Genomic DNA, 121,896 nt, shown 5'->3' on the forward strand with positions numbered 1-121,896 from the left:
AAGCTGTAAAGAGGCGCTCGCAGGCCTCGTGGTAACAGATTCAGTTAGTGTTGAAAACAAAAAAATAAAAAAATCCAAGACGATAGCTGTATTTGGGTACATTCTTCGGCAGCATTCCCAGACACCGACAGTGGCTTCAGTGAAGTCAGAGACACTGGTGAGTTTGCCAAGTTTAGCTAAAATACAGGAACAACTGACAGATTGTCCACGTTGGTGAATGATGGAAAGATTGGAAAGTAAATGGAATGAGATGGTAAGCACGGTAACCGAATCAAGGGGAAAAAAAAGATAGCACGGATCTGTATACAGTATATTGAATACTTTTGCAAATGGTTTTTTTTGGGTGTAAAGGTGTCTCAGTGGTACTTTGCCTGTTTGGCAGACGCAGTTTCTGCTGACTGGAAGAATCATCACAAGCAGTCATAAATTTAAAAGGGCCCTTGTCTCTATCAAGCACAAAGAACATAATAAACAGAAGCTGCTGTTATTAATTAGTTTCTTCACTGTGGACCTGACAGAAACCGTTCATCCGTTTCCAGGAGAAGAGCGGTGGAATGGCCTCAGATGGCATACGCCCCAGAACACGGTGGACACTTACCTTACTTAGCCAACCGTTTTGAATCAGCAGTAAATACTCCATGGTACATTTACAGACCCTAAAAGTGGCACCAAATGGAGAAAAAGAAAACTCTCAAAGTAAACTGGGCAGAATTGTAAGAGTGCGTGCCATCAGTCTTCACATGCAAATCTCTGCATAAGGACAGCATGCAAATATGGAAGGGTAATATTTTTCCAACGTATCCCCAAAAACCCCCAAACATACATGAGGTGTCAAAGATTTGCATATAGATGTTAAGTCATGTGAGAGATAAACTTATCATGTTGAGTCTGAGCCAGAGATTCCTGAACAAATGGAGCACGAACTGATGATCTATAGCTTAAGGAGAATCTGTGCAATGAAGCGTTTTGAAAATATGAAAACTGCACCTGGTTCTTCTCAGCGAAAACATGTGTAAGAATGTAAGGAATAGGATGACTTTTGCCTGACACCCCAGGCTTTTACATCATTAAAAAACAGCAACAAAAAAATTTAATTTAAATCAGCGTACTTGCTAGCATAGCATGCTAGCAACATGCTAACATACATGGACAATGCACCCTGGAAATTTGGGAGGAGCAGCATTACACTTTCAGTTTATTTATTTTGATCAGTATCAAGAAGGTTACAGCATCTAGAACACCGTGCTGTAGTGGATTTGTTGTTGTCTTCAAAGTAGGTCGGCCAGGTGCCATGACTTGCTGAAGGATAATGAATGTCCCTGTGCACTGGTGGGTAAAGGGATTGATGCCTAGCTTCTCCCTCTTGGCTCAATCCTCTCTGATAGTCTCACCTACATAATAAAGAATGTTTATCCCACACATGACCCATGCTTTCCAAGTGTGCATACAACTTGGTTTCCACACCCTCTTATCTCAAAGCACACACGTGATTAAGTCTCCACATGGGTCTGCAACAGGTCTGTGTAAAGCAATTCCACAAACAGACACGTGATCCAGGGATGCATGCATGTGTAACTTTGTTTTCTTGAACTTTCTGCTAGTATATTGAATTTGGAAGTGATATTTTAACCCTTATAAATGAGAACTGGTCTTTTTTACCCAATAATGCATTACTTTTACAAACATATTTACTTTATTGGCGTCATATTATTTTGGTTTTACAGCCCACAATTTTTGAGTTAAGTGCTGGAAAAAAATTTAAAAATGCAAAATTCTAAATCTTTCTTGCACTGACACAATCCAAGTATACAAAAGGACAAGCAATTATACTGCATGTATTTTCAGTCTGGGTGGGTCAATAATGCTACTGCTTATCAAGTGGACAGAAAGGAAATTCTTCATTGTCAAAGCAAAGTTGAGTGCTTATCAGTTAACCCATCCGCCCATGGTTCGTTTAATTTTCAGGGTCATCGCAGTCTGGGACAGTAACAACAAGGCAGATATAAGCAGACACAACATCCCACGATATAAATGTTAAAAGGAATGAACTGCATTTAAAAACACCCTTTTTCCCTTTTTAAGACTTAAAACATTCAAAGTCAAAAAACTAACCACCGCCAATCTGGCTGCACATGCAAGTGCAGTGTAAAGGCCAGCGAGTATTTTGGCTAAACTTGGTGAAAATATATGGTGGGTGATAATTTACTTTATCTGTACAGCATGATTTAATTAGTCTGTCAAGATTGTATTGACTTAATGCCATGAGAAACTATTCATTCAATCTCTATTTTGGAGTTTAATGCTGTTTAGTTGAGAATTTGGAAGCCTATTTGGACTGACTTGCTGTTTGGGTCTTCCGAGTTGACTTTTTTCCAGATGTTGCAACTGACTGGTGTAACAGGACCGTCTGGGGTGCAAGGTAGCAGGAAGGAGTGAGGCAATGGTGACCAAAGTGTTGTGTATGATACTGTAGGATGTGTTGTAACCCATTTTGTAGAACACTTCCACAACTTTCCCAACACCTTTATACATGATATTTGGGAATGCAGTTGCTGTATTTTTCCACTCTTATTTACAACCAAATGTCTTAAAGGTCTAAAATTAGCTGGATAAAATCATGCAAAGAGCATTCTCTTTGTTTTGCTTTAAGCTGGACTTGTTATTAGGAAGTATAACTTCTGGTCAAACCATTTCGATACACTTTCCAAAAAGTCATTATCCATTTGTGTGGCCATCAGGAACTCCAGCCTGACGGGCCTCGGGGTCTCTCACAAACCAAACACTCTCTTGTTCTTCTTCCAAAACATCTTTAACATTCCTGGGTACAGTTCTTGCAGCTAAGGGGCTGATGATCTGTCAGCTCATCAGTCAAAGGTTTGCATTCAGCACCGCAGCAGAACAGTCATGGCACAGCAGCAAACATTCACCATCATCACTCACTGAAAGGGCCGCTTGGACAACTAGCGTGCCATGAGCAGCGTGACTGAGTCAATGTCCATCTGTAAACATTAAGAGGTTGTCAGAGCGCCTGTCCAACATAATCAGACTCTGACATCACTTGCCGGAATCATGCAGAGTCACTGAAACCAATTAATTATTTTCTTCCGTGCATACATCCAAGGACAATGTAGCTCAATGCCACAAAAAAGTGGCATCTAAATCTGCCAAAGGTTCTTTGCAGTTTTGGTGTTAAGCATATTAACAAAACTAGTGATCAGTGGTGTGTTGCAATTGATGCAGAAATGCTTAAACATGTAATATTTTCTACACAACAGACAGAACAGGTTCTTATAAATTTCTGTTTCACAGAATATCATTTTTGCCAAGCTCGAAAGCCACCGGTAATATCCACATTTCCTTCTTTCATCCCTCCAAGGCCAAGCATGGATTATGATCAATGATTTACAACAGCCAGCGCATCCAAGTCATTTTCGTCTCCTGTCTTGTTCCAAAGACAAAACAGCTGAAAGAATTAAAACAAATAGTTTAGTTTGGCAACATGCATTCTGTTCTTTTCATAAAGATACTATTGATTCCCAGATTTCCTTGGAAGAGCCTTTAACCACTGTTAGATAAGATTCCTTGTTAAAGCATGTGTCACGCAAAATTCAATATACACCTGACGAGGCAAGAGTTCAGGATGAGTGTTAGTACTGTGAAGATTAATTACACTTTTTATCACGAACTACATTTTCTGACTAGTTGGCACATTTCCTTCTTACTAACACTTTATATTTTATTTATCCAGATTGGACAGGGGGTGTTGAGCGATTTTCGTAAGCTTGCACCACCCTGGGCATGTCTTGTGACAGATAAGATGATGACTGATACATCATCCTGCTAATAAATGAGTCTTTCATAAACATCTTTTTTTTCTCATTTAAATAATAGATTTTATTCTGTGTTTAAAAAAATAGCTGCAGGGAACACAGACTATGCCCAGGCTAAAGCTGGTATTTGACACTTGATGAATTAGTCATACAGAGTTTCTAGTGAAAGCCTCAACCTGTCAATACAATACCAGCGATGTGCTACGTCATACATTGCTTAATATCGGTCCCGTAAGCTGCCTGTTGTCAGATGTTAAGCACGCTGTTGCCAATGCGGTTGTAAACACACAGTGGATGGAAAAACCCCAGAGCGGCTTGGAGTTAATAAACAATGGAGGAGAGTTTGTATCCAACTACAAAATAGTTCAGATTTAACATTCAAGGCTTACAAGCATTCAAATTAGAAGTGAACGTCTCAGCGCTTATTTGTTATTTTTTTGTAGTAACTAAAATGGGATTTGCGCCTGTCTCTATTGTAGTGGCACCTCTGTAACACACTATCATGGACCTAGCAGCCAGGAACACACAGGCACAAATTTAATCTTTTATTATACCCCAAAGTCACAAAATGATTACAAAAATTCAAAAACAAACTTTTTTAAGAACCAAGTGAGCCCATAAAAGAGGTTAACTTAACAAAACTCAACTCAACAAACTGACTATATGCCAAAGGTGAAAAGTACAGAGATAACCAATAACCATCATTCAAGAAGAACCCCATTCGCCCCGACATTATCACAACAGATGGTTCAGTCCATTTTATTGGCTTCTGCATTCAAACCAGCTTCACCCTCAGCCTGCTCTTTCACCCAAACTAGGAAGGACTGGAGCGGCAGCCAGGTAACTCAAAAAGAACAGAAATCTAATTAACATAACATATACCCTTATAAAATAACAAACAAGGCAAAAAAGAGTCTATGCCAGCATTTGGACTATAGCTTAGTCATGCATTACAGGTAAACTCAAAATATTAAATTGGCTAACTTGTGATCACAGAAGCTTTAGAGCACAATGAGAGAAAACGATAAAATGAATATTACCCAAGTATTTCAATTGTGGGGTTGCATGCAGCCATCACACACCCAAAGGTTCATTTAGCAATTCCATTCAATTCAATTCAGTTTTATTTATACAGCGCCAAATCACAACAACAGTTGCTTCAAGGTGCTTTATAATGTAAGACCCTACAATAATACATATAGAGAAAAACCCAACAATCATATGACCCCCTATGAACAAGCACTTTGGCGACAGTGGGAAGGAAAAACTCCCTTTTAACAGGAAGAAACCTCCAGCAGAACCAGGCTCAGGGAGGGGCGGGGCCATCTGCTGCGACCGGTTGGGGTGAGAGAAGGAAGACAGGACAAAGACATGCTGTGGAAGAGAGACAGAGGTTAATAACAAGTATTCATTCACTTTCTAAACCATGGATCAAACCTATTGCAGCTGGGTGACAGACACAACTGCACCGCCACAATCTAGTTTTAGAATCACTCGTTAACTTAACATGCATACCTTTTGGATGTGTAAACCAGAACAGTGCTGTGGTTTTTGTATTTTTATAATAATACTTGCAGTTTTCCCCCAAGCTCCAAAGCTCAGCCAGGTAAGCTAGCTGAGAAGGCCTTTTATACAAGACAATGGACTGAAAGCAGGGGACGTCACACTGGGATATGGGGACTATCTGGAATTTGTTGACTGTAGTCCTGGTAGGGAATCAGGGTTTATGTATTATTGTTTGTGTAACACTACTATCTTGTATCTGGCAGGCTGCCCTATGTCTAGATATGCCCTTTTGTGTTAATTGCCAGGGAAGGCCAGTTATGTTCATGTAACTATAGTGTTTTTTGCTAATCTTTTAGTTGACCTCATTTTGAGTTGAGCTACTATTGGATCCTTTATATCATTTTGGATGTGAATACTGTTATTTAACTTTCTGCTTGTGCTTTCCAACTAAAACCACCTTTTGCAATAAAGCATATCTTATCTTTGTTTTATAATTTCTGTTACTTTTTCTTTAATTTTGTTACTCTTCACAAGGTGTGTTACTGTGCAGCGCGTGTGTCATCACTTGGGGCGGTCGTGGCTCAAGAGTTGGGAGTTCGCCTTGTAATCGGAAGGTTGCCGGTTCGAGCCCCGGCTTGGACAGTCTCGGTCGTTGTGTCCTTGGGCAAGACACTTCACCCGTTGCCTACTGGTGGTGGTCAGAGGGCCCGGTGGCGCCAGTGTCCGGCAGCCTCGCCTCTGTCAGTGCGCCCCAGGGTGGCTGTGGCTACAATGTAGCTGCCATCACCAGTGTGTGAATGTGTGCGTGAATGGGTGGATGACTGGATATGTAAAGCGCTTTGGGGTCCTTAGGGACTAGTAAAGCGCTATATAAATACAGGCCATTTACCATCACTTCTCCTTTGTATATATAAAGCGCAGCTCTCGCTGTAGTTTCACAAGATTGACTGCGTTGCCATAGTGCTCTTCCTACCTTTGTATTCTGCTTTTCTGCGTCATTAGTTTTGATTTGTTTGACTGTTGGACTGACTGTTGCCAGTGCAAGGCCTACAGTAACTACAGAGTAAGAATTTTCTGTTACATGGGTCTCTCTGCCTCATGTCTTTTTGAAACTTTGATTCATGCACGTTATGGAAACAGTGCTTGATCATTGATCATGATGAATTGATCTGATCTGAACTGATCATCGGCCTCCATGATCAACATTTGACACTTATATTTGTGGCAATCTGAGCATGACATGATCAGAGCACTAGTGCTAAGGGAAATGATTTGTCCTTCCGTGGTATATCTATGAAATTCACACATGACAGGGTAACTGCTGCTGCTCATGCTAACTTTATTATAAACAAACCTGGAGTGTGTTAAGTGGTTTTCTCAGTGTTAAATATAAACTCATATCTGTAAAATAAAATAAAAACTTCCTAGTGTTTTAAACAATAAATGCAGAAGTTATTTGGAACTCAGCTTGATTTGGTGCACAAAAACAGATATATTTATCCAGTAAGGCAGAGATAAACTCAACAAAATGAGGTAGTTTTATCCATGTGGAAAAAGAGCAGATTAAACACAAACGAACACCCACTCACGGACACTGCTTCTTAGCACCCCCAGTTTATAGAAACTGGCTTGGGAATACACTCGGAGTAAACACTTGCTATCTATGGACCGTTTCCGTTTTGGCTCAGCTTACTGGGTATTCATCGGTACTTGCCCCGCGCTATGAGCTCACAGTGAAATGTGTCCAGTCACACCTACATACGATATCTCCCAAATTCTTTTCCATGAAACCAGAGTCTCTTGTCCCACCTTAATCCCATTTCACATCCCCGAAGCCTTTTTCCACTTCAATAACAGTTTGACCTTTTAAAATCCACTGCTGCCTCATCACCTCCTGCAGACTTATGTTTCACTAAGGTGAGTAGTACACGCTGTAAATCCTGTATGTCACAGAAATGCCAGGGGGTTATAAAACTGTTGCATTCCTGCGGTATGTGTCAGGTTTCAGTTAACGGACTCAGGCGCAGACCGGGACTCCTTACAGGATTTACAGATTTTATTTACACAACGACACCAGGTGATGCTATTTACAAAGTGCTGGAGGGAGGGGAGGGGGGTCCAGGGTTCTGGGGTATGTGAGGGAAAAGACGGGAATCTGACGTCCTCCAAAGGCTCTCTCTCTTCACTCCCCACACTGGGGAAACACCATCCACTCACTCGTCCACGGGATGACAGGCAGGCAGGGAAAGGTGCGGGATAGATCTGTACACAGAGATAATAGTTAGAGGCGAACAGACGGAACGAACTCACAGATCCTTATTTGCAATCTACTGAGCGACTGACGCTGATAACTCAACGATCCAGCGACGAGTGACACAGTGCTGCTGTCTTAAATCGGCCTTGTGATTATCCCGATCGGCAGCAGGTGCGTGGGCCAGGGGCGGGAGCCCATAATGAGCATCGCCCCGGCAGGAGAGAGAGAGAGAGAGAGAAAACATGTTGCCTAATACAGAATCAGCTGGTGAGGCACAGGGACCATGACAGTATGTACACACTGGCCACAGAACAGGTATCCAGATGCGTCTCATCTCAATTAGAACTCCATAACCTATTTCTAGTCATCTGCTCTATTTTAGAATCAAAGTCTTCGCAGCATGCAAGACGCCTCAGCTCCCTCGTTTTTCCAGAAGCCTTTAATCTCTGCCATACTCTCGCTCTCTCTCCTCAACTTTCCTGTCGGCAAGAGTCTGCAAGAGTTAGCAGACAGTCATTTTTAGTGAAAAACGCCAAATGCAGCAAACTTTGAACAAGTCTCTGTGAAGAGGACTGTCTTTACTTGGTGGTGGCGTGGGAAAGACAAGGGAGACACAGAACATGAGGCCACAGGCACAGAGCTTTAACCTTTAACATGGTGGACAGAGATGTTGTCTTAACAAACACTATTTTCATGATTTCACTTTATTTTTTTCTATTAGTATTAATCACATTGTTGACCCTACAATATTAGAAAGAAACCCTAACAATCACACACGCTCTATGAGCAAGCACTTGGTGACAGTAGGAAGGAAAAACTCCCTTTAAACAGGAAGAAACCTGCTGCAGAACCAGACTCAGGGACTGGCAGACATCTATGGTGACCGGCTGGAGGTGAGGAGAGGGAGGCAGGACAGAAGACACGATGTGGAAGAGAGCCAGAGATTAAATGCAAAATGGTGTACAAACGCATACATCATATTTTATATGAATGCACTGGTAAATGCACCTAAATAATGGACAAAGGCGTTCAGCCACTTCTATAGATTAAAATCTGTCCAAACAAACATAATACTAATGACACATGTCATAAAATACAGCATTTAAAACAAAATAAAATGTGTTTTAGGGATTTTCTTCATGTAACGTTAACAGATAGTTGCACATCCCTTTAAACCACAGTAAATATTTGCTTCTATTTTCTCCTAGAGAAAATATTCTGTCCTCGGTATCCTCAGCATTTACATTTTCCACTTTTTGTGCGTAGATCACAAATTTATTGTATATTTAGTAATAAACTCTTTCCAAAAGTAAAACCAAGCTTTTTCCTGGACACCCCTTTAAATATTTTGTTTTCCACACATCACTGGTACAAAGAAATTTAGACAAGATTCTTCCAACGTATCTCTCACTCCCCCAGACCAGTACACCGTGTTCGTTACTCAATGAGTCCCCTGGTGGCCACCAGAGTAATAACAAAAGAATAAGCAGGGAGACTTTTTTTTTTTTTTTACCAGTAATGATGCCCTGCGCGTGAGGAATAAGCATAGGCTCGCATTAATAGGTGAGTGCAGGGTATGAAATATAATTTAATGTTTTATATGGCTTTTAAATCCATTCATAGCTGGTTTTGTATTACCAGTCTAGAAAGATTATTGCCCTTTGAATCATATTCAGTCAAATTAATATATACTTTTCCCGCCCGAAATGGTATTTAAATGAAATTAAGACTATTTGATAATTACTTTTATTCGACCGGAAGCGGCCAAGTCTTGGCTTGAGCGCGTGGATGAAATACTTGTCCGATGATGGAAATTCTGCTCAGGAATGCATTTTTCCCTCCTCCGTGTGTGTGTGTGTGTGTGTGTGTGTGTCGGATATTCCTCTGACTGGCTGTGAGGTAACAAAATAAGTCCGTCCCTCTCTCTTCCGATTGGTCCAGAGTGGATTCAGGAATGTGCTTAAACTGGTTAAATAGCGCTTATATCCACTGGATAGGTCAGTAGAATAAGTGGAAGCATCAAAATAAACGGGAGCTCAAATAGATTTTACTATCTGCTGAGCTTCTGTTAGAGCTGAACGAGGAGAACAGGATAAATAATAGGAATTGCAAGGACTTTTTTTCTTCCTCTTTATCCAGCTTCCAGCGGTATTTTTTCTTTTTTAAGGTTTGTAAATCATTTTTAGACGATTATTTGATATTTTATTAATGCACAGGATCTTGTCCGGATGTGTTCAGTAACTGTTTGTTATTCTTTGGTTGCGATAGGGTTCACTTGAGGTTTCGAGATGATGCTGTGTGGCATCTCTTTGCTCTTGATGCTTTGGAGTTGTGAGGGCGCACGGCTGGCAGGTGAGAATGGAAAAACTGCCTGTTGTTAAGTTTTTAAACCTTTTGTTTCATATTAAAACTGCAGGGAAATTGAAAGTGGTTTTCAGCTAATTCATTAAAGATAAAATTGATGCATTTACGTGTTTTTTGGTTGTTGTTTTTACACGTAACGTTATCGTGTTATAGCCTGTTTCTTTTGTGGTTTTCTTTGTTTTCTGTGAGCTGTTATGAGACACAACGAGGAGAAAAAAAAAGTAAATGCTGCTTTTCTTTTCTTTGACCGCAGAGAGTCGGGATGATAACAGTGTGTATGACTTATTTGATTTGGCCCGGGTAAATAAGAGACACCATGGCGTGAGTACGGTCAAAGGCCAAGACCCAAACAGCCTAGCGTACAAGGTCCTGAACGCGAGCCTGATCCCCCCCGTCCCCGACAGCTCCTTCAGGGACCTCCTCGACTCCATCCAAACAGAGCGAGGCTTCCTTCTCCTGGTCAACCTGAAGCAGTTCAAAAAAACCAGAGGCAGCCTTTTAACTGTTGAAAAAACCGACGGATCCGGGCCCATCTTCGAGATTATTTCCAACGGGAAGGCGAACACGCTGGATTTGGTGTACTCCACCGTTGACCAGCAGCAGGTCGTATCTATCGATGAGGTCGATTTGGCCACCGGGCAATGGAAGAACATCACCCTGTTCGTTCAGGATGACCAGGCGCAACTTTTCGTCGGCTGTGAAGGGTTCAAACACTCAGAGTTGGAAGTGCCAATCCAGAAAGTGCTCTCCCAGGAGGTGGCAGACACAGCCAGACTCAGGATCGGGAAGGGAGCTCTAAAGGACAAATTTTACGTAAGATGTGCTTTATTTTGGAAGAACCCAGTAACAGTAATGATAAACCAAAATACCATTTAATGCACTATATTGTGTCTTTAAATATTTATGATTTCTTATTTCAGGGAGTACTCCAGAATGTGCGCTTTGTCTTTGGTACAACTCTGGATGCTATACTGAGAAATAAAGGATGCCAAACTGGAGGTAAGTCTTAAAACTGCATAAATAAAACATCAGTATAGTGTGCATACGATTAGACTTAGACTTCTCCCCTCTTCTCTCCTGAAGCTGCTATAACTGATGTCATGACCTTGGATATCCCAGTCAATGGCTCAAGCCCTGCCATTAGGACCGATTACACTGGTCACAAAGCCAAAGGTAACACCTGTCTTCTGTAATAAATCAAATCTTGTACATTTAAAAGTGGAGATAATTCAATGAACTCCTCCTTCCGACATCCAGATCTGCAGTCCGTCTGCGGCTTCTCCTGTGAAGACATTGCCAACATGTTTAGCGAGCTCAATGGACTCAATAAGGTTGTTAGACAGCTGTCAAATAACCTCCAAAGACTGGTAAGTGCAAAAGGCAATTAGGATCTTCTCTTTGTCATAATTCACTCCCTCTTTTCCCTCTCCGCTCCCTCTCCTCCTCTGCTTCCACTTAATGCATTCCCAGTGCGTAACCACTTGTCGCTGTAATGGCTTGTCCCCAGCCAAGTCCTTAATGAGACCCATGTGAATACACAAATATGTTTGGCTGTCAGCGGCATTTGCACTGCTTCGCTAAATTCAAGCGATGTCTTAATCACGGCATCGGTCAGTGATTCATTTGTACTGGAACCTTGGCAAAGTGAAAGTTTTCCATCCTTAGTAATTAACCCCCTTTCTGTACCTCCTTCCCTCCAGGAAAGCGAATCCAGAAGAATTTATATGGATTTGCACAAAGGAGTTTGCATCCACAACGGCATCAAGTACCAGGACAGAGATGAATGGACCGTCGATAGCTGCACCGAGTGCACATGCCAGGTAGGCATCATCACACCTGCTGGAATGCAGGATTGGTCGGGGGAAAGCCATAGCCGAGCTTCCTCTGTCCCCGCTGCAGTAAAGTCATAATCCGGTTTACATTATCACCTGCCTTTATAATCACCGTGCTCCTGCCTGAAGGCTATCAACACTTTGTCTGAAAGCATCAAGAGAGCAGCATGGGGCAGCATTGTGCTCGTGTTGTGTAATGAGTTGGGTGTTCAGTGAGGATTATGTCTTGTAGCAACACAGTAGTAGTGTCATGTCGCTGATAAGTTCACTCCGTCGTGAAATATATCAATTAGGCTTGGAATAGCACCAGCAAAGCCTCGTTTTTTTCTCCCCTTCCTGCTAACTCATTATACTTGTACTAATTAATGTTTTCCTTTGTCCAGAAATCTGTGACCGTGTGTCGCAAAATCACCTGCCCTCTGATCCCATGCGCTAATGCCACCGTGCCCGACGGAGAGTGCTGCCCTCGCTGTGGAACACGTAGGTTTTTAATTTTTTCTGACTTTAATCAGATTTTCTTCCTCGATGACTTTCCAGCAAAGAAACAAGCCCCCATGCCCAATCATTTATGCCTCCTCTCCCTTTACAGCAAGCGACTACGCAGAAGACGGCTGGTCCGCCTGGTCTGAGTGGACCCAGTGTTCTGTGACTTGCGGCCGTGGCATCCAGCAGCGCGGCCGCTCCTGCGACCGCATCAACAGCAAGTGTGAGGGCACCTCTGTGCAGACCCGTGACTGCTACCCACAAGAATGTGACAAACGCTGTAAGTCGCCAAACATTCTTAACGCTGACGTTGTTACAGTACGTTTTCCCAGAACATGATGAATTAATGGCGTACACGTCCATTCACAGTCAAGCAGGATGGAGCCTGGAGCCACTGGTCACCCTGGTCTTCCTGCTCTGTGACCTGCGGTGAGGGGGTCATGACTCAAATTCGCCTTTGTAACTCCCCCACGCCCCAGATGGGCGGCAAGGACTGCGAGGGAGAGGGACGTCACACCAAAGTCTGCAGGAAGTCGCCCTGTCCTAGTAAGTCAAATGCCACCATTGAATTCTAAAGTGCATAATTATACAGGGCACAAAAAAACTAATTTCTTTTGTACGCCTTAGTCAATGGAGGCTGGGGACCTTGGTCACCTTGGGACATCTGCTCTGTTACCTGCGGAGGAGGCGTTCAGACCCGTAAACGTCTCTGTTCCGACCCTGCCCCCAAATATGGCGGAAAGGACTGTATCGGCGATGCTTCTGAATCTCAAATTTGCAACAAACAGGAGTGTCCTATTGGTGAGCATCTGAGCCTATTAGCCTAACGTAAACTTGCAGCACAATTTATAGCCTCATTCTTAAGTTAGGAAATCTTTGTCTTTGCAGATGGCTGTCTCTCCAGCCCCTGCTTCCCAGGCACAAAGTGCACCAGCTTCCGAGACGGCTCATTCAAGTGTGGCAGGTGTCCATCCGGCTACACAGGGAACGGCATCACCTGCAAAGACATCGACGAATGCAAAGAGGTCCCCGATGCTTGCCATATTCATAACGGAGTCCACCGTTGCGAAAACACGGAGCCGGGTTACAACTGTCTTCCCTGTCCCCCGCGTTTCTCTGGTCCTCAGCCGTTTGGAAGAGGTGTGGCAGAGGCAACTGCTAAAAAACAGGTTTGGATTATTACTTAAATCTGTTTTGTTTCTGTTGTTGTTGTTGCCTGGTTCACTAGCAGCTTGCATGTTTTTTAATCATCTGTAATTTTCCTTAGGTTTGCGTTCCTCGCAACCCTTGCAAGGACGGAAGCCACAACTGCCATAAAAATGCAAACTGCATCTACTTGGGTGTCTTCTCCGAGTCTATGTTCCGCTGTGAGTGCAAGCCAGGATATGCCGGGAATGGACGCATTTGCGGAGAGGACAGCGACCTGGATGGATGGCCCAACACTGACCTGCCGTGTGTGGAAAATGCCACTTATCACTGCAAGAAGGTACGCCAGACCCCACATGGACAAAAATACACAAAGGCCGTTATTATCCATGTGCGCTCTATTATTGTGATGATTGCCTCCTGAACCTCTCCTTTTGTCTCTTTACAGGATAACTGCCCCAACCTTCCCAACTCCGGCCAAGAAGATCATGACAAAGACGGCCTGGGTGATGAATGTGACCACGATGATGACAATGATGGGATCCCCGATGATAGGGTGAGTAATCACGGCAGTTTCTTTTTTAGCCACGCTTTCCTCGGAGACCAGACATAGTAATCAGCTGTAGCCATCCTTCCTCTGGGCGGTAGAAATGCAAAGTGTTTATGTGCTTTCACCATAGAATCAAAGTGGAAAGTAAGTAAGCAGAGGAGTAGCGTAATATAATTTCTGCAAAAAAAAAACAGAATTGAGGACAACGTGGCTTGTTGCCCGTAATTCTTAGTGTGGATTCGGAAAGTTGGGCAAGAAATATGCAGTGGTAAAAAAAAAAATCACCAGTGGAATATCACATTCCAGCTTAAGCAAGAAAAAAGTCTGGAAGAGCAAAGTTTTATTCCTATAAATATGACTTCTCTGAGTCGTGACCCATTTTAGTAATTAAGCTGTGATCTCTCCATTAATTTAGGACAACTGCCCAAGAGTGTACAACCCCTCCCAGGATGATGCAGACAGGGATGAAGTTGGTGATAACTGTGACAACTGTGTATATGTAGCCAACACTGACCAAACAGACACTGACAACAACGGAGAGGGTGATGCCTGCGCTGTTGACATTGATGGTGATGGTAAGTTATTTCTCCATATTCTTGCTTTAATCTTGAAACAAAAAAAGCATTCAGTTTCTGAAGGCTAAAAATTAAATCAAAATTGCTCAACAGGCATCCTGAATGAGAATGACAACTGCCCATATGTCTACAACGTGGACCAGAGAGATACCGACAGGGACGGCGTTGGAGATCACTGCGATAACTGCCCTCTGGAGCACAATCCTGATCAGGTAACATCATCTTTCACTTCTACTTCACTGCTGTGGGGACTTACAAGGTTAAATCACATCTGCTTTAATCAAGAGAGGAATGTGACAGCTCTAAAGAGAACGAGCACAGTGCTCCCTCTTCTCTTTTCTCTTCCTTTGTCTGGAGGGACATTGCTTGCATACCTGAAAACAAGGGTCTCCTTTTTAAAATTGCAACCAGGGCAGCACCTCTCATACTGAGGCCGATGAAAAACAGAGGAGGGAATTATGTGAAGCGAGTGCGAGGGTCTCATTAAAAGGAATTTTGCTCTTTTGCAGATCGACTCTGACTCGGATCGCGTGGGAGACAAGTGCGACAGCAACCAGGACATTGACGAGGACGGTCACCAGAACAACTTGGATAACTGCCCCTACATTCCGAATGCGAACCAGGCAGACCACGACAAGGATGGCAAGGGTGACGCCTGCGACCACGATGATGACAATGACGGCATTCCAGATGACAAAGACAACTGCAGACTGGCCTTTAACCCTGATCAGCTGGACTCTGATGGTAAGTCCATCTCTCGGTTAACAGTCCTGTAAAACGCTGGTGCCTTGATTTTCTAAATCTTTGTTGTAGAGCATTTTTTTTTGATTTCCAATGTATTTACTTTCCTCTCAGGTGATGGACGTGGTGATGTGTGCAAAGATGATTTTGATCAAGATAATGTTTTGGACATCTATGATGTATGCCCGGAAAACTTTGCCATCAGTGAAACCGACTTCCGCAGATTCCAGATGGTTCCTCTGGACCCCAAAGGTACCTCCCAGATCGACCCCAACTGGGTTGTCCGGCATCAGGGCAAGGAGCTGGTCCAGACTGTCAACTGCGACCCTGGCATTGCTGTCGGTATGTAATATACGGACAGACGTTTTTTCTGCAATGAACACAAACTGGTAGCAAATTGATACTAATCCATCTTTTTTTAAAATTCAGGTTATGATGAGTTCAGCGCGGTGGACTTCAGTGGAACATTCTTCATCAACACGGACAGAGACGATGACTACGCTGGTTTCGTGTTTGGCTACCAATCCAGCTCGCGCTTCTACACAGTGATGTGGAAACAGATCACCCAGACGTACTGGTCCAACACACCCACAAGAGCTCAGGGCTACTCCGGCTTGTCAATCAAAGTGGTCAACTCCACCACAGGGCCCGGTGAGCACCTGAGGAACGCCCTGTGGCACACCGGAGACACCCCAGGACAGGTGAGCACAGCTGAACTGACTCAGAGTTTGAGGCGTAATTGAGGAAAACGTTTGAGACTTTTCTCATTGTAACTTTTGCTAATTGTAACTTTTAGGTGCGCACTTTGTGGCACGACCGCAAGAATATTGGCTGGAAAGACTTCACTGCCTACAGATGGCATCTGACCCACAGACCCAAGACTGGACTTATCAGGTGAGACCAAAACCCCAGAAGAAGAAGAAAAAAAGCTCTTTCATTCAGTTGCATAGTTTAAAACTTCTCCACTGCTCCACTGACTGTATTTTATTTTGTAGAGTGGTCATGTATGAAGGCAAGAGAATCATGGCTGACTCCGGAAACATCTACGACAAAACCTACGCCGGTGGGCGGCTAGGCTTGTATGTCTTCTCTCAGGAGATGGTTTACTTCTCAGACCTCAAATACGAATGCAGAGGTAAGTACACATTTGAAGGTTAGATGCATTTGAAACCACTTACCTGAAACTTTATTCCTAACATCTTTCTATCTGCGACTCCTTTCAGATACATAATCGGAGCACAGAGGCTTTTAGAAGAATGTATCAGTGTGAAACGAGACCTGGATCGACTTATTTAACTCCCTTCCTTTGAGAAATACGCGTTGGAAGTATGAAGAGCAAGCGAGCTAACGTGAGGTGACCTCAGGAGTCTAAGCCAAATGAAAGTAAATTCTGCACCACAGCACCAAACTCAAATTTTGAGCACGGCTCTGCTCAGAAGACGATTGGCTCTCTCACTCTGTTTGCTCTGATCTGCGTTGAAAGAGGGCCACATTTTCTTGCTTTGCACACCTGAACTGTTGTCGGTATTCCTCTGTGGATGAGGGACCAAAGGGAAGAGTGTTTCTGTTCGTTTTTGTTTTTTTAAGAAAAGATATTTTTGTGTATTAATATGCATCTGCTGTGGACTCAGATATACTTGTTTCAGTATGAAGAAAACAGTAGGAGAACTTTGTTAAGTTTGGAGGGTGAGATTACCCTTTGAAGGAACTCTTGAGGGACAATGGACAGTATGGACTGACTGTTACTATCAAAGAGAGTGAATGCTATGTGTGTTTGTGCATTTGTTCCACCTGATGAGCGCAATTATTGAGATAACCGAGTCGAAATTTGATTTTAATTCCCTGTGACAGCCCCCTTTTTAAAGGCACGTGCGTGTATCCAAGGCGCAGGGCTGGCCCGAAATATTCGTTTTCTCAGGAAAAGAGCACTAGAAGAAACAAGGAGAGCACAATATTAAGGACAGCACAGGGCCCCAAGGCAGGCACGCTGCTTTGGAACAGTAATTATGAGCAAATATAACGTGGATAACTAATATGTGAGGGGCCAGTCTGTTTCCTAAGATTATTGTAAGTGTAACTGTTTATAGCTTTAATTGTTGCTCATTTTTCCACCTTTAAATGTCAGCAGCAACCCGTGAAATCGGGATCCTCTAAAGATTAAGAGTTATTAACCTCGGACCAAAACCACAAAACAAAAAACATCAACAACACCATCTCTAAATATTCCACTTCTGCAGTGTGCGTGGCTGGTGTGCCTGAGCTTGTGTGTACAATTTCTGACAATGGAAAACAAAAAGGAAACCCTTTATGTACAAATATTACCTCATTAGTTCTTTTTGTGCTGAGACCAGCAATACACGAGAATCCCTTGTCTTATCAACAGAGTATAAATTGGTTGGCTTCTATTTTTTCTCTTTTTTTCTTTAAAGCAAGACTTTTACTATCATTTATATGCTGTATATAAGATATTTTTGTAGCAAAAGAAGCCCAAACGGGAACGTAAAGGATTAAAGAAATGTTGCCTTGACTGTGTTTTGCGATATGTATTTGTGGCGTCTTGATAAATTATTCTGTTTGTTTTATGTTGAGGGTATTTCATTTTGTGTAGATGTATGCTATTTAAATAATTTATCTAGAAGCGTAGCCTCATATGGAAGCGTTTCTGTCTGTATAAACTTATTTGCACACTGACACGAGGATGTCTTTGTCATTTTGGTTTTTGTATGTCTTTTTTTTAATATTAGTGAAGCTTTTCTATAAACATTTGTCCCATAGTTTTTACCCAAAGTGCTGTTTTTTACTCCTACTTGTTATTTTACTATGTAAAGTGAACATTAAACTCTCTAGAAAAAAGTTCCAAAGGTTCTTGGTGTCTTTTTGGGAAAACAAACAGTTAAATACTTGATAACCCAAGCGTCTGTCGCTGTGATTTTTGACATTCATATCTAATTCAACTAAGGTCTTCTTAGAAAAGCAAAGAGAGCCAAGTCACGCTGTGTCAAACAACTGGAATCCATTAGTTGGGTCTTGTGAATCCTCTGAGAAAGGGAGTATCCTTGGGAGTCAACAGCAGCAAAACTCAACATGAAATATAACCTTGCTAAGCAGCACATCGACACAGATATGGCCACACATCGCATTGCTTCACTACCACTGGACAGGTAGACATAAGGAATTTAGCCCTGCAGAGTAATAAAGGTGCTAACTTTAAGGAATATGGAGCTAAGTTATGGCTGTGTGCCACTTTTGCCATTAAGAACTTGCTATGAAATTCCATACTTTTCATAAAAAACATCTAAATATAACCTGTCAAAAGTCAAGATGACTTCCTATCCACAGACCAGCTCTATAGCTTGCTAGCTGCTGTGCTGTAAGACACCGCAGCAGTATATAACTGCAAACTGAAATATGACTGCTAATTTAAATCTTTCTTGGGGTCAGAAAGAGCTGGAATGTGCGCCAGTGAGGGTCCCGCCAGAAAACCCAGACTTTCTCAGTGTGCCGCAGGTCTCTTTACATTAGCACTGACCTCATTCTTGCCATAATGAGCTCAGTGTTTTTCCATTACCCTAAAAGAGCAGTTTATCTTACTCTTCTGAAAATATACTGTTTCAGTTACGCACACATTATTTGTGTACAGGAGACAAATACGCTACATATGCTGTGATTAATGACATGAGTTGCACATGTATGACAAATAAAAGTTTAAAATAGACAGTTTTAATCTAGTCCCATCAGTTAGAAAAGAAAACAGTGACGCAGAGTTCACCGTGTTTGGAAAGTGTCCTTGGAGGTTCACCTGGCTGATTCCAGTGTAGAGGAATGTGAGATAATTCCTGCCGTTTAGACGAGGTCAGAATGCGGGGGTAAGGTGAAGAGTGAGATGAACAGGCCTATAGGTGTCCAGTGCAAGGGGAGTAAAAAGGCAGGGCCTCTGGGCTGAGGTTGAACCGGGTGTGGATTAGCTCCTAAGATTTTGCATGCACGGAGCAAAAAAGGAACAACGTCAAGGGCTTCCAGAGGTCTCTCAAACAAACCAAAACTCGTCATTCTTAAAGCTGCCAATCTTTTGTCAGGGTGAACCACTTATGTAAATGACAACTGAGCTCGAAAGAGGTCACACAGGGTCCCATTTCAGAGGATCTCGCTAACCCATCCGCTCTGGAGGAGATCACCTACAGAGCCAGGAATGAGCGGAATGCTTGGAGCTGAGCTACAGCCGACTATCACCACCGTAGAGCACACATCCTCCCTTCTCATTAGCAGCAACGCTGGATGTCTGACCACACATTACTAACACAGACGTTCTATATTTTGTCGGAAAAAGCTTTAATGCACGGCAGCGCTCAGAGTTCACCCCCACAGACACGCTGCTATAAGCTGATGTTTATGTGTGCATTAGAACATTCTGCGGCTACAGCACCCGGTTATTAGATTTAATGACAGCAATTTTCTGTTCTGATCTATGATACTTTGGTTAATAGAAAGCATGGCCCTGCTGCTCTGTTTCCTCATGCAGACATATAAACACAAATAGAAGCAGTGTTATAATCGAGCTACATGTTCAAAACATGCAGACCAATTAGGATTAAAAAAACCCAAACAAAAAAAACAAAACAGTTCCCATCCTAAAGTAACCAAATTTGATGACTATAATTTTTCCACTTTTAACACATTGAATATAAAATATCCATCAGTTTATGCTGCTATACACTGATCAGCTGCAATATTAAAACAATGGACAGGAGATGTGGATATCATTGAAGACTTCATTACAAGACAACATTTAAAATCTCTGGATTTTCCATGAAAGGTATCCCACTTTTCGTGGAAACTTGCACTGATGGTCGGCACCACCTTGCGCCAGCAGGACAGTGCACCCTGCAACAATGCAAAACAATGCTCGAGAACACATCAAGGAATATGACCAAGAGCCCAAGGCATTGACCCGATCTTCAAACTCCCTGCACTTAATCCCATCAAGCATCCATGTGTTCTGCTGCAACAAGCCCAAACCTTAGAAGTGTCATTTCAAGACACCCCAGAAGCCCAGCGTCCTCATCCTCACAGGCCAGGGATGTCTTAATATCACAAACAAGCGCACACGACTTCCCCTAGGTAGCTTTAATTTTGTAAGTCTATAAATGAAGAGACTGTTCTATCATCAGAGATCTAATGCCAAAGTCTAACCACATAAAATCATTAATAAGTCCCAGAAATGATCCCGTCTGGTAGCAGTCAAATCATTTTTTCAGGTCTTTATGTTGAGTCATTCATTTCAAGGTCCTGGCTCCAACTTTTTGCCAGCTCACATCCATCCATCAGGCAAAGTAACTGTTCGTCCGTCAGGTCCGGAGACTCATTCTGCAAAAAAAAAACAAAACCCACCAACTGATGTAAGATTTCAGTGATGCTTGTGTGAATTTAGAGTTTCAAAATCAATTAAACAGACACAACAATATGTGTGTATTTGCAGATTCGTTCCACATGCAGGCCTACGGTGCGGATGTGTAGATATGTAACTGTTTCCAGGTCACGTCTGCCGAATATTATAAAAAGTGACCAACTGCTGACATCATTCCTGCATTTCTTCCAAACAAATTTTACTGGGTCTAAAGCTTAGTTTCTGACAAGTCCAGACAAAGTGCTGTATTAATACATGACCTCACACAACAGTGGCACTTCATAATAATGTACTGCACCGCTCTGCTTTGTTGGAAGGTGTGTGGGAAAAACACTTCCACTTGGATGCTAGTTTTGTTTTTCTACGCATAAGCCAGACTCCTCACAGGCAGCCTGGGACAGCGAGTGAGTTCAAGGATGAAAGAAAACTAGGTTATGAGGAAAAGGGCTTGAAAGTTAAATAAACATCAAAATCTATTCCTGGGAATGACGCGTCATTTGGCGCTATATGCAAAGTCTGAATTCCTGGCGACCGTAACTAATTTACCTACGCACGTGTGCTCATAGACAAGCGCAAGTTCACGGTGTAAGGACTCTGCACTTTGTTTAAACAGCTGCAACTCAACAGTCAATTTGTTCCAATATTATCGACTCATTACCTTCCGTGACACGAGCACTGTGCCAAGAAAGTGTCAAGAAGAGACAACGTTAAATCTCTGAGTTGAACAGAAATCGCTGTCATCATTCTCTCTGCGCTCGTGTTTTTAGCTGTCAGCCCTAAGTGAAATGAATGTCCCTGGCCTTGAAGTAAGGATGCGATCCAGATATTCTGTCCCTAATCTCAATCACAGTCTTTAGTTAGTATTAACTGATCTTTCCCCCTCCTACTTTTGATCAGCAAAACAATACAACACTGACATTTTAGGGAGTAAGTGAACATGTTGTCCTCAAAGTTAGTGTGCAAGAAGCAGAAAAATGGGCAAGTGTGAGGATTTGAATGACTTTAACATGGACTAAATTGTGATGGTTAGACGGCATCTCCAAAACTGCAGCTCTTTGTAGGGTGGTCCGAGGAAGGAACCGTAGTGTCATGGGTGGCCAAGGCTCACTGATGAAGGCATAAGGTGCTCACATTGCCAAAAATGTAATACAGGCTCTGATAGAAAGAGTCCCAGACACATTACGACTGCCAAAACCCCCAATGCTTTGGACAAAGTCCATCTAGATGTTACTTTAACACGGACTACCTACCTAAGCAGACCATGTACACACTTTCATGGAAACCCTGATAGCTGTGGCCTCTTTCAGCAGGATCATACACCCTGCCACAGGGTGCACAACAATGAGTCTATGGTGTTGATTTGGCCTCCAAATTCCCCAAATCTCAATCCAATTGAGCATCCATGTGATGGGCTGGTATAAGAAGCGCAATCAATGGAGACCCCACCTTGCAACTTACAGGACTTAAAGTGCTAACATCTTGGTGCCAGATACCACAGCACACCTTCAGGGGTCTAGTGCACTCCATGCCTCGACAGGTCAGGGCTGTTTTGGCAGCAAAAGGGGGACAAGCACAACATTATACAGGTGGTCATAATGCCTGACTGACGTCCAAAACAATAGATTTTAGAAACCAAAAGCAACAACAGTGACCTAAGAAGATATTAAGCAATGCAATTCTTTTCACCTCTTCCTCACACCGCACAGAGTAATTCCCGTGTCTCATCTACCCCCTTTAGCTAGTACCATTCACCGGTCATATGCTGACCTGACCACCCACTGAAACGCTCCACCCCATTGTCAGTGGGCTGACAAGACATTACCACACAATCCCGTCCATGTTCAAAGTCCTCCAGAATGTAATCATACCCTTTAGGTCATTGCAGGTTGGGTGGTGTTATTCATCTTTACCCTCACAATTATCCAGACATGTCATCATTTACCAATAGACAGGAGCACACAGGCACCACAGACACAAACGCCCCACAGTGCCCCCCTGGAGCGGTTCATTATCTTGACCCTTCAACATTCATGTAGCTGTGGACTTGACCTCTGCTTCTACATGGCGCAAATGAAACAATAAAAGAGCAAGTTCGAAAAAAACAAACAAACAAAAAACGTAAATAAATATAGAGTATGCACAAAAATATAGAGTTTAAATAAATGTCTATCCATTCTACAGCCGCTTAGCTATTCTTTATATATATTCTTATGTAACAACTGACACCTCGGCCACAGAAAAAGTTTGTTAAGGAAAGGAGACATACATTTTTCTGAACGTAAGTGAGTAATTCCTACAACTTGAGACAAATGGCAGAAGAAAAAAATTACAAGTCAATTAGAGGCTTGTCATTCTTTTCTGTGTACATGAATGGGGCAATAAAAAGTGCCCCACTGGCTGGAGTCTTAATGGTCTGAAATGCCTCTAACTGATACCAGCCGTCTTGGAGATGGGAACAGGTTAGACTTTCCAACAGAGAGGAGAGGAAAGGAAAGAAGGAAGAAAGAATGTTCTTTCTACTGCTTTGACAAAATGCTACAACTCTTTAAAAGTGGTTGACCTCCGATGACCTCGGTACTTGAGGAGGCCAGGGGTGTCTGTGGGTGACTGATATGTGCTTTCGTGCTGCTACACAGCCATTTAAGGTCCTTCACATGGGTGTTCACTGTTCGTAGACTTAAATTACACCTTTCTTGGCTGCTAATTCAAAGCACATTGTGCGCTGTCGGTCCTGCGTGCTGCACAACAACATTGAATATTTAGTATTTACTGCTGTTTACACTTAGCTCGATTAATGTGATGGTGTTGTGTTTAATATGTTGCTTTGGTTTTTTTTGCTTGTTTCTCTTCTTTTTCTCTCAACAGCTGATCCAGGAGATTCTCCCCCCCCCCCCCCCCTCCTTCTCACTGTCCCTCTCCCCTTCTGTTTTTCTTTTCCTTCCTCTTTCTCTCTCCCTTTCCTGTCCCTCACTCATGTCTGTCCCGTCTGTAACATCTGAAAATAAAATAAAATAAATAATAAAAACAAAGGTCGATCAAATGGACCAATACGGCAATGCCACAATGATCCATTTGGCAAAATAAATCCATTGGGTATCCTTGTTGGTCTTCAGACAACAATTCTGACGGCTAATGAACCAAATGGGACAGGCAAAAAAAAAAAAAAGGTCCTTCATTTCTTCTTGGTGGAAGGTTTCGGTTTCCTAGCAGCAGGGAACACATGAATTTTGGTAAACAGCACAGAAAACTGCTGGGATTACAGGAAAGCTTTCCAAAGAAAATGTTTGATAAAATTGATTAAGGTGCTTCCAGGGAGCATCTCCTTGTTCCACTGGGTTATCAGTGAGACAGGAACAACAATGCTGGGCTTACATGACAGCTCATGAACGCAGAATTCACTATCAGAGCGATTCTGAAGGGAAGTGAATGAGTAAGCAGGAATAGATAAAAACTTTGTTTCTGGGTGGCTTTGGGTCGCGTACATACAAGCATCTCACATACGCAATCTACAGTGAAGAGAAGAGCTGTGTATGCTGCAAAGCCTTAAGCTGGCAATCCCAACCATGATTCTCTGTAATAAACATGTGAAATCCAAGGTGGAAGTGGAAAATCTTGAGTTTGTCAAGTTACAGGCCTTTGACAGTTTCTGTTTTATTGTCACCGGGGTCATTAAATAGTTTTTATTTTAAAGTGAATCCAGTTCTTCCACCAGCAAACAATGGCAAGGCGAGTGAACTTCTTGACCTGAAAGATCAGAACTCTCCGCCACTCTCAGAGCATGATCAGCTTTCCACAGGGAGATAAACCTGGCAAAGACAGAGATGTGGAGCCCTCCAGCTACATTCTGCAGAGGACTACCACCTCTACCACAGCTCATCCTGCGCTTCGTACACACAGGATGCAAGACCAGGTTTGAGCACAAGTGTGGGCCGCTCAGCTTTCAGGGTCACCGACTTCAGTTGCATACCTGAGCTCTATAGTCCACAGACCCAGACGTTACTCCTCCGGGAGAAAGAAGAACTTAGAATGAATGGGAGTGCAATAACTTAATTATTGCACTCCCATTCTGCTATACAGTAGCATAGCACCAACATTATATGTCATGTCAAATAGCAGATAATATATATTTTAACATTTTTTTTAAATGCATAGTAACTCTCCTAAATACCCAAAGAGCCTCTGCTTCAACTCTAACAGCTATATCAACATAAAATAGTCTTTGGTTTTAACTCTAAGAGCCATGTGTCAATTGTTTTGTTCATCCTAGTCTCCTTTGCAGAGCCTGAACAGAAGCAGAAGAGGTTGCAGCAGCAAAAGGTTCAAATCTGACAGATTTAAAGTTGAGAGCTTTGGATTGCATACTTAACAATGACACTGTGTAATTGGGAAAAAAAGACTCTGGCTTTTCTTTACTGTATACTTCCATAGTTTGAATCACAGGTTAAAGTGCAGCGGTCAGGAGTGCTGACTGCCTGAGACGGCTAACGCTAGCTAGACAATGTTCCTATGTTTAATGTGGGACAAACATCTCTGTGCACATGAGAGCTGCTGCTAAAAGTATCTTTCAGTTTCTGAGCTTGCTAACATATTACATATCCTCCCAAATGACACATGTTGTAAAAGTTCAAAATTACTTAATCACCAATCATAACTTCAATATTTAGGAGGCTAGGCAGGCTCAGACGTGCCCCGTGTCATTAAACCTATATTGCATCCATATTTCAAACAGCGTCTGCCATGGTCTGTCCCGAGGCTTGAAGCTTAGGAGCTGTTTCCGCAAATATATCCAAAAGCGGTGTCACCTCCTAAATTTGAATTTGTATATTTGAAGTTGAGTTATAGAGCATGTACAGGAGATAGGAGAGATCATAGTGACACTGAAAAACCTGAGACCAGTGGGGAAGAGACTTTTCTCAAATTGAGCCCTTTCCAAAGATCATACGGTGACAAAGCAGAGCCGATGAGGGAGATAAGCTAGCAGCTAACAGCCATCAGCTGTGGATGCAGTGAAGCGAGGAAAGTGGTGAAGCATGCATAGAGACAGATAATTGATTTTGAGATTCAGATCCAGATAAGTCAATTTATAAATTTTTTTTTAACCTAGACTGCTGTTCCGATAAATGCTAGAAATAATGAGGTAATAACAAACTGCTGTAAGTGAGGAAGTATGACTGATAGTGTTGGCCTGATTAAAACAAGACCGTTGGGCTGGAACTATCCTGTTTTACAGTAAATGCTGAGATTGTCCTTCCTTTTGCTGTAGATTTAGGAAGGCAGCCAAAACAGGCTGCAGGAAAACGAGCACCAGATCAACTGTCGAGCATCACACAGTTTCTTCAGAAAAATAGGCTTGTTAACCTCGTCAAATCTGCTATTTTAAGATATCTTTGTTTTACCGTATTTCAAGCATGTTTAAATAAATAGCTACGAAAAACCTAATACTTCACCTTCCTAACTTCTCCTTTAATCACACACTTGAATTTGGTCAAACTCAATAACAGGAATGTCACGGTCTGCGGAGGCAGACCGTGCGGAAATGTGTGTGGTGGACCTAGGAGCGAACACAAGCGAGGATGCAGGAGTGGAGTTAAACAAAAGCGAGCCTTTTATTCTGGCTGATGAAAGGAACAAAACAGAGTGAGGGCAGCATAAGAGTAATAGTTAAACAGAAACCTAAACTGGACATAAACTAAGGAAAAGCTATGGCTGGAGATACGGAAACACAGACGACGCGACACAGACTACATGAAACACAGAGACTAAATACACAAGAGGGATGATCAGGGGAAGTGGCCACACATGGGAACACAGCTGACACATATAAACATAACAAGACAAGGCAGGAGTAAACAACACTGACGGGAGACTGTCAAAGTAAAACAGGAAGTACACAGAGGTGCAAACAGGAGGAGAGAGAGAGCACGGGCATAGTGGGCTGGGGAAACATGGAATGAAACACAAGGAGGGGAGATGAGGGCTCACAGATACATAGAGGGGCACACAGGGGATAAAAGTCACAAGGGGAAGTCAAATAAGGAACAACATAACAGGACAACTCAGGAAACATGACCTAAATAAGGAACGAAATACAAAAATACAAGAAACTAAGAATACTGGGCCCACATGGCCCAGGACCATGACAAGGAATTTTTTTAAAAGTGCTCTTAAGCAGTGGTTCACCAGACTCTCTGAAGTTTTTCTTTTCTTCTCTCATTTTCAGTCCAGTCCTTGTACCATTTTACTTTTTTTACATACATGTTTTTTAAGCCACTTAACACTGACATATGAATCACTCAAGCATAAAAAAGGCACTCGACCCAAGGGATGAACCACTGTTGTGTTTACACATAACAGAGAAACCCATTTGTATCTTTAGGCACTTTGTTACTAGCAACCTGTTGCAAAAGCATATTATTTGTTCTCCTTTCCTTAGTCGAGTCTATGAAAAATGCCAAAGATAACACAGTTCGACAGGCATAAAATAATATTTTTGCACCAACAAGGTAAGAAGCGTAGTGGTTGCCTCACAGCAAGAAGGTCAAAGCCTTTCTGTTTGGATTGCATGCTCTCCCCGTGTCTGTGTGGGCTCTCCCCAGGTTAGAGGAAGAGGTTAGTTGAGGTTAGAGGGTTTAGGTTAACTGGTGATTCCTTTGCTATAAATGTAAATGGTTGTCTGTTTCTGTGCTGGCCCTGTGAGAAATTGGCCACCTGTCCAGGATGTATGGCTGCTGGTTTAGACTCCAGTCTCACCCACAACCCTGAATTGGATAAGCAGAAGAAAACAGATGGATGTATGGATGGATAAATTTCTTCTTATCACACTTTTAATCCAATAGAAAACTACACAGAAACACTGCATAGCTAGCAGACAGTCGGTGTAACTGGAAATACAGCCTTTGGTTCTATGGCTTACACACAGATCTATTGAAATCATTACAGTGCTCAAGTGAATATTTGTCCCGAAGGCATTCACGGCATTCTGTCTTCACAAGAATGGGATCTTGGGATATATGCATAACATTATCCCTCTGGGGACGGCTGTCACCCAACGTGGAGGCCCAAAAGTCTTGTGAGAGTCTCTGAGTTATGTATGTTATACAAATCAACTTTATGAGTATACTGCAGCTGTGTGAGACTGGTTAAGTATGCCCTCCCAGACAAAATCTGTACAAATAAATCTTTTTCTAGCCACAAAACAAGGCCCGTGGCACTAAAAATATATACACCGTGAGGCTGCTGTTTACATTGAAGTCACTCGCTGGGTTCACTCATTTAGTCACACTATATAAAAATGCAGTGACACATGGTCAAACGCAAAGAGTGTGTTGCAGCACCAGTAGTTAAGGGACTGGTGGGTTTGATGTTTTGGAATCACGATGAAAGAACGGTTTTCCTCGAATGGAGCTCGGCTTAATTAGCAACAAAATTCCACTTGTCTCTCCTTAATTAGGCCAGGAATAGGCCTCAGTTGCATGGCGTGATGCCGTGTGATGTAAGGGTGTGGCTGCCGCTCGGTGGTTTTATTACCTCACTATTTGACAGAGAAATGCCCATCTTTTATGTTTGAATTAGGCATACTGAATATACATCACGCTGTGATTCATCAGTGTGAGAACTGATGAAAAGAATTCCATAAACAGCAGCAGGAGCTTCCCTTTTAACACCAACAAAGTCTAACAAATAAATGTATTAACCCTGATGTTTTCCTTTTATCTAACAGAAAATTTAAAGTCATAAGAGCCAGAGAGAGCAGAAATCAGGCCCGTCCACCTTTGTTCTTGGAACATTCTTGCATTGTGCCTTTAGTGACAGTCCTCTGGTTGTAACTCTGCAGACTCCTAAGATCAGACGGTGCTCAATGGTTTCTAGGGAACACTGTGGAGCGAAGACACTGAATCTTGGCAAAGATCGCGAGAAAGCAATTAAACGTGGAGGAGGACAAAAAGGCTATCAGTGGAGAAAACGACCATCCTGGCCTTCTGATCAAAACCATGCATCAAGAGAAGCAGAGGGCGAACTTTAGCTCATCGGTATAAACCAGACATGAGACTGTAAACTGAAAAGAGAGAGAAGTGAAATGAGGGAAAAAGAGGAAAAATTATGGGTCTGCAGAGACACGAATGTTGCATGTGATTTCATCTTCTCACTCTAAGAATGACAGAGAATGAGCTGTATGCTTGTAATAATTTGTTACACACGTGTCTACAGATGAACGCTGTGGAGCATTATAATGCACACAACACAGTCATATTGTGTGTATGCAAGTATTTGGGTGCGCATGAGCATGTGTTTTCTCGTGAGTGTGTAGCTGCTTTGAACTCACAGTCATCTCTTGGCTTTGACCCAGGAGCTCCAGCTGCCGTTGGATCTCTTGGAGCCGCCTCTCCTGCCCTCTCCTCTCCTTTATATCCTGCAGGACCTTCTCTCCTGGCTGCGGGTCCCCATCGCACTTCCAACTAACCTCCGAGCCAAGGCCCTGATACACAACAGACACGAGAGGTTCTCACGGGGGGAAGAAACACCTCATCTCCCGTGGGTGCTCTCCTAGAGTTGTGCTTGTGGCTTCTGGCTGTCACTTGGAAGCATTTAAATGGTGATAAAAGCACATAGCAGTTCACCACAATTAATTCCTGTGAAAGCTTTCCATACTCCTACAGACGAGGAGTAAAACCCGGAACTCATTACAAAGACCTGAAAAAGTCCAAACAGGGGTCAAACATAAATCACCCGTTTGTGGCATCCACGTGCACTGACACATGAACCCCACTCTCATCCAAAACAAACCCTGAAAATGGGTCAGGAGGAAATAGGAGTCACGCTTGGAGGATTATCAACAGATAGCTGATAAGTGGGAGGTCTGTCTTTCCCGACCAAAGCGTGCGCCATTCTCTTTGTATCGTGCACAGAGACCGAAAGAGAGCCTCTTTAAAGCCACTGAATATATGTCAGATTCTTTGTAAATCATAAGTCTGTCATCCTACATCAGCATCAGTATTTGAAAAACAGTTGGCACTTAAAAAAAGAAAAAGAAAAGAGACCCTGCCCGCTGGAGAAACTGATCAGGAAGGCTAGCTCTGTGGTCGGCATGAAGCTGGACACTCTGGTGACAGTGGCAGAGAAAAGGACATTAAAGAAACTGCTGGACATTATAAACAATGCTGGGCATCCTCTGCACACGGCCATTAACAACCAGAAGAGTCTGTTCAGTGACAGGTTGCTTCTCCCAAAGACAAGAACTAACAGACTGAAAAACTCCTTTGTCCCACACGCCATCAGACTGTTTAACTCCTCTCTGGAGGGGAGAGGGAGGGGAAACAGGAGGACAAAGGAGGGGGGAACAACTAAGCTGTAGTGCCTCTTCACCTCACTGTGCAATACCTTGTGCAATACTTTTTGTAAATAGTCAACAGTGCAATAGACTCAATACTTGAAATGTGCAATTCACTTGTATTTTTATTTTTATTCCTATTTATTCTATTTATCCCCTTTGTATATTTTATTTATATTTGTCTCTGTATTTATATATATGTGTGTGTGTGTGTGTGTGTGTGTGTGTGTGTGTGTATATATAACAATTCTGTAACTGTAACTTCGGTCGTTGCTGTGCTTTTTGGAAGTCGAATTTCCCAGAGGAACCCACCCGAGGGATTAATAACGTTCTATCTTATCTTATCTTATCTTATCTTATCTTATCTTATCTTATCTTATCTTACGCCTTCATAAGTAATAATGCAAACATGAAAAATGCTGTAGACACTGTCCGGTACGTGACCTCCGCTAGAGTCGCGTTTTAACCTCTAAAAATAAACAGCTTCTCCATAAAAGCATGCAGCTAGGTTTAAAACAAAAATTGTTGGGTCTGTGTGGACGTTGCCAACCGCACGACTGTTTTGCAGTGTTCGTCCAGCGCCGTGTGGTTAAAATCTCTCGGTTAGTCCGGATGGCAGGCGGGCGTGTGTATGATCTAATAACGTTGAAATTGATGGACATTTCATAAAATTGTTGACATCTCAATAGGGACTCGCATACACCGAAATAGTAGGTTGGTGAAGACAGGGAGGCCCAGAAGAAATTATGAACTTAAACACTGAGCTACTAAATCTGTTATGACACATTTATGGTGGGATGTAATCTTAGTTTAAGCCGGGGTAGGAGGGGGTGCTCGCTAAAGCTGAATTAATGCCTCTTCCCTTGTCAATAAGCCAAACAGACATGCCTATTCAGCTAATATTGTGCATTGCATTTACACAGATTTTTTGGAAATTAGTGATATGACTGCACTTTAATACTCAAGACTTGGCAAAAGCGAATATCTCCTGAATGTTCCAAAGTGTGTGTGGCCTCACCTAGCCGTGCCCTCTGTGTCCTTATAAGGAAATAATGACAGCTTCTATCTGAAGTCTCTTTTAAGTGGTTGTCACTAGAGCCCTTCGGTTCAGACTCGGTCATCCTAGACTACAAAAGCGAGGACCACGATGGGATCAGACTCCTGTCACGCACCAGAGTGAGAGATACAGCATTCCAACCAGGAAAAATAAAAATTAAAGTCTAGCTTTACCCTCATCATCACACCACTAAATGCATGTTGCTAAAAAAGCCCAAATCTTTGGGAGAAACAGTTTATTTAATTTGGAAACGACAGCTGTCCTACTTTTTACTATAGGACTGCAAACATGCAGGGCACAGCTGCCATACAGGCTGCAAACTTCAAAACTGTCTGCGAAAGTTTAACAATAAAATAAGCCATTACTGGCCAGTTCAAGTGACTTGCTACAGATTTTCAAACTTAACCAACACCCTCTGACTAAATTAACACCCTATAAAATACTTACTTTGTATTCAAGGCACAGCACGAAGGTTCTGTTTTGTGGAACCTCCTGATCTGCTGTGTCCTTTATGAGAGAAGCTTGCTTGTTCTCCCGCAGTCCAAAGACATGTTTAAGGCAGCTGGTAATCTAAAATGGCTATAGGTGTGAATGTGACGTGAATGATGAGTGTCTCATTGTCTTGTGTTGTCCCTGTGATGAGCTGGTTACCTGTCTAGGGTGTACTTTACCTCTCACCTTCTGACAGATAGGATGGGCATCTCCACACAAAAGATTATCTTTTAAACTCTTCTAATCTGTCCATTGGTCAAGGATCTTCTCTCATGGTAACAGCTAACAGAAAACAGATGATAGAAGATCATTTAGGATGTTTACGTAGTTTGTTTCACACTGTGAGTATTAATAATACTAAGTGTTAATAAAAACTCCAGTTCCTTGATATCAAAACAGCTCTAGGACCTGTAGCTTATTTCCCCCTCGTGTTAACTGTATGTTCTGTTCATAATACATATGCTGAAATTACAGTAAGGGTTCATTATATTGATTAATATGAGCGTGAGTTGGTCGCGCATGGTCCATCTGGACATACAGCATCAGTTGTAATTCTAAAAAATGAAGTGCCAAGTAAAATAGTTTTTATATTGCTGGAAACTTTAAAGTTCCAGTGTGTAAAATCTCACCACTAGATGTCAGTAGGTTGCAGATTGCAGTCAACTGAATTCTGTTTTCTTTCCCATCCTGTTTCCCCCTAAGTGCATGAACCTAACTATAGTGACCACTATAGGACAAACAACTCTGTCCACCATTTATTTGTAGTGAGTACAACCCATCACTGAGCCGTGTACCTCAGCTGTCAATATGCTGGGTGTCCACCTGTATTTCCTCTGGAAGAGACTGTAAATATTCAAGCTCACTTCTGTCCAATGGCAGCAATAATGAGATGAGTTGTTGAAGATATCCTAAACTTTTTTGCAACTGTTACCTGCTGTTAGTTGGCGTTAGGTAACTTCTTTAAACTTTCATATGATGTGCGAAGTGGGAAGTGGGATTTTTAGGATACTTGAGCCTAACATTAGTTGGCACGATATTAGCTTATAACCAGCTGCTGTTGTTTAGCTGTCTGGAGGCGAACAGCTGAGAATAATTAACTGCAACAATATCAGGAATAAATAAGCATGTTTATCCCCGACTCTGTGTGTCACAGCCCTGATTTCAGTTCAGAAGATGACGCTGAATGTGAGGAGGACGAGGATGAGATGGAAACGAGGGAGTAGAGCACTGGTGGAGGAGAAAGACATAATGAGAAAGAGATGACAATATCTTACGTGTACAAATGTTAAATGGACAGATATATTTTAAAAGAGCCATTTGTGATTTTGATTACAAAGCGTACAATATATGTAACCACATACATAAAGCACGATTAGGCGCAGAGGCAATGACCATCTCGTCCGCTCTTAGTTGGAAAATGTAATCACACACTAATGAATGGATATTTCTGAGTATTTGATACCTTTTTTCTATTAAACAACCTCAAAAAATTCCTTACAGTACCTTTACTGACCTCTGTATATTGTTGCTTTGATGAGGAACATGTGAAAAATGTGTGCAATAAGCTGACATGTGGTTCATGTGTGTTCCATCAAAGAGTCAGTGGATTACAGTCTATTAATTGCCTTACTTTTCCAGCAATGTTTCTAAAAATATAATAGATTAGGCACTTATGATAAATGAGCACAACAAGTTTAGTTCATTTTGCAGGACATTGGCAAGCATTAACAGTAAATTACCATTTGCTCTTGTGCCAGTTAAACGGTAGTAATCACCTCTTGGAAGAGAATGAAGGATTTGTGCATTGACCTTAGCATACTCCAGCTATTGCTCTACTGTTTTGTGCCGCATTTGTGCGTCTTCTTCTTAAATGCTTGATAGCTTTAACTCAGTATGTGACTGAGAGTGACTTCCAAAAAGAACAGGGAAGAGCGAGTGAGGTAGTGTTTATCTGAACAACACAAAGAAATGTGGTAATTGTCCTTTTTGGAGTAACTACTTGACAGGATGTACTAGATCTCCAATAATCACATCACCTATCTGGGTCACAGAATTGCTGGGAGGCCTCAAAAACCTGGATATGTCTCGTTTGAGCATGAAAAACATGTCAAACATAATTAGCTTTATACAGAAAAGTAGGTCTGCCAATCGCTGAAATGTGAATTTACTGCTTCGAACTTTGCTCTGGTGTCACAAACTGAAACATCTTGAATTCAAAATAAATGTTATTAAAAAGAAAAGAAAAACAGTCATTCATGCATGATATCGTGTCGACTGAGAAGCTGCCCTTGTTTTACCTAACAGTTCACATACTTTTTTTCTTGCCAGAGTATAAAATAAGAAGCGTAACCACGGTTATTACGGTTATGCTGCTTGTATGACTTTCAGATAACTCAAACCAGGCGTGCTTTTCACGTTCACTAATTGATTTTTAATATCCCGTGATCAGCTTTATGATCTCTAGAAGCATTACATTCCATCCAGACGTTGTCACGGTGTTTGAGTGTGAACCAGCTGCAGCGTTTGATGGATGATCCGCTGTTGTCCAAAGTGACAAAACAAGAAAAATAGCGGGGGGCTTTTTGTGCCAAAAGCTTCGCTTCAAATTAATTCAAAAAAAATCTTGGATGCCCAACACTCAGAAATACTGAATGTGCTACATACTGATGTTCCCATTAAAGCAGCATTTTATTAAATAACGTCAATCATATTAGCTTTAATAGCAAAGGGAGCCAGTAAGATTGGCAGACCGGTCTCATTCTCAGATGCATCTCATGAAAACAAAACAAATATTTCGGTCGTCATCACGCATCAGTGCTCTGCTGCAGCCTACAGTGACGAGCATATGTTATTACATAGTAATAGCACATACCAGCCCAGCGGTTACTTCAGCTTCCTTCGTAGTACGTTATAGATATTAAGGAGGAGAGTCTTAAGCCTGACCAAAACCAATGCGACAGCTTGATGACCTTGTTCACACTTTCAAGACAAGCTAAACAGTGACACATGCTCCGAGGCAGGAAATCCAAGGAAGTGTCAAAAGTAAAATCATAAAAGCTACCACACATGCCAAATAAACTAATTGGTACGATGTGTGGTCTCTCGAGCAAAGTTCACAGGAAAATGACGACTTCTGGATATTTTTCTACATATACTGCAAAGAGTTACGCAAACAGAAGAAAAATACGTTTTTTCTTTGGAAAACAATTATGTGATGTGAACACAGGCCAGCGTTTCTAACAGCAGTTTGTTCAAGCATGCAGTGATTCACTGGGCTTGATTCTCTGGGTCTTTGTTATATTAAAAGTGCCTGTTGGTCACATTAAGTCACTCGGTCATTAAAGAAAACAGGCTGCATATATAATGGAAACAGCCTGCTTTTGTTATACTTTGAGCTACCGGTTTATTAAACAATCGATTGCAGTTAATTGCAATAGCCCTGCAATAATCGGTGTCCTTTCCAGCCTTAAAACTTGAGTTATTTGTTTCAAATCTACAATATGCTGCGGGGCTTTTTTCAGACTGTGCTTAGTGGTTGACTTCAGTACTCTGAAAGAATGTTATTCGCATCCAAATCCAAGAAACACTTTTCATTATAATAAAACACAGTTTGACAGAAGCCCCATACAAAACTCCAATATATTTTCCACTATGACTTGGGATTCTGTTGGAAGGTTGATTACTGACCGCTCAGTTTGACTCCTGGTAACGCTGTAGAAACTGATTCCTGTTGATTGGAAAATATTCTCCCCCTTGTGTTTGACTTGTTAATGCCCTGTGGCTATGCACTGCACAGGGGCCGTGCTGTGATGATAAAAGAAGGCCAGCCGTGCTGACTCACGCAAAGATGTCTGGTGTTGTTCAGGACAGCACACTTCTCTTTCCTCTGCGTTTCTCTGTTTTCACTCACACTGAATCTTTTTTTTTTTAAATCTGAAGCATAGAAGGAGCTCAAGCTGTGCCACGTGGACCCAGGCTACCTGCCAAGGCCTGTCCGCATGCCTTGCCACGAGCACTCCCTGTGAGAGCTCAGGAGCAAGCTGTTCAGTAGCTATAGAAGAGCGTTTTCACTTTTCCCTGTTTCTTTCTCGTTCTTACCCAGCTATGACCTGCAGTCATGTGTCAATTTCTCAATCAGAGATTCTGCAACACAGCTGTATGGTATACACAGCCTGTATATAATACCCATTAGGAGCTGACACTCAGGGAAGCAAGGTAATGCAAACAAATGTGCATGTTTTTGCACCACTCGCCATGCACAGAGGCGTATTTTTACCTCTTGAAACCACTCCTCCCTCCTCTGTAAAGTTATGCCACAAATCTGCACCCTAAGAAACAGTGTCAGGGTTTGTATATCACAATCTTAAAAATGTCCCAGATACAAAATTTGTTTGTATCCAAGCTGTCATTTTTCCCCTCCTGAGGTCATGTTTTCCCATCAGTACTTTGGATCCCTGTAGATAACTCGGTGATTGGTGAGCATTCCTAAAGTATTAGAAGATTCACTTGTGGGTCATCTGGATTTTATAGTTGCTTTCTCTTTTAGTATTGAGGGTGGTCCGTAGCAATCACTGCTGCATAGATCATAACCTCCTGGCAGTCCAAAAAGGATGTTAAATGTGAAACGGGTTTAAAGAAAACACACACACACGCCACCTGTGTGTTCACAACAACTCAGCATTATCCAGAGAATAATCAGAGAACAATAACCTGTGTGAAAATTTCACTGCCTCAGGTCACTAAAGAAACATTTGCATTCACAATCCCTTTAAACCATTGAAAATGCTTCACAGTCTGATTCTACTATTAAGAGACACTGCTCATAAAAGTGTCTCCACTCAGCCCCACTTTGCTAACAAAAGGTAGTTTAACTCTCTTCCAAATAATGACACAGTTGAGATCGATGTGAACACAGAGCTTAAGAAGCAGGCCACTTTCAATATTTATCAGAAGCATCTGGAGAAGAAACGCATCCAAGCATCTTTTTGCACTTCTTGTCCATCAATGCTGTGCACTGTCAGGCAATATCTGGCCTATAGTTCAGCTGCTAACATTACACATTGAGTGGACTTTTTTTATATCAATAATAAAAATGAAAGACTGTGAGAATTGACAAGGCAATACAACCCTGTGAAGTTTATGATATCAATTTAAGTATATTTTTTCCAAAATGTGGAATTATTCCGTAAAATACGGTTAGCTCTACCCCGCGTATTAAAATGCAAAGGATAGCAGGTTGTGATTTGGATCATAAAGACAGGAGATCAGCAGATATTTAAAGCTTTGCTAATTGTTAACAGATGTCTGTGCGACTAAGTTACCCACCATCGAGGGCCATAATGAGTGGAACAGTCAGATCTGAACCATGACAAGGAAAAACCTCTCTACACCACTTAACACAACTGCTGGTGTGGAGAACACCAGCGGGAGAGGCGTTTATAAGAAGACAATAAACTGGGTCTCGCGGGAATTATAGGGTGGGGAAGGGTGTGGAGTCTGTGCTTTTTAGCCAAGTTAACCTTGTGAAAAACACCCGGCGTGCCACACGACAACACTGACACCTCAGCTCTGACCAGCTGTCCAGCCAAAACTCGTATTAGATGTTTCATAAACCTATTCAAAAAAAAGGAAAGAAAGGTTACCAGTGTGATGAATACCAAAGTTCAACTGCTGTTAATGATTAAAAAGGAAACACTGTCACATTGTTTTCTGTTGCGAGTTAGCATATCTTCCATATTTCAGCGGGGACATGACATCGTATTCCAGGGAGGACCGTTTCTTCCTGACTTCTGAGGATACATCGTCCTTTTTGTTTTCCAACTGTCATCACTATTAACAAGAAACATATTTTTTATTATTATTTTACACAATATTTTTCACCTAATAGTTATGTTTTTGTTTTAAAAGTGTACTACATGATGCTTAAATCTCTGTGAAGATTCAAACTATGAGTCGACAGATAGGCGGAAATGTGCATATGTCTTCTTTTTTTGGATTTAAAAAGCAGTGTGAAAGTATGTTTATTTTTATTATTGATTTCCACTCTATTTAGCTATGAAAAGACGCTCCCCATTTTCATTATTTACATATGAAATTGCTAGGGTAGGGAGCAGGTAGGAAGAGAGCCTGGGGAGGTGAAGGTATGCTCTGGAGAGAAGAGGAATGATATGCGTGTGAATGAGGGGTGCACCAGCGAAGATTCAAGCAGTAAAGGTAGTGAAGGTGGATGAGATTAAATATCTGGGATCAACCATTCAAAGCAACAGAGGGTGCAAAAGAGAGGTGAAGAAGAGAGTGCATGCAGGTGGAGTCTCAGGGGTGATTGTGGCTCAAGAGTTGGGAGTTCGCCTTGTAATCGGAAGGTTGCCGGTTTGAGACCCTGCTTGGACAGTCTCGGTCGTTGTGTCCTTGGGCAAGACACTTCACCCGTTGCCTACTGGTGGTGGTCAGAGGGCCCGGTGGCGCCAGTGTCCGGCAGCCTCGCCTCTGTCAGTGCGCCCCAGGACGGCTGTGGCTACAATGTAGCTGCCATCACCTGTGTGTGAATGTGTGTGTGAATGGGTGGATGACTGGATATGTAAAGCGCTTTGGGGTCCTTAGGGACTAGTAAAGCGCTATATAAATACAGGCCATTTACCAGGCCATTTGTGACAGAAGAATAGCAGCAGGAGCAAAAGGAAAGGTTTCCAACATGGCACTGAGACCTGCTATGGTATATAATTTATAGACACTAACAAAAAGACAGGTGGGAGTGCTGGAGATGGCAGTTAAAGGATTTCATCCTGTTTTAATGGCAGTCTGGCATTAGAACAGGGGGAAAAATCCACACACATCCTCAGCACCCTGTGGGGTGAGCGAAGAGCTGAAAAAAAAACATTAAAAAGAATAATTCCGGGTGCCGTTGCCTAGCCTGTAGAGATCTGTGCATCCCTGCATGGATATCCCAGACGATCACTAACTCACCACCAAATCGGCCGTACTAAACGATGTTACAGGCAGCGTAACGTTCTCCATGACTTTTCCAGACTCTTTCACATCTGTCACATGTGGTCAGGGTGAACCTGCTCTCATCTATAAAAATCCCAAACGTGGTATTCTACTTCATATTCCAATCAGGCTTTACAGTACTGATCAGCGAGCACGGGCCCCATTAGAAGCAGTACTCAGTACTGGCAGTACTCATCCTTTTCCTCCTTGCACAAAGGATCAGATACCGGTCCTCCTGATGGATTAAAGACCTTCTACAGCCCTGTCCAGCTCTCCTAAAGTGACTGTCTTTAATCTCGTCCATGCTCTTGAGACGGTGCTGGAAGACACAGCAAACCTTCTGCCAATGGCACATATTGATGTGACATTCTGCAGGAGCTAAGCTACCTGTGTAACCTCTGTAGGATCCAGACATCACCTCATGCTACCAGTAGTGACACTGACCCTAGCCCAAAACACAACTAGTGAAAAAACAATCAGAAAAGATGAGGAAGTAAAAAAATTCAGTGGTCTGTAAAACAATCCCTGTTTTGGGGCGTTTCATTAACACAAAAGCAGCTTAAACTAATTAACAACAATGCCTTGTTTATTAACTGACCACATCAATATCTCAGAAGTTGAACAAACGTGAGTCTATACTCTGAAAAGTGTTTCTCTATCTATTTTTGAGCAGTATATATATTTATATATATATATAAACGAATCTTTACCACAGCTTTAATTATATGAATGAACTGAATAAGATACGTTTGCAAACTGTTAGTCAAAAGGGCGTTTTCTGCCCAGCACTCTGGTCTCCCACTTAACATTTGTTGCAGTTAGAATTATGGGCACTCATCAGCAACCACACAGTGTGACTAAGTGACCTCATGCTCTTACATCAAAATATAGCTGACCGGTGCACAACAAAAACACAGCTGGACTTGCACTTCAAATACAGAAGAAGCTTTTGGGGCTTTCAGAGCACATAAACTGTGACACTGATTGAAAACCAAGACTGAAAACCATGACAGCATAAAATGTTAATTTTTATTGCAACCAGACATTCAAAAAAAAGCCAGATTTGAAAGGATGACATATGTAATTCTGATGTAAAGAACTCATACACACCCATGTCACCGAACACCCAATAGCAGCTACTTCTCATGACAGAATCGTCTCTGCTGGCTTCGAGCTGTGGGTGGTGCAGGCATTACCACACAGTGATACAGTAGGAGGGTGTATTGTACATTAATTCTGCAACCCAACAGATGTTTTTAATGACAGCGAGGCTATTTCATCTGAAGCCTGAGAAAAGGGGAGCAGAGTGAAGAATGCAAAGGGATCGGTGCTGTCATAAGCCCAAAACTGACAGTGTCCAAGGGAAACAGTGATTAAAGTTGTGTTTTATTTCCTTTCACTCCAGGTCTTCAGTGGTTTGTAGCTACCTGAACTTTTTCCTATCATCATAAATGACCAGAGGCAAAGAAAACACTGCTTTTTCCACTAAAGCCTCACCATGACTCACCATGTAGCAATGCAATGATGAATGCAGTGCATTGAAAAAACAATCTTCCTATGCTTTATGGACCGATGTGCTTGGATATCTTAATAGCGTACCATTCAGTCATTACAGTCTAATGACTGACACAGAAAAGGTTCGGTGATATCAAATCTCAAAGCATTGATATTAAAATCTCGTGTGCAAATATTGTACAAGTAGATAATTTGCGATATATGAGGTAGTTTACTCTCGCAGTAGGCTTTATACGGTATGCAGTAAAGATTGCTGGATGTGTTAATATGAAAAGGAAATGCCTAATGAAAGAGGAAAGCAACGTTGGCACTCCTCTACCTCCACCAGGTCTGAAATTACATTCTAATGGGGAGCAACTCTCCTCTGTGGCAGCATCCCAGCTGGTGTCGGGCCTCCCAGACTCCATCAGCCCTCATAGCCTCAACAGAGAGGCTGTGTCGCCAGGGAGAATTTACTATTAAGGTGGCTAGGAATGAAAGAGGGATTATCAATCGCAACTCACTGGGAAAGAACACCGCAGAGTTCGGAACACGCAGATTTAAGACTTCGGATTCTTTATTAGGGAGTGCACGCTCGAGAGAGAATGACTCCCTCTTCTATGTAAAACGTGACAATCTGACACAGCCAGAAAAGAAGAGACAGTGGAAAACATGGAAATCTAGGTCATGACTTAATACGAATGGGGAAAAAACACTTTCGGTGTTGTTGAAACTAATATATCAACGTCGTGTGCATTACAGTCGGCTCTGGAATGAGTCGGCAAACAAGCAGGTCCACGCTACACGAATGGTTTCGGTTAGAAGCTCAGGAGCTGCTGCCTAAGAAGAAAGGTAAGTTGAAAACAAAGGCGTATTTCCTTTTATGAGCACCTTAAGGATTTACAGCCACTGGTGCGATTTATTGTTGCGGATGGCTGTTTTTTAATCTGCGCCACAACAGCAAGACGGGAGCGAGCTGAGGTTAGAAAACACTTGATTTTTCACACCTGTGGGCTGCATTTTGAAGTTTATCATTTGCTCAACTGGTTATTTGCTTTTCATAATCTGAGTGTCATTGTTCAATTCACATTTTACATCAATTGAAAAGGAATGCCTGAATTAGCCATTTCAACACTAATGGAGAGCAGATGATGGATGGATGATGGGGGGGGGGGGGGGTTACTTTTCCAGGATCTCTGTGAAATAATTAGATCGACGCCATAAACATTCTGGACATCATATCATACGTACTTCGCATGTTGTTCCAGCACCGAGATTCAAGGTTTGCAGTTTTTCCTAGACTAGATCCAGTAGTGATAGTAGAAAATGGCACCCTGGGTTCTCAACATTGACTTCAAAAAAACATCATTTTCCACCGACAGGTTACACACATGCCATCTGGCTTTGAAAACACAGTGATATAAAGTCCTGAGATAACTCACTGAGCTCACGTCTAGGATTGGGCCAGGATAGAGGACTGAGGCCTGGAAAATTCTTTTTACAGTTATAAATATCGGTAAAAATGGAATATTTGATGTTGTAGTGATGTACAGGTCAGAGTCAAAACTTAGAAAATGTACAGCATTTAAGAGGTAAAGGTTAGCAGGTAGCATTTGATTCTAACTGTATAAATACCATATTTAGCACATACAAGTCCCCCTTACTCACATGGGAAGAACATACACTACCAGTCAAGAGTCTGGACACACCTTCTCATTTAATTGTTTTTCTTTATTTTTACTACTCTCTACATTGTAGATACTCACTGAAGACATCAAATATATGAAGCAAGAGTGTGCAAAGCAGTAATCAAAGCAAAGGGTGGCTATTAAGAAGAATCTAAAATATAAAACATGCTTTGAGTTAGTTCATAGTTCATAGTTTTTGCATTCATAGTTTTGATCCCTTCATTGAGAATCTACAATGTAAATAGTCATAAAAATAAAGAAAAACCTTTAAATGAGAAGCTGTGTCCAAACTTTTGACTGGTAGTGTTTGTAAGAAAACTTTTTGCATTAAAATCTGCCAGCAGCTAATACTGCATGAAAAGCATTGTAATATGCTCCTTACATGGAAATGTGGAAAATTGGATGGAAACATGAGACAAAGCCTCTGCACTTGCACAATAATATTTCCCACCACTGGTGAACGGGGGTGAGATCTCCGAGGTCTAGTATAGAGTATAAACCCAATTGCCCTTACAACTCTACTACACTGGCTTACCTGTGACATGGTTACGTTGGTGTATGAGCTGTGCACAGAGTGAAATTCTTCCACAGGAAGGAGAAGGCCAATTTTGGAGTCAATGTCAATCAGCTGCTCCAGGTCAGAGGGCTCCGGGGTGTAACCCTGGACTGTGGGGACAGACACGGCCCACATGGTCTCCTGAAAGAAACACAAGGTCCAATGCGTGTTAGCCTGCTTTATTATGTGGCAACCTAAATGAGAGACTGATGAACATTATCTGCCAACTTAGTTATTTAGCAACTTTGTAATATTAAAGTACAAAAAAAAAGGAAAAACATGAGAGCGATACAACTTTAGGTCCTGGTATTTTTGTCTGGATGGCTCGATTGCCAAACTCTGACAAATGCATCTTCCTCAGAGTAACTGTCTATCCCAGTGGGGCTCACGTGGGAAACAATGTGTGGATGATGAGCTCATCACAGTGCGGCGGTGAGATAAGATCTCGCAATAAGACTATCATGCCAAAGAGGATCGTAACTCTCCAAAGAACGCAGCTGTAACCTCTGAACACTAGGTTCGGAGGAAAACTGGCAAAAGAAAACAGCAAACATTGGGGTCTATTAAGTAGGTGGAACACATCACAACGCAAAAATGTAAAAGCTGAGACCCGTAATTTTTTTATGACACAAATTAGTGCTTCATATGTCGATCCATTCTATTGTTTCAGTCGCTGCAATTATTTCCTTGGATATGGCAGAATATCTCGCTGCCAGACTTCAGACAGGGTCCGTATGTCCTTTTGGTTCACATGCATGCATTTTGTTCCATTGCATGACAGAATGCGAGGTTTTGACAGACATCGCATAAAAACATCAAGCATAGAGTGATTTAATCCTGCTGCTGCTCACCATGGAAGAGAGGAATTCACAGATAAAGAAGAAAAACAAGCTCTTGGACCAGAATTTTACTTTTACCCTAAACTGAGCAGCACTGATATACAGATATAACACTGACAGATATATAACTCACATTAATAACTTGATAGAGAGGTCAGATTTAAAGGTCTGAACCCAGACCAGTGGGCACAGCTCTGTCTGATCATGAAGCCTCTAATTGATATTAAATAAATCTTCATCTGTGGTCACAAAAAAAAAGAGATAATGCTGGAGGAGGGAATCTACAAAGCCTTTAAAGGGAGCAGTATGGAAAAGCCCAAATCCATCCAAGCAACTCAAAGCTCACCAGTTTCAACAATTAAAGCACTCAAAAACTCAAAAATTTCCTGTGTTGGATGTGTGCAAGAATACGGGACATTATTACCCCATGTATTCTTCGTTAATGATTTCCTCATTGACCCGCCACGTGCATAAATGCGCATGTGAAAGTAGTTACCATTTCAGCTGCATTGTGATACTGTAGGTATTTATCAAAGTCAAGGAAAAATTCGTACAAACAGCCAGCCGTGGCCAACAAACAGCACTGATGTTTCCAACAAAATAAAAAATACCAGAGTAAAACTCACATCATGACAGATATTTTAATGTGTTCTGTCAAATTTGCGATACAAGATGGAAGGAGCCTAAAAGAGGCACAATGGAGAGCTTTTTGTCTTTTTCCTCTGCCAAGTAAAGGTGGGCAAACTGAACTCTCTGAAGCTTCCAGTTTGGACCAGTTTCTGTGTAGGAATGTGAACAGAGACCTGAAAATGGATAAATAAAGACCGAGTTAATCTGCGTGTTGACAGAGCTTTGGTGCTTCCTATAGCCAGATATAGAATTTCCCAGAGGAACCCACCCGAGGGATTAATAAAGTTCTATCTTATCTTATATAGTGAAAGGATCTCGCACAAGGCCTTTCCTAAGGGATAAACGCGTTCTGCGATTACTGACTGCTCCTGATTTATCGGGTTACACAAAACTGTAGAGCTTGTGAGAACAGGAGTCAGTAACATCCAAATCAATGTGTGAGGCAAACAGTAAGCAGCAGATTTTGGTTGATGTGTCCCAAAGGACTCTACCAAGAACTTGGTGAAGTCCTCAGAACTAAGAACACTTCGCTGCCAGAGTCATGGTGACATAAATAATATGCTTGCTACGTTATTGCTATTCATAATAGCATGTCTTGCAATAACAGGAAGTCTTCTTGCGGCCAATGAAAAGACTCAGAGCATCTGTGCTTCCCCCAGTTTGGTATCTGCCACCAAAATGATTTCAGTACTGTTTTAAAAGTCAAGAGAAGCATCACGAATAGAGCACCGAGACATTACAAAACCTTGGCAAGCTGTGCCACGGATGCAGAGCTGTCAGTGTTGAACTAAATGGAACCGCATGTTAAAGGTAAGCAGGGTGTTTTTTCTTGCATTCCAGAGGGTTTCATCTCATCGGACTTCAAACTGGTCGCACAGCTGCCAAAAGAGTTATTAAGGCAAATTAAAAGTGAAAACAAAATCATTTGAAGTTAGAATGGAGTGGGTGGGTTCACAGAGAAATCCAGGTGGCAGGGTCTCAGATAAATCCTCAAAGGAAAACAAAAGGTCCATTCTCTTAGCTTTAAGCTCTATCAGCACAGTGTGTGCAGCTGTAGGGATCCTGGCTTCTGAATTGTGCTGAAACACGGCAGAGGGAATAGTTTTGAAAACATAATTATAAAACTAATGGATAACATGGAGCATTCCGTGTGAACCACATGTGGCACTTGACATCTGGCTCATAATGTGAAGCGCTTTCAGAAGTCAGAATCTTCTGCCCGTCGGCTGCCAAGCAGTCTTTAAAACATGGATATCTGACCCATATGCTCTTCTGAGAGGCAAAGTGTGGCTGAGTTATTTAACAATTTTAACAACGATAATATATTTCCACCTACAGTTATGTGAAAAAGAATGTTTCAAACTCAGTACACCACTACTGCTTTCATAGGAATTAAGGGCTAAGTAACAGCCAGGTGCTGCTAATCAAATTCACTTAACTGATCATCACCAAATCTGAGTACCTCTATAAAAAATGAGGTTTTTACTGTTTGCTGGTCGGTAGTATTCATGTGTGTGTTATCTTTATAGTGGACATTACAGCAAACCCACCCCACCCCCAAAGCTACATCTCAGGCTCTACAGGACTCAGTTAGCATGTGAAACATTAAAGGTTGCGCCAGTACTCTGAGAAAAAGCATGAGTTGTTTGCCAGGGTTGCGAGGAAAGCCTCTGTTCGCTAAAAAAAAAAACACGACAGCACGGCTTAGGTTTGCAAAACTGCATCTGAACAGTCCCCAGTAGTTCTGGAGCAATGTCTGTCCTCAATGCACGGTGCCACAAACCAAAAACAGCATAACAGCGCAAACCTCCTCATACCCACTGTCAAGCATGGTGGTGGAGGAGTGCTGATTTCGGCTTGTTTTGTGGACATGGGCACCTTGGTGTTATTGAGTCAACCACAGAGTCAAATATGAGGCCATCTGTCCGACAGATTAAACTAGGCCCAAACTGGATCATGCAACAGGACAATGACCCCAAACACAGCAACAAATCTACAACAGCATGGCTGAAAAAGAAAAAGATTCAAGGTGTTGCAAAGGCCCGGTCAAAGTCAGAACCTCAAGCCAACTAAAATGCTGTAAAAGAGCTGAGAATAAACAACTGCATGGAAACTTTAATGAACTGAAGCAACAGTTTAAAGAAAAGTGGAACAAAATTCCTCCACAATGATGTGACAGACTGATAGTGTCACACAGAAAAAAATACTTCAAATTCTTGCTGCTACCCATATGGAAAAGATATATATAAATCTTATAAAAGTTTGTATCTGTCTTGTGTGAAACTTGTATGAAAAGCATACAAGAGTGAAAACAGATATAAGATCCCTTGGAAAATTATATAATGAAACTTGTATGTTTTGGATACTTACTAAAACAATATATGAAAGTAATGAGAAAGTGGCCACTTTCATGAGTAAATCATATAAGTTTTTACTATTTCTTTTCCATATGGGTAAAGACGATTCTCCAAACTCATGGATTATAGTACTGTATGTACAGGGCTGCATACAGTCCTGTGAAAGCTCCTTTTTACAGGACTGTATAATATCACAAAAGAAACTATTTATTGAAAAAATGAAGGGATTGTATTAAAAGGTCATTATAAGAATTATAAGTTTTATTATATGTAGAAAGCAGAAAGGATCAACGTGTTGGTAGAGGAGGCAGCTGATGAGATCATCTCCTCCGACTGTGCTATTGCACAAGGCCTCTGAGACACAAAGGGTAAGTACAAAGAAACTTGAAAAAGAGAGACTCATTCTACAGCATATGTTGCCTGTTAGGGCTTCTTGTCAGCCTACCTTGCTGTCTGCGCCTCTGGCAGGGTCGTCTTCCTCTTCATCTATTTCTCGGAGGAGCTCAGCCAGACGCCTTTTCTCTGCCTGGGTCAAAAGCACTTCACCTCCTCCGCCATTTACAAGCTATTGCATAACACAACATTTGTGATAGAAACTAAAAATCATTATTTGCCCGGCATTTCTTTTCTTTTTAGTGGTGTCCTATTATGTATAAATTATTGGGGGGGGTGGGGTTGTTGTTTTTTTTAACAAGAGACCAAATATTTTCCTCAGTGGAAAAACCAACAGTGGAGAGACTCACTTTAAGTCATGCGATATATCCAAGTACTCCATTTGGCCCAGTCTGAACTTTGACATACCTCAATGTTTTTCTTAACAAAGTCCTTCTGTTTATTCATGCCTTTGGAATCTCCAGAGTGGCTGCGTTCAAATTGGTCTTCCCTAGTGTCTTCATAATCTTCTTCAAATGATCTGATCAAGCTGTCTGGCCTCTGGTTACCTGTCAAGGAAAGTATGCAATGCATTTATGAAGATAAATATTGAAATAGTAAGTCAAGACTCTAATAACCAGTTAAATCTGATAATGTTATTTTACAAATGTGGTTCTGTGATCCTATTGACATGATGAGTTTGCAGCTGCTCAAATCAGAGTGATCAGAGTAAAATATACAAATATAAGTAGTTTGTAAAGAAGTAGACTAAAAATATTCTTACAAGGTGGCACAGCAGGCAGGAGGACAATCTACTAACTACATCTTAGGCCTCTATGATAACAAGCAGCTAATCTGCCTAAGAATCTTTGAATGGAGCAATTAGCATTGAATTGACTGCTGTTTTGGGAAGAGATTTATTTCTTAGGGAATCAATATCATAAAAAAGGCACATGATCCTGAAGAGAAAAACGTTTATGAGTCACACAGGGCCAGTTGCTATACATTCATTTCTTGGAAATATTTCCTTTAGCACATTAATGCCTGCAGCAGGCTGAAGTGATGCAAGAATCAAATGCTAAAGTTCCCTGACCCTGTGGCGCCATCGTGTGCACAATTTTGGAAGCACAAACAAGAACGTATTTTCTGTTGCAGTCTTTCCACAAGCTCACTTGGCTCCGAGTGCTGGTTGTTTCCATTCTGCTCATGTTCAGGAATCTGAGTGTCAAACACAGGTATAACGTTGTTGTCCTCATCTGTTCCTAGAGGGCGATAAGAAAGTCTTCATCAGTGACTCAGTGATGATATGAACTGCATGTTCCCCACACACTTGTTGCTGTTCTGAATATTACCTTCGGGTACTTCCAAAGCCAAAAACAACCTTGTGTTCAAAGCTTCCTGAGCACATCCAGAGTGACCTCCAGGTTTATTCTGCTGCAGATCAACACACAGTATAACATCACATATAGGTGATTTTTTTTTATCTTTTAGATTGTTTTAATTTAACACTCAGGGCCGTGGGAGTATTGCAATTTCAAATTCCTGCGTATGAGCTGTACATATGGTTTTTAAAAATCAAGCTGACTTCGACTTCTGACTTTGAGGTGATAAGAATGAAAATATTTTAGTTTTAAAACAGTCTAATAAACTGATCAAGGAAGGAGATTGGATACAAAGGTGTGTCTACCTTGAACTCTTGCCAGAGTTTTGCTTGAAACTCCTTTCTTTGTCGCCGGACTTCTTTTAGTTTGAAGATTTTTGCAGACAGTATCTCATCGAGTCTTTTAATTTCTTCAATAGCTCTCTGCAGTTTAAAATGTTCATTCTGTCCCTCGGAAGCATCAGCGTGAGACTGATCTGCAGTCCAATATTTTTGTAAGTGAGTGACCGTCAATAAAAGTCAACGACACAGCACACTGTGTGGAATTATTACCTTTGCCAGGACATGTGACTGATGAGTGGCCTGTAGACTCTTCAGAGCTGTTCGGAATCTACAGGAAATTGTAGTCTAAAGTTACGAGATGCACACCAATGACATATACAATGCTAATATGTCGTGTTTAGTTAATTACCTGAGCATCAGGAGCATCGCTGGGCAAAACAACAAGGGAAAATGGAGCTGTAGGACAAATTCTGTCACTTTGAGGTAATGATACGCTGGACACGCGGCTAGCTTTTTGCTCGCTCGACGCAGGTCGGGAAATGTCATCTAAAGTGCCTCTGGTGATTTCCATAATGTGTGTTTTTAGCAGCGCTTCAATGCTAAAGTTACAAGGATGTATTTGTAACCATTAAATAACTAACTACAGTCAAAGACTTTTCCGCTAAATGTTTGGTAACTAAGGACGCAATCATCCCTGATGGGGTAGCTATGGACATTTGTTACTATGGCTACTGAACGAAATCTAGGCGGCTCAGCTGACGCTTCAATCAATGCGGCTAGCTAGCGTAGCGGGTCAAGCTTGGAGCTAGCTGGCGCTTAGCTGGGGCGGTAACGCTCGGCGCGTTAAATCATATATTTTGTTGTTTCTGTTGTAGAATTAAATTCTTTCGGCGTAGCTGGAATATTGCTTATTCATGTCTGCTCTGTGAGGGTGCGACGTTGGAGGTTTCGAGGCCGTGTTTTAGTGGTGAGTAACGTTTAAAAGTGAGCAGTTTCTGTCTATTTAGCATTAGCAAGCTAAAACGGTAAATGTTGAACTACAGTAACAATGAAATCAGATGATATACTTTGTCGGATAATACTTTTTCATTGGCTATAGCACAAGCGGTACCCACTTATCAACATTTTATACTATTTGTGTAAAAATGACATCTTTTGTCCGGGCCTTGTGTCCTGTAACGTTATTAAAGGGAGCTGCGAATGCTAAAAACGAAACAGTGAAAATGGGTGTGTAATCGCTGAGACGGAACCACCGTAGTTATATTTTATCTGTCGTATGTATTTAGATAAAGCAATTGCTTCTTAAATAGTGTATATTTAACGCATGAAAGCGAGTGTTTGGTTTTGCTCTCTGTTTAATGCTCTTCTGCCAGATGCTAATACCAATATCTTTACAGTGCTGTCATTGTAGCACTTCACCATAATCACACCCATTTCGCTGGCAGCTGCCCAAGCTCTGCAGTGTACCTGCACCAAGCAGGTGTCAGTATATAGAGGCTGTGGAGGATAACCTTTAAAGCATTGTGTATCGACAGTTTTGTAATAATGTTATTTTCTGATTCTGCCAGGTTGAATTGACTCTGAAGGGGAAGATGTGCAATGGAATGATAGAGTCAATATCAAAAGCCTTTTGGGCCCACACCTCAGCCACTAAACGGTCCTTCCTGTTGCTGCTGTTTCTGATTGTAGTGTCCACTGGGCAGGGGTCAGGTATGGGACAGAATTTGCTATGTTGACATCTTTTTCTCACAATAGACTTATTAAATTAGGTTTATCAAGACACAGATTGAATGGGTGAATATTAGAAGTCAGTAGCCCTACTCCATCTACTACACAGTAGATGTCATCAGATGTATTATGTTGTAGCCCTAATAAAGCAGCTCTGTGTAGGCATACCTATTAACTTTATAGCTCAACTACATAATTATTATACTTAAATTTCTAGTTCAACTCTTGAGTTGTTAGGCAATTTGAAGAATTTGCATTGGAAACATTAAAAAGGCTCTGTATACGCTTCTTAAATCAAAGAGGCTATGGCTACCGTTCAGCCATGTCTGAGACCAGGAGGGAAAAGATACAAAGCTGTGTTTTTGTTGTTGTTTTTTTTTGTTGTCTTTTTAAAAAAAGAGGAGAAAATCAATTATACCTCAGATGAAAGTGTTATCAAGCCATGATGGCAATAAATAAAATAATAATTTGGTTTCATATGTATCAACACTGAAGAGGATCACCACAAGTTTCACCTGGATAACACCAGGGATGCAATCAATTAATTACCTCTAACGTCTGCCCGTACATGGCTAATTAAAAGGCAGCCATGACGTCTCTATACCTTTCAGTTTCATGGTGAGGTTTATAAATAAAAATGGATCGTATAGACTGATGTTATCATATATCATATATTGATACTTGTTAATTAATAAATATGTTAATTAAATTGTGAATGTCTTGAAAAGCTTAAACAGATTTTGGTGATCCACTGACCTTTCCTAATTTGCCTCTGTTGTTGTGGTATCTTCCATAGTAGAGTGATTGTAATGACACGTTGATTTTCTGGAAAGCTGAGATTAGTCAGTCTCTTGGAACAAAAGCCTTTCTGCTCTACATTTATAAGGTCCTTTATATTTGTTAAAAAGTCTTTATCATTATGAGGTACTTTTTAATAGTGTTCAGGATTACCAGTGAGTCATGCAGGAATAATTCAGTTTGTTTTGTAACATTTGGCTCCCTCTTTTGTAATATGTCCAGCTGTTTCTTTTGTTAATCCAGAGAAAATAGTTTTCATGTGATTTGTAAGATTGCAAAAAGGTGTGAAAAAGTGTGTCTGGAAGCGGCCTTACCTCATACAGTAGTTTACTTTTAGATTTGAGATTATTATAATAATAATAATAATGGATTGCATTTATATAGCACTTTTCGACACCCTCAAAGCGCTTTACAATGCCACTATTCAGTCACTCTCACATTCACACACTGGTGGAGGCAGCTACAGGTGTAGCCACAGCTGCCCTGGGGCAGACTGACAGAAGCGAGGCTGCCATATCGCGCCATCGGCCCCTCTGGCCATCACCAGTAGGTGGTAGGTGAAGTATCTTGCCCAAGGACACAACGACCGAGACAGTCCGAGCCGGGGCTCAAACCGGCAACCTTCCGATTACAAGACAAACTGCCAACACGATCGCCTCAGATTAGCTGAAATAACAATCTGAACTCTTTGTTGCCTTGAAAAAGCAGTTTTAAAGAAATTCTTCTGAGTTCTTCCTCTCTTCCCAGGATGTGTGAGGCCGTACATGGTTCAGAACAGCTGGGTAAATCTCACAGAAACCAACAGGGGCTCATTCCCTGTGGGCACAGTATTGCAGTACAGCTGTGACCCCGGGTACCTCCCAGATGGACCCAACATCCTCACCTGCACCGCAGTGGGACGATGGTCCTCTGAACCTCCACGCTGTATACGCAGTGGTGGTAAGATATTCTCTCCACTGTTGTCTTTCTTTATGATCTGTAAAATAGTGAGTGGCTAATGTGTTTTGAGCAGTTTACCTAACATCTTTATCTCATGATTTAAACCCTTTTTTTAAAAACCATCAGTTCTTTTCAAGTTTTATGTATGTTGCACTTTGCTGTCTAATATTTTTTTCAGCCAGATTTTTTTACACAAGTACTTTTCTGCACAAGTACTTTTAAAGATAAGTTGTTTTGTTCTTCTTTTTTTTCTCCTCTCTTTAGCATGCCTCCCCCTCTCTAAACCGGATAACGGGGGCTACACCTGCCACCCATCCCCTTGTCGACTGTTCGCCCATGGCACTGTGATTGAGTTCTTCTGTAATGAGGGCTTCATGCTCAGCGGAGACTATAACTACCTGACATGTCAAGATGGAGAATGGGACGGCCCCATGGAAATCAGCTGTGTAAGCCAAGGTTGGTCAGTCCTTAGATTGATCCCATCTCTTCAAAGTTTAACACATCGGCTAAACATGAGCGTGCAGCAAATTAATGCCAGGGAGATTTGGATTTGTGGAGATGTTCTGGTTATCATATGCACATTTTGCCCTGCAATTAAAAAAAGTCTTCGAAAGACATAATTTCAAATTAATTGTGTTTATTCAAATATATTTATTTTCTCTTTATCTGTTACAATTTCTTGTAAAGCATTTTGTGTTTGTATTTAATAATAAAAATGTAATGAATAACATAAATTACCCCTGCCGCCACCACCTTCTTTAGGGTGTATAAGACCTTCCATGGTGCAGCATGGCTCAGCTAATCTGACAGACAGCAACAGGAGCTTGTTCCCTGTGGGCACAGTACTACATTATGGCTGTGATCCTGGTTACCTGCCAGCTGGACCCACCAGCCTCACCTGCACCAAACTGGGAGACTGGTCCTCTGAACCTCCTCGCTGCATACGCAGTGATGGTAAAGACAAACCTCCTAGCAATTCTTAATTTGCCTAATTCTTAGGTGCATTGTATCCTTAAAAGAAAATGATTTTTTTTTTTTTTATTATTCCAGATAAAATAAGATAAGACATAACACATCTTACTGTTTCTATACATTTATCGTATTTCTTTCTTTTTCATGGACAGTATGCCAGCCTCCATATCAGCCAAAAAATGGTAGCTACACGTGCCACCCCTCTCCATGCAAAAGATTTTCTCATGGCACTGTGATTCAGTATTTCTGTGATGATGGCTATATTCTGAAGGGAGACTATAAATTCATCACTTGTCAGTATGGGAAATGGGACACTGTAATGCCAGTCAGCTGCGTCATTGAGCAAGGTAAAATGGGATTCGCTGATACATCAGTTCATACTGTATCAAAAGGCTTTTCTTATCTGTTATAACTATTTTATTCTTTCATCTATTTTTATAGCTTAGAAAATGTTTTATGAACAAAGCCTGTAGTTATTGCTGGAGTTGAGCTGTTTACAGCTATCAACTATATTTTCCTTATCATCTCCTTTTTAAGGTTGTAGAAGACCCTCGATGGTGCAGCATGGCTCAGCCAATCTGACAGACACCAGTAGGAGCTTCTTCCCAGTTGGCACAGCACTACAGTATACCTGCAATCCCGGTTACCTCCTGGATGGACCCAGAACTGTCACCTGCACCACACTGGGACACTGGTCCTCTGAGTCTCCTCGCTGCATACACAGTGATGGTAATTTTCTTGTTACATACAACACCAGTGACATGTTAATGCTAGGTGTAAGGTAAGAATTGTTGTCAAGATCATTTGTTCACCACCTTCAACAACAAGGCATTTATGAATAATGGGAATAAAGTTTCTCTGTCCTGCTAGGTCTTAACTCTTTTCAGTGTTTATAGTGATGGTTTGCCCATTTTATCTCAGTATAACAGTTATTTCAGAATTCCGTTTGATTTTGCTGTTCTGTCATCCTATCACTCATTTATTATTTCTACCCTTAACAGTATGCCAGCGTCCATATCAGCCAGAGAACGGAGGCTTCACCTGCCACCCCTTCCCATGCCAAAGACTTTCTCATGGCACTGTGATTGAGTATTTCTGCAATGAAGGATACATTCTCAAGGGAGACTATAAATATCTTACCTGTCAGTATGGGGAGTGGGACAGCCAAATGAAGCTAAGCTGCATTATGAAGCAAGGTGACGATAAGAAAATGGATTTCAGCTAATAATTAAAAAAATCTGCACAGATAACCATATAACTGCTTGTCTGTCCCACAGACCACAGTCCGACTTTGCCACTGGGGATGCCAACTTTATCCATAGTGGCATCCACAGCTTGTTCGGTGGCTTTTATCCTGCTTCTGGTTGTGCTGTTTGTGCTTCTTCAGCCAAAACTTAAGTCTCTCCATCGGTAAGTCTGCCCAAAGATTCCCCTGAATTTGACCACGAACAAAGGGTGCAGAGTATGGAAACTAGATAAAAATGTGACTGTGTTCTTGTCCTCTACACCTAGACGCGATCAGGGTGTGTCAGGACAGCCTGTGTCAATCATGGTGGAGGGAGTACAGGTGACTCTACCTTCATATGAGGAAGCCGTGAGCAGCAGTGGAGCTTCTGCTCTCAGTTCAGAATCTCGAGTTCAGATAGTGCTGTCGGAGGGTCAGCATGCTACAGCGCCAGAGGCTGGCCCCTCTAGGCCTTCTTCCCTCAAGCAGCAGCAGCAGCAGTCTGAGATGGCTGTGGTCCATCCCGTCCCACCGTCTTCATCCTCTTCATCTCCTTCTTCCTCTACCTGGGCTTTGGAGCACGCAGGTGCTGCAGCAGGCACCTCTTCATCACAAAGAAGGCCGTCTAGAGGAAGCGACCACCATAGCCTGTCTCTGGACTCTGAGATGGATTACTCTGATGGTGAAGCTAAATTTATTTAGATGTCTTTGTATTTATTTAAAACACTTCTTAAATTTTGTAATAATCAAACTTTTGTCTTTCCTTCACAGATATTCCATTGCTGAAGGAGGCTTGAAACATGCTGCAGCCTTTGGACTTACCCAAAACAACCAGCTTTGCGACTAACCTGTAATGATGAGCAGGAGTTTCTCACCACAGCTGTCAACATAGATAAACTCAACTACAGAGGCCCCGAGGGAAGCTGTGGGTCAGTCAGAAGAGTTCATCTGGCCATTGCAAAGGAGAAGACAGAAAGGATTCACATGTACATACATGCTTACAGTTTCATGACATTTCACACACTATGTATGTATGTCTAATATCTAAAACTCAGTTTGAAAATGTTGAACAAAGCAGAAAGGAGCAGGCACTTCTGAGGGAGTTTATATTCAGTTCTGTTGGGGTAAATTGTCTATTGTGTTTCAGTTGACTGGGCAAAGCCGCAAACTCATCTTAGGAGCTATAAAGTAATTTGTCTTATTTGCTTTTCTTTTCTTTAACCACTCGTCACACCAGTCATGAAACATGGTCGCAATGATACACAAAGGCTAGTCAAATAAATTGCTGTCCATGTTATGTAAGCTCACAGCATCATCTTGAAAGATTTTCTGATTAATCATAACTTACATTTTTCGAGTCTCACTGTATATTATAAAATTCTTTGTCCCCCCTCCTTCCCCAAGAGTTCACACTGCTGAATTCAGGGTGTACATTCAACATACTTCATTCCTCCAAATATATTCTCCTCTTAATACTCATACCCCTCCCCCCAATGCCTTAGCTTTCCACTTCTATGCACAGGTATCTATAATTTGTGAAATTTAAAAAATGAATGTCAGTAAAATGCCTCCACTGCTTAGTGACATTATATGTGGCTTTGCCAGACACATTACTTGTACACAGGTAAATATTTTGTTATTAATTTATTCAGGCTGCTTGGGAATTCCTGTTTTCGTTCTAAATGGGAAGTTAAAAGGTGTATTTAATTTATTTGTGCCCAAAATGCTGTTGATCAGCCATGGCTTCTTTTGCTTTTTTGTTGTTTTTTTTCCTCTGCGGCTCATGGAAACCTTAAAAAGTAGGTATTTTCACTTTGCAGCTTCACTTTGAAATCTACTGCAGGCACGTTATATGTGACACTGTAAATGTGGTTGGGAAGATCAACACAAAAAAATAAGTGTACAGATTGTGTAATGTTAAGTGTTCACTTTGTTTGATGGTCCATTGAGTTTACCTTGGGATTGATGAATGGATTTTATTTTTTTTGTGAAAATGGTATTTTAATATATGTAAAAACCAAAAGATTTAAGTTTCCTCTGTATATATCCCACAGTCATTTTAATTAAATATAATTTAAGGTGTTACAGTTGGCTGTTGGACAGTTTTTTCATTGTCGCATCTGAGAGAGAGAGAGAGAGAGATAGATATAATAATGAAGAGACCCCCCCACCACCACACACACACACACACACACACACAGAGTCCTTCAGTGTCGCAGCCCTGATCTTTGAACGGGCAGATGACATTTATAAAGTAAGGGCATTGGGTGGCTTTATTCTCTGATGTACGAATCTGTTCCTTGTACCCTTCGCCAGCGCTGGAATATCATCAGTGATGCTCTCATGGTCGCTTCGCCTCTTTGTCTTGAGGATCAACAACCTGGTCTTCCTCTTTTTCTGTATCTGTGTATTAAAGGGGTAACACAATATTTAGTTTGACCTCATTTTCAACAGATCAGAACATCACAGTGTGGAGTGAGTGCATCTGCTCTGACCCCTTGGAGCTTTGCTGCAGAAAAACATGCAGGCAGCTGTCACACTTACCGTCAGCTGGTGGCTTGACTCTTTGATAACATCTGAAGCCCAGAGCGAAGAGAAAGACCTCAGTGCACTGGAATGTGATGTATAACAGAGGGAAGAGAAACATGGCCCCAATAACCTCAAGAGGAAAGGCCACCTTTAGGATTGTAACGCACAGCTGGATGTTTTGACATCCAGTCTCCATGGAGATGGTCCTGCTGCATCTAAAAATAGGTGAAGCAGTTTTCTTTATTAACTTTTGAGACTACATATTTTAAATTTGAGAGCTGAATCCTCCTCTGCTGTAAAATATATGTTCTACTGAACATCTCATTCATATGTAAATTGTTTATATGTTAATTATTTATGTGAGTGAACACAAATCTGGGCAGAAATTGGTTAGTAATTAGAACACAAGTAGTTTTGGCAAAGTGTAAAAAATGTGGTTATGATTGTTTTTTGCAGTTGTGTGAAGTAGTTTTTTATTGATATGTTTAGATGAGGTGAAGCTAATGTTAATTTATCTATGTGCTGTTGGTTAGTTAAAGATTTCTAAAAATATAATTAAATATTCCCTAAACAGTCATTTTTTGCATCTATACACATTTTTCTTTTGAATAGACTCAAGAAGACTCAACAAGTTTATTGTCATTTCGTATGGTGTTACCCAGCCTGAAACAAAATACTGTTTCTCACCAGCCTCTACAGTGCAATAAGCAACATGGTTTAAAAAGAATCTGTTTAAATAGAGCAGTAAAAAGGCAGCAATGAATTGCAACAATAGTTATGGATAAATAAATAGCATAAAATCTAAGTTCTAAAACAAACTCAAGACACATAGCAGCACTATTTTCACAGAAGGGGATGGTTAAATTAGGTAGTGTATCTGGGAAATGTAATGTGTGTGTGCGCGTGTGTGTGCGTGTGTAGAATAGAAACATAACATACTTTTATTAATACATGGAGGCCATATTATTAGGTACGCATGTTCAATGCAAATGACATTGAATGTCGACATGGTCATAAGAACCTGCTGAAGATCAAGCTGAGCATTAAATGTGGTGTGGTTGCTGGTGCCAGTTAGGCTGGTCTGAGTATTTCTAAAACTGCTGATCTACTGGTTTCAATACACCCATCTGCAGGGTTTACAGAGAATGGTCTAACAGAGAAAATATCCAGGCAGTAAAATGCCTTCGTTGATGCTCCAAGCCGATAGGAAGACAACAGTGACCCTCCGGCCCCACAACACATTGAAGCTTGAAGCAGATGGGCTACAGCAACAAAAAACTACAACGGATGCTTCTCCAGCCTGCTACGAACAGGACACTGAGACTACATTTTGCACAGGTGCATGAACTGAACAATATAAGATTGGTAAAGCGACACCTGGTCTGATAAGTCTTGACTTCTGCTGTGGCAGTGGGATGGCAGTATCACAATTCCATCCTGCCTTGTATCAATGTTTCAGACTGCTCGTGATGGTGTAATGGTGTGAGTGACATTTTCTTGGCACTCTTTGGGCCTCATGGTGTCAACTGAGCATCATTTAAATGCCACAGCCTTCCTAAGCATTGGTGCTGGCCATGTCCATCCATTTATGGCCACTGTGTATCCATCTTTTGCTGGCTGCTATCAAGCAGGACGAAACATCATGAGAACCTTTCAGTTTAGTAGCAGGCGTACACTTGTGGTGCCATTTCCCCACCAAAAATATTATTTTAAATTGCAAAAATAAAACCTGCTTACAGTAGCAATTCATGAAAGACAATATTTAAAAAAACGTTCTGCTTTCTCTTTGAAACTGCATCGCAGCAGTAGTTCCAGTAAGAGTTTACACATCAACTGCCTTATTTCCTCTTGCATAAACAGTGCAAGAACACTGACTATTGTTCAAGAGCAGTGCAGTATGAGAAACAGAATATACTGCAGAGAGCCTCTGTTTAGATTTAACATGAAGCATAAAGTTTAGGCACAACCTGCTTGTTTTAGAGTCAAGGAGAACACTTAGTGTGTATTCACTTACTGTGGACTGAGTCTGCATAAGACAGACATGACATATCCCAGTGTAAAGCCAATCAGGGGCATCAGTGAAGCTGCAATAAGAGCATCGGGCATGAGGATCATCCATATTACATTTCTGACAATATAGAAGGACAGGATGCAAATAATGATGCTGGAGATGATCAAAATACTGAGACCAACCTGTTGAAAAAGAGAAAACAGATTACAGTAGTCAAGAACTGGTTTTGATTAGGAGTGAAACACTAAAGCCTTCTTGTTTTACAAACTCTGCCGGTAACGTAAGCCGCAAATTACCCAAACTGCGTGCAATAAATCAGTTCTGGTAAACACAACTTGAAGATATTTCATGCCACAGTGTAAAAACCACAGGTGAAAATAATAAACTGACTTTTTTTTTTTTTGGCTGGGTCATTTTCAAAGTCCTGAAACCAGAAACGATTTTTTAGCAATTTATAAGAACAGCTGCTCTTATAAATCTGAACATCTGCTGTGAAACCTGCATAAATCTAGTCATGCAATGGCATGTGTCTGAGTGTGGGAGTCTCACTTTTTTGACCGTCACTGCGGTGTTTGGTTTGAAGTGATTAATAGCGATGCCAAAAGCACAAGGCACCAGGGTGAAAGCAAGAGCGGTGAGGATGCCGGCGTACGGCACGGCATTTTCCAATCCAGTGAAGCCTTGAGAGAAGATATACAGCAGCAAAGGCATCAGACCCAGGGCTGCAATGTTGGAGCAAGTGGTCATCACAATGCTGGGAGGGCAATAAAGTGAAGAAGGAAAATCATCGCACTGTAAGTATCTCACTGCATTATTTACTTTAAAAGCAGTGCAATTACTGCAAACAGGAGCATCAGCTTACCTGAGGTTCATGTCGCCTTTCACAACAAGAGAAAAAATGTTTGATAAGGTTCCCCCGGGACAGCACCCACAGATAAGCACGGTCACTGCCTTTATGGGCTCCATCTGCAGGATTTTGGCAAGACTGAAAGCGGTAATGGGCATGATGCAGAACTGGGACAGCAGGGCAATGGCTACTCCTTTTGGCTTGAAGAGATAGGCCTTAATTTTGAAAATCTCCATCGTGCAGCCCAGGGATATCATGGTGATAAAAAGGTTGAGGACAGTCAGTATATTGACGGTCTTGTTTATTGGTCCCTGTATGTTCAGGGTGGCCAGGGTGACATTGTCAGATGCATTTGCTTCATTAAAAAGGCTCCCGCCATGAACTTCTGTCAGGTTCATCATAGCACTTGCACCAGTGTTGCGATTTTACTGAGATTTGGCTTTCACCTGTCACATGAAAGAAGAGGAAATGCAAACAAGTTAAAGACATTAACATTTCAGAATTAAAGGTCAACAATATGTCTGTAAGCACAATAGCTCAAGAAGTTTTAAATGAATTCTGATAAAACTTTGTAGGGGTGCAGAGTGGGGTCATGTTAGGGACGCATTAAAATTTGGCTTACATCCACCAAGGTCTTCAAGGTCAACTGAACGATTTACTGGTTAAAAATTGACAGCAGGTCTTATAACTTAAAAATTTTGATTCTTACAAGTGAACTGTGTATCGTCAGCATATGGAAAGTACCATATAAAGATTTAAAGTATCATGTCACATTTGATCTCTGACCTCTCCTTCAAGGTCAATAGATTGATCTGAAGGTCAAAGTGCTACATAAAACTGTTTGAAACTTTGTTTCTTCTTCTTCTTTTTTATTTTTTGGAAAACTAACTTTTATCACTTGATACTGATTAGTAACCATTTGATGAATTGTAGTAAACAATGCTATGCGTGTATATCTACACCCACATAGATTTTGAAAAAGTATTATACTCAGAATTAGGTGATGTATATCAAAAATTGGTTTTATTAGGGCAAATAACAAAAGCCTGCTCTCTGCACCAATCTGTCGAAATGTGCTAATCCGTTTGAAGTGCATGGTTGCAAGTTCCAAGTTCCAGCTAGATTACGAACATTAACAACTTTAGTGGTTAAAGCACTGTCAAAGATAAATCCTTGAGACTAGAGCTTCTCTCCAAAGGTTTGCTTGGTGTGCACAAAGAGGATCTTTTGGGGGAAATTAAACCTCTTTGTTGTCATCTGCCATGTGAAGTATCTTATGTTGTCTAGTATCTAGTAGTAACTGATACTTAATATTCATGGCATGCTCTCTGCAGGGAGAAAAACAAGCCATTTTTTTTAAAAATGTGGACAGTGTGTGGTGTTAAACTAGAAGTTTTCAGTTCTGTGAAAAAAGAAAGCACATGTTGCAGTGGTAGCTTTACTCTAGATCCTGTTTTTATTTGTTTGCATTGTGTTTTTAGTGCACTCCTTAAATTTTTTAACTGGAGTTGCCAGAATGTGCATAACACGATAAGAAAGCCTCTTTATCCCTTTTTATTTATTGAAGGTTCTGCAAAATTCAAGATTTTTAGCAGTGTACGTTGCTCTCATTCGAAACAAACTCCAGTTCCAAGCAGAGTTGTCACGGGGTGAAACGGGACAAGTTATTTAGAGTTTTTATTGTGCATGTTTTCCAATGTTTTATCTGTTTTAATATTTTAATATTGTATATTGGGTTTGTTTGTATGAGCTTTATTGCATGTTTTTATCTTATTTAAATTGAACACCTGTCCTGGAAAGACTCCGCCCCTACCTGATAATAAACTGTTCACACCTGCGAGAGATCCCAGAGAGGCCAATAAGAGGGCCTGGCAGACCAAAGGAAGCGTTTTTCGACCGAGAGGCAAGAGAGGACTGAAGCATGAAGGCACCCATGAGTGTCACGGGAACGGACGAGAGCCTGGAGTGACACGGAGGCTTAAGAGATGGGGCCTGAGAGGCCTGACGTGAGGCTTTAAGATAATTTACAGAGTGACATATAAGGCGGCTAGAGTTGGCTAATGGAGGACCAGCGCGCAGAGGCACCAGTGCGCACAGGACGGACAGCACCAGCGCACAGAGGACCAGCGCACAGGGCACCAGCGCAGAGAGTGACAGTACCAGCGGGGAGAGCGGAGACAGCACCAGCGGAAGGCACGGGACGGCTGTGTGGCTTTGCAGTTTTAAAGAAGCGGCGGGCGGAGTTGAGAGCTCTGCCCACCCGGGGTAAGTCTTCGACTTGTCCCCTTTTATTGAATAAAAACTGCCGGAAGAATAGTGACTGCCGCTCCTCTCTTTCTCTAGCATATCAAGACGCTAATGCGGAAAGGAAGGAGAGGACTCCGCTGGGTTCCCCTTTTACTTCGCTGGATTTCTTAACTCCCTGGGACTTTTATGCTGTGGTGGATCCCACTGGACTTTTAATGTTGTGTTTTATTGATTTTTATTGTGTTATCCCTTGGCCAAGGTTGTTTTAATTTATCTTACATTTTTAACTATTTAAATATAATAAATTATATTTTAATTCTACAGTTTTTTAATCGTGTGCTTTCCCTTGGCGGCTCCACTGCTCTGTCCGTTTGGAGGAAGGTTTCCTCCCTTTAAAAAACGACACTGTGGAAATAAAATCAGCCTTTCCGCTCCGTTACAGAGTAAACTTTTACAAGTCTTATACACAACACAACACAGTCCAACACTAAAACACTGGAATCGGTGCCAGTCTTTCCCTTTTCAAATAAATAACAGGTGAATAAAAACAACACCTTCTTACCTTAATTTCAGGCCACTGGCAGCAGCGTTTACTCACTCACACACTTGTGTCCAGCTAGCCTTGTGTGGTCCAAGTGCTTTTCTCAGTGCTTACCCCCCCCCAACCTTGTCCTCCCTTATTTATCACATGATCTCAGGAAAAACATGATGGTAGGTGGCTGACACTGCAATCCAGAAATCTGTGATTCATGCAAAGATTTCCCCTCAGTCAGGCTTTTATGTGAAGTTATCCTCTTTTGTGGGGCACAATGATGTGAAAGGAATGCAACGATCTGTTTATAAAGGCAAAGGGGCACTTTTATTCATTCATCCTTGCTTTCATTTAAACAGACGTGCAATTAATATTGTGCAATGAGGCAGAACACTGAGGTTACTTGGCAAAGTTAACGGTCTTTGTGTCAGCACATGTTATCAGTGTGCTTTTTAGACAGAACACAAATGTTGTCAAGATAAGATAAGATAAGATACCTTTAAATCTGTAGAATATGACCCAGACTGTCCATGGTAGCCCACCTGCAGCTATTTCACTGCATTCCTTACCAGGACCTGTCTGTGTAGGTTCTCAGTCATGCGGGACACAGTAACCTAAGGAACTTGGAAAGAAAAAGCGACTAAGTTTCTTGAAAATGTTTCACCTCTCATGTGAGATGCTTCTTCAGTTCTAACACTAAATGGTGAAGAGTCCAGTATTACTGGTTGTAATCCGGATACTGCTCTTAATAAAGAGTAAAAAAATAAAGAATACTTCAAGTGACTGATACATTAATGAAGCGCTAGGATTTTATAGAGATTTGAATGAAAGCAGATTATAAAATGATGAAATAAACTAAGGATTACATAAATAAAAATAAAATAAATAGATAAATAAATAAAAGTCCTTAACAAATAGTACTTTGTTAAGGAGCTTTGTTATGAAGTTGTGCGCATCACACAGCTTCATAACTCATAAGCGAGCAAGAGAAACTTAAAGGCAACACGTCGGTTTGTTCACAGCTTTGTTCGTAGCTGTCAAACATTCGGCATCGACCACAAAAGACTTTGGAAACATCTGGATCTTGTACAGTGTCACTGTATCGAGGTACCAAGATGTCTCAGAGACAACATCACTCAAGCCAAAGGGATCACCCCAGCACTGCTCACTTAAGTGAATTTAAAGCCCTCAGAAGAGCATTTAAAAATTGTTGCAAGGAAAAACAAGACCTGGAGAACAGGATGAAACAAATGCAAGAGGAGAAAAGTGCAGAAATGATAAAAATGCAAGAAATTACAGTGATGAGAAAAAAAAATGAAGGCTTGCAAGTGATGTTTAATGAAGCTCTGGGAAGAAATACACAACTTTTAAACAAGAAGCAAGCTGGAGGTTTTACCCCAAGAGCTGCTATGCAAGATCCAAGACAAATCCTCCCAGACTTTGAAAAGAAAAATACAGAATTATGACTATTTTACAATGAAACACTGAACTGGAGGAAGAGGAACAGCAACTGGAGAAAAATTGCAGAGATATGCAGTGGAAAGTCCAAGAAATGGTGACCAAAAACACCCATTTACAAGAACTGTACAACAAAGTCCAGTGCGCAAATACTGAAATGCAGGAGAAGCAACGACAGGAGCGATCTCAGAAAAACGAGCAGTCTTTACTTGAAGAATTGCTGATGATGACAAGCCATCCATGAAAATGAACAACAAAGGAACAAGGACATGCATGAAGAAAGCAAAGAGCTGCAAGACAAGAATGATGAGAAACATTAGAAGAACTGGAGAAAAGGTTTAAGAAACTGGAGGTGCAGCATGAAGATCTGTTTAGTGACGTGACCAACCTCACAGCACAGAGCAAAGACCTGCAGGAGCTGTGCCTATAACAGAAGAAAATGCAGATTGGGTTTTTGTGGAAGAACTACTCAGCTGCTTCTTAAGTTAAGCCTGGACAAGAGTAGCCTCATCTTCTTCATTCAGGGGCAAATAAACAATAAAATATTCTAATAAATTAACTTTGCTTCAACGTCTTATTCAAATTCATGCTGTTAAGAATCATTACTGATGGAAATCACCATTTAGCAGTACTTAAGAAAGCTGAATAACTTTAACTGAGCTTGCTTTAACATGACTCCCTGAATTTAGAGTCAGGTTTGAGTTGGATAACAGACAGCAGTTTGAGAAAAACTTGTGTTCATTGGAAAATAAAATGTATGAATCGTTTCACTTCAATCATTTGCCTTCATTTCATGAATAGTTTTATGTGTTAGTGTTGACTGATCGTCGTAAGTCTTGTTGTTGCTTTCCCAAAGAGAACAAACATTAAAAAAACCCACATGAATGAAACTGGAAGACAAGTTGAAAATAGAAGGAACAAAATGATTTTCACATTTCTTTCTCTGTAAAACAAAATCAAGGAATGAACAAACACAGATGTACTTTTAGGAGGCAAAGAGGACAAATAGGCAAGAGTTTATTTTTCATGTGCGTTTATAAAGAGTGCATTTAATGTATATCACAATCTAATAACTTCAACTAGAAAAATTTGCATTTCCTGCGAAAATGCTGTGTGGATGCCTTAACGCTGAAGATGTCAGCTGAAAAAAGCTGAAAAAGTTTGAAAAAAAAATTGCCTTGAGCAGGATTCAAACCTGGCCCTTCTGTTCTAAAGGCAGTTACTCATTTCACTGAGCCAAACTGATTCCCACAAAGATGAGGTGGAGAGACTGACAATTGTGATGAGATGAGCAGAAGCGGCTGAGAATTGTGCTGATAAGAGGTGAAAAGGCTGAAAACTTTGCAGAAAAGAGGTGAATCAGCAGAATTCTGCTGAAAAGAGTTTTTTTCTGAAAACAGCTGAGATTTGTGCTAATAAGAGGTGAAAAGGCTGAAGATTTTGCAGAAGAGGTGAATAAGCAAAATTTGGGCAGAAAAGAGGTTAAAATCCTGAATATTTTGCTGAAAAGAGTTCAATCAGCAGAATTTCTGGAAAAGCTTAAAATTCTAATGAAAACAGCAGAAGAGGCTGAGATTTGTAGTGATAAGAGGTGTAAATGCTGAACCAATCAGAGGTAGGGCTTCTGTCTGCTTCATCAGGCTGTGTACTTGTATGTATTTCTGCCATGGACTGTTGACAAGAATCTGAGGTCCATATTAGAAAAGCTGCTAAAATCATAAAACTTTGCAGAATTGTAATAAATTAGCAATATAAATTACAGGTCTGTGATAGTGTATAAATTTGTAGTGAAAAAAAAATGTTGAACAAGGTGGGATTGAACCCACGACCTTTGGTCTGAAGATCCGTTTCATTACCAATCACGCCACCTGGAAAGGGGCCAGGCGCCTGGAAAAAAGGGTGATGAGCAGTCAGAATTAGATCGCGGTGAGAGGCGAGTTACGCTGTAAAATTTCAGGCGGAAAAAGGAAAATAATAATAATAAGAAGAAGAATAAATCCGAGAAATAGTAATAAGTGTGCCTTTTGGCATAGGCACACTTAATAAAGAGAAACAGGAACTCAAAGGGCATCCACACAATTAGAAAACTGAGAAATATAGTGATGGACTGACTTCTTTATAGGTGTGGTGGTATGGTTTGTGACTCGGCTGGAGAGGAGGGGTGGAGTAGCGGGTTTACAGTGTGGTGTCAGGGGGAGGCTTCTTGTCACAGCTGGCGAACATCATCTAATCATGCCTTCCCTATTTTAGTAGCTGCCAGGGCCGGAGACGAGAAAGAGCAGAGACTCGGAGCTGACGGAGCAAAAGCATGAGCAGCGTTAACGAGCCGTTAAGCACTGAGTGCGAGGGTGTTTGAGGACTGTAGAAGTGTCATGTGGGGAAGTGGGAGAAATTGTCAAACACGAGCATAAACAACATATAGGTCATTTCACAATATGCCATAATAGCTTATTGTGATACTCATCTCTTAACACTCTACTGTTAATACAACATGTTAACATTAGACAGCCTTCACCTTTGATATATTGGGGTATTTTTGGTATTTTGCAGTATGAATAATTGATTCTTGATATCCTCCTGTTGACATCTGAATCTCAATGAGATTAACTGAGCACAAAGATTCAGTTGATTTATATATTTTTTATTGAACTTTCATCTCCTTTTAGAAACACGTATTGCAGACATTTCTATTAATGTGAACATTAATCAGGATTAGTTTTCTTAAACATTCCTGATTATTAAGGAGTATATTTGCAGTGCTGCAGCTATTTGAAGTTCGTATACTCTGACAATGAACAGCTATGGGTAGAAGGTGGGGGAGGGCAGCTGAAATGAGCTAGGCCACCATCTGGCCTTATAATTATATGCTGGGAATAGAAAAGAGCAGATATTGTCGCACACAACACTGCTAATAATCTCCACTTGAACAGTAGACTGTTGAATCTAAGCTAATATGTCATGTCTGATATCATAATGTAAATATACAGTCAAGATTCTGCAAAATGACTGATGGATGTGTATTTGACTCAATGATATGTAAAGCAGTTTATAATGTTTGTGTAATGTGTTTAATCAATCAGTCAATCAATTACTGATATTACTGATCTCAGCCCATTATGTGTATAGAGCACGCTTCTCCACAGAATCAATTTCTTCTATTCCAGCGTCTCCACCACCACGAATGAGACCAAAGAGCTGTCAAAGGACGTCAGGGATGAGAGTGTAGAGTTGCACACGGCTGGAATGGACTATAAGAACATCAGCAGGAAGCGTGGTGACATGGTGACCATTGCTAGTGTGATTATTCGGAAACAGAAAATATAAAATGACCATCAATCACCTTCTGTCTTAAGGTGGGTCATTCCAAAACTACAAGGGAGATGCTTGTTTATTATATGAAGGGAAGTTAGACCACAGTCACCAAGACGACCACATAATGGAGTGAAATCATGGTGCACCCATAGGGTCCAATCACTCAAGAAGGTGCATCTTTAGTTTGCCAGTGAACATCTAAATGATTTAGAAAAGGCGTGGGAGAAAGTGTTTGGAGGAAGAGGGATGATGTTCTTTGGATCGCACTCATCATTTCTCTTCCTCCAAACACAGTAAAGTACAGACATGTAGATTAAAGACATGTAGATGAGAACCTCCTTCAGAAATGTTATAATGAGCTGTGAATGGGTCAGCATGGCAGTGATCCAACACATACAAAGGCAGTAAAGGAGTGTCTAAACAAGAAACATGTTAAGCTCATGGAGTGGTCAAGCCAGTCTCCACACAGCCCTGTAGAAAATCTGTGGAGGGAGCTTAAGTTTCAAACAGCAGCCAAGATACCTAAAGGATTTCTGTAAAGGGGAGTTGGCCAGAATTCCTCCTCAGATGTGTTCAAACCTCAAGACCAACTACAGGAAACGTCTTACCGCTATGCATACCAACAAGGATTTCTCCACCAAGAACTAAGTCATGTTTTGCTTGGATATTAAATACTTATTCCACTCAGTGACATCCAAATAATAGTATAACTTTTATGTAACGTGTTTTTTTGTTTCTGCATTTTTGGTTGATATTCTGCCTCTCTCCGTTACAAAGAAACTACCATAAAAATCAGAGGCTGTTCATTTCTTTTTACTGGAGCAAACTTACAAATTCAGCAGGTGATTAAATCATTTTTCTGCCATTGTAATATACCACAGTACAACAAAGAACATCATGTTCTATTTGAGAAACCACACTGAGATTTCTCATATCCAAGCTGCTGTGATTGTAGGGGATAAAATGTATTTTGAAGGCGACCCAACTCCGCGGACTTGTGGGAAATATAGTTTCAGCTCCAAAAACATGACATATGCAAATCAGCTTTGTGTTGGACCAAGTTACTTCAATTACCATAGGCCTTTGCTTTACTGCGCCTGCGCTGTAGATGTTTTCCCCGTGCATGTGTGTAGGCGAATCACGTGTGGAGAAGCGGTTGGTTGTCATGTCTCTGCCGTAGCAGAGTTCCGTGCTTGGTTTAATTATCTGCTTCCAGCTTTTGCTATACTTTCTATTTCTTTTCCCCCCTCATACCTTTTTTTAAATCGAAGAATGAGCGAAAACGATGACATCGAAGTCGACAGCGATGTATGTCTTTTTGTTTCTTCTAGAAGTAGCTAGCCAGTTTGTTAGCTACACAGTAACTCACATTCCTCTCAAAATATGCTATTTGATTGTGCTAGCTAGTTAGCGGGGGTTTCTCTGGGCTAGCACTAGGTTTTGAAGCCTGTATGGAGATAGCTGTTAGGGGGGGCGTTTGAGCTCTTAATTGCTGGCTTTCAAATGAAAGTCGCACACGGAACTGGTGAATAAGTTGGGTAGCCTCGCTACGACATTTGTCGTTTATTTGGGGCAGCTCAGCAAAATAAAGAGGGCTGTTTTATGCTCTTATAACTTAAATCACTCGTTCTGGTGGACCGTATTCCTGCTGTCACGTGATCAATAAAACTTGAAATAAAACGCTGTGTTAAAACTGCAAATATGGAAAAAAAAAACATAAATAAAACCAATCATAAACAGCAGTTAAGCTCTTCCAGGACACAAGGTCAGCTCTTCTGAGAGGTGAACTGACGGCTTGCTTGGACATAATGTTCCTTTCAGAAATATAACACGGTTCTGTCGGCTATACCACGCATGCTTTTACTATTTATTTAGTTTAGATGCTAAATGCAGCCCTTGTTTATTCGTTGCATAAAAGGGTAATCCCTTCACGTCTACCTAGATATAGTTAGCATACTTGACAGCTAGCTGGTTGAAATGTCGTGGTTGGTTGTATCTTTAGCTCTGACGTGTGATTTAAGTCAGGCTATGATGCACACACATTTAATACAGCAAACCGAGGCTCAATGAGAATACAGTACTCGATGTTCTCCTATCGTACAACTGAATTCATGTCATGTTATTGTGTTTTCTTGATTATAAGCCCGGCGATTTATTCAGTATTTCTCTGCAAGCCCTTGTTACCTGTTAAATTGTGGTTTCTTGCTAAAAATCCAGCGCTGTAGTTGCATTACAACTAACCACTCTGCCAATGTATCAGTACGCCCACTGTGCGTGCAGGTTTGAATTCCTCGTGTTGCAATAAGCAGTTGCATTTTCCCACCCCAAAGTGCGATGTGGTGTTTTAATTGAGCATGAATCTGAGAACATGACCTAAATATGGCCACATATTTCTCAGAACTATGGATTCCAACTCTAGTGTAGATCCTATTAGAGCCACCTATACATTTACTGTAAGGCTTCATAAGCTCTCATTGTGCCGTGCATCTAACGCTACTGAGCCATTAAGTTTAGAAATGCTTCCTAAAAACAGTTTTCAGCAAAGGCTCAAATTTCACATCCATATTTCAAGTGATGAGCTTTAACTTTGTGAGGCAGATTGTTTGTATTTGTCTTTTGTTTATGTTTGTTTTGATGTATATGTTTGTCTTTTGCATTTTGTGTAGTTTTACATGATGTGTTCACGAGATATTAGCAGTTTTAGTCAAATCTGCCATGTTTGAATCTACATTTTTACGTTGATATCCATTGACATGTAGTGTTGCTCTTACATAAACAAAGAAAATGAAAGTAAGATGTTCCTTCTAATCTCTGCCAGTACCTAAATTAAAAATGATCTGTTTTATACTAACTTTAATATCTGGCCTAGCAACATGTTGTAATGAGTGAGATATAGATAGATAATAATAGATTGGATTTATATAGCGCTTTTCGAGACCCTCAAAGCGCTTTACAATGCCACTATTCATTCACTCTCACATCCACACACTGGTGGAGGCAGCTACAGTTGTAGCCACAGCTGCCCTGGGGCAGACTGACAGAAGCCAGGCTGCCATATCGCGCCATCGGCCCCTCTGGCCAACACCAGTAGGTGGTAGGTGAAGTGTCTTGCCCAAGGACACAACGATCAGAACAGAGTGAGCTGGGGATCAAATCGGTAACTTTGCGGTTACAAGATGAGCTTCCCAACCCCTGAACCACGGCCGCCCAGATAGATAGATCGATACACACTCTATTGATCTCACAAGACAAAGTCCAGCGACAGGATACAGAATAGAAATAGTACAGTTAGTGAGTTAATAGTTAAAGTAAAACCCTCACTTAGTGAGAGACATCTTTTATCAAATATATACAACAGTGAGAAAAAAAACCCTAAAAAATAAGAATGAGGTTAATTTAAAGAAGAGCAAAAAGCTACAATAATACCATACCAATATTTGAATTTACCTGATCTACATCCCGTCTGTCCAGTTCTGGGTTGTGGATGGGGGAGCTGGAGCCTATTCTAGCTGCCATAGGGCAAGAGGTGGGGTACAGACTGGCAGTCTTTTGCAGCGCCAACACAGACAGCCAGACAACCATTCGCGCTCACATTCACAGAGAAATGGGGAGAACACGCACAGGTCCTGGGTGCAAATCTAGCCGCAGCCTTTCCATATAGAGTTTGCATGTTCTCCCCATCTCTTCATTTGGAAAATTTTCACACATATTTGTAATCACTACATTTAAAAGCTAGTTATTAACCACAAACGGATCTTACATGACTCTTAGTGACTCACGAAACAAGGAACACCTTGTTTTAAGACAAAAAATTGGATTTTTTATCTATCATCCAGTCCGTGTTAAGAAAAAAAGGCAAAGGAAGAGTTGAGACTGAGTTAATGTTGAATTTTAGTTACGACTAAGATTTGCTGGTGCAACCCTGAAAGCAAACATATCGTGTCCTTGTAAATACTTCCAGCACAGGTTCCTGCTTGTGTGCATATATTGATATTAACCCAGATACACGCAATAACCGTCTAAAGATGAGGCCTTCTCTTACTGCAGTTTAAATCACTTCTGTATGGCCTGGTAAATGGCCTGTATTTATATAGCGCTTTACTAGTCCCTAAGGACCCCAAAGCGCTTTACACATCCATTCACGCACACATTCACACACTGGTGATGGCAGCTACATTGTAGCCACAGCCACCCTGGGGCGCACTGACAGAGGCGAGGCTGCCCACCACCAGTAGGCAACGGGTGAAGTGTCTGTATGTTAAAGAAGCGGACGTATGTAGTTTTTTTGTAAATGACCTAAACTTTCTCTCTCCCCTTTGCAGGCAGACAAGCGAGCACATCACAATGCGCTGGAGCGTAAACGCAGGGACCACATTAAAGACAGCTTTCACAGTTTACGAGACTCTGTGCCTGCACTACAAGGGGAGAAGGTGAGGAAACTATCTATATATTGCCATAGACCATTCATATTGTGCCCCAGAATCCAGATCTATGCTCGTCATCTCTCCGTCATGCCTAGAGGAAGGAGGAAATTGTTATTTGTAGAAACAGATGCCTCGCCAAATATTAACGACGTGTCTGATAATGATTCACAAGATCATTCATCTCGTTGGTGGATTTTAACAAGCTTGTAGACACTGCTGTCAAAGCAAGCAGCTCTGTAAACTCTGGCAGCTTTGCCAAATAAATGCTGGATGAAGAGTGATGTTTCTGCTTATGCTGTCCATTTCATATTTAATACTATTCAAGTTCAAAAGGCAGTTAACGTACAGTTGTTGTGTCAACATGGAGATGAGATCATTTTCTCCTCTGTTAAGCCTGATTTGTAGTACTGTGTTGAATCCCAGCTGCTTTATCTTCGTTTGCTTTTAACTTGTACCTGCGCTGGTCTGCCATCACAAGTGAAACTGAAGCTGATAATGCTCAACCTGGAGTTAATAGATATGCAGTGCTATGCAAATCTAAAAGCCACCCCTCATTTCTTTATATTTTGCTAGGAAAATGGGAAATTCTGTCGAAACACGTGCAAACATACATGAAAGTACAGTATGTAAGTTAAAAACAGAGTCTGTACAGTTTTAATGAGCTTGAAAATCACTATGTGGTATGACGGCTTTTATTCTTCAGCACAGCCTGAACTCTCTTAGGCAGCTTTCTTATAGTAGTCTTCAGGAATAGTTCATTGAAAGCTCTTCTCTGGATGTTGGCTTTCTTTTGTTACATTTGCTGTCACGATGATCCAACACTGCTTCAATAATGTTGAGGTCCAGCCTGTGGGGAGGCCAATCCACGACCGAGAGTGTTGTAATTGCGTTGTTTTCTATCCTGACTGAAATGCAGGTCCAAATAATGACAGAGCCTTTACGGATTGCTGCAGCCACTCACTCTTTTACCTCAGATTAATACTGAAGATGATTTAGACCAGAAATTTCTAATTTGAATTGATCACTGCCCACTGCCACTGATTTTCAGTCTGGTTAGTAATCTGTATACTGTGTTAACACTGCATATTTCTAACAAACACAGTCGCTGTTGCTCAAGTTTGCATTGCTGCAAAGTTGTGGCATCAACATTTGTGGTCAGCCTGCGCTGTTGGTTTAATACGGTACTACAAAACAAGCGTTGACCCATCTGCCCGAGGTCGCTGACTCCTGGAATAGTTCTTGTTAACTTCTTATTTGAATCCAGATTAAATTGCAACACACTCTGAACTGTGTATAACAGATTCATGCACTTTATTGGCTGCTTTTTCACACGGGCCTCACAGAATTCTGTTAAACAGGCTTCCCGAGCACAGATTCTAGACAAAGCCACGGAGTACATCCAGTACATGAGACGAAAAAACCACACCCACCAGCAAGATATTGACGATCTAAAGAAGCAGAATGCACTGCTGGAGCAGCAGGGTAAGCGGTGCTCTTGTTAAATAAGTATCGCACATTTTTGTCACGTGGATTCAATCTCAGATGCCGTAAACAACGTTTGTTTCTATCTTTGTGTACGACTTGCAGTTCGTGCACTTGAGAAGGCCAAGGGGAACACTCAGCTCCAGACCAACTACTCTTCCGATAGCAGCTTGTACACAAACCGCAAAGGGAGCGCCGTGTCCGCTTTTGATGGTGGGTCCGACTCCAGCTCTGAATCAGAATCAGACGAGACACCAAACAGGAAGAAGCTGCGCCTGGAGCTAAGCTAGATTTGGGTGGACCCCGGCTCCTTAGACAGACTCTTTTTACCCACCAGCCCCAGCTCCTCTTGCCTGTCCGCACTGAGCCCTGCCTTCTTGCGCTAGCCCAGGAGACGAGGTGGAGATCGTGTGTGAGAGAGGTGCTATTATGTATAAAACGCTTCTACCTTCTTTTATCCTTCTGGCAAGCATCCTGTCACTCCTTTCGTGGCCCAGCAACAAAGTTAAAAATCCCCAAATTGAGGCAGCTCTGCAGATTTGAAGGACTTTATGCCTTTCAGACCTCATAATAACCATTCATATATGTGGAGATGACAAGACTTGAGTAAAGCTACAAAAATAACCTTTCCCTATTGGTTGTTTTGGTCAACCTCTCCAATCCGGTGGAGGTGTGAGACTTTTGACAAACGGTAAGGGTAGGAATACCTTACCTTTTAATAATAATACTATTAATATTTTTCCAGAAAAGAATGTGAAGTTGCTTTTGGAAAAACAAACCCTGTCTGTTATGCAAAATGCAGCCCTCCTTATTCTGTGTAGTTGGCTAAAAGTTTTGTCTTTTGAAATGTTGTGTAATCAAAGAAATCCCTCTATTTATAGTCATGCACCAAGAAGAATTTCTTACCCTTATATCTATATACCTATATAATCTGATGTCTGAACTCCCATTATGTTTGGCTTGATATTTCAAAGTTTCAGCTATTTATTTTCCTCTATTTTTAATATTTTTAAATAAATTGTGGTTAAAAAATCCCCTCATTGATATTGAATGTTGCACAATGCAGTTAAAGGCATTGTCCTTTATTTTTGTCGATGGAAGTTCCTTTTCAGTGTGTGGTATATAACACTGTATACTCTTAAATGGTGTCGTTTCTGCAAAGAAAAGCCTTCCCTTTGATTTGCCTGTGCTGGGAATGTTTCTCTTTTTTTTTGCAGAGATAAATTAGTGTGTACCTTATAAGATTTGTTTGTTCCATTCCATGGAAATTACAGGTATGTTGTACATACTGCCAACGGTTGTCTTGCAAGATAAGGCATACCTTTATTATGAAACTATAAATAAACTATTTTATCCATTTTGGATGAATTTGTGACTCCTGTGTTTTTAATGTAAAAAAAAAATAGCCTGATTTTTGCACATTAGGCATCCCCAACAGCATCCTTTTTTTGGTGTTAAATGCAGGTTTAGTTAAAGAGCCAGTTAATTCAATAATCTGGCAGGTTTAATAGGATTTGAGAATCAGAATTTGCTGATGGAATTAAGGTAAATGATAAGAAGGATTTGTTGAAACTTTGGTAGAAATAAACCTTTAAATGTTCCTAGATCACAAGGACTGGATTGGCTACACACGGAGATATATGTGTTTGTCTTTTCACTCATATTTAGAGATAAAGTAGAAAATATGAGCATCGAGGAACATATAAACTTTTATTTGCGACATAAAATGACATCAATCATTGTTTAAATATTGAATTTAGACTTGGGCCAGTGTGATGTGTCCTGACGCTCCCTCTACAGGAAACAACGTTCAAAGACGCAGGTTGTGTGCTGCTTTCCAGTGCCGTAGGAAATTGCAGGCGTAACCAAGAACGACATGTAGGATGGTGAAGTACTACTGAAATATTTGAAGGTGATAGTAAAGCACACGACGAACCACAAAAATGTTAGAAAAACGTTCCAAGACATCTGACTTTGTAAAGTGCATCAAGTGGCGCTCTTTGAGTTCAGCGTGAAAGTTTCCGAGGGGCCTTGAACGCATCACCCAAGCAGAGGACAAGCAGCCAGTTTCAAGCGCCGCATCAGACAGGCATGTTTTTTCATCATCGCTTAGTTTTGGGTCATGGCTAAACAGTACGACTTCTTGTTCCGGCTGCTCATGCTCGGAGACTCGGGGGTTGGGAAGACTTGCATGTTGCGCCGGTTCACGGAAAGTGACTTTGACACTGCACACATTTCCACCATCGGTAAGCCATCCAACAGGTTTTCAGTGAAGCTTTCTCCAAAACTCATATCAGTTTTTTCCCCCACAGGTTGAACCAGTTAAACACCGGGAAATTCTTTTCCCTGGATGAATGTAGATGCAGGGTTTTAACATTCAGAGCATTTTATTTTAGCTTTCCCATTTGTTCAGAATATAAAAGTGGGCCTACTTATAGGATTAAAGGGCCTCAAGTTCAAACAGCCTCACATGGGAAAGTTTGCCTAGAAGGCTTTCTGTTGCCCACGCTAAAGCACAATGAAAGTATAAGATGGAATGTTTTTGCTTAATTAAAGGTTAGACACGTAGAAGAGGTCTGATAAATTACGTCTCTGTCACGAGCGTACTGGAAATGGGAAGGGAGACGACTATTTCTTCTGCTCTCAAATTATTTGATATGCTATCTTATATCTTTCCCCCCTTGATTGGAACTTGCGGATTGATGAGGCCATTAGTGCTTCATATCAGTACTGCCACTTTTCCTGATTGTGTCACAATGGTAGGCCCTGTTTACCTGTTAGACTGTGGAGCATAATCAGGGTCAAGTCACACCAGAAAATGCAGAGTGGAAAGGCTTTACATGGGATTTGGATATTTGGAATAGTGTCTGATGATGAAATCATTGCTAAAAGAAAATCACCAGCCGTGCCTTTAGATCTGCATCAGGCAGTGAAAGAAGCGCTGGAACAAAAGGATACCGATATGCAGGATGAATGGACAGCTTTGCATATATTACATAAACGCAGATTCTTACATGATAAAAGTGAACAATTGCAAAAAGAGGAAAGCCATCCTTAGGGCGAGACAGAAACGGGCTACAGGAGGAGCTCATTCGCAGACACTGAAAACAGTGAGATTGGGATTTGATTGTTATGTAAAGTAGGTGCATTTTCAGATTCAGTAGCACCTCTTCGTTTCACTCAAACTGGGCTAGGAAGCTGCATCGCCAACAAAAATGTATTTATGGTCAATGATCATATGAAATGCCTGACAGAAAACTTTTTTATGAGCACAATGTTGGGATTGGATTACACAGAGTTTATTGATTCCACAAAGTGTGGTGGCAGCGTAACGGAAAGAAAAAAACAAAAACTGTTCAGGGTTTAATGTTAAATGTAACAGAGCCAAATATGGAAGGAAACAGAGAACAGATTCCAAGTTGTCCAATTGATCAGAATCACACGTTTCCTTTTTTTCCTGCTCTACTTCTTTCCTATTCTAACTTCAATCATGCCACTAGTGTTAAAAAATCTTATAAATATCCATCACAGGAGCCAAATGAAAGGATCTCTTCAGTCTTTTCATTAATCTTTTCTTGCAAGATATATCGACAGTAGTATAGTCGTCATAGTTGTAGTGTCATGGCTTATTGGCACATTGGACTATAACAGAAACTATTGAATTTGCTAATTTCGGTCATGCTTTAGTTGTCGGGCCAATAACCTCATGCGACTCCAGAATACTTTGGTATACAGAGGAGTTCATGGCCGACTTAATGACTGCAAGGTGCCCAGGTAAAACAAGCCCAAATCATCACCCCTCCACCACCGTGCATGACAGATGGTAAGAGGGGTTCGTGCTGATATGCTGTGTTTGTTTTTTGCCAAATGTAGTGCTGTGCATCATGGCCAAACATCTCCACCTTGGTCTGGTTTGTCCAAAAGACATTGGAGGTGTGATGGTTAGTACGATCTGGGTTCTTGCTGCCTCTTACAGCAAGAATGTCCTGTGTTCAAAGCTACTGGCTGGTTGGTCTCTCTGTTCCTGCAGGGGTTCCTTCCAGGTTCTTTGCCTCCCCCCCACAGTCCAAAAGTTTGGTGATTCCAAACTGGCCCTAGGACGGATGCTAATTTAGGCATGTAGGCGATCGTGGCTCAAGAGTTGGGAGTTCACCTTGTAATCGGAAGGTTGCCGGTTCGAGCCCCGGCTTGGACAGTCTCGGTCGTTGTGTCCTTGGGCAAGACACTTCACCCGTTGCCTACTGGTGGTGGTCAGAGGGCCCGGTGGCGCCAGTGTCCGGCAGCCTCGCCTCTGTCAGTGCGCCCCAGGGTGGCCGTGGCTACAATGTAGCTGCCATCACCAGTGTGTGGATGTGTGGATGACTGGATGTGTAAAGCGCTTTGGGGTCCTTAGGGACTAGTAAAGCGCTATATAAATACAGACCATTTACCATTTAGGGTCTGAGATGTAGCTCTAGGGTTGTTGTTTTTTTTTGTTTTTTTTTTTTTGCCATTTTCTGCCACTGAACTTGGGTTAAACTTACTGTGATGTCTACTTCTGGGATATGCGACAGATCAGCAAACCTTTCATAACTTCTGGCTTTATAGATGTGATGACACTTGTTGATGATCAGTTAAGTACATCTGAGTACACTTCCTCACAGGACTGCAGAGAGTCTTTAACATGACTGTACATAGTGTAGGATCAGAAATGTTTGTCTTTGAGTGGATTTTGGCTTTGCTAGCATGATGAAAACTAAATAAGAAGTAGATTAAAAGAACTAGTTGAATAGAAACCAGCAAAGTTACGTTGCAAACCTTTATTCTGTCTCCTAGCACAGAAATCCCTCAGTGTCGTTTACACCTGTTTAGATAACAGTATCTCCGAGGAATCCTCAATGAACCTCAGGGACATTTGTTGGCAGTTTGTGATTGTATCTTTGGAGGTTGCATCCCAGCTTACATCTGTATTTGCATTTTCTTTGTTTTGGTCAGGAATTGATTTTAAGATGAAAACACTGGAGGTAGATGGAACCAAGGTGCGAGTACAGATATGGTAAGTGACATTTTTCTTTCATTGCATTCACACTTGCTGCCATGGGTGATTCCCTTTTGCTGATATGTGTTTGGTCCTCCATGCAGGGACACAGCTGGTCAGGAGCGCTATCAGACCATCACCAAACAGTACTACAGGAGGGCGCAAGTATGAGCAGCCAAGAGTAAACTTAGATTTCTGTAACGCAGCTTTGATTCCTTAGTCCTCTTTCCACTTTTTATGCAGGGTGTCATCTTTGTCTACGACGTCACAGACAAGCTGTCCTTTAAGCACATAGCCAAGTGGGTCAGTGATGTGGATGAAGTAAGGCAATAAGCACTCTGTTCGCTGCCCTTCGCAGCTGTCCAGTATTTGTGTTCTGGCTGACTGAACTTTAGCTGCTTGCTAAACAATCAGTGGCTTAGAGTGACTGACAGGATGATGAAGTCCACTATCCCTGTGCTTGACTTCAGTTTTTGTTGTTTTCTTCTAGTATACTACCCAAAAAATGGAGACCATATTGGTAGGAAACAAATGTGATGATTCACTCAGGAGGGAAGTGTCAAAGAACCAAGGAACCAAGGTTTGATTGAGCCTTATTTTCCGCTGTGCTTTAATTAGTATATTATTGATTTTAATTTGGAGATTGTGTTTTAAGTACTCAACATCATAATATACAGACTCCCATATTGTAAGTCAGTCTCCTGGTGGCCTCCAGTTTCTTCCATTAAACTTCCTTAAACTTGATGATGATTACTGTAATACCTGCGCTGGAAAGCTTTGTGTGTTTCATAAATGTCACTTAAGCTGCCAGATCAGCTCGAAACACAGTCTACACAAACAATCCACACACTGCATACAAATTCAACCTGTCTGTCGGGCAACTTGGCAGCTCGATTCGAGAAGTGTGCGCACAACTATCTCTGTGCTGGCAGGCTCTTAGTTGTTTCTATTGCTCAGACAGCCTCAGGCCTTTTTACCACAAAGACACGGTGAAGACTTGAAAACACTCCCAAATAAAATCCGGACGGTTGTACAGATCATGTGTGTGATGAGTAGTTGTTCATGTTGTAGAAACACCAATATGAACTCTTTCTGACCCTGTTAAATTAGACGATGAATTACAGCCAAATGTCATTCATCAGAATGAACGTTCCTCCGAGCTCTTCACACAGACCAGGACCATCTAGATACTAAATACTACAAAATATTCAGTTATACTAGACTCAGTCGCTGCTCTCATGTTGGGAATAATGTTGACTTTATTTTTGAGGTTTTAAAAAAACACTTTTGCATATTTGAGAAGAACTTTTATTGAGAAAATATGCAATATGGTTCTAGCATAACTTATTTCAGGGAGAAAAGGCTTTTAGAGGCACTACTATCAAAGTCCCAGCTTCCAAAAACTAATGGCTGATACCAGCATGTCTCTTAAAATAGAATACTGTTCAACTGGTTAGGCTGAGACAGACAAACGCTTCCTCCCACGTTTAAAACATTTAGTGAAATCTTTTTAAAAATCATATCGCTAAATAAGATAAACTTTTTATAAACCTCTTACTGCATGTTATAATATTAACACAGCACACAGCAAAGCCTGAAGGATACACCTACATCCATGCAAGTGCATAATATGTATAAATCTTCACACTGTTGACACCCTGTACTGTTTAATCAGTATTATTGTGCCAGAGTATCGCCTTTGCATTTAATTGATTTTTTAAAATTATATTTATATAGTTTTGGAGAAAAAAGGTATAAAATAGTTTTATTATTTCTAAAAATATGCGCTTCAATTGTCTGTAGTTAGCAGGATCCTATGGGATGGAGTTCTTTGAAACCAGTGCCTCCAAGAATATCAACATCAGTGAGGTAGTGGATTTTCTTGGCAACATTTTTTTCTGGGTAATTCCCCGCCGCATTCTTTTGTTTTCTTTCTTCCTTCTTCCTCCAGTCATTCGAACGTCTGACAGAACTCGTGCTACAGGCTCACAAGAGGGACGTGGACAACCTGTTGGGATCTCTGGACAGCTATCTGGATAAGGCAGGTCTGGAGGAAGACAAAGAGAGCACAGTCCCTCACCTTCCTCAGAGGAGCTGCGCCTGTTAGAAACAAGATGGCCATCATGGTGCCACAGCTTATAGTTGAAGGCGCTCTGACTTGATTCGGTCCCCCTCTGCCCTCTTTGTGGATGCTGTGACTTGTTGGCCCAGGGGTTTAATGAATGGGTTTCACTTTTTGCAAGTTTTTTTTTTTTTATCACACTGTGTTAAATGCATTTAGAAGCAGCTACCAGCAGAGGGCCAATTTTGTTCCATGATCGCTGAATCTTAAAGCTGCTGAGGTTCCCGGAGAACACGGTTTTGTGTAATAAAACTATCCATACCCACAATTTCCTCCTTTAAAATACAGGTTTGCACCGAGCAGCTGCTTCGTCACTTGTTCTTCATATTTTGTTAATATATTTTTTTAAAATTGAATAATTTGGTTGGTGCTGTAGATGAATTGTGGATTCAAATCAACAATCGTTTATTTGAGGAGGGCGGAGGAAGAGGATGGAGGCAATGACGAAGAAGCCGGAGGACAGAGCTGAATTATTTACACCTCGAAATTCAAACCCAGCAGGGGTGGAGTTATTTACATAATTTACTATCCTCCTTTGACGGAGACTCTGTCGTGCCATGTTCGAAGACCTTGAATGCTTGCTCATGCATTATCATCACGAATGTGTGCATTTGCGTTACAAATGTGATTGGCATTGTGTGCTAAAGGAGTGTTACCGCTCTTTGAAGTAATGTACTCAGGCTCTGCCAAGTTGCCACTTGTATGTAATTTTTTTTAAATGATATGTGCAGGTTGTTACAAAAAAAATAACAAAACCACTGTACGGGTTAATAAATTAAAGTTTTCATATTAAAGCTAATGAGATGTGTCGGGACCTTGCTGAGTCATTACATTAGAATGCAAGGAGTGAAGTCCTGAAAGAGTTCAGACAGATTCATTCATTTTTAATCACCCTCCGTGAAAGACGGGGGATCATGTTAAATTTTTGATGACAGAGAAAACTGATACATGTTACAGAGATGCCGTAAAGTAGGAAGTACGTGCAAGTTTTATCCCTAAAACACTCTTTGAGAATATAATTACATTCACTTCAAGAAAGTCAGTTTACTTGATAAAACTTTAAAAATCCTGATAAGAAGACAATTAGTTACGTTAATCTATTTCGGACTTCTTCAGAGTATAGGATGGCAGATGGAGATCACTTTCCCGCAGGGCCATTTGATCCTTGTCAAAGGCAACTTTCTGCCCTAAATGAATCAGGTGACCAAGCGCTTGGATACAGGCAGCTCGAGATCCCCTCTGCCTCCACTGTGGCAGAACCAGAGGACGAGATGACGTTCATCGCGAAGACTTTCTACGACCTGAGGGCCACCACGCTGGAGGGAGACTCTGTGGACTTCAACGTCTTCAGAGGACGGGTGGTCCTCATAGAGAATGTGGCCTCGCTCTGAGGAACCACCACCCGGGACTTCAGCGAGCTCAACCAGCTGCAGAGCAAGTACCCCCATCGGCTGGTGGTCCTGGGTTTTCCTTGCAATCAGTTTGGCTATCAGGTGAGTTCAGCAGCAGAGTTTGAAGTCACTTAAAAACCTCTCAAATGTATTACTTAATGTACCAGTTCTGTGTTATTGTTGTTGTCACAGACATTTTCCTTTTCCCAATCCTACCTGGGTCTGGTTTGAGTTAAAGTCTGACTTGTATTATTGGCATTAGTGTATTTCCTCTTTCCTAAAGCAAGTTACAGGAATTGCATCATTTAATAGTGTGCAAACTGTATCTGGTACTGATGGTTTGATACTGAAGTAGGATTTTAATCATCTTCGCTATCATAGTGAAACCAATGAATGCTTGTGCTCTGCAGGAGAACTGCACCAATGGTGAAATCCTGAATTCACTGCAGCACGTGCGTCCAGGTGGAGGCTTCAAGCCCATCTTTACCATCTTCGAGAAGTGTGACGTCAATGGAACAAATACCCACCCAGTTTTTGCCTATCTGAAAGACAAACTCCCCTATCCCGATGACGACCCAAATTCTCTCATTCAGGACCCCAAATTTCTGGTTTGGAGCCCCATCAGCAGGACGGATATCTCCTGGAACTTTGAGAAATTCCTCATTGGGCCAGAGGGAGAACCCTTTAAGCGATACAGCAAAAAATTCCCCACCATTGACATAGAGCCTGACATTCAAAGACTGCTAAGATTAACTAAGACCTAAGAATAGCCTCCATCTCTTAATGACTTCTCATCCATAACTCTCAAAGCTGTCATGCTGTCCTCCACACCGTTGAGTCTTATTAAATGAGGGTGATGTTCTAAAACAGAATAAGGGAATATCATCGGAAGCCTTATAAGTGCTTAACAGTTGTGGATGAATGAACAGTGTAGTTAAAAGTTTACACATATGTACATTATGCATGAGGCAAATGATCACTTTGATGTTTTTTTTTTGTTTTTTTTTTATCACATCCTTTTGTTTCTTGTTCTTTTCCTGTTCGTCCAGCAGATGGTGCTGCTGATTTAATCCTAAACTTCTCTCGTGAATTAACATTCATCACACACACATAATGTTTGCACTGGAATAAAACCTTCAAACCAAATTCGTCTCCCACTGAGGTGTGATTTTTAATTGGACCATATATAAACATAAAGATGCGCTCCACTGATGTAAGCACGACCAAAATAGAGCTGGAGTAGGCATAATAATGAAGTGGGGAGGATGTGGAATTATTTGAAACAGCCTTTCAAAAAATTCACAGCGCAATCTTCTAATTATGCTTCCTCTTGCCCGATGAATCCCTTTTTAAAATTATCTCAGAGCCTCCCACACTAATTTTCCAGACCTACATTTTTAAAGTAAAAACATGCTGAAACCATGCAGCTACATGAATGCTTTATCACTACAGTGACACCTTAAGACAAACCCAAAGTCATCCATGTAGGGTAAACAGTGACCTCGTTACCTGTGTTATGACCTGCCATGCAGCTTTAGCTTTTTATGCAAAGTCTGCACTGTTTGCAAGGCCTGCTTTGCAGGTTCGCGCAGGGCTTTGTGCACATATGCTGACATCTACGTCAGCACAACAGGCCACACGGCGACCTCATGGCAGGTGGGTACATTTAGAAACACTAAAGCAGGGCCGGCCCGTGGCATAGGCCGTATAGGCAAATGCTAAGGGCGCCGTCCATCAGGGGGCGCCACGCCAGTGCCACAAATGTTGAAAAAAAAAAGAAAAGTTGGTACTATTATTTCTAAATACAAAAAATAATCCCACGTTAATTAAAATGCAAAGTAAAGCTTATTTAACAGAAATATTATTTGTTACAACATTACACTACACTGCTGATGTAGGGGGGCGCCACCTAAAATCTTGCCTAGGGCGCCAGATTGGTTAGGGCCGTTTCTGCACTAAAGTGATACTTTTCACGGGTTTTACTTCCACTTATAGCGGCTGTGGTTATTGTAGTAATACTTAGTCTCGTTGCATATTATATTTACATATCCATGCTGTCGTGATGCGCCAGGGCATTTGATTTCCCTCAGTGTGACTGCAAGGAAAAGCTTCACGCCCGTTGGGGAGAAGCAAGAGGAGCAGCGCAAGGGGCCTCTCCTTAAACCCTCTACACTGCTCCCATCTACTCACAGCTTGCAGAAAAATATCACCAAAGATCAGTTATTTTCAACAGGTGACTCACTCTCCCTCCATCCATCCATCAATTCGCTTCCGACTCTAAAAGTTCGTTTAAAGACAGCTTTAGTAAAAGCTCTGAACACACTAAGAAAAATATGGACTCCTATAGCTTTCCAATTCAATGAAATGCTTTTAAAATTGCACACTGACCCTGCAACAGTGGGCTGTAGGTCGCAATACACCGTTTGCAACGTGGATACGTCATAAACTCAAAAGGGCTTTTTGTTTAACCAATCAGATTTGACTGATGATTTGAAACAATTGAAACTGAAGTCGATTTAGATAATGGTTCAAAGGTCAAACCTAATGGCCTTAACTGTCTGTTTCACATTAAACTCCGCAGCAGTAAACATGCACGAGCGGTGTGACTGGAGCGAGCTTAAAGAGCTTTGGGCTAAAACATGACAAGTTTCATCTGCTATTGAATAAACTGCGTACTTTTTAACCTGGGGTCACTTGAAGCAGAGTGAGACTTCTTCGTTTCCCCTCTGACCATCCACTCACTACAGGTGAGCACTGTTGCCACGGCAACGTTTGCTTTTCCCCCCGCTAAGCCTTCTCGCGAGACTCCGGGGCAGAAAAGAGAGGGAGAGGGAGAGAGAGGGAGAGGGGAGGCTGCCTGAATGATCTCATCCCTCCAGCAGCTGCATACCGCAGCGAGGCAAAGCCGTAACTTTCTATCAAACTTCCAAGTTGCCGTTCAGAGGAAGACGTCGGGCCGTCCTCGGTCTGAACCGGAGCCAGCACGTTTTTTTTTGTGTGTCCCCCCCCCGCGAGGGCAGCCAACAGAGCTGCTGCGTAGTTTGTGTCTCGGACTTGGAGCACCTTGTTACGAGTTGAAACAAAAGGGGGAGAGGAAAGAAAAGCAAGACTGCTTCGTGTTGTGTGACAACCACTATGAGAAAAGGTGAGTGGCGTTACGAAGTCATGCGCGGGGGTGCCTGCACCCAACATCTGTGTGAGGAGGACAAAGCACATCCTCGTGCCGTGTGAAGGTGCAGGGGGAAAGCCAGTGCGCAGTGTTATTATTGTTATCAGAACTAATGGGGCTGGCGTGGTGAGGCTATCAGGGTGGCTGTCAAAACATATCCGCTGCGTCGCCGTGTATGTCAAGGGCATTGTTCTCTGCGATTCACAGGTGGCATCGTTCAAGCCACATACTGGAGGATATACGTCTGTCACCACCCGGAAAAAAAATTCCGAGGTGGCGTATCCCGCGTTGTTGCCACACGAGAAGGCTTGTCAGGCACCAGGTGATTGCCACATCTGTCTTGAGAGATTTGTTTACAGCCTGCCCTGGCTCAGCATCTGCTTGTATAGATTAGGCCACCAGGGCTCTCTGCAAGTCATGCCCCCCTCCCTCCACGCTGAGTATCCAGTGCCATTCTTGATGAGATTATCAGTTTATTTCTGCCTGATGTGGATGTGTGGAGTGCACTCCAGCCTCTGTGTCCAACTGTGCTCACATAGGCTGTTTTGGAATACAGAGGGCATGCACACCAGTGCAGTGGTGGCAGCAGCGCGTGTGAATAGGAAAGATCTGGTAATGAAGGGCTGGGAGTTTTGTTTTGACAGAAACAAACAGACCTTAACCTTTCAGAGTTTACTTTCACAGGGCAGCGTTGTGTCCAGAGGGGGCCATGTTTTACAAAATATCAACTACAGTGAAACGGTTACAAGTAAGCAGGTAGGGAATTAAATACAATAGAGGGGTGGCTGCTCATAACTGAATCATGGTGTGTGAGTGTGTGTTACAGAAGCACTGTTTATTGCAGTTGGACAACTTGAGTCAGGTGAAAAAGGGGAAACTTTGTAGTTTGGTTTTGGGCAAGGATCTGGGATTTTTAGCATTCTTGATAAGCTTAGCTGACCCACTGTTGCTGGCTTGACTGATCATACAGCTTCACTTCCACTTTTACTGCTTAGTTACTCTCAGTTTTGTTCCTTTTTTGCCTTCTGCAAATACATTGGATTGCTTCTTGCTTTTTTTCTATTGTTATTTTTATTATAGATGATGAAAATGATCTTGTTGGATGGGAAAAAATACTTGCTCTGTTTTATTTCTTTCACTGTGTGGGCCTGTAACGGTTCATTTGGGGATGAGAGGCTAGTTCAGTTGATAAGATCTGCCCAAAGATTTGGATGAGACTACTTTCAGAATAGATAACTCTGCTTGTTTAGCAGAGTCTCTGCTTCTCACGTTCCTTATCAGCATACGTAGTCCTCCCCTTGTTTTATTACTGGAGGACAGTGTTGCTATTTTCACTTTGTGTTGCATCTCTCGCACAACAATTGTTGGTGTTCTTCATTCGTAGTAGGGTCTTTTATAGAAAGCACAAGGATGCTTCCTGTTGCTAAATTGAGCTTATGTTATCATTGTCTCCTGTGCATTGGCTCGGAGGGAATAGTTTGAGCAAAGATAAAAGGGAACAACAAGAGAAGCATTGTGCTGATTTATAATTTGTTACTCTGGAATGTATTCGCTGCAGATATGCTAAGTGGTCTTCATAACATGCTTAAATTAACTGTTTATATTATACAAAGAAAGATGAGGTTAGTATTATTATTATTTTTTCATTAATGCTCAGGTTCAAAGTGCATCAGCGCTCTTAAAGTCGATACTGACTGAACTCTATTCATTGTGGTGTGGTGACTCTTACCGTCACAAAGTCATTTCTGAGACTGTGACGCCTGCGCACACACCTCTCACTGGACAGCAAAATAAACAGACCTTGAGATGCATCCCTGGATAAAAAGTGGTGTACCAATGTGGTCAATGTCAGTTACAAGGCAGATTTTTCCCCCTCCTACATGAGTCACTTTTTCCTGGATTTGACAGAAGCTTTTGTAACAGATTTGACAAAAGAAAAAAGAAAAGAAAGGGGAAGCTTCCTCAGTTTTTACGAGTGAAGTGTCTGACTGGTATTAGTCAGCTCATAGTCAGAAGTCAAATGACCTGATGGTAACATGGCCTCTGATGATTCTTCAGAGTGAGTGTCTTTTTTTTCTTTTTTTTTGCTGGTGACTGAGAGGTTGATGAGTTTGACTTTAATGAGGTGTGACTGTGGGTCTGAATTTCCTGCTTGCTAAACTGTTGGAATGCTCTGTCTTTGTCTGGATGGGACGGTCCACTTTATACCACCCGGCGGAGGAAAGCAGAGGGCTCGGAAGCCACAATAGTGATGATGTAATCCCCTTTCAGAGCTCTGTCACAGAGTAAATGGGTCCAGACAAAGAGGAAATCACTCCCTTCTCCATCCCACCTGACGCAAAGTTTCTGACCTCGCAAAAATGTGCAGCGGTTTGGACGCACTGTAATTATTGGTGTGGGAGATTGCTGACCCTGGGAGGCTGAGCGGTGGGACAGGTGGAAGGTGTTGCAAGCTGGCTGGGCTCTGACCTTGACTGAAGGGTTTGGTCTCCGTTTGGTGGTCTGTCACAATATACACTGCATTCATAAACTAAAGAGACCTCTCTGGTTTCTGTCATCCTGCTTCCAACTCTCAAACCCAAACCAAAACCCACAGTCATGCCGAGATCAGACGCTGTGTAATTCCCCTTTTCTGCTCCCATCGAACCTCACACACAAGCTGAAAATAGTCTGACGTGGGACAGAGATGAGAACGTTTTTAAAAAATAAGAAGAAGGATTGGTAAACAACCACTTAAAAAAAGTGAAATGTTCCATAATGAAAACTAGGGATTCTGATGATGATGTGTTGCTGCAGGCTATCCCCGCTGCCACACAGCAGCGACGTGCTTGGTATTGTCTCGACATGTCTGCCAGTTGCTACACTGTCTCTTTTTGGCCTGCACACTCTCTCTGGAATGGATTACAGAACTCCGACTCAGTGAAGAATCCAAACATCAAGCAGAGCTGCAGGCCCGAGCCTCATACAGAGACCATGCGGGCAGCTTTGGAAAATAATTCCACGTACAAAAACCGCAGAGGTTCTGCCGTTGTCCCCCCTCCTGTGGACCGAAATCTGAGAAGCAGGCAGGAATGCGCAAGGGCTCTGCCACGGCTGATCTCAGAACAGATCTCAATACGTAGACAGGTCTGATCAGCTTATCCTCATTCTTGTTCATGTTTACGATTGTATTATTATGTTCAGGAGCCTTTTACCATGTGACGTGTAGTAAAACTGGAATGCTGGCACAACAAAACGCTGCGTAAGGTTTGCCCCAGAACTCTATTTAACAACACCAGCTGTAGTCCGTGTTGTGCTTTGTTTCCTGTACCGAAATTCCCCTCTTCTCATATGGTTCCAAAATTCCACATCCTTTGCCTTTGGAACCAGGGAATCTCTTTCCACTCTGTGAGTCCCTGTTTTGCTCTTGTTTGAGAGGGAAGAATGAGACCACTGTGGACCAAAGGCTCAGTCTGTAAGGTTCAGATGACTTTTTAGATAAATAGCCTCAAGTGGACTGACTGAAGTGTGCAGGAGAATGTCCTACTCACTTGTCTTGTAATAGTTTTTTTTTTTTAGTACCTCACTCAATTTTATAAAGAGCAAATACTGTAAGTTTCTCTCTGTCTCTCTCTATAAATATAAATATATGTTGTAAATAGTCTAACCGGGGTGCAATAGTATGCTCTCTGATAAAATAGGCCATAGTTTTTTTCCATGTTGCTCCAGGTGCAAAGGCCAGATAGAGCTGGTTAATAACAAACATGGCTGCTTTCCCAGCCTTTCCTCTCTCACTGCCTGTTTCCTGTGTATTTCATTGATGTATTCCTGGATACCCGGCCAGGCTAGCTTTGCAACTCAAAGAATTCAGCTGAAACTGAAAGCTGGGCATGTGCTATGTTGAAGTTGAATATGTCACCTTACGCTGGCCACTTCTTTCAGTCCCTCAATGGCTCTGGTGCTTAGTTCAGCAGTTGTCTTTATCGGCACTGGGAGGAGGTAAGGTGAAGTCGTTGCTTTGCTTGTGTTTACACGGTACGTACACTCGAGTAGAATACTGATAAGGAAGAAGTCAGAAGTGGCTTGTTTGCTATTGACAAAGCGAACACATACAACTGGACAAATTTTTAGTTTGGTGTGTCCTAAATGTCCAACTTCTGCCTCACTTTCAAAAGATCCTAGAAGGCTAAATGTGTTCAAATGCCCAGCAGGAGCTAGAAAAACATAGTGAAAGGTGCAAATGAGGGGCTCACACAAAGCTTCAGTCTTCATCAGTACACCAAAATCAAAACAGAACAATTACTGGGACAAGTGCCTGACACTGTGTGATTAGCAAAGCAGATGTTAATTTACTTTTATTTATTTATTTATTTATTTTTTTTTGGGGGGGGGGGGGGTTGTACATTTCGGCACCAGGGGGAACAAAAGCATTAGAAACCCTCCTCCCTGAGCTGTTGTTTGTAGTTAAATGCAGTTTGCATAAGACTGGCTCAATAATAGGTTAAAACTCCAGTTGCAGGGCTGGCTGGAGTGTGCCATTAATGTGGTGCAGTACAGCAGGAGCAGCATGCTGTGCAGGTTTGCACTGTGATTTTTTTTTTCTTTTGGCAGAGTGTGATTTAGCAGGGCACCACTGTTATGCAACACTAGCTGACTTATCGTAGTCCAAATGACTGTATGAATTGATTAACCTTGTGGCCTGACTGTAATTGGACTGGAAGTGCACTGGGCCGTGCACTGGACACGTGCCCAAATCAATGACTGGAAACGGTTTACATGTATAAGTTTGCCACGCTGCTGCTGTTGCTGTTGTTGAAATTTGAGTCCTCATCGAGCCTCACAGCTGCTCAACTGTGCATCAAGAAGCTACCTGCCATTTCTGACCTCCTGATTACTGAAGCATACCTGCCTTCAGTTCGGAAATTAGACTGCCCTGCAAGCTGTGAGGGCGTTGAGGGGACAGCACAGTCAGCAAGGCTTCTTGAGAGACATCCCAGAGAATCCCCTGAGCTTTCCCGTGAGAGTAACAACAAGAAGGTCTTCCTTTGTTGCCGTCTCTGTGTTGTACTGAAGTACCCATGTCCTTTGTACTGACTGCATCACATTGCCGTTACCTTAGTAAAATGCTTATCTGGCAAGAACTAATCCTTATTTTTCAACTTAAAAGGGCTAATTATAAAACTGTGGACATCTTGTGCACTAGCGGTGGCCTCAGAGGAGATACCAGTGTAAGGGGCTATTAATCAAGCCTTCACCTTGACTTTGGCACTCCAGGATGACTGGCTGTATTTTCCTTTTTACCCACTGCTCTCTCAGCTAAAGGTCCCATTGTGTCCGTCATATGTTTGTCTGTGGTAAAATCCGTACTGCTGCAATACATCCCAGTCATCAATTTGTGTAATTGAATGAGTTTATGTGCATTTCCTTATTGCTGCAGAGGCATGCTTAGGGGCTAAACAGCTGTTGATCGATTGAAAGATCAGTTTGACTGAGGGAAATTAACTGAAGAGGATGCACAGAGCAACTTATGGTAGATTAGATTACATTCTCTGTGGGCTTTTTAAATAGGCCGTGGTCAGTTCTGCTGTTGCTGTGGAGGTCATGTTTCTCAAGTTGGCTCAGCAAGGTCCCAGCCTCCCCCAACCTGCTTAATCACACTGTAAGAACTGCGCCGCTTCTTTTAACAGCACTTTGCTACAACATGCCCAGACAAACCATTTAAAATGAATCTACATAATTCTATAAATGCGAGTTCAGCCCCTCGGAGTATCTGCTGTGACTGTGTCACACTGCTTTCATTCTTTTTTCCTAACTGATTCAGTGCATCTGAATGTTGAGTTAGTGTCTGTTCCAGCAATAGATACAAGGTTACTGTTACATTATCCATGCTATGATTGTTTTCTGCCTTTGTGATAAATAAATGCGCTTTTCTTTACTGTGGTAAGGGCGATCTTATCAGGATTCCTTTTTCACATCTCTCTGTGATTCAGCTTGTTTGCTACCTGTGCAATCAGGCAGAGGACAGGGCAGTGGATGACTTCCAAACATTGCAGGCATCTGTCATATCAACACCTCAGCTGTAAAAATGTGACAGGTTGCCGTTAGCTGACCTTGCTGCTAATCCACGGTTGTATGCAAAGATGTAAATGCTTTCTCTTGACCCTTCCTGCATTCCAAACCACTGGTCTTGCTCATGAATACAGTTGAACTTTTTTGCATTTTATGCAGCAGTAAATATAGAACTTATACAGACTTATACACTTTCTCCGGGACATTTGCATGGTGTCCTTGGACTCTGTGGACTTTCCCCGGATGCTCTGGTTTCTTCCCACAGTCCAAAGGTTAATTAGTGATTCTAAATTGGCTTTAAGCGTGGATGTGGGTGGTTGTAAGTCTGTGTCAGTCTGGTGGCGGTCTGGCAAACTCTGTTTGGTTGACGCTGCCTCTCTCTCATTGTCAGCTGGGATGGGCTCCAGATCCTGTGGCTGTAGCTGGATAAGTGGTTAAGAAAGTGAATGGATGGACTTACAAGGAAGTACAACAGGGTCCAAGCACATTGATGCAATTTGATCTGGAAGCTCACAGACACAAGACAATAGAGAAGCCAAGGATTATGCAGGTCCACTGGAGGTGCTTTGTAGGTTATGCTGCTCCTTTTACCCCATATGACAGAGCAATGTGATCCAACTGATTGGCCAACATCCTGAGAGCCCTAAGCTCGAACTCATAGGGCTAAAATTTTAACATTGATTGGTTTGTTTCCAATTGGAACAATGTGGCCATAAACGGGATTTCTAACAACAACTGTGTGTAGCTCACGTGTTTTCTGTTTCCAAGTGTGTTGATTTTCAGGAATATTATTGATTACTCTATTGGTGTTTGGACAGCTAGGACATGAGTTTCCTGGCATGCAGTGTGTATATGACCACTGGGTGCCTGCAGCCTGGGGCGTCCAGTGATGTTCAATCAGAAAACCATGATCTACTTAACATTTTGATTGACATCTCATGACCCCCGGTATTTATCCCAGTTCAAACTTTCATACAGCTCCACTGTTGTGCTGCAAATGACGATGAAGAGACGCTGCTCCAGTGGAACAGTCAAAATTAATCTGTGCACGTTACTGTGAGAAGCACTAAGGGCTTACTCTGATTTGCTTTGCTCACAAGTGCCTGTGATCCAAGAATGAAGTAATAGCAGGCTTGGAAGTGTTTGCTGGGACCCCTGGCTGAGTCCCATCCCCCGTCTTTTAGCATGTGAAGGGGCTCAATTATAGACAGCAAGCCCACAGATTCTTCTCTCAACCCTCCTCCTTGCATCAACACTGTTAATTATACCGCAGCTTCGCCCTCCCATCCTTCTATTTTAATCCTCAATTGATGAAACTGCTTCATCCCAGCACATATACTTGAGCACATAGAGTGGAGTGTGCCAGACCCATGCTGAGCTGGGAGTATTTGTTTGGTAACAAATAGGTTCACTGCTCTTCAGATATTAAGAGAGGGAATTTACCTTTTGTAGGGTGAATAAAGTAAACAGACTAGCCCTAGAAACACCTCCCAGTCGTCACAGCCGTGCTGGGAAATGCTCTCTTTGCATTGTTGGCCCCGTTGCTCAGGTCAGTTTCTTTTTTCAGTTCAGTGTGGAAAGTTGAGGTTTTCTTTTATAATAGAAGTAAAACTGTGGTTAAATTCAAATGCATTAGAACAACAACAGGAACTGCCTTTCATTTTCTTTTGGTCGTTGTCTGTAAAAGCAGAAGCTGAAAGATGAGTTGGTCGAGAATACTGAAGCTTTCTCTCTCAGGACGTTGCAGGGAAACTTTCCCATATAAATTGCAGATATTGTTCACCTGCAGGAAATGACAGAATAGTTGATGAGAGGTAGACTGTTTTAGAAATGGTTCTAAATAGATTTCCTGTGTGGTGCAGGGCAGACAAATTACATTTCTCAAGCTGTTTTTTCTTTTCCTTCCTTTTTTAAAAGGTCTTACATTAGAGTTGGTATGACTTTCAGCAGGCTGACTTTTCTGATGTTCAGACTGTGTCCAAAGTACTCATTATGTACAGATAGATGCTAGCTCTATATAGACATCTATGTCTGCCTTATATAGATATAGCTATAAATAAAAGTTTGGGTTCAATAATATGAAAATATGTATTTATATTGCACCTCATCACAACAACAGTTGCCTCAAGGTGCTTTTTATCCTAAGGTAAAGACCCTACAGTGATATACAGTAAAGAAGACAGAGAAAACCCCCAACAATCATATGAGCACGCTCTTTGGAGGCAGTGGGAAGAAAAAACTCCTTTTTAACAGGAAGAAATCTCCAGCAGAACCAGGTTCAGGGATAGGTGGCCATCTGTCGCAACCGGTTGGGGGTAAGTGGATGAAGACAGGACAAAAGACATGCTGTGGAAGAGAACCAGAGATTAATAATAACAAGCAAGTAAATGCAGAGAAGTGTATAAACACATAGTGAGTGAAAACGGTGGCTGAAGAAGAAACACTGCATCGTGGGAATCCCCCAGCAGCCTGGACGTATTGCAGCAGAACTAAGAGAGGATTCAGGGTCACCTGATCCAGCCATAACTATATGCTTTATCAAAAAGGGAAGTTTTAAGCCTAATCTTAAGAGTAGAGTGATTCCACAGAAGAGGGGCCTGGAAGTTGAAGGCTCTGCCTCCCATTCTACTTTTAAATATTCAGGGAACCACAAGTAAGCCTGCAGTCTGAGAGTGAAGACCTCTAATGGGGTAATAAGGTACTATAAGATAAGCTGGGGCCTGATTATTCAAGACCTTGTATGTGAGGAGCAGGATTTAAAATTCAATTCTGCATTTACCAGGAAGCCAATGTAGAGAAGCCAATATAGGAGAAATCTGCTCTCTCTGTCTAGTCCCTGTCAGGACTCTTGCTGCATCATGTTTTGATCAACTGAAGGCTTTACAGGGAGTTTTTAGGACATCCAGATAATAATGAATTACAGTCGTCCAGCCTGGAAGTAATAAATACATGAACTAGTTTTTCAGCGTCACTCTGAGACAGGATATTTCTAATTTTGGAGATATTGCACAAATGGAAAAAAGCAGTCCTACATATTTGTTCAAAATGCGTATTGAATGACATCAAAAATGACTCCAAGATTCCTAAAAGTGTTATTCAGAGTAAGCATCTGGCTCGAAACCACATTTCTAGGATTTTTAGAGTACAGTAACCTCAATTTTATCTCCAGGCTCTGGGGAGGCCTGTCCATGACTGAGGGTGGTCTGTTGTATGTTTTTCTATCCAGGGATGACAGCGTGTTTGGAATCATTGCCGTGCTGAAAAAGGAAGCAATTACCAATCCATCCTATTGCATGGAGGATCAACTTCTGATTATACTTTTTTTGTGTTCATAACTCTATCAATTTTGGAAAAATCACCAACAGCACTGGTTGAAGTACGGCCCCAAACCATGACAGAACCTCTGTCAAGAGAGGTTTAACCGCTCTTGATCTCTTTACTTCTTGACACCAGTTTGAACTAAACATGTCGTGGATTTATCACTTCATAAGACCTGTTATCATTGATTTTCAGTCCAGTTCTTTTGTAATTTGGTATACCTCAGTCTTTTTTCTCCCTTTTTCATTTATTAAGAATGGCCTATTGACCTGCATGAGCCAACCCTCATGGAGACTCAAAAGGGCAAAACTGCTATGGGCCCCATGTGGGCAACCCTACATGTACCTCGTATGGGTTTTCTGTGGGCAAAGTCACTGTGGGATGCTCACAGATTTCCCTCTAAGGTGCCCCAAAAAGCAAAATTCCTATGGGACATGGCAACCAACCTATAAGGGTACCATATGGGTTTTCTGTGGGCTTACCCGTAGAAAAGCCATATAAGGGCCCCAAAGGGCAGAACTGCTGTGGACACGCTTACTGTGGGCCAACTTGTGTTTGGTGGCTACTCAGGAAAAACAGCTCAAATGATAGTGCCAGTTTGACTGTGCTTAATGAGTACCACCAGGTGAGAGTCAGGTGACAGTGCTCTTTGGTCTTCATCATCAGCTGCTGGCAACATGCCACCAGTTGTACCAAGGTTTCCTGCAGTTATCTTCATGGCACTATATCCACATAGTGCCGGTGCCACACACAGAGAATCTCTTTGTTTTAGAGCCAAGGTTTTTCCAAAGCGTTCATGTTTCCGATGGCGAAACTGAGAAAGTGAATGCACGTAAACTGTGCCCAGAAATGGAGACTCCAAAGATGCCTCTTGGTACTGAGGTAGAAAAATTGTTAACCCTTGATGCTGTGTTGAAAAAGAAGAAGAAATTGTTCACAGAAATGGATGTACAAAGTTGTTCACTACTTTGCTGAATTAATTATTTGACCATGATTTTCGGTGCTTATCCAAGACTGCGGTGCTGGCCAGTCTTAAACGCTTATACTTGGATAAAATAATTTTATTAATTCAGCATACACCTCCGTAAAAGTCCACAAGCAACACAGATCTGTAGTGAGAGAACAGGTTATTCACCAGGAAATGAACAGCAGGCTAGTCAGAGCATCCGTGTAAATTACATGCTCATTGCAACATCCTCACATCGCTAGGCAACAAGAATAAAATCCCTCACCAGCTTCCACCTGGGAACAGTGTCTGCAGTGTACAGTTTGAGAAGAAATGGCAATAAAGATTTCCAGTGACAACAGAAGCATTTAAAAAAGATTCTATTTGGCCAGCCTCTTTATTTTCACAGACATTTTACATTTTATTGTTTATTTTTGTTAAGAGGTATCTTTGGAAAGTTGAATTGTGCATAGGGCGATCTTTTTATTCTGGGCAGTCTGAGTAGTTTCTGCACGGAGATCATAAAGAGACCATAATTTGCATGTCAAACATGAAATTTCAAAGAAAAGATATTTTTGGTTTGAGACAGGTTTTCCAGAAATAACATCTCAGCGGACCGGTGCGAGACACAAAAGTGCTGTTTATGATTAAACAACAAGTGGTTTAGCTTCAGAAACGGGTATCCATCAGTCATCAGTTCCCAGGGATTGTGCTTATGAGAACAATCTCTGTTGTTGTGTAGATGTTGCTGTCTTATTTTCTAGGTTTTGCTGTGCATGAATGTGTGTGCACGTGTGTGTGTGTGCTCGGGTCTTTGTCTCTGCATGTACCTGTCTATGTGCATCAGTAGCTCCCTGTCTCTAATGGAGTCCTAGGGTTGTAGGCAGGCAGGGAGGAAGGGCAAGGAGAGGGAAAGTACAGCCTTGAGCAGACTTCCACTTTTAAAACCCAGCTCCAAACTGCTGCAGTTCAGCAGCTAGGCGGCCACCTCATTAGAATTTTTTACATTCCTCTTCAGGCAGCAGCACACTGCTTCTTCTCCACTGCTCTTTCTAAGCCACAATCTGTAAAAGATGATGGGATTATATCTAAACTGTCTCAGCCAAATATGAGGCTCTAAACCATTGTCTTCATAAATTAAATGACTGTACATAATGTTATAGCATAGCATAATTCAAATCAACTATAAACCTATTTAAGACAATTTTCTTTGACAGATTATCATCAGGTGTTAAACAGAAGCGGTAGTAATTCTTCTTTAGTCTAGATAAGTAGACCACCTAAGCACTTAGCTGTGCAATTAGCTTTGGGTTTTTTGTTTTTTTAAAAAGTGTCACTGTAGGAGTTGGACAAAGGCTTTCATTGTCAGAACTTGGGGCCCACCCAGATAATTGGATATAGGAATGGGTTTACTGTTGCTAACTATAAACTATGTAAAGTGTTTCAAGTGTCTGTTTATTCTGCTGTGTCTCCCACGTGAAACCCTGCTGAAGTGCTTTCTGTATAAGAGGAGAGGAAGGAACGAGGACGCCCTGCTGGAGATAATGGCAATGAATGTGTTCTGGCTCTCCTCCAGAACTGTCGTCTCGTGTACGGCCGTGAGTGAAATTCACTTTGCCAGCGGTTAGCGCTGCCCATTACTCACTGAACTGTGCTGCAGTGATAGCGAGGGGGGCCCAGCGTTAAGGCAGAGGAGCGTTAGCACAACGGCGCACTACAGGACAATGGATGTGATGAATGTCGATACACTGCCACTGGGTTTTCAAGTCCTCCAACTACACATCGGCCCAGTTCTCAGTGTGGCACTCCACTTCACCCAGAGCGGTACAACCTAGACCAAAGCTTTCAGTCTAAGGTAACTGCAAGAATAGAAGACAAGCTTTTTTTCTTTCTTTTTTTTAAACAGGTGTTTTATAACTCTTGGGCAGACAGCATTGCCTAAACATGCCCGACTTCTTCCCCTCCATGCACACAGATGTTCATCACTTCCTCCACTGAAATTGGTGGAATTCCAGGATCTTTGCTCGCAGTTGGATGATGCTGGTGTTGTTTGTCTGCCAGCATGCCTGCCTTGTTTTCCCCTGAAGGTGTCAGGTTCTCAGGTTTGCTCAATCAGATGGACGGGCAGGTTCGTGCCTGGTTCTCAGCCAGATCTGTGAACAGGAGGAGGCAGCAGGGAGAGGTGGGGAAGGGCAGAGAGAAAGACAGGGAGAGTCAAACAGAGAGAAGGAACTAGTGAAGTTGCTCTGCTACGTCCTGTGCATCTGGAAGTTCAGCGGCTACCTCAGTTCACCCCTCACTCACTTACACGCCCTACACGAAAAGAAATGCTGTGTAGGAGTCTGGCTTGACTATTATTACATCAGTCTCTTTCTGACTGGTGCATGACATAGTGGCCAGTTGTAGATGAGTTTTTGCTTCCCCATGTATTCTGTCTTTTTTTCTTTTTGGCTCCTTTTATAGTGTATTCATCTTTCCCAGACATGATAGCTTTCCCTTTTTCTCCCTAACCCTCAGTTATCTGCTAGTTAATATGTGTTGCAGCTGTGAGTGAGTGGATTACAGAACAGCTAATCGGTCCTGTTATGAATCTCATACAGATAGTTTTCCCCCTTTTTTTGACATTATTCTTTTGCCTTTTACTTTTTTTTTTTTTATTTTTTTTTTTAGAAAAATAAGTCTGTTTCCCTTCTTTCCAAATCCTGGTTTGATATTTGCTCCATCTCTATCTCTCCAGTTCCGCTTTGCATTTAATTCATCTGGTTTTTCCTGGCGGCCGCATACACACAGCTATAGTGAGGTTCCCGTGCCAGGCAATTTTCAAAGACTTCACTGTGCTGGAATGAGGCCCCAGTTTTTGACCAAGCTTGGACAGAGGGACCTTTGTGTCTGTTGCCCAACAGCCCTGTCAACCCTTAGAGCGGGGAAAGATTAGTACACAGAGAGAGCCGATGGACTAAATGGTAGGGTGCCTGTTTGAAAGCCAATGGTGTCAGGCAAACAGCCCCTTAGCCTCATTCAAGCACGCAGTAATTACAAGCTTGTAGGGCAATCCTTCGGCTCTTTTGTCTCGGCTTTGGATACACTTGCCTGTTGTACTGGGAAACTTCATTCCCTCTCTGTTGGGAGACCCGAGGGGGAAGACTCTTTCAACTGCAGCATGTTGTCCTTTCTCTCATCAACATCAGCAAATGGGACTCCCCTTCAGGAGACAGAGTCTTTTTTTAAATATAAGTCTAGTAAGCCAAGCTGTGCCTTAATGATGATGACTCAGGACATTCTCATACCCTTGCTTGTGATTCACTGCACGATTCACCGTTCCTGCTGACTGACTGCTGTCTGTCTTCCACCTTTGATTTCATGGGTGTCTGGAAGGCCCCACTGTATGAGCTGAATTACACACACTGAGGCTTCCAAGAAACTCATTACTCTGTCTCATCCCCAGAAGCACACAATCAACAAATTGTAGATCATGAGAGGTATGTCATAAAATCATCACCTCTTTATTGCTCTTTTTCTCATCTCTAGGTAGGGTCACATGGTCTACACTCAGAGGTTAGAGCCCCAATTACAGGAAGTTAACCAAATTTGGTCAGCATGCAGAAGCTGTCTAGACACGTCCCACTGAGATGTGGAAAAATCTTCTTTCTTTTTTTTTTAAATAGAAAAAGACTGATAGGATGGTTTAGAACAAGACGGCATTATCCTGTGAATCGTTAGGTTTTATCTTTGTTTCTTATAAAGTTTTCCCCGCTCTCAGCCAACACAAGACTCTAAGTCTCAGTGCTATAGCTATTCTTTTAATCTGACAGGACCATGAAGTCAGCCGTCTGTCTGCGTAACTGTCAGCGAGGAGATTAGAGGCCTGTTTTCTGGGACATGTGTGTGCGCACGTGTGTCGTGTGTTAGTTCAATTCATCTCTCTGTCCCTGTGGACGCTCGGCGGCATAAGGGAATGAGGCCCAACGCTCTGGGACTAGACGCATGGTTTAACTTGCATTCCCTGACTATTTTCACTCCTATAAACGTGAGAGAAAGAGAGATTTAGTAGGACATGAATTAGTTTTTTTAAATAAATAATGAGTGTTTATTAATTTGCTTCAGGCACATAATCTACTGCCATGCCCCAAACAATTGATGTCCATTCAGCTAAGCAGGAAACCCTCCTTGTGTGACAGACTGAAGATCATATTGGAGATACTGCCTGTCATCCTACTTGATTATGCTCTCGCTGAAGATTTCAAAAGATACATGAAGGTCGAATGATGTGATCCGAGGCCATTTTTGCTTGTAAGCTCTACCCATTAAAATGATATACTGGGTTTGATTTGAAAGTCTTCATGTTTGTTTCAGCTCACAGTTTGTTTGTGCAAAAACAGTGCAAAAGCCTGTAAGCACATTAGCCTCCGCATGCTACATTTTGCAAGCAGGATTTATGACTTTAATTGCTACTGCATGATTTAATGCTGCATGTTTTTTGCACAATATTGGGCCTGCAGAATCCCACTCTGCTGCATAATATGCACAGGCTTAAAGATTTGTTGTCAGAAAGCACTCTTCTGTGTACTGAAGCTAGGCTGACTCTGGCTGATTTGCCCAAGGCTTTCTGAAAACTGAATCATCTGCAGAGCTTTGAGATTTTGTGCTTACACTTTTTGCATGACTTATAAATCGATGTTGATATATCAAACATATGAGGAAAGCATCTAGGGAATATTTGGCCCATCTCTCACTTAACTGTGCCACTGTGGCAACGTTGCCGGTCACGTGATACTGTGCACCACTTTCACATACATTGTAGTTTGTTGCCTTTGATGAAATGCTTCCATTTCCTTAATTCTGTATGGTTTAGACAAAGGTGAGGGCCTTCTTTCTGCTAAGGACTGCATGATTTTGAGCTGCTCCTGATGTTTTGATGCAGTGTGAAGGTGGCTGTGCTATAGGACCGTCACAGTGCTCTCGTTGCTGGTGGCTAATGTGATCACAGCCACAGCCAGTCAGGGCCAAGTGAAAGTAAAGCCTTAATCTCCCTCAGTGTCTCACTGCCAAATTGGCCTGATTTGTCAGGCAGAGGATCATCACCCACTTTTCAGATGACTTTCAAAGGGCCACTTTGCTTTTTGATGTGCAGCTTGGCATATTTGATCCTGACAAGTGCGACTAAGCAATACAAATCACTAATGTTTGGCTATTTAAAGGGGCATTCGAGGAGATGTCAGAGAAGGGGTGAGCTAGAAGTCTGCCAGCTGAAGATATTTAGATTGTTCTCTCACTCATGTTCCATCTACATAAATGATCTTATTAAGGAAATGGCTTCGACTTTCAAGGAAAAAAAAAATGCACTCACTGTTAACCTCTTTTTATAATTTGGCAGACTTTCTGTGTTTCCCCACAATGGTTATGCTGAAATTGGTTTGAAAAGTAGGCTCCCTTATCTGAAATTGAACGTGCCGTTGAATTTTCACCGGTTTTTAAAAAGAGAAAAGAATTCACATTCTGTTCTCCAGGCAGGTCCGTGCATCCCACATATATACTGCTTTTTATAGAAAATAAGCATTTGCATATTTCTGTCCTTGTGTGTTTTGTTTTTGGTTTTTGGGGAAAGGTTGGAAGAAAAGATGCCCTCTATTCGTGAGAGTAGATATTTTACACTAATATAAAATGTACTGCAGAGGTGGTGTTAATTAATAAATATAAAGAATGCTCTAAATAATATCTGCTACACTGCTTGTTTTCCTTTATTTCCAGTCTTATTTATGACAGGAAAAAGCCTTGTGACTCATCATGCGTATTCATTTATGGCTCTTTAGAATATTACTCTATGCACTTACTGATTTCTCTTTTGTTTCCAGGAGCGGGTGTTTGGAGTGTGGAAAATGCCGTGTGGCAGTCTCGACACATGTAAGGAGGCATAAAGCCGTCTTGAGCGCTGATGAGGTGAATTTGCCTCTTAATCCAGACAATCAAATGGCTCATGAGGTCAGAGAGCAGTGTCCCATCCCAGAGGCAGCCATGCTCACCTGCTGAGTGCCTTTTCCCTTTGGCACTTATGTAATGACCAGCCTGAAGCACCCACCCATGGAGCGTACCGTTGGGGGTTCGGTCCCCGCCAGTGATGAGTTTTACACCCGCCACCTGCGTATGGCCAATGGGGTTCCTGTTTCAAGCCGCACTGACAACATCCACGCCACTGTGAGCACAGGAGTGCCTAAAATGGGTGTACGGGCTCGTGTGGCCGACTGGCCCCCAAGGAAAGACGTTATGATGCCTCTGTGGCATTCATCTACGGAGCCTGAGAACTCTGCTGTGCCCTCAGCTGGAAAAAGTCACATAAAGTTAGGCTCTATAATGAGCCCTCAGGACTCAACAATGCTGCGTAACATCCACAACACTTTAAAGAATCGAGCCCAGTCCCAGGCTAACAATTACAGCCCTGACACCCGTTACCTCGCTCCAGGAGACTATAGAGGTCCTGCACATAGAAACCCACGGCAGAGACGCATCCGCCAGCGCAGCAATAGTGACATGACTGTTGGTGAGATGGAAGGCAGTGGAGACAGTGGGGAGGAGTGGGGTCCATCATCGGGAGCCAAATTGTCCCCTCTTCACCGTGAATATGGCAGCACCTCCTCGATAGATCAACATGGAGTAGCTGGAGACAGCTTCTTTGAAATGCTTAAGGGCTATCAAGGCGACAAAGTTGATCAACGTAGCCCTGCTCCAGAGAAACTGGAGGACATGCTAAATATTGCATCCAAGCAAGGGATTCTTGATCTTCAGGAGGATGTCACAGACGGTCATCCTCCTAAGGCGAAGGACAGAGATAAGCCCCCAAAGAGACGCACAAAGTCTGAAACGGGAGGCGAGTCTATATTCCGTAAACTTAGGAACGTGCGAGGTGAGTCCGACTCCCCCAGAGCGGGGTCTGATGTGGAGGACAGCCGAACGGATGACACGGGCCCTCCTCTCAAGCCCTGGGTGTGTCAGAAAGGGTTCGCTCACTACGATGTTCAGAGCATGCTTTTTGACCTCAATGAAATTATTCAGTTGCGGCAGACTGCAGGCAAGAGGAAAAACACCACCACGGGAGCGTCTGCCGCTGCCGTGGCCTCTGCTACCTCTACTCTGTCATCCACCCACAGCCTGCCTTATAGCTCTCCTAGTGGAAGCCAGGAAGATCTCAATTCCAGGGACAGTCCTAGCCTGGATGCTGGAGATGAACAAAGCAACGAAATGTTGCTAAGCTGCCCTTGCTTCCGCAATGAGATCGGTGCCGATGGCATTGCGAGGCGCAAGCTGGGGGCTAACGGGCCAGGATATCATGGGCTTGTGGGTGGCGGAGCTGGAAACTGTGGCTCAGGGACCCTGAGTGGGGAAAATAACTTGTACGAAACATCTGTGAGCACACACTTAACCAATGCTGGAGTAGCAGTTCTTGAGGGACCAAAGGAGGGCCCGAGCACACTCGGCGACAAGGGCAAACAATACATTGTGGAGCACGTGGACCTGGGAGCTTACTACTATCGGAAGTTCTTCTACCTGAGGGGTGAGATGCATTCACCTGCTTTCATTACAGCTGTCATAGCATATAGATGGATTTATTGTTTAAAGAAGTAGTGCTGTTGAATATACATGATCAGTTTTTAATTGTACTACTACTTCTACCTCAGATCACTGGAACTACTTTGGGCTAGATGAGGCATTGGGTCCAGTAGCAGTGAGCATGCGCAGAGAGAAGCTGGAGGAGGACAAGGAGCATGGCCAGCAGTATAACTATCGTGTCATCTTCAGGACCAGCGAGGTCAGATATAGTGTCCGTCCTGCATGGAACCTCAGCGTAACTTCGTGCTATTCCTGTCTACTGTGGAAAAATATGCCCACAGCATTTCACCAGTTTGGGAAACAAATTACTTTGCTTGTCTGTGAAGCAAGCTTCTTTGGATTTAGGGTGTCATACATGCACCACAGACCTTATATAACCATATAGAAGGTGTGTTTATTGCAACAACTCTATGCATCCCATATTAGGAAGACCAGCTCAAGGTAAAATAAGTCTCAGTCCTTGGTTGGTTTTTTTTTTTTTTTTGGTTATGCAACCAACCCCTGGGCTATTCAGCTGTCTCACAATATCAGCAATGTGTGAAGAAACTTCAGGAAGTGCGCTCATCCTCCAGCCTCCAAGGCCTGTCAGCAACCTAAAACCGCTGTGCGGAGAACTTTACGTCTTTGTTTCAGTAAAAATAGACTGTCATATTTAGTAGTTGTGTTAGCTCCCCTGTCTTCTGTGTTTGGCTTGGGATATTGGATTTTGAATTTTGCGTTATGGGATTATATGGACATGCATTCCCAGACAGTGGATAAAGGCATCTGCCTGGGGCTGTTTGTTGTGGACTGAGGCAGGGCAGGTGCATGTGATTAAACCCCCACACTTTAGCCTGAATTACCTAAGCACACCCCCACCATACCTTCTAGACATGGGGAACACAGGTCTATTGTAAAAACAAGCCCAGCACAGCCTCAAGCTTGCAGGAGAGAGAAAGTCTCCATCCGTTCCAGCTGCTCATGATAGCCAAGTGATTGAGCTCAGTCCCAGAGCCCGGCACAATGCACACTTTGTGTACACAGAGCGCTTAGACAAGCCCTTCCACCTCCTCTTCTTCCTCGGTTGCACTTTGTGATTGTTCTGTGTTTTCACATAACTTCTTAATGGTTGAATAAGAGGCAGCTATGACTTTAAGAACCACAGCAGCCTGTGTTTCCTTCCATGTGTCAGGGCAGGCATGTTTTGTTATCACTGTGTTTCATCTCCAAGAGTTCAAAGCGCATTAAAAATTCCTGAGGTGCATTCCTTTGGTTCTCGCGCTCCTCACTGTAATCTCCTGTTCTTCATCTCTGCGTTTCCAGCTGATAACTCTTCGAGGTTCTATACTAGAAGATGCAGTGCCTTCCACCTCTAAGCATGGCACCAGCCGAGGTCTGCCCATTAAAGATGTACTGGAGTATCTTCTGCCTGAGCTGGATCTCTCCTGCCTCAGACTGGCTCTCAACACACCCAAAGTCACTGAGCAGCTGATGAAACTGGATGAACAAGGGGTAGGCGGAAAATAAACAATTTTCCAAAGGATCGAAAGTTTAAAGTGTTGCAACGTGTGTTTATAATAACTGAATAGGAATTCTTTTATTCAACCTGCTCACTGCTGAAGTAGATTAAAGAAATAAATTGACTGTCATGTTTGTGTCTTTGCTTGTTCCCAGCTGAGTTTTCAGGTAAAAGTGGGAGTGATGTACTGCCGAGCAGGGCAGAGCACAGAGGAGGAAATGTACAACAACGAAGTAGCCGGTCCCGCCCTGGAAGAGTTCCTCCAGCTGCTGGGGGAGAAGGTTCGCCTCAGGGGCTTCACCAAGTACAGAGCCCAGCTGGACACAAAAAGTAACAGTTCCCCCAGCATACTTATAGATGACACACACAGTAAATAGTACTAAGTTGTGACACATCTTTAAACCCGCTGATCACTGAAACTGATTGCATATAAGAGTGTAGATATCTTTCGTTTTGGTAGTGAAAGTAAGACATGATGTGAATGGTGACTTGGATTTCCCCTTCTTCATATTACACTTTATAGTTTTTGAACTTTGGCCCTTTATCTTGCCTTTATCTTCTCCACTTTTATCTCACTTTCTGTTCCTTCTGACCAACATGCCCGCTACAACAGTCTGTTAGTGCTGGCACTAGACAATAAAATGACACCTGATGTGTTGTGACTATATCAGGACTTTTATGTTGCCTGGCATGACTAAACAGATTCATTAGGTGAATGAATGAGGCCCTAGATCATTTACCCTACATTTATTGTTGGTTTACAATAGTACGAAACTTTTGGCTTTCAAATAAAATTGTTTTGGGATTTGCTAAAGAGACGCCGTAAGATGTTTCTGACTGAAAGGCATGGGCAGAGTTATTTTAGCTGAGCTTATCACACACAATCCTCTTTCAGACCTCGTAATTTGGGGAGGAGTGTATTTAAATGAATCATACATGTGATTTCCTGCAAATTGCGCCATTATTTAATGCTGAAACAAAAGCATGTCTTATTTTGTGCCTGATATGGCTGTGATAGTTGTTCCTAGGAGAGTTGATTTATTTGGAATTTTATTGGGAGATGTTATCAGAATTAACATGTAATTGCCATGGGTGGATTGCTCAAAGCTGTGGGGGTTAGCATTGCTAAAGCTTGGCCTCTGTCCTCTTCACTGAGTTCTCAGCCTAAACACATACTGCTGGTTTCCTATACTGTTATTTTAATGTAACAGAGCAGAAGTGGACTTAGAGCATATAGTAATCTTTTTTTTTTACACATTTGATACAGACAGGTTCGAATCCTCTGTTTCCAGGTCTTTAACCAGCAGCACGTGTACGCAGAGCTGTGTTTAAACGCCACAAATCTACCTTCTCTTTATTATCAGATCAATTAAATAACATGTTATATGTCAAAATGAAACTACCATTGTGACTCAGACAGATGTGAGAAGTGTGCTGTAATAATGACGCTCAGGTTTCACTCAATATAATTTTGTATTTTGCCACAATTCAGATTTTGTCTGTTGCCCACAGGTGGCTGTGCTGTACGTGACTTTAATAAAGGTCTGCAGCCTCACACAGCAAATTTTAAAAAAATGAGATGGATGCGCACATTTTCAATAAATACGTTAGCATTCGATTAATCAGAATGTGATAGTAAATAATTATTATTTACATTAATCTGACAGGTCAGCTGTAACACTGGAAATGAATTAAACTTCCATACATTTGCACATTGAACTCTCTGCTCCTATATTTGTTTATTATTTTTTTTGCGATTGTGGTCTCGGCCTATTTTTCCCTGCTTAGTAATTCTAGACCTTTGTTGTGCAATGGCAGGGAAAAATGTAACGAGCTTCCCTTACAGGATGCATGAGTAAAACAATTAATTGTTCTCTTTATTAACATTAGCTTTGACAGGCTGACATTGATCCACAGCTGACTATTGTGTAGCTGTTTGTGCTACAGTGAAATTGCATCCTGTCTTGCACAAAAAAGCACTGAAAAGAAAAATGAATGGCAGTAGCGATACAATGAGTCTGAACACTGTATTCCTATTTTTCCTGCAGCAGATTCCACGGGCACTCACTCCCTGTACACTTCATACAAGGATTATGAGATCATGTTCCATGTGTCTACTCTGCTGCCTTACACGCCCAACAACAAACAGCAGGTAAAGATGGGGAGTACATATTTCGTGGTATGTCCTGAGTTGTGTTTTCGGAAATGGAAAAACTTCTTTTTATTTGCGCCACAAAGACATCAGAGAGGAATGTTATGACTTATCATTCAGGAATCAGGTTTCATTTTAAAGAATGTGGGTTTTTTTAATGCCAGTAAATGGAACGTACCAAATCCTTTGTATGACTTTTACATTCAGTTGTCACGCCTCTCTAAAAATTCCTTGTTTTTCAATGACTAGTTGCTGAGAAAGCGGCACATTGGGAACGACATAGTGACCATAGTGTTCCAGGAGCCCGGAGCTCACCCTTTCACTCCCAAGACTATTCGCTCCCACTTTCAACATGTCTTCATCATCGTACGAGTACACAACCCCTGCTCCGACAGCACATGCTACAGGTGGGTCTTTAAGCGTGACCAGCAGAGATGAAACATGAGCAGCCTGTTTTGAATCTGTAAACTAACCAAGTACTTTTTAGTGCCTAAACTTGACCCGAAATTGAAAATGAAAAGAATTCACAAAAGACAATAAAGGGAAAACAAGTTTTAAAACAACTGTGGTCTCTTGGCTGACAAGCTCGTGACTCTGCTTTTAATTGTACCCTTTCTGGTTCTTTAAAAGAGGCCTAGTATACCTCAGCAAGCCTTTATGTATTATATCTCAAGCTGTCTTGTTGTGAGGGGGAAGATCATCAAAAGAGGAATAAAGTTGGCTGAACAAAGGACTGACTTTAGACTTTAGTTTCCTTAACTGAATTAAGGAAACTAAAGTCTAGCTTGGAACCAAATTAAGTGTTTATACAGATCAAGGACAAAGGGGTATTCTTCCCTGATAAATCTGATACTGAATCAGAGCACATGCTCATATTTAGTTTTAATATGGATTTCAGCACAGTGTGTTGGTTCACATACTTTCTAACAAACAGATCCCAGGGAGCCCCGTCCAGTACGACCTCATCTTCTACTTAAGCTTGTGTACTTTAACCATTTTTTTGTATACTCAGAGTATATAACAAATATAACAAATTTCCCACGTGTGGGACTAATAAAGGTTATCTTATAAAGGTTATCTTATATATACTCTGAGTATACAATCATAGCTTATGGTATTTCTGGGGACTGGGCCAAGATGAATTTGTTAACTGGTGTGACCAGTTTTACTCCAGATTAACATGGCTTAGGTTAAAGAAATGGGCCCGTTTCCCTTATCACTCCTCTGTCTAGTGGCAGCTGTGCTGCAATATAAATACATGAGCAATGTTATAGATGAGGAGCTATATTTTCTGTTAATTATCAAAAGTCACTGGATGTTATTTTTAAGCAAATTATGGTGAAAATATTTAATTCTTCCTTTTCGCAGTCAGTGCTTTCCTGTTCTGTGATTTGCTGTTTCTTAAAAAGAGGAAGTAGCTTTGCTGCAAGATTATTGGTGTGATCCTTCATGATCTTTAGGCTCAAAGGCACAGAACATCGCTTTGGACCTGCAGAGTCCTTAACAAGGTTTAGCCTCCTCAAAGGTAGTGGTTATACATTAACATAAATGAATGTACATAAATTACATAAAGTAAACCTTGTGCATATCTTTGCAAAGCAGGTTGTGTCTGAGACCAGACAGCAGAATTTTATGCTGAATGACGATGCTTTGGCAGTGTATGAGCATGTGCAGTGAAAACGAGATGCATTGCAATTTTAAGTGGGTCAAACTGACAAACCTCAGCAGTGACGTTGAATGAAAATCTGATTTTGGCTTCGCATCTCTGTCTGGGACCGGATCCTTTTATGGGACTCTTAAAAGCTCCACACCACTTTTCAGAGCTTGTAGATGTGTTTTCATGCAGGTAGCTACAGTAGCATTAAGACAAAAGCACTGACTGGAAGGCAAACGCTAGCATAAAAGCCTGTTGCCTGGCTGCTGTCCCGTCTTCGTGAGCTGCGTTTCCACTGCACATCTGTATGTGTGTGAATTAGTTTGATTATTGTCAGATAGAAGAAATTACTTGTGCAGTAGCTGTCACATTGATGGGGGTTCTCCCGTGGAGCTGTGTGGCGTTGACACTTATGCGTTTCTACCCCACTGCACATGCTCTTTCTGTGCTTTGAACACACAGATATTATACACATGTAGTTGCTCCCACTCACTCCCCTACTCCCATTTCTCCTTTTACCTCTTTCTCATGCTCACTTGCACACACTGCCCCCCACCCGCCGTACACTAATTCACTCAAAGACTCACTCTTCACACACTCATATAAATACAAGTCTCAACCCTCCCTCCCCCTCCTTTCCTTGCTTGCCACTTTGCCTTTGGGCAGCATGAGTTGGAGTGGTCTGAAGGAGTTAGCGCCATGCACATGAAGTGCTCTCTTCAATGGACATGCATGTGAGTGGGGAGGACTGTTAAGAGCAGTGTTTCTCAGAGCTCACAGAGCCAACCTGAGGAGCAGACAGGTCGAGCCAACCTTCTGTCTGTTCAGCCACGGCAGCGTCATATTTGGGCTAATTTATTTCGAGCCCTTTTATTTTTCTTCTCCGTGCTGACTTTTCTTTTTTTCTGATGAGCTACTCCATCTCATTGACTCGTGGCTGCTTTCGTTTGTTTTTCTTTTTGCATAAAGGGTTCATCTTTTAGTTTATACTCTGAAAGAAAGAGAGAAATCTTTGTTGTTTACCTTATGGAAGAAATGGAGAGGCCCAAGACACCGAATCCTTGAAGACAATCCTGCTACCCTACGCAAGAATCATCCGCACAATCTCAGTCTTCGAATTCAACTCATATTCTGTGTGGACTGAGGCACCATGTGTTAAGACTTCACTCCTGACTGTTTGTCACAAGTCTTTCCCTGGATGCCTTCCCCTGATGGTTTAAGGGGGGAGAAAAAAAGAGTCTGGACACGAGAACTCAGTTACAAGGATTTGCTACACAGTATTGCGTGGTTTATGTTGGGTGTTGTATTATAGGAACAAGGAAGAATTAAGTTAGCATCGGCACAGTTTGTTTACCGCCTTGATTGAATGTAAGTGTTTCGATGCAGTAATCTGAAGAGCTTGGTTACTTTTTGATGAAGACAGGAGGTAAGTTACACATGTTTGTGTTGAGTTCAGCATGCTATGGTGTGGTGGTCAAAACCATACAAGAGTACCTGATGCAGGGATTTACAGTTCAGCTGCTCAGTAGCCCTCCCTTTCACACTCCTTCCTTAAATTGTTGCACATCATATATGCTAGCTTGAAACTTTGTTTTACATGAAGAGATTCTTTCCTCCCCTGTTTCCCTTTACTATAATACAATGCCTCTTTAATCTCTATTAATAAAGGGCATGTTTTTATTTGTTGAGTCATCTAGTTATTAATAGCCTGTCATTGCCTGCTGCTGAGATCTGGATAATTCTCAGGTCATATTGAGCCAAACCGGAGCATTAAAGGAGTAAGTGGCCTGGGGCCAGCGGGGTGCTAATCTGCTGCTTTCAACCGCTGCCTCAAAGTCACACGGGGCCAGCGAGGCAGGATTGCGTAACCAGATCTTTGTTTAGGAAATGATCTTTGTTTGTGCTTGCGAGCCAGAGCCACAGTGCTGCTCCTCCATATACCATGATGTAGCAGAGAGTGGCAGGGTGTCATCACTGGGAGCTGGCTTGTCATCTAGGATTGGATGTATAGCATTTATATGCTGAGTGCAGTCGGCCATGGTTTGCAGCATTTCTGCTACAGGCAGAGGCTGTGTTATCTGTTTAATGGGCTGGATGGAGTTTTGTCAGGACTGTCAAAGTAGCTTATCCGAGACCACGTCTTAGTTTTTTCGGTTTTTAGTGTACATGCACGTATGCACTTATAGCTATATATAGCCCCTATACTTATATAAAGGAAGAAGGCAGACAAGTTTTTTTCCTCATTGGTAGTTTAAAGTCTTTTGAAAGGTTTTTCTTGTAAAGTTTCCCAGATTTCTAATGAAGAACATGTAGAAGGCAGCATCGCCACACAGTTACTAATTGATAGTAATTTAACTCAAACGGCCATTGTGTAGAAATGTAATATGAGCAGTGGACAAGACGCGAGCTTTGCCTGTAGGAATTAGAACACCCTCCTTTTTAGAGCAAAGGTCAGAGGTGAGGTAACCATACAGTAAACTGTATGTTGTGTTGTGTTAATTCAGTCTATTTATCTTTGCATATGCATATTCTATACTCCACTTTTTATGAATGTGTTTTTAAAAAAAAGTTATATGCAATTTTAAAATGCCTTTTAAAATAATTGAATATACATGCTTATGCAGTAAACTCATCCTTACCAGAGCCAATCCTGGGGTATCATTCTACTTTCTGTTAATCTGGCTACAAAGAAATTCAGCCTGGCCGCTTGGGAGATAGTGCGCAATGATAAGGAGTCAATGAAGCTAAAAGGCTGAAATAATTATTTATACCTGCTTCTGGACCTTAACCCCAACTCAAAGAAACAAAAACTAATTATCAATGCATAATAACACTTCCTTCCTCCGTGTCCTTTGGTTTTCTTTTTGGATTTTTTCTTACAGGAAGAAAATTTTGCCATCAAAACACTTGCATTCTTGTAATGCATTCTGATTGGTCAGTTCGGAATTCATGACTAGACTAATGCCCTTCCTTTAAAGTAGGGGTGGGGGAAATCCAGGCCTTAAAGCCTGCAGGTTTTAGATGTGTTCTTGATCCAATGGAGCTGATTTAAATGGCTAAATTAGCTCCTCAACATGTTTTGCAGTTCTCCAGAGGCCTGCTAACGAACTAATCATTTGATTCAGGTATGTTGACCAGGGTGATATCTGAAACCTGCAGGACACCGACGCTTGAGGCCTGGAGTTCCCCACCCTTGCTTTAAAGCCATAACGTTGCTCATGGTGTCCCAGTGTTTACAGAAAAGTATTTCACTGTCATGGCAACCTTTAAAAATGAATGCATAATGAATCTATAACTGGAACAAAACATACAGCTGTCTTTCTTGACAATTTTGCTAATGGAAAGTCCAGAGAATATGAATTCTTGAGTATTTAAAACTTCTTTTTCTCTTTTTCTTCTGCAGTGTGGCCGTCACCCGTTCCCAGGACGTTCCCTCCTTTGGCCCACCAATCCCGAAAGGCGTGACCTTTCCCAAGTCCACTGTGTTCAGGGACTTCCTTTTGGCCAAAGTCATCAACGCTGAGAACGCAGCTCATAAGTCAAATAAATTTGGCGCCATGGCAACACGGACACGGCAGGAGTATCTGCGGGATTTGGCAGAGCGACACGTGACCAGTACATCAGTGGAACCCTCTGGGAAGTTCCCCTTCATCTCTCTGGCACACAAACGGCGGGAGAAGGTGCGTCCGTACAGCGGGGCGGAGCTACGGAGCCTCGGGGCTATAACCTGGCAGGTTCATGCCGAAGATCAAGTAGCCGGGGCTGAACGCGAGTGCCTGTTGGCCATTTCAAACGACTTCATCATCCTGCTGGATCAAGAGGCCAAAGCGGTCGTGTTTAACTGTGCCACACGCGATGTGATTGGCTGGTCAACCGGGAGCCCCGCCTCTATGAAGATCTACTATGAGCGCGGTGAGAGCGTATCGCTGCGCTCCATTAATAACAACACGGAGGACTTTGGAGAGGTTGTCAAAAGACTGGAGGTCAGTGGGGCACCGTTACCTTCTGTAGCCACACATGTGTATAGCATACACCATCTGCTGCAGATATCAGAGGCTGCAGGCCTTAAAAAGTGCACCTCTGACAAGCATCTTGTAATAAACACACACAGAGATGCTTTGAGCTGTGACTATCGTGAAAGCATTCTTACTTTTATATCAGCATATTTACTCTTTAGCTGGTTATCTTCTAGTATCATCTAGTAAAAATCCAAATCACCCAGCTAACCAGTCCCAGTCTGTGAGTCACTGTGTATGTGAACAATAATGCAGCCAAAAAGTGCTTGGTGAAGTCTTTTTAAGTGTTAGGACACACTCTCCCTTTGTCCACTTCCCTGACAACAGTAGCTTGAAAAAAAAAACTATTGTTGATGATTACAGCAACATAAGGGCGTAGCCTGAAATTATGGACTCACCAGAAAGCCACAGATGCTGCACTGACCCTGTGATTAAAAGTCATGCCAAGCATAATGCATAGTAGTTTAATTCATATCATTACTGAGGGTTTCCTTGTGGTCTAGATAAAGCGGCACTTTTGATGGGATATTTCAATCATTCATCAGACACTGCAGTTCTGCTTAATGATAAAGTAAAAAAGGATTTCCTGCTGACAGTACAGGAAAGAGCTCTTTCTTCTTCTTTTTTTAACATCCAAAACTCAGACCACTGTTTTCTACTTGGTGAACTCAATAAAGAAAGGCATATACAGGATCTGTAAAAGCCTATGGTGCTTTTTATCCAGATTCATCTGGATTGTTTTGACATTGCTCGTCCAGTTTTATAGAGATCACCTGCAGAATTTGCTCTCTTCTTTTGGAAATACTGAACAAATTAGCATTTCCCATGTGGTGCTCAAAGGGCCGAAAAATTGAAAAATTTGACAGACACCAATTTTAAGAAATTTTAACCGGATTGCTCAAAAAATTTTCTTCAACCCTTGGAGCCATGGATCAGGCTAACTGTGCAGAAAAATGCATTATGATATGCGTGTTATGTTATTGACATATGTGCGTCAGCTTGTGACTAACAATACATTTCATCCACCCTTTTTTTTTCACCACCTTTCTGACTCAACCTTGATCTTTCACACCGTCTTTTCTCTAGTTGTTGACCAAGGGAAGCCAAACCACAGAGATGACCTTACGTCGTAACGCCCTGGGCCAGCTGGGCTTTCATGTCAACTTCGAGGGGATCGTAGCAGAGGTGGAGCCCTACGGCTATGCCTGGCAGGCTGGGCTCAGGCAGGGCAGCCGCTTAGTGGAGATTTGCAAGGTGTCCGTGGCCTCGCTGTCCCACGAGCAAATGATTGATCTTCTTAGAACCTCTGTCACTGTAAAGGTGGTCATCATTCCTCCACATGAAGACTCAACGCCACGCAGGTACTGTGGATATAAGTCACAAATGGATACAAGAGAGACTGTAGTTGATGTGTTGGTTTGTGGCTTTTGAAGCTATCCTTAAAGTATTCTGACTGCGATTGCTTCATGTGCCAACAGAGGCTGCTCAGAAATCTACCACATGCCACTTGTGGACTACAAGAACCACAAAGAGGGCATGCCCTATGAGTTAAAGTTTCCCTTTCGCTCCACAAACAACAACACCAAGTGGCCACGCACCTCATCCAGCCCTCAAACGCGTGCTGCTGGCATTGGAGGAACCCTCATCAAGGCCCCGCCCACAGACTTAAGTAATCCTGCTGCTATTCCCCGCAGTGTGTCTAGCGATGGTCGACCGCTCAACCCCAAAAGGTCACATAATAACGATAATGCTGTTATGAAACTTGCAGACATGCAGAGCTAACTTCTGTCTGGTTGTAACATATGTCTTTAATCGCATCCATATGTGTCCACAGATATTCCCCAGGGAATGACAACTATGCCCTTGCCTGCTCCATTGTGATGGGACGCACACTGCACAACACAAACTCCCCTTCCAGTCTCTCCTACACAGACACCATGGCCTCCACCCACTGGAGGCAAAAGTCTATGCCTGACGGGTGAGTTCATCGCTACAAATTATGCAGACTAAATTTCATAAATATATATTTTCTTAAAACTTGATGTGTGCTACACAGCAACATAGATAACATTTTTTATGTCTCTTCAGGTTTAATAACAACTGCCAGTCCCCCGTTTCATCTGTGCGCCATGTGGCAGGTGAGGGCGCCAATGGGATCAAAGTATCGTCGAGCTCAGGTGTTGGATGGTCACGACCTGGGGAGGGTGATCCCGCTAGCAGATCAGGGGACAAACCCAGCTCAGGTAGGCAGAACTCCTACCTCAGTGTTGGTAAATCAAAAAACATGTTTTGCATTATGGGCTCTAAATTTTCCGTACGTCTTAGACACCGTGGTTTCCAAGGTGGTGATTCCTCGACTTCAGCCGTCAGAGCAGAGCAGCCACGTGTCTCCTAACAAGAGCACCAAGGTGAGTGATAGCCAACACCACCACATGTAATTTCCTTCCTGAATTGATAAAGGAGGCCCTGTGCTAACAAGAGGTCTGCTGTTTAATCACAGTTAGCATCGTATGACTGTGAGCTAAAGTTTGTGTGCCATGAACCAATCTACGCTAAGCACACTAATTAAAATGTTTCCAACATTGGGGTAAATATGATCGCAGCATGAGGAGTTATGGGAGGTGACAAAAAACAAACAGTCTTTGGGGGAACGCTGCAGCAAAATGTCCTGTTTTTCTATCTAGAAACTGATCGCAGATTTCTCATCTGGTAACAGGCAGATGCTCCCTATTCATCCAGCCAGTCAAGCAGCAACACACTGTCAAGCAACGCCTCCAGCTCCACCCACAGCGACGAGAAGTGGTACGAAGTTGGCTCCCGTTCCGGAGTGCGGAGTGAACTGGATCTCAGTGGCTATCTTCAGGGTACCTCCAGCGACAGCGGCATTGACGCAACCTCCTTCACTGCCACGCAGAGCAGCACGGCTTCCTCCACTGGTGCCTTCATGGCAAAAGACAAAATCCCTTGGCAGGATGAGCCACCAGACGGCCAGATGGCCGCTGACACTTCACCTCCAACTCCAGACTGTCTTGTCATCTCTCAAGGCACCGAGATCCCAGGGAAGAGCCCCTTATCCTTGCCACTTGGTCCCGATAGCGGCTCCTATAGCCCAAGTGATGGCGCCGCCCACTCCAGGTGTGCTGCTGTTCTGTTAGAATTTAGCTACATAGGCAGTCTAGGAATCTGATCCTTTGCATCAGTGTTTCATTAAACAGACAGTGATTCATTGTAGTCCAGATATATCCTGCACTGTCCCGGCTGAAAAGAAGTCCAAAGCTCTGCGGTTTGGCACTAACAAAGGGGGAGCGGAAGAATGAAATATCTGTGTCTGTGGTTTTGCATTTGCATGTATCTCCGTCTCTGGGTATCCATGATAGAAAGGAAGTGCTTGAAGTTGCTAGAAATGCAGACTGTGAGCTCAGCACTGTTCCCCCCTCCTCTAAATCCCACTTCCTTTGAATCAACTAAAGCTTTCCTGCCTCTCTTCTTCACTCAGCCAGAAATAACTCGGCTCCACCAGACCTGTACATTGGCAGCTTTGTTTTATAGTTCGTGCACAGACACAAAACTCGATGTTGGAAAATTCAAGCATTAATGTCAAACTCTGTAGGAATGCTATTTTAAAGAGCTGAAAATGAAGTGCAAGGACACGGTGTTCTTATTTAATATTTATGAATTCATCGGTTTATCCAGTCTGCAGAGATATCTGGATACATATATTGAAGGAACACCTTTACTAATGGGTTTTAAGGATGCCTGGCTCTTTGTTGTTTGTTCAGCTTTATTAAAGGTAACTAAGGTAATTTGATAGTTAAACATTAAGAAAAATAAAATACATCAGTGCAATGAAAATGCATCACTAATGCATTTTCTTTTCAATCAGTCTGCTCTCTGTGTTTGATACTGATGAAATTGTAAGGCTGTGTCACACTTTTCTGCCCTTGCTTTTTGTTTTGTCCCCAGCTCAGCCTCTTCTGGTCCATCAGGCTGCAGGCCCATGTCCCCCCAGGATGAGGCTGCTCCTGTGCCCACATCACCCACATCCTCAAACTCCCAGTCCCCAGGTTCCAAGAGCTTCTACCCTCGTCAAGGAGCCACCTCAAAGTATCTCATTGGCTGGAGGAAGCCTGGGGGAACTGTTAACTCGGTGGATTTTGGCAGCACTCGCAAGTAAGATGGAAATAATTATTTTACTAAACATCTGTTCAAAATTGTTTCTAAAGCACCATTGCATGCAGATAAAATATTATAACTTAGTGCAGAGTGGATCCTGCTGTCAATCATGTCGACATATTTTATCTTTGTCTCACTGAGTGGTCAGCTAATTTTAAAGGTGTTGTTTAAAAAGTTGGTCAGCAGCGCCACCGTGTGGTGAGTTTTTATTTTTTCCCACATCAATTCAACTCTATTCAGTTTTATTTATAGTTTTCTGAAGGTGCTTTGTATTGTACCCTGTAATATTGTAGATCAATATTCTTTGGTTTGTAGGAAGACAAAAAAAATTTGCACTCTTATTCTCACATATTGAATTTGGTCAGAAAGCCGATTCCTATCTTTTGTGTTGGTGGTAAATGTTTTCACACAAACCGGTTTTTCCTGGCGCAATAAATCAGTAATTTATTCGACTACAGATCGCCAACAGCTTGGTTTGGGAACAGTTACAGCTGCCATTGCCATTCTGAGCATTTGAACTGGTTGCTGCTAATCACAGACATGCTTTGTCGTTTCTAGAGATTTCTGCCTGAATTCGTTTTTGTTTTTTGTTTTTTTTATGTTAATCTTCAGACGGCACCAGAGTGATGGTTTGCTGGGTGGTCAACCCCAGCTCAGGGCCAATCTCCGGGGCTCCCAGTCTCCCCAGCGGCACACTGCGAAGTCCAGCCTGGAGGAAGACTTAAAGAAGCTCATCACACTTGACAGCCCTCCACCCACTACAAATGAAGAGAAGGTACAGGGAGATGTTTTCGATAAGCTATTATATTACTTAGCAATTTGACGATCTGTCAGTATTAGCATTTATAGTGGTCAATACTGAAGAAACACCCTTTAACTGTGCTATCATACTTTGTCCACCAGATGGCACTCCGCAACTGTTAGGAACACCACAAACAAAACAACATGCTGATCCAAGCAAAGTCGGGCAGCTCTTAAACGAGTAAATAAATAACTACACATAAGAAATGTTAAAGAAATATGTTTACATTTCCTGTGTCAAAGAAAAAAAATCAGGTGATATAAGAGAATATCAGCGTTTTGAATCAACCAAATATTGGTACAGTATCGCTATCAGTCAGGCTCTACTCTTTTCCCGCTACTGTAACTGTATGATTATGGATAATGCTCCTGGTACCACTCTAATAAACCACTACATTTGCTTTGATAACAAATTAAGGCTTGTTTTCTGTCTCTGTGTATACATTATGTTCATCTTGTGCTGCTTAAAATATCAGTTTCACCTCATCATCAGTCCAAGTAAGGAAGTCTATATGTTCATGGTCATGTAGTGTTTGTCATTTCACCAAGGACTGTTTTAAAACGAGGTGCCAGCAGTATTATGGTTGCATAGTAGCGAAGCTTCACAAGTCAAATGTAAGCACAATAGCATGTTAGGTAACCTGGAAGTTGTAAGCAAAATATAAAATATCTGTTAAATACTTTATGTCTGTGAAGGTTCTCACAAACACAAAAAGTACTTTAGTTTAACAACAGCTAATGTAACCTGATATTGTAACTCTTCAGGGGCCGCACAAGACCACATGATGAAACTACCTGGGATATAACATATTGGGTTGAGGTTTTTAACCAGCTGTTTAAAGCCCTGCTAAAAAGTGTTTATTATTACTATCACGGACAATATGATATGACACAACCCCAATAGAATATTAATAAAAACCCTTCAGTGTTTTCATGCAGTTTTTCTTTTTCTCGCTTTTTACCTGAGTCTTCTCGTCTGCTTCCATCCCTTCGTGAAGCCGTTGTTTCCAGGCCCCCCACCCAGTCGACGTTCCCTTCAGAGAACCCTGTCTGATGAGAGCATTTACAGCGGGCAGAGGGAGCCGTCCTCTAGTGGACAGCGTGAAACGCCTACTGACCTTCTTTTCTCCTGTTCCACCATGCCACGTTCACCCATCGCCCGCCACGGACCGAGTCGGCGAGCATCGCACAAATCCCTCGGTAAACATCTAGTTTATGTGATTGAACTTGTAGTGGCTCCAAAGCGTAGTGGTTTACACATCCGCATCAGGAATCGGGAAGAGTTTCCCACGTTAAAAAACCTTCTAACTCAAACATGGTTCGTTATGTGCTGCGGTGGTGACCTCTTGTTCATAATGGAGCAGATGGACTACTGTGCAATAGTCTTGAGCCAACCCTTTCTTTTTGTTCCAAGGAGCCTGACTTTGTTGTAATTTTTTAAAGATGTCTTCAGCAAACCTGGATTGAAAAAGAATGTCCTCCCCAGAGCTCAACATTACGCAAGCAGTGTAGGATCATCCTGAGAGAGAACAGAACAGAAATGTAGCCGACATCTAAGGAAGAGCTTTTAATGTCCACCAAGAAGCCCGGAGAACTATTCCCGAGGGATACTTAAAGAAATGAGAGGAAAGCTTGTCTAAAATAGTTGTGTTGAAGAATAAAAGTGGTCATGCGAAGTATTATTGGAACTTTAAGCTTGTTAGAATTGTACAAACTCTTTTTTTGCCTTATATGTTGTATTACCATGTACGTTTGCATACCTCTTCGCATCCATTTCCAGTTTTCCCAACAAAATCTAAAGATATGAGGGTGGCTAAAGATTTTTACACAATACTGTATATACAGTATGCGTAAATCTGCAGATAATGGAATAAAAGCTTAAACACACTAAGCACACTGCTACGGAAAAAGTCTTTTGGCCATGCCGTGCTAAAAGCATTGACTATAAAGTTTCCCATCTTCAGCCCCCTAAAAACAGATACAAATCTCATTCATTGTGTTTGACTGTGTTCTTTTCCTTCCCAGGAGACCTGTCAGCCCCAGACAGTTCAGAGCTGGACCAAGAGGGGAAGAAACAACAGCTGCAAGAGCCTGTCCTCATGCCCCTGCCTGACACGGGGGCAGATGGCCCGCTTGACTGGGCCCACCTGGTAGATGCTGCCAAGGCCTTTGAGGGTAACCAGGCGTCATGTTTTCATTTCATCCTTAAAAACAAACCACCAACAAAAAGACATTTGAAGTGAAGGTTAAGTTAGTTTTGTAATAGAGAAATCCACCTGCTATCTTAATTTTTTATCAGAAGAGGGCACTGTTACACTGTATTTGTTCTCTGTTTAGGTCAGATAACATAACATTTTTTTTTTAATACATCAGAGCAGAGGCTGGTTTTCCTAGCAGCCCAGGAGGAGAACTCCATGGCTGAGAGTGCAGCAGCAGCAGCAGCAGCCACCACCAGTCCCCAGCAGGCCGAGCCTCAGGCAGCTCCACTGAGACAGCCTTCGCCAGGGTGAGAGGCCTCAGGTCATGGCCTAGATCCAATGTTTGCTTTCATCCACTGGTTTTTCCAGAAGTGTGCCACCAAAAACACTGATTTTCCGCAAATCGCACACCACTGCATCACCGATGAATCCTGCCAGTAGTACAATAGTGTTTGTTGGGGATTGCTAAGCTACATGTACCATCACTGAGAAAGACTGGACTAAGAAACATTTACCCATCATTTAAGGTGAGATGTTGGTCCCAGCTAATGTCAAGCTTTTTCCTCTCACAGAGAGACTCCAGCTTGTTTGATGGGGAAAGTGAGCCAGCTAGAATCCATGGTGAAGGCACTACAGGAGGACCTAAAGAAGGTGATTTGTGATGCTAGATTGATCCTGTTCCTCTTCGGCACAGCCTCAAACATAGATGCAAAATCTAAGTATGAACCTGCCTTTTGTAACCATTAGGAGAAGGATGCCAAGGCATCACTACAAGCTCAAATTGAGGGCCTGCGAGAGGACAACCAGCGTCTCCTCGAGGAGTCCTACAGCGCCTCCGCCAAGCTGAAGAAGTTTACAGAGTGGGTCTTTAACACCATCGACATGAACTGATGCACGCTGCTGCTGACCTGCTCTCCACTGGGAGAATAACCACTACTCAAGCTGATTTCAAACTCTTCAGTAATGTTCGGTGCACAGCAGAATCACATAAAAAAACAAAACAGTGTCGCTCTTGTACTGTTACAAACTAGTGCCAACATGGATGTAAACATCATCCTTCCTCAGCCTCATGGATCTGTTTGAACAGTGACCACAAAAGACAAAGGAGAATCCAGGGTGATAGACAAAAAAGAGCAGCGGCGTATCTGTGTGTCAGTTTTCATCGGCATGCTCTCCCTTACTTAGGAGCTCATAAAATATAATGTTTTTGTTTCCCCCCCCCTTGAATGGACTGTTGGTATTCCTGCATGTCAGAGGAAGCGAGAGCACGATTTCAAAGCTAACCCAAACCTAAAGGGATTTAAAGTCACTGTTTAGCTCCCCAGCTGTAACCTAATTTTAAGTGAACGGATTTCCAATTAAACAAAAAACTCTAACACAAATTAAAATTTCTTCAAGAGTTGCTGAATATAGTCCCTGATCTTAATTGACAGGTGTGCTGTAAATGTGCTGCCGTTAAGACATTCTCCAGTTTTCCCAGTTCACAGATAACAACACTGATCTGATTATTTTTGTATTACTAACAAAGAGAAAAAAGGTGAAGTAAATACTATAAGAGAGGATGGGAGTTGCATTTTTGATGGTTAGTGTTGGTAGGTAGGCACAGATAGACAGACAGACCCTTTGCATAGCACATACTGTAAACACTGTAAGGTCGAGTGCCTGTCTGTATCGCTTATGTAAAAGACTGTGCAAGTGTAGCGAGGGTTATTGCAAGTAAAACTTGTATAGGACTACTGGTCACATGAAAAGATATAAAAATATATATATTACAAACACAATATGGGTGCCATAAAGATAGAAATCGACAATTCAGTGTCACTTATTCAGATTATTGTAAATATGTGATCTTCACATTTATTTTTCTCATGCCTTCCCTTGATATAATAATGTAAAGAGTATTTATGTCAAAGATGATGGCCAAGAAAAGCAAAACAGCCATATGCAGTTAGATATGTACAGTATATACAAGTAATGGTTTCCTACGTGACAAGATGTATCCTTTGACTCAAACGTTTCCAGCAGGAGCCGGGTAACTTTTGATCCAGAGTACAGTGCTAGAGAACATATTGATATTTCTAATCCTAAAAACGTTTGCCTGCTGCAGTGGATTGATTTGAGAGCGCCACTTAGTGTTGACAAGATGTAAAATACTACTACAGTGAGCTCACATCCTTTTCCTCCCATAGCACGCTAAAATGCCTCAATCTGATCCCTAAAACTTTGGATGGAGTCAGTTGGTACTGTTATATTATTGCAGATAAGATGCTGTGTAAATCCTGAAATCCCAGCTACAGTTTTCTGTACTTCTGTAAATCTGCGCGAAAGCCCACACAGAATCTGATCTGCAGATGACCGAGCTCAGTCCTCATTTAAGCCTCATACTTTAACTATTTCCTTTTGTACCCTGATGCTGTGCAACTGTATATAAGGAGAGTTTAATATTCATCAAAATCGCACCTTCGTTCTTATTTTTTACAGTTATTTTTGATGTCTTTCTGCTTTACTTGCTAGTGCAGAGTGGAACCACAAGCCGGACTCAGACAAAATGAGTCGTAGGCCCGTACAGTAGCAGATTGCCCCTATGCCTTCATTCTTAACATGTGTGTCAGCATGTGATTCTGTTTCCATTGAGCTGTGATGTGTAAAAACAAACACACAAAAAAAGTTTATATCTATTAAAGATATTTTGTTCAATTACACTTTGTCTTGCTGAGTGGTCTGTACTAATGTACTGCGATTTAGACATGCCATTCATCAACAAGAGCAAAATAGGAAACTAGCACAACTGCTGGGGGTTATATGAGGTGGCTTTGAGTAAATGGATACCTGTTGGCGGCCTTGTGGCTGCCCGCTGTTGCATTGTGATTAACAGAGAGGTGCTGTTTTTCCACTCAAGCTTGATTACACAAGGCGGTTGTCCAGACACATTCAGGGCTGCGTGGGACAGATTGATTGATCAGGATATCCTGAGAGAAGGCAGGGCGGAGACGTGGACCGTTATGCATCCAGCAGGTGATTGGTGTGATTTAGGCCTGTTTGGATGTTTAGTCATTCAAATAGCAGTTATTCTGTATCAAACCTGCTATTATTAAAATGACCTTCTGAGTTCATGCCATAACTGAAGATGTAATCTATT

The 121,896-nt window shown here is 42.0% G+C and overlaps 8 protein-coding genes and 1 long non-coding RNA gene across 20 annotated transcripts; 7 read left to right on the plus strand and 2 right to left on the minus strand.

Moving 5' to 3' along the window:
* The first annotated feature begins 9,570 nt into the window (after positions 1-9,570).
* On the plus strand, positions 9,571-17,972 carry thbs1a (thrombospondin 1a). Its single transcript, XM_082516045.1, has 22 exons — positions 9,571-9,757; positions 9,859-9,942; positions 10,208-10,767; positions 10,875-10,953; positions 11,038-11,127; positions 11,212-11,321; positions 11,655-11,774; positions 12,170-12,266; positions 12,376-12,549; positions 12,639-12,815; positions 12,897-13,070; positions 13,158-13,438; positions 13,537-13,755; positions 13,864-13,971; positions 14,381-14,540; positions 14,634-14,752; positions 15,050-15,284; positions 15,396-15,623; positions 15,711-15,982; positions 16,078-16,175; positions 16,277-16,416; positions 16,505-17,972. The coding sequence occupies exons 2-22, from the start codon at positions 9,879-9,881 to the stop codon at positions 16,510-16,512; spliced, it is 3,513 nt and encodes a 1,170-aa protein (XP_082372171.1). The 5' UTR covers positions 9,571-9,757; positions 9,859-9,878; the 3' UTR covers positions 16,513-17,972.
* A 1,058-nt stretch (positions 17,973-19,030) lies between these two features.
* fsip1 (fibrous sheath interacting protein 1) lies at positions 19,031-48,719 on the minus strand (the record flags this gene model as incomplete). 5 transcript variants are annotated; one of them, XM_082516056.1, is made up of 10 exons in its annotated part: positions 19,031-20,645; positions 29,009-29,161; positions 42,267-42,428; positions 46,559-46,678; positions 46,915-47,054; positions 47,658-47,747; positions 47,838-47,916; positions 48,173-48,342; positions 48,419-48,476; positions 48,558-48,719. In XM_082516056.1, 10 exons carry the CDS (start codon positions 48,717-48,719, stop codon positions 20,541-20,543), a joined length of 1,239 nt encoding a protein of 412 aa, XP_082372182.1. In that variant the 3' UTR covers positions 19,031-20,540. The 5 variants fall into 5 exon arrangements, 4 of the variants coding, with proteins under 4 accessions (XP_082372182.1, XP_082372181.1, XP_082372184.1 ...); XM_082516055.1 differs by having other exon boundaries at positions 47,838-47,919; XM_082516057.1 differs by lacking the exon at positions 19,031-20,645 and adding an exon at positions 27,085-27,443 and having other exon boundaries at positions 47,838-47,919.
* Positions 48,544-55,901, plus strand: LOC309695416 (sushi domain-containing protein 4-like). Of its 4 annotated transcripts, none has more exons than XM_082516047.1 (12): positions 48,544-48,631; positions 49,024-49,115; positions 49,717-49,858; positions 51,422-51,613; positions 51,878-52,069; positions 52,376-52,567; positions 52,738-52,932; positions 53,123-53,314; positions 53,587-53,781; positions 53,863-53,995; positions 54,098-54,492; positions 54,582-55,901. In XM_082516047.1, the coding sequence occupies exons 3-12, from the start codon at positions 49,741-49,743 to the stop codon at positions 54,605-54,607; spliced, it is 1,830 nt and encodes a 609-aa protein (XP_082372173.1). In that variant the 5' UTR covers positions 48,544-48,631; positions 49,024-49,115; positions 49,717-49,740; the 3' UTR covers positions 54,608-55,901. The 4 variants fall into 4 exon arrangements, with proteins under 4 accessions (XP_082372173.1, XP_082372174.1, XP_082372175.1 ...); XM_082516048.1 differs by lacking the exon at positions 48,544-48,631 and adding an exon at positions 48,690-48,708; XM_082516046.1 differs by lacking the exon at positions 48,544-48,631 and having other exon boundaries at positions 48,716-49,115.
* Positions 54,889-62,213, minus strand: LOC309695421 (hepatic sodium/bile acid cotransporter-like). Of its 2 annotated transcripts, XM_082516060.1 has the most exons (6): positions 62,007-62,213; positions 59,213-59,643; positions 58,900-59,104; positions 58,354-58,532; positions 56,355-56,554; positions 54,889-56,213 (listed from the first exon to the last, which is right to left on the minus strand). In XM_082516060.1, the coding sequence occupies exons 2-6, from the start codon at positions 59,596-59,598 to the stop codon at positions 56,152-56,154; spliced, it is 1,032 nt and encodes a 343-aa protein (XP_082372186.1). In that variant the 5' UTR covers positions 59,599-59,643; positions 62,007-62,213; the 3' UTR covers positions 54,889-56,151. The 2 variants fall into 2 exon arrangements, with proteins under 2 accessions (XP_082372186.1, XP_082372185.1); XM_082516059.1 differs by lacking the exon at positions 54,889-56,213 and having other exon boundaries at positions 56,231-56,554.
* LOC309696143 lies at positions 60,899-61,765 on the plus strand. The gene is made up of 2 exons (XR_014273360.1): positions 60,899-61,462; positions 61,541-61,765. It is a non-coding gene; the product is annotated as an uncharacterized lncRNA (long non-coding RNA).
* Positions 62,214-67,858: 5,645 nt separating the features above from the next.
* On the plus strand, positions 67,859-74,020 carry LOC309695885 (protein max-like). Of its 2 annotated transcripts, none has more exons than XM_082516864.1 (4): positions 67,859-68,054; positions 71,069-71,176; positions 72,514-72,652; positions 72,758-74,020. In XM_082516864.1, exons 1-4 carry the CDS (start codon positions 68,019-68,021, stop codon positions 72,940-72,942), a joined length of 468 nt encoding a protein of 155 aa, XP_082372990.1. In that variant the 5' UTR covers positions 67,859-68,018; the 3' UTR covers positions 72,943-74,020. The 2 variants fall into 2 exon arrangements, with proteins under 2 accessions (XP_082372990.1, XP_082372991.1); XM_082516865.1 differs by having other exon boundaries at positions 72,529-72,652.
* Positions 74,021-74,682: 662 nt separating this feature from the next.
* Positions 74,683-80,595, plus strand: LOC309695884 (ras-related protein Rab-15-like). 2 transcript variants are annotated; one of them, XM_082516862.1, is made up of 7 exons: positions 74,683-74,898; positions 77,627-77,687; positions 77,774-77,834; positions 77,913-77,990; positions 78,160-78,249; positions 79,473-79,538; positions 79,621-80,595. In XM_082516862.1, exons 1-7 carry the CDS (start codon positions 74,775-74,777, stop codon positions 79,774-79,776), a joined length of 636 nt encoding a protein of 211 aa, XP_082372988.1. In that variant the 5' UTR covers positions 74,683-74,774; the 3' UTR covers positions 79,777-80,595. The 2 variants fall into 2 exon arrangements, with proteins under 2 accessions (XP_082372988.1, XP_082372989.1); XM_082516863.1 differs by lacking the exon at positions 79,473-79,538.
* Positions 80,596-80,688: 93 nt separating this feature from the next.
* Positions 80,689-82,354, plus strand: gpx2 (glutathione peroxidase 2). The gene is made up of 2 exons (XM_082516861.1): positions 80,689-81,284; positions 81,593-82,354. The coding sequence occupies exons 1-2, from the start codon at positions 80,916-80,918 to the stop codon at positions 81,944-81,946; spliced, it is 723 nt and encodes a 240-aa protein (XP_082372987.1). The 5' UTR covers positions 80,689-80,915; the 3' UTR covers positions 81,947-82,354.
* A 1,624-nt stretch (positions 82,355-83,978) lies between these two features.
* Positions 83,979-121,459, plus strand: LOC309694946 (signal-induced proliferation-associated 1-like protein 1). 2 transcript variants are annotated; one of them, XM_082515229.1, is made up of 21 exons: positions 83,979-84,327; positions 100,516-102,209; positions 102,334-102,464; positions 103,568-103,756; positions 103,919-104,093; positions 105,812-105,915; positions 106,165-106,322; positions 110,973-111,552; positions 112,672-112,946; positions 113,064-113,315; positions 113,420-113,563; positions 113,674-113,828; positions 113,911-113,993; positions 114,302-114,720; positions 115,549-115,755; positions 116,371-116,533; positions 117,558-117,759; positions 118,585-118,734; positions 118,933-119,065; positions 119,330-119,408; positions 119,505-121,459. In XM_082515229.1, exons 2-21 carry the CDS (start codon positions 100,718-100,720, stop codon positions 119,646-119,648), a joined length of 5,235 nt encoding a protein of 1,744 aa, XP_082371355.1. In that variant the 5' UTR covers positions 83,979-84,327; positions 100,516-100,717; the 3' UTR covers positions 119,649-121,459. The 2 variants fall into 2 exon arrangements, with proteins under 2 accessions (XP_082371355.1, XP_082371356.1); XM_082515230.1 differs by having other exon boundaries at positions 105,815-105,915.
* Positions 121,460-121,896: the final 437 nt, after the last annotated feature.

This window comes from Aulonocara stuartgranti (genome assembly GCF_965226115.1).
Source record: "Aulonocara stuartgranti genome assembly, chromosome: 19".
Lineage (NCBI taxonomy): Eukaryota > Metazoa > Chordata > Actinopteri > Cichliformes > Cichlidae > Aulonocara > Aulonocara stuartgranti.

Coding starts and splice junctions, on each gene's coding strand:
- thbs1a (XM_082516045.1), top strand. CDS start 9,879: ATGATGCTGTGTGGCATCTCTTTGCTCTTGATGCTTTGGAGTTGTGAG. Junction 9,943..10,207: donor TGAGGGCGCACGGCTGGCAG/GTGAGAATGGAA, acceptor CTTTGACCGCAG/AGAGTCGGGATGATAACAGT. Junction 13,756..13,863: donor CCACTTATCACTGCAAGAAG/GTACGCCAGACC, acceptor GTCTCTTTACAG/GATAACTGCCCCAACCTTCC.
- LOC309695416 (XM_082516047.1), top strand. CDS start 49,741: ATGTGCAATGGAATGATAGAGTCAATATCAAAAGCCTTTTGGGCCCAC. Junction 51,614..51,877: donor ACGCTGTATACGCAGTGGTG/GTAAGATATTCT, acceptor TCCTCTCTTTAG/CATGCCTCCCCCTCTCTAAA. Junction 52,933..53,122: donor CAGCTGCGTCATTGAGCAAG/GTAAAATGGGAT, acceptor CTCCTTTTTAAG/GTTGTAGAAGACCCTCGATG.
- LOC309695421 (XM_082516059.1), bottom strand. CDS start 59,598: ATGATGAACCTGACAGAAGTTCATGGCGGGAGCCTTTTTAATGAAGCA. Junction 58,533..58,899: donor CCGCAGTGACGGTCAAAAAA/GTGAGACTCCCA, acceptor CTTTTTCAACAG/GTTGGTCTCAGTATTTTGAT. Junction 56,555..58,353: donor TTATGCAGACTCAGTCCACA/GTAAGTGAATAC, acceptor ACCTATTTTTAG/ATGCAGCAGGACCATCTCCA.
- LOC309695885 (XM_082516864.1), top strand. CDS start 68,019: ATGAGCGAAAACGATGACATCGAAGTCGACAGCGAT. Junction 71,177..72,513: donor CTGCACTACAAGGGGAGAAG/GTGAGGAAACTA, acceptor CGGGCCTCACAG/AATTCTGTTAAACAGGCTTC. Junction 72,653..72,757: donor TGCACTGCTGGAGCAGCAGG/GTAAGCGGTGCT, acceptor TACGACTTGCAG/TTCGTGCACTTGAGAAGGCC.
- LOC309695884 (XM_082516862.1), top strand. CDS start 74,775: ATGGCTAAACAGTACGACTTCTTGTTCCGGCTGCTCATGCTCGGAGAC. Junction 74,899..77,626: donor TGCACACATTTCCACCATCG/GTAAGCCATCCA, acceptor TGTTTTGGTCAG/GAATTGATTTTAAGATGAAA. Junction 77,688..77,773: donor AAGGTGCGAGTACAGATATG/GTAAGTGACATT, acceptor TCCTCCATGCAG/GGACACAGCTGGTCAGGAGC.
- LOC309694946 (XM_082515229.1), top strand. CDS start 100,718: ATGACCAGCCTGAAGCACCCACCCATGGAGCGTACCGTTGGGGGTTCG. Junction 117,760..118,584: donor AGCATCGCACAAATCCCTCG/GTAAACATCTAG, acceptor TTTCCTTCCCAG/GAGACCTGTCAGCCCCAGAC. Junction 119,066..119,329: donor CTGAGACAGCCTTCGCCAGG/GTGAGAGGCCTC, acceptor TTCCTCTCACAG/AGAGACTCCAGCTTGTTTGA.